This window comes from Corapipo altera, unplaced genomic scaffold (genome assembly GCF_003945725.1).
Source record: "Corapipo altera isolate COAL_440 unplaced genomic scaffold, ASM394572v1 60, whole genome shotgun sequence".
In the NCBI taxonomy this organism is placed as follows: domain Eukaryota; kingdom Metazoa; phylum Chordata; class Aves; order Passeriformes; family Pipridae; genus Corapipo; species Corapipo altera.
In genome coordinates, this window is record NW_020884912.1 from 2,234,508 (window position 1) to 2,378,686 (window position 144,179).

The 144,179-nt window shown below is 40.6% G+C and overlaps 2 protein-coding genes and 1 long non-coding RNA gene across 12 annotated transcripts; 2 read left to right on the forward strand and 1 right to left on the reverse strand.

Annotated features, from left to right (window-relative positions):
• Window positions 1–432: 432 nt before the first annotated feature.
• TMEM170B (transmembrane protein 170B) lies at window positions 433–71,061 on the forward strand. Of its 10 annotated transcripts, none has more exons than XR_003529467.1 (9): window positions 433–446; window positions 13,368–13,370; window positions 16,075–16,242; window positions 16,436–16,617; window positions 16,960–17,132; window positions 18,283–18,391; window positions 18,726–18,872; window positions 47,937–48,224; window positions 61,347–61,457. XR_003529467.1 is itself a non-coding variant. In XM_027654096.1 (3 exons), the coding sequence occupies exons 1-3, from the start codon at window positions 49,084–49,086 to the stop codon at window positions 61,475–61,477; spliced, it is 399 nt and encodes a 132-aa protein (XP_027509897.1). In that variant the 5' UTR covers window positions 48,650–49,083; the 3' UTR covers window positions 61,478–71,061. The 10 variants fall into 10 exon arrangements, 1 of the variants encoding a protein (XP_027509897.1); XR_003529468.1 differs by having other exon boundaries at window positions 16,965–17,132; XR_003529469.1 differs by having other exon boundaries at window positions 16,436–16,575.
• Window positions 71,062–98,534: 27,473 nt separating this feature from the next.
• LOC113952250 lies at window positions 98,535–102,923 on the forward strand. Its single transcript, XR_003529476.1, has 3 exons — window positions 98,535–98,955; window positions 102,159–102,263; window positions 102,524–102,923. It is a non-coding gene; the product is annotated as an uncharacterized LOC113952250 (long non-coding RNA).
• Window positions 102,924–103,386: 463 nt separating this feature from the next.
• ADTRP (androgen dependent TFPI regulating protein) lies at window positions 103,387–132,447 on the reverse strand. Its single transcript, XM_027654095.1, has 6 exons — window positions 132,178–132,447; window positions 124,884–125,018; window positions 123,358–123,459; window positions 114,233–114,348; window positions 110,298–110,449; window positions 103,387–104,466 (listed from the first exon to the last, which is right to left on the reverse strand). Exons 1-6 carry the CDS (start codon window positions 132,328–132,330, stop codon window positions 104,423–104,425), a joined length of 702 nt encoding a protein of 233 aa, XP_027509896.1. The 5' UTR covers window positions 132,331–132,447; the 3' UTR covers window positions 103,387–104,422.
• Between the last annotated feature and the right edge of the window lie 11,732 nt (window positions 132,448–144,179).

Below are 144,179 nucleotides of genomic sequence, written 5' to 3' on the forward strand. Positions count from 1 at the left end.
TTTAGATCTCTTTTTTTACTTCCAATTGAGGAGAACTGTTGATTTAGTCTTGGACAGAATGTCTGAGAGTCAGAGCACACCCACTACATCCTCCAAACCAAGTAATGGCATGTATTACACCCCTTGTTTTATCACTCACCCAGAGAACAATCTCGGCATTTCAGGCAGTTCCCTAGATGCTGTTAGTGTTTTAAGCATTTGATATTCATGACATACTCCTTGGGTAGGGTTTGATTTTTTCAAAGTATTTTTCCACTGAGTGGCAAGAACAATAGCTTCCAGTTTTGATTTTTGTAAGTACAACTTTAAATTCTCTTTAAAATGCTGTTATATGCTTAAAATATGCTACTTCTGAAAAAATGCCTGTCACAAAGCTTGTATAATAAAGCACTTGAAGAATGCTTTTCTTTGAAAGAGAAAATTTATGTGAGAGAAAGGTAATGAAAGTGATCTTGCTTTTAAAAAAACAAGCTGTAACCTACAAAGGTATTCTGAGTAGTTCTGGAATCTTAACTGTCATTATCAATTAGCCCACCTTAATTACTGGGGGCAAACTCTCCAGGAGCAGAGAACACTCCTAAGTTTGGATATAGGAGGACAGGCTAAATACATAGTGTTGTGCTTTAGGGGATTGCTAAAAGCAATCAGTTACAGTTTTGTGTAATAGCCCCTTCAAGTTTTTGCTCTCTGTGGGAAACTGTGCAGAGCAAAATGCATGGTGTAGTGGTAAGAATAAAAATTCACTTTCAGGGAAAGGGTAGGCAGGACCACTGGCAGAAGGAGTTCATGGGAACTGTTCAGATGTGATGGAGAATGCCATGCCTTTCCCAAACTACTTCACCCTTCCTCATCTCCCTTCCTGCTTGAAAAATCAGATTCCTCCTTCCCCACTTGCACTCCTCTCACTTTATCTTTCACAGGCCTGAATTTTGAATGCTCCTGCTATGAGGTGTTGTGACTCACCCACATTCAGAGCTTGGTCCCCACATGTTCCTTTATCTCTGCTATCCAGGTGCAGGCTAGCTCTCTCAGCCACAGTGGGTCCCTGGTCCCTCCTAGCAGGAGGGTCAAAGTTTTTCCCAAGAGGCAGTGTGGCTTGTCTGGTGAAACACAAGTTGCTATTATCAGCCTTGTTTTGTTTTCCTGAGAAGCAGACAAAAAATTTTGTGTTCCAGACACTTACCCTTAGCACAACACTCCAATGCTCATCCATTGTTAAGCTTTGCCCACTGTTTATATGATGCTTTTACCTGTAAAGATAAGGGGTTTTTAACAGATCTTATGAAGCAGTGTTGCTTCAGAGGAAGAAGCCTCAGCACTGAGCTGGATTTTCTCTCTGTTATTTCCTGGCTTAGGGAAGGCTGTACTATCTGCAGCTGGTGGATACGGACTTCAGTGACCTACAGGGATGTTGCTGAGGGATGCCTTTAGTGAGGTTTGGCTGCTACACACGTGTCTCCAGCCTTTCCTTGTCCTCTTGGCTGAATATGGACAGTGGAGAACTGTTCAGTGAGGTAAAAATTCACAAGTTGTTGCAAATTGCTTAGCTCTACCTACTCTACAAGAGTTTTATGCAAGTGTGTTGTTCAGCCCAGGAAATGATTGCTGCAAGTAGTCCAAAAGAGGGCAGAACAATGCATTTTCTGCTTAGAGTACACAGTGTGATCCAAATCATATCCTTTTGTCATATCCTGTCACACCCTGAATGGTGTAAGTCAAAAAGGCTGGGCTGCCTGGGGCACACCACCATGTAGTGTTTCCTGAGTACTCATGCTCGGTCTCTGTACAGTCACAAATGAGTTGTGAACAGCTGCAGAAAGTGAAAGAGAGGGGCAGGTACTGCTAACACAGCTTTGTAGTCATTATTCAAATAATGTGCGCAGATGCTTTCTTACCAAAATATTTTTTTTGCTTTGGAAATCAAATGCCACCCAGCATCACAGACTAGCAAGTAGCAATTATGTTATGTTGCTCCATCACTATGAATTCCCTAAATAGCGAAAAAAAGTTGTGAGGTAAATTCAGCCACACAAAAATATGTAGGCTAGAAAGCCTCAGAACAAACAGGAGGCAGACTATGGTGAAATCTACACTTGCAAAGAATGATGTCTTTTGTCTATAAAGCTCTGTTTTCATTATACTTGAACTTTCTCACATATTAAACCTCTGTTTAGAGAACTACCAGTATATCCTGATGCTTCCAGGACTGACTGAAGTATATTTTACTGTAAATTCAATGCTAAAAAAAAACATCAGAAACTTCCTAACTGATAAATCCAATCAATGATATAATTAAGAGCTAATGATGTGTCTGGTAATGCATAAGGATGGTTTTTCTCCAGAAGAGTTTACAACGTATTTCCTCTTGGCAAACAGCAGGTACGTGGGTTTTGACCCCTTCTTAAACAGGAGTGGCAACTCTGCAAATAAATTCACGGCTACCAGCCAACTTCCTTATTTGCTTTTGAAAGTGAGGCAAGACTCCTCTGATTACTCGTTAAACTCATCTTCATTAAACAACTTAACATGATCTGAGTAGTCCGAGGAGGTAAATTGCAATGGTCAGTTCACACAGAAAAAAAGTATTTCAACAAAAAAAGCCCATGAGAGTAAAACAGCAATTAATATGGTCTTTAACAAGCACAGAATTCAAATCAATTGGTAGAGTTGTTCAGAAAAATCAAGAAGGTCACTGCATATCTAAATGAAGAGAGAGACCAGACTGTTTACAGGCTTGCAGGTTCAGGCTTATCTGTTAGACAGCAGCACCTCTCCAAAACACCAGCAATCACAAGGGAGAGGTTTTGCTAGGCAACACTTACCTTGTCAGGGATGCTGCTCCTGATGCTCTCCCCTGGCCCTTCTCATCAGGTTTCTTGTGTCCTTGTTAAAGTTAATGTAGTCCAAGGAAGCCACATCTGCCCATTGGCTCCATAGGGAAGGCTTGTTTGTAGGAGTACATTTTTACTCTGCCTCCCCTCTTATTTTGTAAAAGAGAGAAACCACGAGTGTTTTTCTTCCTGTTTTAGTTATTTCCTCTCTGCTTGGCAAACCTTGTTTTTGACAGGAGCTCTCAGATATTTGGGCTGTGTTCCTTGAATCAGAGAGCCCCCAGGGACAGTTCAGTGGTCATCTGTGACTGTCTTATAGTCACCAGATTTAGTGGAGCTATGATGGGTAATAATTTCATTTTATTATGGTGATTTACTTGGCAATCCCAATTCCTGAGGATTTTTCTAACCTAGCTACAGTGCTAAAAAAGAGCTTTGTCACTCTGGAAAGTCAGATCAAGGCAGGGGAAAATCTAATCAACTCAGGAGAAAGGCACTGGTGTCCCTCATTCAAATAATACCAAGTAAGTGATCTCTCTATTGGTCAGTACCGAGGAGACTCTAAACTCTCATTGCATGATGGAGCATGTCTGAAAGGGGAAGAGAGAGTTTTATGGAAGGTGATAAAGTGATGGTGTGAGACAGTAGAAAAAGAAGTTATACAAATTTGTTTGTCAGGATAACATCTAAAAAGCTCAGTGAGTGGGAAAAACGAGCCAGACCTCTGAGGTCAAAAATGGTGGGCAAGGGAGGGAAGTGGGAAGCACCAGGATCTGACAGGCTGCCAGCAGTAAAGCTGGAGTTATCAAGAGGAGAGGTACAAAAGAGAAAGGCTCATTCATTGCCCTTCAGCTTCTTAGTCTCAGTGCACATGACTTCAGAGTATGGCACTAGCTGAAGCAAGGGGGAAGGTACTAGAAAAAGTAAATTTATTAATTTCTGTGTGCCTCACAATTACAAAGAAGCCTCTCAATATGTCCTCAGGTCTCTTCTGTTACAAAAGTGATCAAAGCTAATTTGATCATCCAACGTATGAAGCATTGTTTACATCCTTATCTTTATCCAAAGCTTTTCTGTGTTAGTCTGAGCTTTTCCCACCCATAATACACTTCTAACATATTTGTCATCTCCATACTAATCAGCTGCTCACCTATGCAAACACAGTTGTTATATTGCCTGTGAGACATTTTGTCAAGACCAACCTTTGTGTCAGAGATAGGAGGACCCAGAACAAGCTCTGTGCTCACTAATAACCAGCAGCTGGTCATGCTGGTCTCCTTCCTAAAACTGTACCACCCTTGTGCTTCATGATCCAAGCTGGCTGAGGTCCCATCTCTATGACTGCTCCAGGGATGCTAATTCATTTTTAGGTGACAGGGTCAGGACTTCATGTTCAGGTCCACAAAAACATGCTGCCTGCCTTGCCCCTTGTCCAGAGGGCAGCAGCCTGGCTAAGGTACCTGCTCCTACATTTATAGGTATGACCATGTGTAGAAAAGTGGCTTGTTATCAGCTTCATCCTGGCCACAGAGCTCATTAGCTGAGCTTTCTAGGTTGTGATCCCTGCTGCACTGGGCCACTGTGGCTGAAGCAGGGCCGGGTTCTAGCAACAAGGACCCCTCCTGCTTTTGCACCTTTTCCTCATTGGACAGTGAACCAGAGCCTACAGGCACCTCAGTACCACTGTGAGCTGTTTTCAAAAGGTCTGGTTCCTGCAGAAATGAACCTTTCTTAACAAAGACAGGAATTTGCAGCCATGTATTAGGGCTGCATGTGTATGTTACCTCCAAAAGAACAGCGCAGTTAGAAGGCAGAAAGAGTCCTCAGGCATTTGGAAACCTTAGAAAATCCAGCTAGTTAGACTGCATCAGGCGTGAAGAGGCTGGATTTGTTATTCTGGTGAGGTACAAGTATTATTTTCTTAACCTGCACAGTGCTCAGGGCAAGCTATGACATATTGACAAATGATGCCTCTTACTGGTGAAACCTACTCGTCTCTTTGTAGGCATTTATGACCCTTTTCATATTCAACTCCGCTGCACTTGGAATGTTGCTGTTTTCTGTGTCAGTGGAGAGGTGGAGCATTTGCCTGATCCTCAGAGGTCTCATCATAGGTTAGTAAACTCTGTCCTGTAGTTTCAGATACAAAATCCTAGCTGGGATGTGGATAGATGCTCCTGACATAGTCAAATAATAGATATAACAAATGCAAGGAAACATGTCTGAGGACCCTCTTTCATCCAGAAATGAAAGGTTAACTTCAGATGAAGAAGAATAACCAAATGCTTTTGCTGCAGTGTGTTGAGCACAAAAATATAATTACTTCAGTTTTCCCATCTCTTTCAAGTCAAAGGCCATTCACAGCTTCTCATTTTCCTCAGCTGGACCAACTGATGCTTTGTGTCCAGATTGATACCAGCTGTGTGTCTCGTTATTTGAAATGAACATGTAAGTCAGTTTGTTCTTCCACGTATGAAACCCATTATTCTCCAAAATCTTTTGCTGAATAATAGTTCCAGGCCTATTTGACCCAAAAAGACATTTAGCAATCCTTCCTGATGGCTTCCAAGTTAGTAAACACACCAACAGGGTGTTGCTCAAACACCAAAAGAAAACAGACTCTTCATTTCAGGCAGCTTCAGCTGATTTTAGACTGCATCCACATTACAAGCATCAGCTACTGCCATGTTTTGGCTTGCAGAACCTTTTCCTCACAGAGGGATTCCTGGTATAAACACCAGTGGCTTTACTATTGAAAAATTCGCTGTCTGTTAATTCTTTTACTTTCTTACAGCCTACTTGTGTTCTTGGCCAAAGTTGTTTCCAGAGGTATTCTGCATGTAAAAGAAATCCTTTCCCTATTTAACACTGATCCAACATGTCCATTTATTCTCCCAAACAGTAGCTTGTAACCCCTGCTATAGTCATCTGTAATAATTTTTCCCAAAGTCCAGTGGCCATCTTTTTCTATTTTCCCTGATATACCTCTTGCTGAATCATCTTCTCACAGCCCCATAGGTTTATAACCCCCTTTGAGATAATTAGTGCCTTCGACTCATCAAGTTCTGTCTGAGCTTCAGGCCCCAGAGCTGTCTCTGTATCTGTGCTCCAGTTCCTCAGGAAAAAGTAGTTTTATATAAATTGCTTTTACATAGCACAGTTGTTGCATGAGACATGACATGAAACAGACGTTGCACAAAATGACACAGCAGGCTCAAGGACTCCTATAATTGCTCCTTTCCTATTTTCACTACCTCTGGAACGTGGCCGTCAGGACAGGCAATGCTGTTTAGCCCCACACCCCTCTGAGCCAGGGTCCACAGACCATGAGCTGCTCCTGGAGCACAGCTTAGCTAATTAAGCTTAACAGAGCAAGCCTCTGGTTGTGGCTTCTTCGCATTTTTTCCTAAAGGTGTTGCTTAGACATAAATTGACCATAAAGTGATGAAGCGTGCAAGCAGGTTAAATACTCAGGGAGAGATGAATGTGCCACCCCACATCCTATAAGGTAGGGGTTCACAAAAGTGGTATAGCAGGTTAAAGCAGTGGACTGAAAGCCACAAAGCTTGAGGCTCTTTTCCCAGCTCTGCTGTGGAGTGTGATCTCTGATAAGAAATTCTGTCACCCTTTTAATACCTTCTTTCTCCTCTTCTCCTTGGCAATATAAACTGCGGTCTCTTTGTGTCAGGACTGACTTTTGGTTTATATTTTTTCATCATCATTAAAAACTGCTTCCTCTCCCCCTGGCCCTTACATTAGATGGATACACTTACAGTGATCCCCAGTACATACCTTGGAAAAATGACAGCAATAAAGAAGGAACTAGCGAGACTTGGTCCTAAAAAATTGGAGTTACTCTGTGGGTGTCTGCATTTGCATCAGTGTGTATCAGTGAGCTCTTTGGGACAGCGTCCTTTAGTTTTCCAGAAAAAAATTGCATTTCAGACAGTTCTGTTCTTCAGGGATTTGGGTCTGATTCTGATAAACACTTTAGAAAGCCTTTTTCTATTTAATTGGAACAACAATCTACATTAACAGTATCCCAAACATAGAAATATCGAAACCGGGTACAAAGTGTCTCCTTCTCATTTCAATGTACTGAATTAATTTCTTTGCTGAGGGCTTGAAGCTGATTTGAAGCCTTGGCAGATACCAAAAGTAAGACCATCCACTAAATTTCAACTGGGCTCACGTCAAAATTATGTGAAATTATAAGTCTCACTGAGCTTACAAGTGAGGCTATAATTGCTCAACATTGTGCTCAGAGCATTAGAGATTTGCTGGAAGATTCATGGCCCAGAAGGAGCCTTTTACAGTAAATCTGGTCCCACATCTGGTTTGACATTGCAGTCTGAAAATGGGTACGATTTAAAGAGTTTTGTGTCTTGCCAGGAAGGCTGTAGCACAAAGCATTTGATATGTTTTTCACCCAGTGGAAAGAGAATATCCCAGACTTTTGTCAGTTTGCATGCTGACTAAAGTGGTGGCTCTGAGGGAAAAGACCACAGTGGCTTCTGGCTGCGTTTTACAAAACTGAAAATAAGTTTCCAAGAGGCAGATTCTGGGCATGGTCTATGTAGTTGTGTTGCATGATGTGCAGCTGGGTTATGAAAGGGTAAATCGAATCCTTTCTTATGCACCTCAGCGCCAGGGTGAATTAAACACAAAAGCAGTTTTCTTGAAGCAGCAGAACAGCAACTGCTGTGTCTCGCAAATGAGATGGGTCTGGGATCAGTGGGAAGAGAAGGTATGGGGCAATCTGAGCCCATTGCAACTGGCCTGATAGATCCAATTCAGTTGTCCTCAGGGTCCTGATTCACCTCCCACCTTTGGGATGCTTGCAGTCAAAAGAAATAATAGAAATAAGTTACTATGAAATGAAAGACTGGGATTAGCTTCATAATTTATAGTCAGCTGCACTTTAAATTCCCTTTTTTTAATGCTTTCTAACTGAGAGCTTCTGAGACATGACTTTCTCTCAGGGCACGTAGATTATTGTGCTAAAATTTCTCTGAGATACTTTGTTTATCTGTGCTAAGGTTAGATTGCTCAACACACTCTTAAGTAAATAATGTAAAACCCAAGGACTAGCTACTGCAAAATGTTCTCCATAAAATAATGAAGTACGTAACTGACATTGTTTGAGCAAGACCTTATTATATTGTTCCAGTATTTTTTAGTCTAGTAGGATGAGGGCAGAGCAGTAGATACTATCTGGGAGTAAAGCACTTGTCCTTTTTCTGGGGACCAGGAAAAACAGCCAAGGCTGGCCCTGAGAGAGTAGCAAACTTGACTCCAAGGATAACTGAGCAGTGTACAGGCTGACATGGGTGTACATTGTGCTGACAGGACAGGGGTGAGCAGTGTGGTTGGGAGGCCTTTTTGAGGAGAAGCATCAGACAGTAGCGTACAGGGAAGAGAAAATGGGAAAGATGTAGATGTGGCATGCATGAAGGTCTGTGGGTTGTTGACAAGTGGGAGGTGTTCAGAGGCAAAGATTTGTTTTAGGTGAAATATCCTTCATCCCCCCAAAGCTGCATTTCTGGGGCAAGACTGGTGTAGGGGGCAAGAGGAGCTTCAGAGGAAGGAATTGATGTGTCAGCCTGAGCGTGACTTGTGCAGTCTGCATGCTTGCTTTTTGTACACAGGGGAAGGAAAGATGTGAGGGTACTACTCGTGTACTAATTGATCACAAGATCATCCTAGGTCACTGACATGACCTGCCATTAAAGAAAGGGAAATAAATTGCCGGGTGGGGAATAAAAATATCAATACTATCTTGTAAAACACCAACAAGATATCATCTAGAAATCTAGGCACTGACTTCCAAGCAAAATAAATTCAGGGACAGATGCAGAGACAGGTCATTAGGTTCATTATGTAGATGATTAGGGGTTGTTTCTTTGTTAGGGAAAGGTATTAAAATGTCTGCTGGTTTGTTTAGCTTTGGAAAACAAAAGCTTCAAGGAGATACGATTGCTATCTATACATACCAGGAAAAGAAGACAGCTGTTTAAGCTAAAGGGGAACTCTGACAGAAGAATAAATGAAGCTCGAGTGCTCATGCCAGCCTTGAAAGGAGAACTCTACCCACAAGAGCAGGGAGTATTAGTGTGATGAAAACAAACTTCATTTGAAGATGCAGATGGAAAGACAGTGTATGACCTGGGGCTGTAAAATCCTTTCCAATCTTGTGTCCCCATTTGCAGCAGGGTTTACAATATCTGGTGGTGAGAACAAAATCTTTTTAGTCGGTGGGCAGTTTTGCACAGGAAGTGTTTAAGATCTTCCCTCACGTTTCTAGTACCTTGTGCTTGCACGGGTCTGTGCTCCTGTGCAAAGAGCTGCAGAGGGCCATTGCTCTGACTTACCTTTGCTTTGGGTTTATTTGGACAAGGGTAAAAGTCTGCCTTGAGACTGAGCTGTTGGTTCATGTGGAGACCAGCTGTGAAGAAATGGAGAACTTCTGTGAAAGGCTGAAGTATGTGCGAGGGCACTCGGAGCAGTTTGTGGGTTGCGTGTCTTGTTAGTCTTTGCTGTTTATTGCCCTGTTGCTTAAAATTAATGGGAGTTGAATGTATCTTGTAAATTAACATATAGGATCATTTCCAAAGTCTCTGTCCATTTATTTCTCTCCAAAGTAGAAACTAATGAGATCTGCAGAAATTTTTCATTGTAAATAAACTCCTGGACAAATATTTGAATGTTTTTGTTTTATAAGTTAGTTGTAAATATTTTTGTCATCGTTCAATTGTTACCAGAAATAACTCAGCCCTGGAATTCACTCTCTGATAATACATTACATCTTCCTGGAATAACTACATTCCAGAGGTCACATTCTGCAAATAGCTTTCCTAACTTAAATTACTTGCCAAATAATCTGAAGGATCCTATATGACTGCTATTGCAAAACTCAGCTTTCCTGGTAGCCATCTGCATTTAATCACTTTCAGGGATAAAAGTTATGTGCAGTGCTTTTGGACCCATGCTTTTCTTTTGAGAGCACATACCTGCAAGTATCTTCATTATTCACATTTTATGTTCATGTGAAGGGTGTTCATACCTCCCATTCCCAAAAAGCACAGTGGGGTACTGCTAATAATGGCTGTTCTTTGTTGTAAAGTTATAGTTTTGCAATAGCTTCAGTATTATCACTGTGGTACTGTAAAGAAATGAGGACAATATGTTTGGGCTTTGTTTAGAACAGAACACTGCAGTTTTCATAGATGTTTTTTCTGTAATTTAAGAACTTCCAGGCTTAGTAAAAGCTAGAAATCAACTGAGAGTCTGCAAACTGCACAGATAACAAAAAGAACAGTTATTCTTTAACTTGTACTAAAGTTAATACTATCCTTAGATCAGGACTGAGTTGGCAGGGAGAAAGATGAAGGGGTAAAAAGAGATGGATGGGGAACACAGATGGAGTGATATTCTTCAGGACACATGCTTCTGAACTTAAGAGAACCATTTCACCTCGTCTCTTTAGCATGAAAGACGGTCAACTTGCTAAAAGAAAACTTTACAGGACTAAGGCCTATACCCCCTTTTTCCGTTATACCACCTAATTCTTACAGCTCAGTGAAGTTAGTGAAGAAACTAGAAGGCAGAAGGACAGGGCTTTGGCACATGGGCAAATGTGGCCTCTGAGAATGGAGCACCACAGAAGGGCATTGAGCAGAGCAGAGCATTGCTAATTGAAAAATACAGGAAATTCTTCCTGCAGTCTCCAGGGAAAAAGACTTATTACAAGATCAGAACAAAGCAGTTATTTCTATTTTTTTCCAGGTGAAAAAAAAAATTTCCACAATCATATATCCTTCTTTTTCTTCAAAGTATAATTTACCATGAATGTACAAGCGGAAAAAAAGCTGGTTTGATCAGCCTATAAAAACTTTGTTTCCCTGCTAATAGTAAAACAGGGGCATGATCCTGAGTATTTGATAAGAAAAAAGGAAGGTGGAAGGTCCTTCTAAAACAGACATTACTCCTTCTTTTTACATTTTGCATGGAAAACACTGAATCAGGCAACTTATCAAAACCTGCAGTGTTTTGACTACATTTTTTTGAGTTTGGGAGCATATGATGCTTTTTTTTTCCAAAATGGTAACATTTTACTCTCTGTGAGATGTTCATAATGGAGAATTTTATTTAACCAAACCCCTGAATTTTCCATGGGTAACCATTTGCAGTGGCAAAAGGTTTTGTTTCAGCTCGAAGAGTGGGCGACGGAGGAGAAGGATGCACAGCAGGAGGATCAGGGACCTAATGCAGCCTCAGCCCCAGCAGGGGCTTGTGGGGGGATGTATTTTCCTTGGAAGCTTTTAAAACCTTGGCAGTGTTTTGAAACAGCAAGCAAGTAGCTACCAGGACTCAACAGCTCTCTGGTGACCATTATGTTCCTGAAGCTCTGCTTGACTGCAGCATGACTTTATATAGCAATTTATTCTTTAACAGCTAGCTACAGGAATCGACCCCATGGAACAGCATCCTCAGAGCTGGCACTGTGCTGGCTCTGAGCCTGTGAGGCCCCCTAACTTCTCCTGTTACATCCTGAAGTTGCTCTCTTTGGAAAGCCCAGGCCTGTCCCACCAAGCTCAGGGGTATCAGTTCCAGTGCAGCCGCTGCCAAACAGCTTTGTGGGGCTGCTCAGGAAACAGTCTCTGAAAGAGTGAGGCTTGCCCTTTCTAGCAGAGAAGGATGAGGGACCAGTGCTGGACTGTGTTCCCCAGGGAAGGCAAGATGGACCAAGACATCAGGAGAGATTTCTTGATTGTAATCTAAGGCTTGTATTGAGCACTGGTATTGCAGGGCAATACACATCGGACTCAAAGTACACCCTGGGGGGCAGCCTGGAGTTAAACATTCAAGTGTCCTCAGGATTCCATGTAAAGGGGTCTGTCTCTGCCTAATGGGGAACAGTTGGCTGAAACACTAAGCCACAGCTTGGTGTGAAAGAAGGGTTTTCTGCGTGGTGGGCCAGCAAACATCTGACAAGTAGAAATCATGTGTTCCCCTCTTGTAGTTGCTGTGCAGAGGTGCAGTGGTGGATGGCACTGCCAAACCTGCCAGGACCCTGGACCACCCAGCATCATGGCTTGTTGATGCAAGACTATATGGAGCAGTCACTCATCATTAGGTAGTTGCTCCCCATCAGGGAATGACCCATAGTGACATTTGGATGTGATGGGTAGGCCAGGACCTGCTCATTCAGCCAAAACATGCAAGGTCTGTTCTGGCATTAATCTTGCCAAGGCAAGGGGTATCCATCAACAATTTTTAACCAACTTGAGATAGCAGAATTAATTTATATCAGAGCAGCTTTTGCATCACATGGGCACGTGGTTTCCCATATGGCACTATCAGTATCTAGAGAATGTACTGTTTCTCTTAAACAATGCCCTGCCCGAAAAAAAAGCAGGTATATTGATCATCTGCCCTTGTAGAAAGGATGAGGAAGAGTATAAAGAGAAAGAGAGAAGAAAGTTTGCCTGCTGGGGACTGAGGATGAAGTGTGACTCACAGCCGGCGGTCCTGAGAGAGAGTTAACCCTGGAGCTCAGCCCTGGCTCTCCCTGCGGGGCTCTCCTTTGCTTGCAGAGAAGGTGGTAACCCCTGGATGTAACTGCATCTGCAAAGGATGAGGGAGGGCAGAGGGAGCTTTCCTCATGGGAGGAAAACCAGCCCATGAGGTTATTCTTTTGCTGTTCAACAACCTACATTGCAAGAGAAAGGGAGTACAATATTCTCCAGATTAGGGAGGAGGACTCTGTGTTTTGAACTGATTCAGAGGGGCCCCTCTCAAAGACTTCAGAACAACACTAAAAATAGCCTACTCTGCTAATACCAAGGAAACACTTTTTTTTGGCCAAGAAATTGCAATCCTATTTTTTATGCCCACTGATTTTAGAAGGGAGAGTTATATGTCCCTTTGTGTTGGGCCTCTTTGTGAGTAAAGCACATTAGGAAGATCAAGGTTTCTTTGTACTTTGTTTGAAGAGCTATCAAATAGCAGCAGTATCAGGTAATGTGGATTATCATCTTATAAGTCTCTACAATTTTATGTGTTTTAATTACTGGTACAGAAAGAGTTCTGTGGGACATCTGAGTCTTAGAAACAGACACTAATTAAACAAGCAAAGTGTGCTGAGATCTCTGTTTTCCTCAACAGTATCAATAACAAAATTCTCTCACAGGTCAACACAAACTTCCTCCTCCCCCTCTCATTTGAGCTGTGGGTAACGAACAGTGTAGTGTTTTCATAATCATCTAATTTACGTAACAGCAGGTATACTCAAAACAGAGAAATAATCGGGCCAGGAAATCCACAGTGGCTGTTCCAGTAGCTTTCCAGAATCCCTGAAAAACCACACATCAAATCCCCAGCTTCTGCTTTACACAAAGAAAGCCTCTTTCTCCCTGTGGATCAGTGTCGTTATGAAAAAAACATTATAAAATCATAAATAGAAAAGGTAATCTGTTCAGGGCAGTGTAGAAACATGTCCAAGCTAAGTGTGGCCCCATTTCATCTACCTTCCAGTAGGTAGGGACTGGGAGGAGCATTAATGCAAGTTGAACACACCTTAAAAACCTGAAGATCATTGACTGCTTGCCTAATGGAATCAGGAAGCCTAACAGTTGACCCTAGAAGCATGGAAAAGGGACCATAAATCATGATCAAGAATATGCCCAGGTTATAAAATGTGCCCATATATAGAATACAGGTGAAGGGTTGGCAATTTCTTTCAGTAACTTTGTTCTTCTGTCCAAAGGGTATTTTAGTTCCTGTCTGGACAGCTCTGGACTGGTGAACAGGGTTGTTTTCATGTTTGTTTTCAGTTGAGCTGTTGGCTGCACACCGATTATAGTAACCCAAGAGCTAAATACAGTTCTTGAACCTTTGTCATCCCTTGTCTTATTCATTCCCTTCTTTGTGGTCTGTTGCATGCTATAGTACTGGGTATTTAACAATACTTGACACAGAATACTGCAATATTCCCAGAAAGAGACCTCTCTGAGGCATGCAGTGTCTGTATTTGTGCTCCTGCTTGCTATACTGTTCTCCAAAGCAGGGAGATAAGAATGGGATTATCCCATATCTGCAAGCTACAGGCTTCTCAGACCTTTCTCTCAAGCATCCGGTGCTGGCTAGCATCAGAGACAGGATATTGACCCTTGTTTCTAAGCAAGTCTGGCAATTCCCATATTTCCAGGCACTGGACAGAAACAGACTGTTTTCTGGTAGACGGTGGCTCATATTTCTTGCCAATGCTGACAGTCAAATGCTGCTTTCACATTCTCTCTTACTGCTAATACACAACCTCAGGCTGAAGGTCAAAGGGTAGATCCTGGATGTTCCCATGCAAGGAAAATCAATTTAAATTCACAAAAGACAGAAGAGTCAGTGCAGAAGGTCACCACGTGGTCTTAGTCACTCTTCAGGTTTAGAAATTTGAACAGGGAGGAAGGAGGAGGATGAATGAGTATGAATTGATGGAGCAGGATTGCTTGTGAACTGGCAGAGACACAGGCAGAAGGGCCATCTGCAGTAGAGACTGACTTATCCCACTGTGCCAGGCCCTGGACTATCCCAGAATCTCATAAATATTTGTAATTTGACCTCAGTTCATCCCATGGTGAAGCAAGATGTCTACCAAGTTTGGATTTCAGATCCAGCCTGAGACTTACAGTTTTATTTTAGGGAGAAATTTTAAACCAGATAGTTTGCTTTGAATCAAGAAAGGGACTTGGACAAACAGAGAATGACCTGATCCCTCACACCAGGAAGAATGAAGATGATTTTGAGCTTAAAACACTGGGATAAAACTACAGTTCTGCTCTCTTGGTGTAGCAGGGTAAATCTTCTTGGCTTGTAACAGAAAATTTGCCAGAAATTAGAGCAGAGAAACACTCTCCAAGGGTTTTGGGGGCTAATCTTTGCCTTAGAAAGATGCTCAAAGCAAGAGCCAGGTAGTTTTTGGAGGGGCCAGGCCAAATGACTTTAAATGAAAAGCAGTGGGAAAAGCAACTCTGAGGGCAGTGTGTGCCTCCCCCCGGCACGCAGCATGTGGAGGAGGTACCGGCCCTCTGTACCTCAGCCCCCCACTTGCCTTTCTGCTTTCAGGCTGGTGAATGCACTGGAAGGAGTCACACTGCGTACATCTCACCAGGATATGCTTATAGCTTGTGTTAGGCATGTTGACAAACTTATGCTGCTCATTGTTGCATTGTGTTCGAACCAAGTCTCACAAGAGGAGACACTGTTGCTTCTCTGAGAGGCTAAAGTCATCATTTGATGAAAAAGCACCCAATGAGTGAATTCCCCCTTCCACCTCTTTACATTTTTGAGCACTGTTCAGTAATAACACCAGGCACAGCTTCAAATTTAAGCACCAACATCCCTACAGATATAGACTGTTTGCAGTTTTTATGTATACAGCAGAACATGACAGCTCCCCAAGGGCCAGACCAGTGCTGCTCTTTTCATCTAGAGGCAGATTCTTCCTGTAAAGTCTAATGCCTCTTCGAATTGAGCAGGGTTACATCAGAAGTAGAATATGAATCAGGATTTTCGTTTGTCATTAGACATTTAGTTCATATTTGGTGTTGCTATAAATAGGTCATTTGGCTGCAATCCTTATTTCCAAATTTTATTTTTATTTTTTTAACCTCAGCTACGCTTTTTTAGACCATGAGCATGTGATGAATCTAAAAATGTCAGACTTGGAATGGGAAAGGGCAGATAACTGAAGCATGGCTCACTGCTGTCCCAGGCTGCTCACTGCCTACCCATTGTGGACAGAAGAGGGCCAAATGATCAGTCTTGGCACAGTCACTGAGGGTTGTTTTGAGTTCCAAGGAATTTAACCCTATGACTTTGACCTTTGACAAGAACACTTAATTATTTCCAGCTCTCCAACCAGGTCATAAACTGGCCCTTTAGAAAAGTTTCCTGCTTTCCATAAAAGACAGCTCTCGGCTCCTGTCATAGCAGAGTTTATATTCTTTGAATGGAGGGGCTTCTTGAATCAGCAGGATGCTGTGGCTGGGTTACAGAGTTCAGCATTTGGTTTTGTTTTTAACAGTAGATGAATCTGTGCTCCAAAATGCCATCCTGTGTCCAGATTTTATATCTCCCGAACTTTTCGTTTTGTTTATTGTTTCCCCAGATATTGGAATTTGAAATTGTTCCTTTGTAAAACCAGAATTTCAGAAAAAACCAAATTCCACCCTTTTCCTATTTTCAGGACATATAATGTATGGATAATAATCAATATTTTTTTCATCCAAATACCCAGCAGTGACTGCCTTGCGCTCCTGTGAGCCTTAAAGTTTCGGTAACAGTTTATGAGTGTATCCCTTCCCTTGGCTGACATATTGAGCTGCATATGGCTCAATATGTCTTTCTGTACAAGGTAAGAGAAACTTTTCACCTCTTTCTATAATGCTCTCCACACATTCATTTTATCAGGGGGACATTTCTCCTTCAGTCCAAAAATAATAAATGCAAAATGTCAGTTATGCCAGACTATTCAATAAATTGGAATGCAAGACTCCAGCTGCAGCCTTAATGAAGAAGTATTTCATCCCATGCTTTCTCTGATTTAGGTAAACACACAGACCTAAACAACCATGATGCAGCAGGGAGTAGAGACTTTGCCTGGCAGCCTGGCAAGCCTCCTGTTTCTTGGCAGCCCTCAGAGGAGCAGGAGGGTTTTGTGCAGCCCTCTGTGCACACGGCGCTCCCGGTAAGGAGCTGTTGAAACCATCGAAGCTTCACTCGAATGACGGTAAGGTTTAACAGAGAATGTAATTCTGCCTTCCCACTTAACAGCTTTACCAGTAAGTTGCTGCTTTTTCCTTACATGGGGATGTGGTTGGTGGGGACATTCTTTTAAAATGAAAAGGCGGCTCTTGGTACCAGAAACCACTTGCCCACATTTCTAGCATTTAAGGCAGCAAAACAGAGCTGAAAACCAGACTTAGCTGAAACACCTATTTTTAGCTTGATTTCCCAGCTTTTGCAGCCCCAGGCTCTGCCTACCGGATCTGAGGCAGAGCTCAGTGCCCCCTGGGGGCACTGGAGCTGCCCCAAAACATTCAGCTCAGGTCCAAATTTATGTTTGCATCAGCCCAGGTGTGAAGCCCAAGGTCAGACCAGAGTGAGGGGTCACTTGGAATGCCTGCACCCTGGGAAGATCTGGCCAAGCCTGAGCTCCAACCAGAAGCCTCCACTGCCTCCATGCCTTCAGCTCTGATTTGGGATCATTGAGATGCCACAACCAGTTGCAGGACCATCATGAAGGTAAAGTCTGTGAGTCTGTCCTCTTCACTGAGGAGAGAAATGAAGAGCACACTTTCCTCGCCTTGCTGTGAGGAGGGGGAAATAGAAATGCATGCATTGAAGATCACCAGTGGTAGCAGTGATTGCATTTCTTGGTCTACAGAATTAATTAATTTAGACAGTGACATCATTAAACTTGTCTTGAAGATCAGAAGGCAGCTGTAAGCATCTTCCCTGCTTGGAGGGAATGCCCCATGCCCCAAAGAAGGCTGGAGTCCTACTTGTGACCTGGGAAATTCCAGCCCTTACCCTGCCTCTTGGAGGCTGCCAGCTTCCAAGCTGGAAACTTCCAGCTTAGTTAACTGTGGGAATGAAGCCATAGCTGAACAAAGGGGGGAAAAGAAATTAAAAATAAAAAAGGTAAAAAGCTTTATAGGCCACAAGCCTTCAGAAAAAAGGCTGAATTTCAAGATAAATCCATTTAGCTCAAAACACAAATGGCATGTTTATAAAAAGGCACAGAATCTCAGTTGCTGGAAACAAAACAGCGATTAGTGGCACTGCTGAAGTCTGTGTCTTGAAAGGTTTGTCTTTTTTTTTATACTTTTGTCCCTTCACAGTCTTCTGCCTATACACAATGTCCTGAAAATGCCTTCTACTACCTTACCCTCACCCACAGCATTTTGCAAAAGGTGAATTGCATATTGTTTCCTACAAGTCTTTTCTTCAATTCAAGCCTGCGAATGAATGACTTTTTAAATTGCAATTCCCTGCTGCCTGAACCAGATTCTCACCCGGAGGCTGCTTTATACTGCTCCAGCAATGCCAAACTGCTGAACTGCCCTTGTGGTATGAAAGAGACGTGGACATTAAAAGGAACATTCTTTCATGTCTGTAGAATGTTTTCCATATTCTACAGAAGTACCAAGTATTCTGTTTCCTCAAAATAATAATAATAATAATAAAAAAAGCAAACTCACCCATATAATGTTCTTACTCCCCAAATATACCATATGGTATTATAAATGTCATCTTTCAGGGCTCTTCTTTTTGAAAAGCTAAGAAGTTTTATGGCATAAATATTTTCCCTGTGAGCGTAAGAAACCAGTGTGTCAGACACTGTATTTTTTTAACAGTTATGGTATGTTAGATCATGGTCTTTTGTGGTTAGGTATGACATCAGGCCACCACAAAGCCATACCAGGAGAATCACACGGAGAAAAACATGTCAGCTTAAGAGCTTTCAGCATTCAGGGGAATTTGGAAAAGCCAAAACCTGGGTATGTAGAATTGTTGTTATTCTGACAAAGCTAACCTGAGGTGACTTGCAAGCATACATACTTATAAGAAGTTGTAAGGAATAGATAAGGAGAAAAGAATTACTATATTTCAACTTCAGGAAAAATATCAGAAAGGCAAGCCTTCCCCTTACCATTCAGTAAATACCTGATAATTCACCTACGATCTCCAGCTCTTGGTGCCTGCTTTGCTAAATGAAAGAGGCAGCCCAAATTGCTAACAGGCACTTGGAATCTTGGTGTACCTGACCTGCTGCTTTCTTAATGTTCCTATTTATCCATTCCACTTATCTGTTGTTTTCTTTCCTTAATGCAGCAATCTTTAGACCTTTCAGCCAAAATCATGAAGAAACACACAAGAAAAATAAGTTTTCTTGGAAGACAGATCTGCGAGAGCAAGTGCCAAAATGCTGATGGGCAGCTGGAGCACAGTGATGCCTCAGGCTGGCTGCAGGTGATTTAGGTAGGGAGGGACCTCGAGACCCAAACCTGGGTGGATATAATCTGCCATGTGGGGTTTGCTGGTTTTGTGCTGGTTAGTGGAGCTGCCCTGGCTTGTCATGGGTGCAGAGGGATTAATTCCTGCTTTGTGCTCATGCCATAAGTATTCATCCACACAGAGTAGTTGGGGAGCCTGCTCTACCCCTGTAGACACAACCAGTGGTTGCCATGGAGGACGGCCCCCTCCAAGACATGTAGCATAGCTTGGGGGAAAGTAGGTCTCTACCTCTGCAACAGGCAAGCAACCATCTACAGAGATTTGCATCATCTGCTGAGAAGTCTTTGCCTCCATGGAGCTCAGATTCCAGAGTTGAAGAGGGGTTTTTTTTGGTTGTTTGGGGCTTTTTTGCAGAGCAAATGCCTGCAGCTTTATTTGGGAATTTGCTGTTTCTGTTTCTGACCCATAAAAGCACTTGTCTGCCTGTAAGTTTTTTTTCCTTTTTCTAACTATCCTAATTGAGCTAATGAAAATTATTCCATCTACCTATGAGCTTTATCTTGGCTAGGACTTACTCCATCCCTTTGCCATCATTTAGGAAAGTGTGGTTCCCACTGCTGGCCTTGTATGTTGAAGGACAAAGGCAACATGCGAGATATCCTGTATCTCCGATAAGCCTTGGAGAATTAGAGCTATGAGCACCCTCATACTGAGGTGTGTACATGGCTGCATACGTAAGAGGAGATGTCTCAGATTGCAAAGGCAGTCCTCCTATTGGCATTTCTTGACTTGCAAGTCCTCAGCTTTGTAAGCCAAATAATGTCCTATTAGAACAGACTTGCATTTAGGCATGCAATAAAATGCCTTCAAAGGTACAGATTTATTGACAAATTTTTTCCTTCCTGAAACTGAAAGGGTAAGAGGAACTTCAGATTCAAATGTATTTTATAGACCCTCTTCTACTCCTGCTTCATGGTCTGCTGTCACCACCGTGCCTGGCCCTGCCAGAACAGAGAAACAGTATTAGATGCAGCAACCAGAGCTGTCTGACGCCCAGCAGCAGGGAATGCAGTTGGTACCAAGTTTCTCTCATTTCCCTTTCTGAGAAGAGACACGTCTTCTACACTAGTGTGTCTTAAGTACTGGAAAATACATTAGTTGCTGGGACTGGTCATACATGCAAGACTGTTTTAGGAGGTAGTCCATTGATACTGGTTTCTATTGATTTGATGTCTATAATCAGTCAACTTAGCAGTATTTTTTTTACTGAAAAGTGTTCTGTGACTATTTAATTATTTTTTATCTTTGTAATTTTTATATAACTGTTATGACCTTCTATTCTTAATGTGGCTTTCCTTTGTGATGTGCAGCTGAGATGTATAAACAAAGTTTTTTCAGAAATAATTTCATGTGATCCATCAGGCCATTCAGACTTAAGCAGTCTGCCTTGTACTTTGAATACTGACTATTCACAGCAATGTGATCACAAAGAATATATAGCTTGAGAATTCCTGTGAGAAATTTTTAGGGAAATCTTTCTGAATTAAGAACTCAGATTTGTTATTCTTTTCAGCTGTTTACAGACAATCTACAAACCTGGTGAGAGAATGAATTTGTGGACTTCATTGCATGAAATTGTAGCAATTATTAAGTCATATCTAAACAAAGTGGACTGTGATTATTAAGTTGAATCTAAACAAAATGGACTGGATTTTGACTTCCTCCTCCTGTTATTGTCTTTGCTAAAAGACTTGTACAAAAGCAGTGATAGCAAATATCACACAGTATTTCTTATCAGCCCTTACACAGGGAGATGAAGAATTTTCTGATAACATTTATTCTTTTTTTAGATTCAATATGTTCACAACATAATCGAATAGGATATCAGTTCTTCTGACTACATGTGGGACAAACTCTCAAGAGCCAATCCATTTATTTTGCTCTCCACTTTGGATAGCTTGACACTAGCTTAGATATTATCCTTTTTAATTTGCTTTAATGTGCTTAAGGATGGTTTTGTTATTGTTGTTAGCTATTTATGTGTTGGTTGAGGGCTTGGAGGACTTCTGTGGTCAAAAGCTCTGACATAGGTCTAAACCCCTGCATTGTTCCCTGTTCCCACAGCTTGCAGGAGAGCTGCTGAACCTGACCTGCCCTGCTGCTCTCCTGAGTGAGTAGCCATGGAGGGCAAACTGGGGCTGTAGAAGGTGTGAGGCTTGAAAAAACAGAGGGATCCATATTCTTTGCAATATGACAGAGAAATAAAGTAGGCTAAGCTCCTAGGTGTGTCCTCATGTGCTGCACCAAACAGTGCATCCCATAGCTTAACTCTAGATTTTCAAAGCACTTTCTTGAGTGGCACTGGGAAGGGGTCTTCAGAAACACCCCAAAGCCACAGTTGCATGTTTGCCTGCTTCAAAACAGCCCCCACCCAGCCTGTGGAGAGGCAGGGAAAACCCTGTCAGAAACACATGTGTCTTTAGACCCTCCAACAAAGGCTAGATACTCAGCATTTGCTTACTGTGGCATTGGTCTAGGCATGCCTGTCCCTCTAAGCCCTTGAGGACAGAGAAGTGCTACATCCTTTCCCTGGGTTGTTGCAAGACACTGTTATTAATAATTGTCAGATACTTATCAGAGAACAATAAGGAACTTTTGGACTTTCCAGGGAAACATTTAGTGCTCCTTTTCTAAACAACCAGATGATGATGATGTCCATGACTTTCAAAGAGAAAGGTGGTTTCCAGAGGCTAGCAGCTGCCCTTGAAGGTGCAGGAACTAGTGCAGGAAGCAGCAATGCCAAGCAGACGCAGCAGGGAGGCAGCTTTGTGTGTTGTCTGCAAGTGGTATTGAGAACAACACTGCCCTGGCCTAAAGGAAGAGTTTGTCCTAATCACAGCAGAACCTTTGGAAATTAGTGGAGTGGTAAGGTTCCTTGTTCTAGCAGCAAAATCCTCTCCCTCCTGTGTTCTGTGAAAAAGACAGAGGATAAATATTCTGGGCTGAGAATGATACAAAAGGGGCCCTTAAAAGTTCTGCAGTCTCTGGCTTCAGGCCCTTAGCAAGAGATTTCTTCAAGCTGTAAAAAAAGGAGTTTAAACATTTTCTATTTAACCTCTTTTCTTTGTCCAGAGTCTTCTCATGTCTCCAGCTGCTGTATTCATGTGCTTCCCCATCTGGAAGGGAGCCAGGCACAGGGCAAGTGAGTTTGTAAGCTCAGAGATTCCCTCTTACAGCATTGGAGAGAAGAGTGAAAGCATTAGAGAAAAACAGCAGTGGCTCTTCCCTGGATTGTTTTACCCTCTTTTGATATGGTCTTACCCCAAAAGCTGACAGTTGTTAGCATATGGATTACCGTGCTGGTGATTTTCCATTACTAATGGAAGTTTAATGTTTCTACTTCTGACTGGTCTAGTTCATCAGAACTATCAATAAAAGCAACGGATGAAGGTGAAATCCTTGAACTCTGCATTGTCTAAGGTGTGACTCTTGCATCTACTTATATTGGTGTGCTACTATGCATTATAAGCCTCTGATGGCAAACAGAGTTTAGATAAATACAGCTGAGAAAACTGATAATGGCCAGAAGTAAAAAAACCCACAGTTGCTCATTGTCTTTTAGATGAGGAAGTGTTGTCCTTTTTTCTGCAGCTGACAACTTTCCCTGGCAGAATAGCCGGCCTTTCTAAGAGAGTAAATATGACTGTCACTGTATGAAACCTGTATTTCTCCTGCCTTGTATATTAAATTGTGTGTAAAAGACTTCTCATTTGTATACTGCACAAATATGCTAAACCTCTTTGAAGCTGGTTGAAGGAAAGATTTTACTAGTTATTTTTCAGGCAGTTCTTGGCTAATTCTGGGTGCATAAAACATACAGAGTACACAAGAGCCTTCCATCCCTCTGTTGCTTGCAAGGAAGATGGACTTGATGTTGTAGAAAAACATGTTTTCACTGTGTAAGCAACCTGTGGTGCTGTTTGCATGAGCATGGTGTAGAGGAACTAGTATCTTTTTGATGGTTTTTTTTCAGTCTCCCTCTAAATGGACTTCAATTTTCCACTAAAAACCTGGGGTAAGAATCTGGACTGGAAGAGATGGAAATAGTAAACTAAATTAGGCAACTCTAGGCATCACATGAAGTAACACTGTTGCAGTACCGGTGAAACTCCTGGGAAAAACTTATTTAAAAGGAACATGGAGAAATGGAGCACCATGTTTGCGCACTGCAATCCTCCACCCTCACCACCAAGAGCTTCTGTAATAAGGACTCCATGAAACAAAACAGTCACATTTAAATGTTCTACTGGCAGTTCTCATGGAGTTTCTTTAGTTATTCTGTGTTCCTGCTTTCAGCAGTTGAGGAGGACAAACACAGTAGACTCATCCTTCACCTCTTCACCTCTCAAATGTTTTGCCTGATACCATTTTCCTCCATTTTCCTTAGTGATAATGGTCTTGGAAGAGTCTGCCCCAGAGAAGAGGTCTGGGTAGGAGAAGAGGAGTAAACTATGATGCAGAGTGTGGGGTATTCTTTGAAGCCAAGGTTGTGATCATTTGCTCTATCACAGTTTGTGCGCTATAGCTCTGCTGTATGTTGTTGTGCACCATTGGCCCATAAGCTCACAAACCAGCCTCTCACTGGGGAATGCAAACAGATGGTCTCTTCCAGTGTCTCCTCCAGCCTCTGCAAGGCCCCTGTGTCCTATGATAATTCTGTTGTAGTGTTCAGCAGTAGGTTCATATGAATTTTACTCAAAATTCTGATAACAGGTGGGATGGGGCCATTTACATATTAAGTGCTGGATCCCTGCCTGATGGACCTAAGGACTAATTACAGCAGGAGTGATTGCTTTTTGTTTAAACAAACAGATTCTCTTATGAAAGTTTTTTTTAGTATATATTTGATAAGGGGCAAAAATGAATAATTAGATTTATTAGGTTCAAAGCATATTAAATTCAAAGCACAAATCTGAAGTTGAAACAACAACCTTCCTTCCCCACCCCAAAACACAAGGGAGTATCTGGATTTTTAGACTGGAGTCACTGGTGGGTGACAAAAGGGACTTTTGTTCTGCTCTTGGCTGCACTTCTTGCTTGGAGTCTGACCCTCCTCAGGCCAGCCTCTGTCACCCTGCTTAAAAAGGTGAGTGTAAAGGGAGTGTAAAGATATTGACCTATTTGGCAAAGGGCTTTGACATCTATCTGTGAAAAAGAGCTGGGGATGAGTTGCCTTTGCAAACTTTGAATATTTCACTTTGGTACATTACTTCAGCTTGGAAAATACAACGTGCTAAATTTGGGCAGGTTTTAGTGTTTGTGATTCATTCACAAGGAATTCCAGACTTCTTTAGACTCTTCCCTTATTTGTAGGTATTTGCTGACTAGTTTACTAAATAAGCTGTTCTGAGGCTGTTTGCTACACTTGACACCACTTATCTGTTCATACTGAGTCACGCACCACACAGTCTTAAACTGGTGTGTGGAAATTAATATATGGCAAACTGAAGCAAAAGCCCAGCCTTGAGCACAACCTACAGCTTGGAATGGTGGGGCAAGAGCTCCACCTTCCCTCACCTGGACCCTGCCCGTGTGTGACTCAGGGCTGGCTGAACAGGCAGTGGTGGGATTTCTGGCTTGATAACACCGGAGGACAAAGAGGAGCTGTTATCTGGTGAGCCTGCAGAAGTACTCTCCATGCAGACAGGGTATTGGCATGTAAACTCATGAGCTAAGCACTACATGCAAAAGGTAACTGTAATACAAGGATACTGAGAGCATTTTGTTTGTGGTTACTTCCTTGATAAAATAATATGCAAACTGTGACAGCTCTTTCCTTTAGCAACTCCTCTTTGAATAAGATTTCTAAGCCATATTCTGAAAAAAAAATGGATTTTTCAGAATATGTCTCATTATTTTGAAACCTCCTGCAGGGAAGAGAGATGCAGTTACAACCTGCTCATGCTTTCTCTTAAATTGATTTCAATTCTTGTATGTGAACACACTGTGATCTCAACTGGTACCCAGAGTGATATCTTCCATTAAAACACACAACCGTCTCTTAATGGGAGATTAGTGATTTCACAACATGTCTTTTTCTTACTGTTGTTGTTTTCTCACTAATGAAACAGGCTTGTGCTATGTGCTATCGTTTACATTACAAATCTTGTAATGTAATGAGTTGGTACTTTTTTTAAAAAGAAGACATAGCCATAAGTTTTATTCAGTCTGGTTATTTCATGGCTTCAGAATTTGCTGTCCAAGTCCCCATTTGCTGTAGATGTAGATAAAGACTTAAAAATCTGAATCTCTTAAGGCTCAGGAACATGACAGAAAATAGCCCCCGAAAGGTCACACACAGTTTGGTTCTGTGGGAGAGGAGAAGGTAAGGAGGAGGAGATACAAAAGCTGGCACAGGATATTTGCAGCAAACACTGCTGTCAGTGGGGCTGCTGGCACTATGTGGCTCTTTGGGCTATTTGGAAAGTTTTTACTGTTTAGCCTCAGAGTCTGAATTCTTCCAGCCTTGTTTAGTCTTTCTGGGCTCTCTTAAAGGTCATCTGAGAGAAAACATGAATTGGCTCTTACAGAGGCAGAGCCTCCCTGTTTGGCGATGCAGGGAAAGTGTCTAAAGCATGGCACTGTGAGAGAAATTAGCTGCTTCTGTTTGCTTCCTTCCCCTGTAGTAAATTTTGTTCCCTGAATGAATGAGACAGACTTAGTACTTGATTTTATTCCCAACAGTCCTCGATCTGCAACCTAGAAATGCCTCCAACTCCACACGCATCCCTTGTAGCCCACAGCTTTTTCTGGAGCTGATGAAAAACAGAGCTGATGTCATGGGCTATTTTTATACAGTGATGTCTAAAATATTTGATTTTTGTAAGAGCAAATGAGTGCACTATACTTTTTTGTAAATTATTTCAATTTTTTTGTTTACATTTATGTAGATTGACAAATAGCTGAACTTACATGGAGCAAGTTGTTTGTTTGGGGTTTTTTTCAAATCATTTTTGAGTTCTGAAGCCCCACTTCCACGTCTGTCTTCTTTCCCCAAGTCTCCATCAACAGCAAACACCAAGATAACCCCTGCCAAGGACAGATCGAGCTCTCGAGAGAGTGGCTTTTGGTCTCAAAATAAAAGCAAGTGAGTAACTGCACGCTTACAGCCTCAGGCCTGAGCAATGGTTGCTGCAGCGGAGCTGGCACATTCATTCACACTCCCTGGAGGAAGATGCTGTGGTCCTGTCAGCCCCACATCCTTGTGCTGTCCTAGCAGCTGTGATATGCCAACCAAAGTTTCACAGAGAAGTTCCTGAGATGGTGGCAAAGAGAGTGAGAACCTAGATGAATAGTTGTCATTAGCCATGTCAGATATAGGCTGCATGTTTTTCCAGTTTCTGGTTTTCTTCTCCTTCAATGCTGCTAAAGTGTTTGGGCAGACAGTCTGTTCCCTGTCAGCTCCCACTATTACTTCTTTCCTTAAGTGTAGTATCAAAAGCTCTTGTACTTTTTTATTTTTGTATTACGAGTAGCCCAGTCTCTCCTGCTGTGTTTACATTTCTGCCAGCAAATCACTGCTTCTGTCATGCACTTGGCACCCTCTTGCTGCTCACTAGCAACCCAGGTGGGCACAGCACAGTCTCTGTCTTAGAGTTGCCCATTAGAGTAAAATGCGTTTTTTGGCAATTCAGCAATTTCTGGTCTGCAAAACTGAAAAATAGAAGTTTGCTAAATGGAGCATGGAATGCTACTGAATGCAGAGCTGTTTAAAAGCAACCTTGAACTGTAATGAATGCAGTACAGGTTCTGGTTTTGTGTTTTAAAAATCAAATCAAGGAAATGAAAATGTTTTGGATTTTATTCAGGTCCTACTTCAGCAGCATCTGCCTTGCCTGGGGGAAACAGTTGTGATTAAGGTGGTAGGCAAAGGGCTCTTTTCCAAGAGGATTCAGCTATTTAATATCAGTTTGAGATGCTTCTGTCTAAAAACAGATCCCCAAAATCTTCATGCTGTCCTAGGGGACCTGGAAACATAACTCTAGGCCTCTAGCAATTATATCACGGCTCTGCATGAAATGATGGTGGCTGCTTTTTAGCCACTCGTTTTTGAAAGGGGATATAAAAACATTCATAATACTTTATTGCTCAAGTACATTTTAATTTGTGATTCTCACTTCCCTAGAGAACATCCTAAATGACTAACTAGAGCATATCCTGAAGAGGTATCCTTTTTGTTACTACTCTTCCAGGCTCAAAGTAATTACATGTATAATTATGAAAGTAAAGACTGACTCTGCTTATGTGGTGGTTAAATACTCATTGCAGGCCAGAGATCTTACTCCAAGGGTTGTGAAGTTTATTTTCTGAAGTCTAGTATTCAGTGAATTGTTCAGTTTAGAAAGGAACAAAGCTTACTGAATCTTCATGAAGGCTCGTATTAATTCAGATGCAACATTTGGGTCCTTTCTGCATACACAAACACAAAGACTCTAAAGGCCAAGGTCCATGAGATTTAGCTGAGCAAAACATTTTGAGACAGCCTTGTTCCACTGCAAAGCCAGTGCTGGCAGTAAGCACCAGCCTGCATAATAGAAAGGAAATACTCTTGTTGTCTACCCATAAGCAGGTGTTGCATCAGAAAGAATGTTTTCATAAACCTAATGTCATACTTTGTTACATCTGCATCATTTAAGGAAAAATCTAAGGATAATTTTCTCATTGCCATCTTCTCTGCTTCCAGCTTTCTGAATTACTTTCACTGATTTCATGGCAGGAAATGCTGATCCTGTGTTGCAATATGTGGCCCAGCCTGGAATAGTAATTTCAATTTAAATAGTCAAAGTAGAAAACATTCCATTAATGTTTTGCTACCTAAAGGGCCATGCTAATCAACTTTTACAAGTTTCTTCTTCAAATCTTACTCAAACTGTTATTAATTAATATATGCTTTCCCACTGGTCTGCTTTGTTTCTTTGCTTGGGTTTTTTTTTGATGCAATGTTGTCTGACCACTATTATTAAACCATCTGCCTCTAGAGTACAAATAATTTCCCCAAACCTGCACCATTCTTGTATATCTGTAGAAAAGTAGTCACTGAAAAGAGCCACTGAAAGCCTTGGTGGCCACCAAGACAAATGTGCTATACTCGCTTCAGATAACACTGGGGAGACTGCCTCCATTTCCCAGACACTGTGGTACAGGGAAGGTGGAATTTGGTCTGAGAGAAGTGGAAACAACCTGAAAGGGTTTAAACAGTTCTGTCCTCTGAGGCTGAGGGAAGAAAGAGATGAATCAATGACTGGTAAAGAACAGACCCATCTGCATCATCAGGGAACAAGAGGGGTCTGCAGACCTAAGCTTTATGTGATTTACACAATCTGTCACATGTACCTAGCAAAACGCTATTCAGAAGAAGCAGTCTGAAAGTTGCTGCTCTTTGATCTTGACCACATCTTGGCTCCTGAAAAGGTGGCTATAGCATTTCTATTTCGATCTGCTAAGAAAATACAGTCCATCAGATAGGTCTGCAGAGTCAGCAATTTCAGCCCAGTGCAATTTAATTATGGATTTAATAAGACAGTTCCTTCTCTTTTGGGAGTTTGTCCTTTTGAATGCCCAATGGAAATCTCTGTCCTTCATGGGCACCTTGCAAATGTGAATTGCCTCCTCTGTATCTGCTGTTTTAATGGAGCTGAGCATAAATCTGCATGATGTGGTTGCCCTTATTTCTCTCTCCCTTTGAGGTTCAGCAGCTGTTTTTATAAAGAACCAACCTTTCCTTTTTGCAAGCCCAGCCCTTCTGCCTTGGAGAAGTGCCCCCTCCTCAGAGCTGTGCCACCTTTGTCAGAGTGTTTATGTCCTCTCTCCAGGAAAGGATTACAAATTATGTCAGGAACACGTCTTTTAAAACACACAATCTCTTATTAGACAGTGTTTTTCCGTAAAACAACAGGTGAGCTTCTTAACTCCATCTGCCACTCTTCTCATGGAGTACATGTTACTTAAACAAGCTTTAATATCCTCTACTAAATAAAAGTTGTTTTCAACAGGAATACCCTGAGTATAACCATGATATATATACATGCCCTTTTTCTAAAAAAAAAAAGAAAGAGCCAATAACTACCATCTGCCACTTTCTTAGTAAACATTGTGATATTATGTCATGAACTCAATTACACAGATCACCGGGGTGTGGACAACCGGTTGCTGCTTTTTAAAAGTAAGTGTTGAAATAAAACTGCTTTAGGTGCAGCAAATCCATTACTGAATGTTCGCCAAAGAGAGCGGGCTCATTTCAGGCAGCTGTGCTTGTTCCCTTACGTCAGTGGAAAGCTACCTGGGCACAACTAGCTTGTTTCTTATTGACTCGTGTAATTACAGGCAGGGTTAATAAATGGCACCACTTATTGCAAAGGTTACCCCAAACCCTTGTTCTGCATTCTGTCTTTGGCCAAGCCTGTTGAGAAATTATGATAACTCTCACCAGATCCACTTTTTGGCCAAGTGTTCTCTGTGAGAGTGAATGCCACGTGCCCTGCTGAGCGTATGCCTTGGGCATGGTTTTAGAAATAAGTTAATTTATTTAGAAAAAGTCCAGGCTGAATGGCTGAGGCACTGCTAATACAGGGAAGAAAGAGGAGGCAGAAGAGAATTTTGTTCTCAGGAGGAAAAAATTTGGTGATCCCCCTGAAGTCTGAGATTGGAAGCTGCTGAGAAAGATCAGAAGTGGGACTCAGAATTGGTGGAAACGTGCTTAGATTCAGTGAGCAAAGGCATAGGACAGAGATAGAGCACATGAAAAGAAAGGACAAAAATGGCAAAAAAAGATTCAACAAGCATTTAACAAACAGGTCCCTCCTCCCTCTCCCTCACCTCCTAAGAAATCATAGTTAATTCATTAAAGAAACAGTGGAAGCTTGAAAACGCAGAACTCCAAGGTTTAAGCTTTGCTTAGGTTGAGCCTTTTTAGATATAAACAGTTCTTAATTGCACACTAGGTGTGATCATGCAGTAAGCTACATCTGCTAACTGAACAAGGAAAGCATCTTTTAAGAAGGGAAACAAATTATAAGTCTAGAGGCAATCTGTATTGCAAATATAACTGGTGAATCATGATTATGATTCCTAATCTATTGTTCACGAGGCATTGCATCATCTTCTGTGGAAAAACTACAGAAATCTACTGTCTTACACCAGATATTATTCAGAAAAAAATTTATCCTTTTTCAAATTATTACTGGCATCAGTTTCAGCTGGCACTTTAGGAATCTTTAAATATCTATTTACTTGGCCTATTTTGTGTTCACAGAGTATATGAATCAGATTGCTGTCTTTCTGCTTCAGTATTAGTTGTAAATTGATATTAGGTTGGTGAAATGACTCCTGGGAAGATTTAATACCTTCTTTCTCTCTTTTCATTTTGGCAAATCTTCTTTCCCCTTTCTACTCAAACTGACTTGCTGTCTCTTATTGATATTTTGAGCAGGCGATGTGGGGGAAAGGAAACTCGTCTGTTTTGATGCACACAGCAAAACTCCTACTGAGTTTATTGGAAGAAGGATCAGCTCAGAGCCTGTCTCTCTTCTTTTTGTGTTTGTTGTTGTTTTGTTGTTGTTTTGTGGGTTTTTTTGTTTTGTTTGTTTAGGTTTTTTGTTTTGTGTTTGTTTTTGGCCAAAACACAACCACATGCTGTGAATATGCATCTCTTGCATTCATTAAGACGCAAAAAAAGAGCTTTATAAGGTTCCCATGACCTGTTTATTATTCAGGAGTTGTCTGTGTTTGATGTGGTGGGCACACTGTGCCCAATTTGTTACACCTGTTTGGTTCTCAGCTGAAACCCACTGGTGCAAAACTGCAGCCTATTGTACTAAGCAGACTGGCCTCTTGGCAGGTTCATTGTGGGTAAATCATATGTATCCCTCTGGCTGAGTAAGACCTTGATGAACTTGTATCAAAGGGTTTTCTGAACTCATTTTTAAGAGCATGATGTGAATTATATGGAGCAGGTGTGAGTGTCAGGGGAAGGCGGAGGTCGGTGTCACACTTCACAGCAGAAAGCCACCCACCATCAAGGCTGCTTTTCATGTGCTCAGCCAATATGAACCCTACTGGAAACAGAAGGCCCTCTGAGGCTATGTGTAAGCCTGAAGGAACAGAACAGGCTTTTGAGGGAGGAAATAAAAAACATTGGAAAAATTCCTGCTTCAAATCAAGGTAATTTTTAATGACTTGTAAGTCAAGACTGGACTGAAGTAAAAAACCATCATGATTTACAGAAATCCTCTCCCTTGCTTTCAAAGTAAGTAGGACACTTTCCAGACAAATTCAGTTGTATCAGTCCCTCTCAGCAGAACAGAGGATGACTTTGTAAGGGGAGCCAGTTACAATTCTGACACTGTAGTGCTACTTTCTGTGAGGAGGGAGCATGTGGTCTTGTGTCAGATTATGCCACGTTATAGGGGGTGAGATAGTGTTCTTTAGGGTGGCAAACAATTGCCTTGACTGGGAAACAGGACCATACTCTGTGCTTTTTTCCCACAGCAATGCTTGGATTTGACCCTTTTTTTGCTATTGGTGTTTGGTTAGAGCTACCCAACACTGGACTCTTTCCTCCTGGAGAGACAATGTTTGATGATGCCCTAAGGCTACTGGTAGAGTACCTTAAAAGGGACAGCCTCTGGTTTTACTTCCAAAAAAATTCACAAGCTACTGCAACTCACAGAGCTTTTGTAACTATGGGGAAAATGTGGGTAAAGGTTGATGGAACTTTCTTTTGCAAAGCAATTTTGGATGGCTCCCAGTGGTTAGGGAATGCTTATACTGTACAAATTCAATAATATCAGCAGGGTAATTATTCTTGTTACTGTGTTTCCTAAGACACTGATTTCTTAATTCTTGTTCTTCTGATTGTGTTTCTGTGTATCCAGCATTAGATGCTGCAGAAGACACTTAAGCCTGCAGTAGAAATTCCTGCGTGCTTCATGGAGGTTTTATCTCTGGTCCAGTGTGGGATAAACCTGAATCATGAAATAACAAAGCTTTTGATATTCATGTTCTATGAACTGCTCTGGTAAAATACTTGTATTTTTTATATTTATATATATATATATATATATATATATATATTTTTTTTTTAGCTGAATTGGCTTTTTCCTCCCTTGAGGAAAGGAAGCCTCAGGAAAATCCTGCCATGGAAGTTTTCTCCACTGTAGTCCCACTAAGTTAAAATGGAGATCCTTCACCATGAAAATGTTGTGCCTCCAGGAAAAAGTTTTACTTGTTGAATCTGACTGGTTCCAGCACGTTTTGGTGTGCAAGGTCTTTACACTCTGCCTTGAGGGGATTTAGGGAAGGAGGATGCCTACTGTGGTTCTGACATAATACTTTGATTTCAGCAATTGGATCTGGAGGTGGAGGAAACAGACAGAAAAGTAGCAGCAGTAGGAATATAGTAAATTACTAAGAATGTCAAAAGGAGTTGAAACACTGCCGTACAAAGCAGGATAATTTCTTTGCTATGTTGGCACATATCTTAAAAAACCTGTAAGCTTTCTTATATATTTCTGGTTGCTTAAAAAATTGGGGGAGGGTGGATTACAGTGTTACCCAATATCAGCATGTATTATGTAATTCCAAGGCAGTAACGTTACAAAATTCAGAGACAGTTTGATCAAGATGTTAAATAGTACACTGTATAATAAAAGTTGCTACCTATAAAGGGGGGAAGAATGTTTACTGCCATTTCTTAAATCAAGGGTTGCATTTGCAGAAGTGGCCTTGGTTGAGGCTTTGCACTTCAAAGCTCTAATCTTCTGAACTCACACTCCCAGTAGAGTTGGGTTCTGTTGGTGGAAACTGTTATGCCGACATGCACAGCCTCACGTGCAACAGCTAATTCTTGAACAAAACCTTCTAGCTGGATTGAAACCCCTCACAATTACCAGGTAATTAAAAAAAAAATTTCCTTTTCCATTTTCTCAAAACCAGTATAAACCCTCCCAAACCTTACTGCTTAAAGAATGCAAGAGAAGATCTTGGGTAATGCACCGATATCTGCAAACCAAAACTAGTCTTTCACTTCTCTGTAGTCTTCATTTGGCATCTTTCTCTAACCCTTGATGAGAGTCCATTGGGCCATGCATCATTCTCTTACTTTGCAGTCTGGAAATATAATGGAGAATACACTCACTTCTCTGATTAGAATTCTCCAGCAGGGCTAATTTGAAAGAACATAATGTTACAATGGAGTCCATACAACAAACTAGTAAAAAAAAAGTAATAGAATAGCAAAGTTATAGCCATGAACTAGGGGTTACTTGACATCAGTAACAGTCTTGGGATGGTAAGAATGATAACTGATTAAGGAGCTAAGGATAAGGCAGCAGAAAGGACTTTAGGCTGCTATAAGAAAGGTGAGAGCTAATGCTTTTCCAAGTTAGCATTTGTCAGCCAAACAATCTGCACAGGATTTGTAAGAAAGTAAGTGAGTGCAAAGGACAGTTTGAAAGTAAATGCCTGAGGGAGGGTTAGGATCTTCATTTTTCCCCATCCCGAGAAGAGTATGTGTGATGTGCTACCTCCACCATCAAATGTGCTTTGTATTTGTTTGCATTGCTTTCTGCTAGCCCCATTTCTTTCACTAATCTCCTCTATGTGAATGCTTTTGGATGCACATTTATACTTTGATGGCAGGAGTAAAAACAGGGAGTAAGGACAGAGGAGATGACTTTTCTCAGCCAGCCTGCTGCATTTTGAAATTCTTCAGATTTCATGGTGGCCTGGTTACATTCCTGCTTTCTTTTCCCTGTACATGTTGAGTGAGGTTGCCCATGATGGAAATCACAGATGTAGGCTGGTTTAACACTCCCTCCCTCTCACCTCTATTTAACAGACCCTCCCCTCTCACCTCCACCCATAGTTTATGGCTAGCTTAGTTAGGTTCTTTTGCCTCTTCTATTATAAAATGTGGCAGGTGCTGATGGCCTAGACTAAGGAAGTGTGATGTAGCTTTAAATATGATTTATGTCTTTTAGCTATTCCTTAGGTTAGATCTTGCATCGACCTAAAAAATAGTTGAAAACTGCAGCTATAAACATTCATCTATCAGAAGCAAAGACTAGGAAAACTAAAAACAGTCATTTGATGCTCTTTTGCTTTATCCTCACATAAGCTTATTTTTTGGCTGGATATTTCAGATGTGATTCCTTAGATTCCTCCTCTGGACCAGACACCATAAGTTGCACCACTCACCTTAAATCCTGTTTTCAAAGTAGCTCCAGTGCAGTTTGGGCATTAACTGACAATGAGCACATAGCAAGGCAGTGCTTGGAACAAAGATATATATGACAGAAGCAAGGTCTCCTGTGTCTGGTGTAAGTGTGTCAACATGCATCTTGTTCATATTTTAACAGTGACTTAGTCAAAAAGGGGGTGTGTATGGGTGTGTGTGAATACAAGCCAGTAAACCACTTCTCATGAACATGTAACGGAGTCCTCTTTGCTCTGTCAGCCTCCTTTGAATTCAACTGGATTAAAGCAGTGCACAAATAATTCAAATTGTTTGCCAGGAGTATGATGATCTGCGACAATTACAGTGTAGAAGAAACATGCTGAAATGCCCAATAACCTCCTCAAAACCCAGCAATTATGCTGGTACAGCACAGAGCATAACTGAAATGCTGGTTAAGAAAACAGTTAATGAAGTAATTCTAAAACTTTTTTTTTTACCTGCTAGGTAGCACATGAGAGGTTCCTAATCATCCGTGAGGTGGAGAGCGCTTTAAGGGACAAGAGGAAAGGAAGAGGAGGTCTAAAGAAAAGAGTCTAGACATCTGAACATGGAGTCTTCCCTTGAACCTAAACAAAGATTTACTCTATTAGCAAGTCTCATCTTAGGAGACTACTGACCTTTAGCTCCCGTGACTGTGCTGCCACATGCCAGCCATCAGTGCAACCATCTGTGGTGCTGCATGCTGAGTATTTTCCCCTGCCAGAGCATGTGGAAGGCCACTGACCACCCCTGTGTGCAGCAGCAGATGATATATTGAAGAACTTGACTGGTTTTTCTGGATATAGACACACAATACCAGTAGCTGATATTGCAGTGATAGGCCATTCAGAGAAAGTGAACTTGGAGTAGAAGCCATTGGTAGGGCATGGACCTCTGATTTCTGCTTACAGATGGGTTATTAATTTTTGAAAGATCACTTTACTTCCAAGAACATTATTCTGATCCTTCTTACCACATTTTCAGAAGTGAAAAACAGCAGATTGGGATATTTAATGTCTCTGCTTCCTGCCTTCCCAATAATATCTCTATGAATCATATTTGTCAGTTCTCTTTCCATTTTTCAAGAGATAGAAGCTGCAGATGTGAAAGGAAATTTAGACATGTAAATATTCAGCAAAATTTGATTGCCCTACAGGAAGAAAACCTGCCTGACTGTCCTCAATTCCTAGTTTCTGTGCAGACTAGTCTTTTGCAGCTTCAATGCCCTTGTCGCAGTTACTGTGTTGATTAATCAACACCTGTTTGCTAATAAATATTCTAATTGTTCTGAAGTATAAATTGGGAGTGGGGAGGATTGCAGATCATATCTTACATAACTGTCAAAGGATATATGAAGTCTTTGATGTCTCTTGGATTATATAAGGTGTACTTGCATTTTCATTACAGTAACTGTCTCCTCCTGAGCAAGGCAGAAAGCGATTTGTGCCCTAAGGAAAGTACGTGACAGAAGTCTGTGTTCTTAGAAGGCAGCAGTAAGCAGTGCCAGCAATATCCGGTAGATCAAATGTTTCTAGGCTCTCATGTTGCTTGTCTGTGAAATCAGATTCAACTGCTGGCTCCCAAGGAACTTATAATGTGAGTAACATTCCCAGCTAAAATACTGCTTTGAAAACCAAACAGCACTAAATGCATATTACATCTCCCTCATCACTACTGCTGGGCATCCCAGCATGCAGTTGTTGATTCCAGCTGCATTTATAGGTGGGCTCTTGGGCAATGAAACATTAATTCTCCAACGTCATTTGCTATTCTGGCCACAAAGCCAATGCTGAATTACTCACATTTCTATCAGTGTTTGTTTACTCTAGTAGAAGAGATTCCCATGAGCTCAATACCCTTGTCTTTACTAACTAAATCAAAAAGCAAAATAAAATTTTCTTTCAGCCAAAGTCTACAATGGTATATGGGGGATCTCTTCTTTCTGACTAGTAATAATAAAGAATGCATGTGTGTTTCTGGACTTGTTCTACTCCCTCAGCTCAAAGATAGATACATATCTATATCTATTTATCTATCTATTTATCTCTCTCTATATATAGCCTTGAAATTTGACCTTTTCTTCCAGTTCAGTCTTTGGTTGAGTCAGCAGAGGAGTCAAAATGAGTTGCAGCTGAATGATATGGAGGTTAGGAGTAAAGGGAGCAAACGGTTGCGCCCAGTGATATACTATAAGAAACAGAAGGGAAATTAGAGTAAGTTCAGGAGATTGGCATCAAAACATTGAAAATAGGAGGTTATAGTCACTAACAGACTTTTGCTAGGCTTCTAGTGTTATTGTGTGAGTAACATGAAGACATGTTTTGGACTACGGACAATGTATTAGTGACAATAATTGTAATATTAATTGTTCAGAGAGCTCACTGTTTACACTTGATGCACATCTGGTGTTATCTCAAAGGTAACTTTTTAACTTGCTACCGAAATCTCCATGATACTGAGCTTTTAGAAACAAAGCCTAGTTGATGTAAAATCCAGTAGGCTCTGCAATGGGAAGCAGTATGGTAAATGAAATAATTTCAGAAATGTACTTTTTGAATGTTGTTTCTGTTTTCATGAAGAATGACATTTCAGCCTTATGTGGATAACCTGACTAAAGCCTAGGCAATACTTACAGACCATCTAAACTTTGACTTATTTGGAACACTATCAGAGCAGTGTGGTTTTGGACTATTCACTCTGGTGTGGAATTTCATCCTTTCAGTTTATATTATCATGCTTCATTGCAGCACCTGGTAAAAACTGAGTCTGAATATGACTACACTCTCCAAATATGCCTCCCTGAAGCTGATCTCTTTGTATTTCTTACCTGGCTACATTTAAAGCTGCTGACACTTTTATGTAAAATTTTAGTACCATCTACCTGAAAGAAAAGATCAAATCTAGCCATGTTCTGCAGAAAACAAGCACAGCTACTGTAACTTATTTGCTCAGGTGGTCATACAACAGCCCATGACATTATGTTAGGTTTTCTTGTTGTTTGTCTTTTCCAATTAGCATCCTAGAATGAAAAGTTTGCATTGAAACATGTTTAAGCACTGAGGGTCAGTATCTCCTATTTAATGCCTTGGCAGGGGAATCTCTTGGACAATTAAGTATTTCACAAATGACATCACTGTCAATACTGGAGCCTGTAAAAGAGTAAAGTAATTTGGGTGCCAGAGTCTGGCCTTCCACTACACATATATTCGACATTTGTTTTGGATTCTTATTTGTATTTATGGTTCAGCCTGTGAAGATCAGAGTGATCAGAGGTAACAGTGACATTGCAAACCATTGGATCCAACATCAGCATAACATCATGCTTAGTAAAAAGACCCTCATGGAGGAGTAGAACTGAAAGGATTATCTGTTCTGCTAAATCACATCCTGCAACAGCCTGACCAAACCAAGTTCATCTCATGCACCAGAGGCTACAAAACATCTCCCAACACCTTGTAGCAACTGTAAGGTCTGTAGTGAAAAATGAAACATAACAAAATGCACGCCAGCTGAGGGTCTGCCTGTTTACCTTTACCTGTCTCTCTTTTCTGGGTCCTTTATGACCTATCCAACATTTTATTCTTACTGAGTCTGAATATGATTAGCTTTTGCCACATTGTGGCACGTTACAAAAGGGCATTAGGTGCAATTCACCACTGTGAGGCATCTGGTCTTGCTTATTCACCGTTCACCAATGAGATCTCGGCTCAGTCTGGAAATCTGAGTCCTGTTCTAATTTTCACAGAATCACAGAATATGCTGAGTTGGAGAGGAGCCACAAGGATCATCGAGTCCAGCTCTTAACTCTGCACAGGACCATCCCCAAGAGTCACACCGTGGGCCTGAGAGTATGATTCTAACACTTCTTGAACACTGTCAGTCTTGGTGCTGTGACCACTTCTCTGGGGAGCCTGTTCCAGTACCCTCTGGGTGAAGAACCTTTTTCTAATACCTAGCTTAAACCTTCCCTGACACAACTTAAGGCCATTCTCCCAGGTCCTGTCATTGGTGACCACAGAGAAGAGATCAGTGCCTGTCCCTCTTCCTCCCCTCAAAAGGAAGTTGCAGACTGTGATGATGTCTCCCCTCAGTCTCCTTCAGGCTGAACAGACTAAGTGACCTCAGTGATCTCTTCATATAGGATGATTTTTTCTTAGAAATCCTTTCAAAACTGCAAAATCAAAATTTAATATAATCAGCAAGCCCCTGGCATAAAAAGCAGATTGTACTTGCATTGGTCAAAATAAGAATAATACAGCCAAAAAGACACAATGAGTAAAGCACCTTCCACTATAAAGCTTTAGGAAAAGACTGGGAATTTTCAACTGAAAGATATTTAGGCTCTAGGCTCTAAGATCCTCTGCATGCTTTTAGATGAAGCTGGACAGAGTGGGATGCCTCTGAACACGTGAATCAGAAGAGTTGAAGGTGAGAGGGGAATTGCAGGGAGGATTCCATCCAAAAAGAAGGCAAACAGCAACCTTAAGTGTGCACCTTACCCTGAGCAAGCCTTGCAGTGGCCAAGTGTCCAGTACAGTGCCATGCAGACTGGAAAGGAGAGTGGGCGAAGGGAGGGCAGCTATGAGTCTTGGGCAGCCCTCCAGAAGAACTCTGGCAGAAGTAGCTGCTGGTAGACAGTGTTGACTCGTTGCACCCTGGTGGCACAGCTCTCCTCAGCTTGCACCATTGGGATTCTGAGCAGCGCTGGTCTCCTTTGGTAGCTCTGGCTGCAAGAAGGTTGCAGCCACTCACTCCAACTTCCTCCCCAGACAGACAGTCTGTCTGGAAGGCTATGTGCCAGGGTTCATGCTGTCTCAGGGGTTCAGCCCCCAGTTAGGAGGATTTAGTTACTAATGCATTTGTAATACTGATGCTATTAGTACTTACAGTACTGTCATGGTTTTTACAGAAGCTGTATTTGTTTGCTCCTACATCAATGAGTAGAAGCAGAAAGGGTAATTTTTTTTTTTTTTGCAGTGAGAAGTGGAAACCAATGCTTAAAACCTTTTCCCTCACATCCTCACCCACTGTGCTGCTTTACCCAGAGAGGCTGACAGAAACAGAGAACTTGAACCAACATGCATTTCTCCTCATTTTGCAAACTGACCAAGTTCCTCTTTCAGATGTGAGGTAGCACATGTGTACACACTGTAAGACCACACTGTTAACTAATCTTCTGCTCTGGAATCTGTCTGAAAAAGGAGTAGAGCAGTGAGACATTTTTCTTTTGTAAGCTGTTTAAGTAAACAAAATTAAATCTTTTCTTGGCCAGTCTTAAAGATCAAGTCATAAAAGCCTGGAATAGTTCTGTTGTATACATTTCCCTTGGAAAGTATCTGCTTCAGTTTTTTCTCTTTGTTAATCAGGTCTGAAACCTCCATTAGAGAATAGTTTATTCCCAGTTTTAGTTAATATTTTTCAAGTGTGCTCTATTTGTATACATTATTTCCTGCTCTCTCAGCTCTCAAAGATTATCTAAGGACAGGACAGCTAATGTCTACCTGAAACCAGTCAAATTTTTTCCTGATGTCAGAGTAGGGACAAGAAAAATATCTGTAGAAAACAACTTCTAAATTAGCGGTGACCCTTTCCCTTTTGTAGGACTTTTTCTAATTTTGTGGGTTGTTTTCCTTCAGTCATTGATTGTTTAAAAGTGGGTTCATTATTCAGTGCATATTACAAGAAAACATATTTAAATTCTGATGCCTTCAGGAATTTTGTTCACCTTATGCATTCATCTTATGCTATTTTTTCTTTGATGACTGCTACCTGCATGCACAAATTCTACTGTACTGATTCTGATCCTTACCAAGCCAGCATAAGGTGAGGAAAATGTCTGTGAGAAGATCTTTATATTTTATTAGGACTTGAGTTTTAGAGCAGGTTCATAGCAGCTGGTGCAGTCAAAAGTTAATATTGTGTATCAGGAGTATTGACATTACATTCAGTGACACTGTGGGTCAGATCTGCCTTTCCTAGCAGTAGTAAGTTTGTTTTATCTTCTTTTTCTTCCACTATTTCCACACAAAGCAAGGACTTAGGACATACTTATGCACAGTTCCATCTAAAAATGTTTTAAGAATGCCACCTTAACAACTTATTTGCTCACTTTCCTACGAGTGTATTTGTTTTCAGACCACTCAGTTTGTTATTCTAGTCTCAGAATAATCTCTGCGTAGCTTTGTCAGTGCTGTCTTGGGGTAGGAACTGAGGGAAGAGTGGGAGGATAATAATTTTCAGGGTCACTGCAGCCTTAGGCATCCTTACACCAGTTGTGATCTACACCTCTAATTAGGGCTTTGGGCAGGGAGCCTGGCCTGTATTGAGTACATTTGTTTGCAAAACCTGCCTGACCTAAGGCATTTCCATGCAAGCAGGTGCACATTACTTTCATGCAGTCCAGCCTGAACTAATCCTTGAAATGGCAGTGAAGGAAAATGAAATGCAGAAGGCAGAGCTCCTCCTGTTGGGCACAGCCCCATGCAATGCTGCTTCCAGACCCAGGATGGCAAGAGGGTGTTGCACTGTGACCCTCTCAGTTCAAGTCCCTATCAGTTGTGTGCTCTACAACCAAAAGGCAAAATTTTCCCCTCCTGAAAGAGGGACAGTAGATGAAAGAGGACAGTGGAGCCCAGACATAGTGACTAAGTTCATCCTTTGAGTGAGAAAGCACACTTCCCATCCTCACCTGACTGTTTTTCCCTGTTCTTAAGACTGTTGAGTATCATGACAGCCCAACTGAAAGGGACCTGAACAGTGCCTCTGGAAGGGTGTTAAATACTGGCTCAGTCAAGTACTTCACCATTCTTTTTCTCTTCTTTTTTTCCCCTTAGAGTTTACAAATCTATTAAATCAAATATTTCTCCTACCTATTAAATTGCATGCAAAGCACTTTGGGCAAGTAGCCAGAACAAAAACAAAGCCACTTTGAAAGTATTTATCTCTGGCAATACTTTATACTCCTGATTTCTGTATCTGAATCTTTCAGTGCATTTTAAACTGTCCATGAACTAAATCTTGCAAGTAAGGTTATCTCACTTTTCCAGCTGGAGAAACCAAAAACCAAAGGGGTTGCAGATAGAATTAGGAGACTTCTTTGTGTTTTGAGCACTACCCAAACCCTGGGATCCACTGGCAACAAGAGGGCTATTCACAGAGCATGACACTGCCTGATGTAAATCTGGCCATGTGATTCACCTGTCAACATGAGGTTAGTCTAGAGAGAGATGCCATGTCTCCTGATTCTTGGTCGTGCATCTTGGTGATGCTGCTGACTCTTTCCTTTCTTTAGAAGTAGTGTTACTGAAGAGTCAGACAATATTGAAGGCAATACAAACAAGCACTCAGAAGAAAAACTTTGGTGTCATGTTGCATCATACACGCAGAATTTTATGAAGTATCAAAGGCTGATTCCAAACTGTTAAAACTACCTGCAGTTCCGTGTGACTTTAGTTTTCTTTTCCTCACAACAGGGGAATCCTCTTGTTGTAGGGATGAACTGACTTTTTTTTTCTCTTTTTGTCTACCTTGATTCCTTTTACTCCACACTGCAGAGGTAGATACTTTTACAAAACATAGTTCTGTGACATATTTATATGATCAATTTGAACTATGAACTAGGAGAGGAAAATGTAAAGGGGATGACAGGAATTCAAAGACTTGGTAAAATAGTTTGACAATTCCAGGAATTCAAATGGGAATCTCACAATGGTCTGAATTCATGTATGCTTGTGGTGCTGCCAAAAATTTCAAATTAGCCAGTAAATTAAAATCAGGAGTCAGATTTTGACTGTCATGGCATTGTCCATGAAATGGTAGGGGCCAAGGAACCTGTGGACATAAACTAATGATGACAACACAGGTTGTCATCACTTTTTTACAAAAGAAGAAGGAGATGCCCTCAAAGATATTATCTGAAGTAGCCTGTATGGATAAAATGGCCAATTAGGTTACATAAATCAGTGCTGCAAACATGTTATGATAATCAAAACATGGGTAAGACTAGATAAAATTGGCCTATACTATAGAGGAACAAAAATACATACTAGTGGCCCTTACTGGCAGAATGGAACTGTTCCTTCCCTAAGGCAATTGAATCTCTAGAAACACCTGTAACAGTTCTACTAAACATAATCATAGTTTTCAGATTAAAAGAAAATATGATAAAATCAGATAATTCTGCCATTCAGAACTGAACGTGAAGTCCACTGAAATCAGTCAGGTATTTCCAGGTGAGTTGAATGGATGCTGGGTCAGCAGTGGGAGGACCTGCTTAGGAACCGAGGGGCTTATGGGTTTGCAGGTTTGTGGTATTGCAAAGCACATTGTGTAGCACAGCTGCCGTGGGGGGAAACTAGAATTTTTGAGGAAATGTCCTGCTTTGTGATGCTGATGTAACACCTCCTGTCTGCTCAAGAATGCATCGATTGAGAGGGAAAGAAAGGTGGAGCTCAGTGTAAGGGTGCCACAGATCATAGATACGCATGCGCAGATATCCCTTTAACTGTGAAGGTTGAAGTTACAGATATTTCAACAAAACTCAGATATTTTGAAGCTGAGTTTTCTTGAATTCTGAATCAGAAAAGAAATGCAAATGTATTGCAAATCAGATATCCCACTGTTTATGGTTGTGTGTAGAAACTATATATAAATGCCTGTATACTGTCTGGACTGTGACATGCATATGTGAGGGTTAAATAAAAATTAGTTTAATAAAGGAACAGATTTCTCTAGCAAACTTCCAGCAATTCCCAAACAATCTAAAAATAGGATACTTCAAAACTAACAGCTTGACAATGTCCTTGCTAGCTAATGACCTAAGCATACAGAAACCTGATGTGGCTATCATGCATCAAGTTGTTGACATGGATTGTGAGATTCTGGTATGTTATTTAAAAAACAATTGGGTGAGAGAAGACTAGGCTGAAAGAAATAAGTCTTGCAGGAAGCAAATTTTTTGCATTTTAGCCAAACAACCTTTTTGAACGTGACACTGAAGACAACAAGGAGCAAAGGTTGTTCCCCACTTTTACTTTATAAACTCCTGAGGGAACAGTGAAACTAGTTAGACTATTCCCAATGTTTCCTAATGACAATTTTAACAAGTAATTGCCTGCTTTCAATCAACTTATATGGTGAAACACAAATGATAATTTAGACTTCCTGAGAACACTAATAACATTCTTATTCATGAGAAAAGATTGCTTTAAAGGAGTTCACAAAGAGTAAAAAAATAAAAATCCTTTTATAAGTAATAGCATAATTGATATTAACAGCAGTACTTACTTAAAACTGCTGCACGTGTCTGAATGCGCACGTGTGCACATGCATGAGGATGTGCAAAGAGAGCAGAAGAAAGCTTTATTTTTCTGAATAATGGTATTGTTTAAAACAAATACGTGAGTAGCCAGTGGGACTTTTCTGTTTCATGATTAGTGCAATCTTTCAGGTATTTTAATACATGCAAACTGTTGGCTAAAGGTCAATGTCTTTTGCAGAGAAATATTCTCTAAGCAGACTAAGCAGATGCTTTCTCCCCCCCCTCCCCCAGCTTTAATTAAATAAAAAAAAAAAAAAATTAAAAAAAGATATTCTAACTGCGGGTTCCAAGTATCCACAGGTATTTTGTTACAATAACATTGCCAGTACAGCTCTGGCAGCGCTCCGGAGGTAGTATCCGTGGTGCAGAAGCCCTGTTGGTAGGGTGCAGCCGGCTGAGCAGAGGATATCTTCGGTACCACAGCGCTCCATCTACCGGTACTTGGGAAAAGTCTCCCGTGCACCTCTGCCTCCCTCTGCCGCCCTGGAAGCCCTCTCCAGATGATTTTTGGTGACTTAGATCAACCTGTGAGGCTACTTGCATGCTGGGGAGAGTTGGGATATTTATCCCGTAGTATCACCTTACTTCCTTCCTCCTCTCCTACATTGCTGTCATGGCATCTTCATCCATCACTGAGGTTAGGGGCTGAGATCACATTTCAGCCTTTTAAGAGCTGAGATTATGAGGCCAAGGATCTCTGAATGACCCACTTCTCAAACCACAACTAGCTTTGACTGCCAATTCTTCTGACTGAGTAGTAACTTGTGTGTATAAATTCATGGTCTAGAAGAGGGGCAAGTATGCAGAATCTATTGCTAATGTCTGGGGTATTGATTTACTATCTGCATTTGTCATGTCTCGTCCCTGACTTGAATCAAAGGCCAAGAAAAACCCTTTGAATTGGGGGAAAAAATGTCTGCATATATGAGCAGTGCTGGAGTTATTCATTCAGTTAAAATAGATCTTTAATTGCAGTGCCAGTCAATCCACATGGCCAGTGCTGGTTAGAAAAACTTGAATGGGAATTCTTTTCTTCAAAGGACCAAAATGTGTTGTTGTTTGGATTTGGACATTTTACTATGACAACAAGCTGTATTTATTATGCAAAAATTAAATATTTGTTTCAGAACATGACAATGGAGCGTACTCAGTGTTGTCTGTTTCTCTGAAAAGACTTAAGAAATCATTTCATTTTGAACAGCATTACATTTCCAAGTGGAAAATAATTCAGCCAAGGACTCTCCAATGAAATTTATCATTATTTCTTCAGCTTCTGAAAGCAATACCTGAAGTTAATAGCAGCTTATGTAGACATATTCTAATCTTTCGCAGTGCAGAGAAACTAAACTGACCCTACTTTTCCACCTTTAAAACTAATTTCCTTTGACCGAAGTCAAGGTTTACAGCTGGCTCCTTGCACTGCTTTGCAGCTGCTGTGAGGGAAAAGGGGAGGAGGAGTTACACTGGAAGGAAAGCGAGCTCATCTGGGATAAAGATCAGTCCGTGCGTAAATTTTCAGGTGTTCCTTGTGGACCCTTTCACCAGCAGGTTTGTACATGTAAAGGCTGCCTGGAATCTCTAAGCTGTTAGTGATAGCTCAGGGCTGGCTGTCAGGCAGACCATGTGAATTGTGTGGGCTGCCCCTGAAATACCACACAGGAGTGGAAACATGGGGTTTGTCTGTACACAAATGGTGAAGGTTTATTTGTGGGGCTGTTTCCCCTCTCCCCTGTTTTCCCTGCAGTTACAAGCCCTCTCTTAATCCCTATTCTGTGGAGTGGAGTGTTATCAGAGCTGGTCATACCCCCAGCCTGCCAGTCCTCCCTTTGCCACCCTACCAGTAAGCCCTCCAAGCCCTCTAACACAGCCACCTCCCTGATGTGTCCCCACATTCTCTGCTGTGCCTGTCCTCCCCCACTTCAAGGTATCACAGGGGGATGAAGTGGTCTCACCAGGCCCTTACAAAAGAGTTACTTCTCTTCTTTAACCTTTAATATTTAAGGGACTACCTTATCTGATTAAATACTAGGATCATATTCTTTTTTTCCTTTATTTTTTTTCTGTCTTATTTCCCTGGCTTTAATCACCGGGGTAGTGCTGCCTCTTGTGATTTCTCCTCCCTGAGATCTTTCCAGCCCTCACTGCCTTTGCTTGCCTTGCTCAAGCATCCTTATTTTACTCCCCCTGTAGTTCGCAGTTTCAGCAGCAACCTGAGCCTTGCTGGGGAACCCTTGACATCATTGCTGTTGCTCTGTACATTGCTGCCTACAGAGCTCATAATAATCCCTGCAGAGAGCTAATAAGCTCAGGACTTCTGTGGCAACACCTCCCAAGCGAGAGGTCTTTGCTGAGAACAAAGAGTTGGCTTCAATTCCCTGCTCGTATGAAGCTACAGTTTGGAGGATTTAATTTCTGTGCTTTCTGCTGCTTCATTAAAGGCACTCTATTCCTCCAGCATGATTTCCTCCCAGTGTTGAGCTGCTGAGAAATGTCACTGCCATGTACCACCCTTTTTTTTTTTTAAAGTCAATCCTTTAACAATATCTTCCTCAATGATACAGTTAGCCTTGTTTTCACATGACAAATGTGCATTCAAATTTGTACTCAGCTCACCCACTAGATGATGGAATGAGGACTAAGTTGAATAAATGAGATGAATTATGGCCCCCTGTTAGATGAGTCTCTGCCCGTTTATCACTTCTACACTGTCAACGGAGCTTGTCCAAGTGTGTTGGTGGTGTTTGATCAGAAAATGTTCAATTAATTTAAATGTTGTATGACTGAGGTTTGACAACCCTTTTGAGCCTCTTAGGTGGAGTTTCAGTGGAAGCTGCCTTGCAGTTTTGGTGGATCTCTCTTGGGAAGGAAGCCAGTTTGTTATCCTAGGACTTTGGAAGCTCTGTGTTCCTGCAGCCTTCGCACTGCTGCAGAATGATCAGCCCTCCCTGGGGGAGGCCCAAGAGATTTCCAAAGTCTCTGTCTCTAGGGAGAGAGCATCTGCACAACCTTGAAGGATGCTCCCCAGCAAATATTGCAAGAGTCTGCAGGCTACAGCAACTTGACCTCTAAGTGAATGAGTTTTCTGTACTTCGATGGTAAAACATTGTGAAAGGTGTTTTAGAAAGTTCTGGACACATGTGATTCAAAGCCAGTATTTCCAATGCATTCTTCCTTGTATGGAATAAAAAAAATCATCAATATGCACTGGGCACCAATGCAACATTATATACAGATATATGCATGTTTCCATACATGCCTCTGGCCTATCAAATTGTCTTGCTGACATCTCTCAGTAGGTTACCACAGGACTTATGAGCTAAAATGGTCACCAAATGCTAGTTTTCCTTTTATCTGTAAGTTTGACTACACCACAGTGCCCTGCGGAATATGCTTGTTCTTGGGGCATTGGTCTACAATACAAACAAACTTAGGGTTGGAGATTTTTTAAAGGACATTTAAAAATGTTTGTTTTCTCAAAGTTCAGCATGCTGAAGTTAAAAAGAATAAACCATAATAACTGTTTCTAAATATTTCATTGTATGTTTCACATTCAAACCTAAATAATATCCTATTTTCTCACTGAGCCCGACTTAAAGTACGGAATAATTCTGCCGTAAAAATTAATGACTACTGCATAACAAAGGGAACTATTTTCTGTAAGGCCTGAATTATACAGCTGTAAGGCGGTGGGATTACAAGAAGAGCGAGAGAGAGGACCCTGATCCTCGAACAGGGTCCTGGCCTGACAGCTGAGTTCTTTCTCCAACACAGTCATTCCGTGCTTAATCAGTCAAACCCAGAGCTCTCTAGGGAGCTGGTCCCTGTGAGTTTCTCATTGTCTGGCTTGATACCTACTTGCAGAAGTGCCAAGCATTGTCAGCTGCAAACAAAGGGCTTTGGGAGCACTGCTGAACCAGATATCCTGCCAATAGTCTATCTGGAAAAAAAAAAATCCAGTCATTGGTATCAGGCAGGATATTAGTTGATTTATCTCTTGTGGCTCTTCATCTATAAATTGTATCTATACAAAATACATATAAATTGCAAATATATATATTTAGATATAAAAATATATAATATATAGAGAGATATTGTATATTTTATATATAAAAATATAAATATATATTTTATATAGGTATAAGTTGCTCCTATAAATTAGTTACGTTACCTCTCCAACCCCTTTCATCAAGGATGGTGACATAAAATGATGTTTATGAAATACTATAGCAAGCACTGCTGAAGAAAGGCGAGCGAAGAAGTATGCACTCTAAATATGGCCTAGGAACGCATATTTAAATATGGATGGGAGGGAAGATTGCTGGCTTTTACCTGGGTAAGCACCGTACCACCCGTGCTTCGAGAGAAGCCGCGTCCAGCTGAAAGACTGTGTTCTCTCATTATATAAAGCAAAGGAACAGACTAAAGCATGGTTACAGAATCAAGATTCGCTCATGATTTCTGACGTTTTCTAACTTTTGATGGCTTTAATTTGCAGCCACGCTGACTGTGGAGCTCCAAGGTTCTAAGGGACAGGCAGGAAGGTTACGCAGCCTTGCCTGGATGTTGCATCTGCATGATGCTTCTCCGCTGCAACCCGTGCTGTCACCTGAGCTCCGGCAACTCCGGCCTTCCCGAGCAACATTCATCCTGTGTGCAGCGCTTTCTTCGTCCTGTCCCGTTCTGCCCCAGTGGGGCTGTATCCTCCGATCCCGCCGAGCCAGCCGCGGAGGTGCTCTCGTCCGCGCTCTCTGGAGCTCCGTGTGCTAATGCTGTGTGCTGCAAGGTGAGAACACTTCTGTTTTCAGAATTCAGATTCTTCATTGTACTCTTCCCCGCTGTTTAAACACACGCAGTGGCATAAACTTTAATACCAACTTTAATACCGGGTAGTGTTATCATTTTATTTTTCCCTTTCGAGATATATATAGATTTTATGTATATGTATCTGAATGCTTATAGATTTTATTTAACATACTTCTTGCCAACGCAAGTCTCCCCGAGCGTCGACAAGAGCCCCAGGCTTTCCCGCTCTCCTTGAGTCAAATCACGACTCCCAATCCCGGTTCTCCGTTTGGTGGGAGGAGCGCGCGCCCCCCACTCCCCCGGCTCCTCTCGCCGCGCCTGCGCGGGGCCGCCCTCCCGCTGCCTCCGCTCCCGAGCCTCAACTCCCGCTCCCGCTCCCTCCGCTCCTTTCCCCCTTCCCTCCGGCCGCCGTTAGCGTCTGGCACCGGGATCCTCCGCGCTGCCGCTGCCGCATGGAGCCGCCCGCCTGAGGGCCGCCCCGCCCCGCCTCGCCCCGCCCTCTCTCCAGGTGATGCCGGTGACCAGGGTGACGATGCCGCCGGCGAGGCGACGGCGGCCGCTGCTGATGGAGGAGGAGGAGGCGGCGGCGGGGGCGACGGGCTCAGCCGCCCGGCCCTGCCCCTGAGCGGCGGGGGAGCGCCAGCGGCCGGCTCCCCCCGTCCCCCAGGATCGCTCGGCTCCCCCCCCCCCCACGGCCACCGTCTCCCCCTCTCCGTCCTCGATGTCTCCTCCGCGGCGCGGAGACCCCTTCGCCGCCTCCCCGCCCTCTCGCTCCTCGCCGCCGCATCCCTCCCGCCCCGCGGTCCGGCGGCTGCCGGACCCCGCCCGGCGGCGGCACCATGAAGGTGGAAGCGGGGGACAACTCCATGATCAACCTGTCGGTGCAGCAAGTGCTGAGCCTGTGGGCTCACGGCACCGTCCTCCGCAACCTGACGGGTACCGGGGCAGTGCGGGTGCAAGGGTGCGTTGGGCGGGCGGGTGGGTGGGTGGGCGAGCTGCGCCGCCGGCGTGGTGGCCGCTCCGGGGCTGGTGCACAATGGAGGGCGTGGGGCTGGCGGTGGCGGTGGTCCCCCTGTGTGCTGCATCAGGGGAGGGCTGGTGTTTGTGTTCCCGAGTCCCTGCGTGTCGTGCCTTCGTGTGTGCTCTGCGAGCAGGTATGCAGCGTGTGCGTGCGTGTCTGCTTGGGCGAGGGGTTGGTGTGCGCCCAGGGAAGCGAGAGGAATCTGCGTGTGTTATTGTGTTGGGAAGACCGGTGAGTGTGCCCGGTGTCTGGTATGCCTGCATGAGTGAAGGAGATGAGCGTGTATGTAGTCAAAGAAGGCTAATGGTATAGGGTGTGTGTATGCGAGTGAATCGATGGGTACCTGTGCGTGAGTGAAGGCTTGTAGAAAGTGTGTGAGTCTATAAATATGTATGGAAGTCTAGAGTATGTTTGTGGGGGTGGTTGGTTGTTTTTTTTTCCTTGTGGATATATGCTCATTGGCATTTGACAGAAAGCTATAAAAAACAACCAAAAATCTCATAAAAACGAATGTGAAGAAATCAGAGACTTCCCCCACTTCCACACACCTTGAATATACCTGTGGACAATGAGGGCTGTGGGAGTGAATGAGGTGGCAGATACTTTCTGACAAATAAACATAATCTTAAGCATCAAGGGTTCTTAAAGACCTACCTGTTAAAAAAAATTCTGTGAATCAAAGTAGAGTCAGGCCCTCATCTTCTGTTAGGAGAAGGGAGATTTAACTGGCTCTGGCAAGAACTGGCTTTTTTTCTGCTCAATCTCATGCTGCAAAATGTGTGTGCACTACTGTGAGAGCCAAGACATACAGTGGAGAGTAGTATCTTCTGATTTTTTATTCTGTCTAGGTGTAAAGAAAAGCATAAGCTTCCAGCTCTGAAGAAGCAGGGATTTGGTATCAATAGCAGAGACATAACTGAGTAAATTCTTTCTGCTTGGTATAGGGGTATATTAAGTGGTGACAGATTAGTGGAAAATTTTGAGTAAAGGGTTTATGTTTTAAATATTTATGAAAATATTCTCATATTTATGAAAGAGTGTTATGCCATCTTTTTTTGCACTCTGTAGTAATGAGGATAGATTTATTCTTCTTTTTTCTTTATCTATTAAAGGTGGAAGAACTGTGATGAAAATAGAGGTGTAGCTGAAGTTGAAGCTGTAGCAAACAGAAAACGATCACTTAAGGGTTTATTATCTTTTTTATTCTTTTAACTTTCAGAATGCTTTTTTTATTTATTTGATCTGTGAACTTTTTAACGTGTGTCTGATTAAAGTGTCCAGGGATTAGTGTGGCAACACACTAATACAACTCACTTTCTGAGTAGTTATTTTTGCATACCTGCTCTAAAAATATATCTTGTACTCTTAAAGGAAAAATTTCACAATGGATTTAACTTTTCTTTGTGCCAGACATCCTTGATAAAGTTTTTCCTATTAGACCATTATGCAACATGGGCGTTACTACAAAATTCAGTGCTGAGAGTTAAAAAAGCAAAACGGCTTGTTTCTCAGTGCTTTTGCAATATAATGGGGGGGTTGCATAAGATATATTTAATGTGGAATGTTTTTTCTGTTTAATTTAAAGAATATAAAAAATAATTTTTATCCATCATAGTATTGTTGGAGAATATGTCACTGTCATCTGAAGTTGCACTACAGATTCGGAATTGGTGCTTAAATGCAGGTTCTTCTTCTAGCCATAACCTATTGATTTCAATGTTCTTATGCACTGTCAACAGTCCATGACTTTCACTGGATTTAAAATCTTCTATATAACATAGAATATATATTGATTTAATAATTTATATTAGCAAAAAGCTGAATAACTTATATAAACCCTTCCTAACTACTTATCAAAGTAACCTTTGTTTAAAATCAGAAATTCTGCTGTTTTCCCTGCTAAAAAAATAGGTGTGTGAATGAGTTTGTCTTATTTGACTACTTAATTCATTCCCTTTTGCATCTCTGTAAAGTATAAGAAGAAACTTCTCCAGAGTACAGGAAAAAGAAATTCATTAATATGCAATGTTTCAGGAATATTCAAGACTGCCTTGTGTTTACTTTTGGACTTAAAGTTGTGGTCTGGACTGGGATTTTAAATTGCACAAGTAAAAACTTATCTTCTATAGATAAACCACGTTGATCATGTTTGTGCAAACAAGTTGCAAAATTTTGTCAGCATCCTTCTTAAAAATATTTTCTGAAAATTTCAACAGGGACCTGATATGAAGTCCAGGAATGCTTCAAACCCTAACAGTTTGATTTTGGTAGGCTCTTTTTCTCCTTAGTTAGAAGCTGGAAGATTATTTTTATACCGCATATCTAATGTAGGTTCAACATAGAAAAAAAGAATTCCTGTCTTTCATATAAGACCTCAAATACCCAGGAGACCACAGGCAATTTCATTCCTGCCACATACACATTACACATGACACCCTGTGACAGCTAAAGCTGCAAGCATTGTTCCTTGAGCCTGGACCCACCACCATAATGCACTTGCTTCCTATCTTCGTGCCCTCTCTTGGGAGGAGTAACCATGGGAGAGGTGGCTTTTACCTTGTTCTATGTTAACTTCTCCAGTACATCCCAAGAACACCTCCTTTATATGAACTGGTTGTGTTTTAGAGTTAGTGGTAGATCAGAGTTTACTAGATCAAGTTAGGTAGTAGCTGAATTTGAACTGAAAAAAAAAAAAAAAAAAAAGATCCTCCTTTGAGTATCCAGTAAAATAAATTTTTTAAATGCTACTTCTGTAACCAAGAACATGGCAATATTTCTAATAGAAGCTGCTAAGTTCCATCCTGTACTCATTTGTCCCCAGTTCTTTGGATTGTCTTTGTCCCATATCCTGTTACTTGAGAGAACTAGTCTGTAATTTAAGATTTAAATGCTCTTCAGCAAAGTACTTCTCTTCCACTTAAAGCAGCAAAAGCATTAGCATCTCCAAACAACAACTGACTGTATAGTTCTGTTAACTTTGAAATTACCAGTTAATGCACTAAGTAGAGAACCTGGTGCTGAAGAAAAAAATGTAGCACGTAAAGAGCTGAGTTACTGTTGCAGGTATAATATACTATCACTTCACCTGCATGCTTTGAATTAATAAGTCTACAGGAATATAACATTATTGTTTTTTTAATTCAAAATTTAACATGCACTACCTTATTGACTTAAATTTGTATTTTTTTTATTCATAGCACAGATATTTACTGCTTGACTTAACTCTGTTGCTGATCGTGATAGGCTGGGTATGTGGCTCAGAATTGAGAGATACTTTGTTTTGGAGTAATCACTTTTGATTTATGAAATGTTATAGGCAATCATTATTCGTCTGGCAAAACAAGCTAAGAACTAGAGGAAAAGTGCTGAAGATGAAGGACTGAGGAGGTACTTTGTGTTTACTGAAGCTGAGTAGCAGTGGGACAGCATGTTCATATAGATAATATTTGAAAATGCTAGCATTTATCTATTTTGAGTTGACTTTGCATTTTTATTTGTGTAAGTTGAAGCTGTTGATGGAATGTAACTTCAAGTGTTGATAAATTGAAAGTGATATGAATGTTATCCTAAACAGTAACATTCTTTAAAGACTCTTTTTCTAAAGTTTAAGGTTGTGTATGCCTACACTAATATATGTATAATGTGTATCTATAGAGCATAAGCATAATGTATGTATGATAGGCATCTGATATGTATACACATCAAAATTAACAAAGTAGTACTCTAAAACTGCTGTGATTGGACATCAATTGCAAGTTATTTGAGTCTTGCAACTTTTCTGGTAGAAAAAAAATCCCCACCACAGGCAAACCAGCGGAAAGGAATATAAACTGAAAACAAGATTTAAGATAGTGTTTAAATGCTAAGAAATTCAAGTAAACCTGAAAAACGGATCTCAACTGTTCTCTTAGAAAAACTGTGACATCTGTGCAATAGATTGAATGTCACTATGCTTGTGAGCTTGTAAATACTGGGCATTTTCTACCTCCCTGCATTTCTTTAGGAACTGTGGAGTTTTGATACACGTATGACAAGCTTTGGTGACTTAAAGCAGTTTGGATACACTGAAAGTAAGCTCCGAAACTTTTTTAGGGTTAAGCAAAGGAAGTTTTGAAGTTTTTTTAAAATTTTATACTTTTCGTGTCTCTTTAAGGAAGCTCTGTGAGAGCACGACTAAATAAACTGAGGGTAGGTTAGTATTTGAAGCTCTCTGCCAGATACAGCTAAATCATTACTACCACAACAACAAAGTACTCTGTATGTGCAGCTCATGTTGTCAAAAGAGCAAACTAATTAGTATAGCTGCACAAAGACTGACATTCAACTGTACTTTCTTTTTACCAAGGTAATAAAGATGATTATCTAGGTAAGTTTATGCTGCTTAAAGTATCAGTCAGTATACAGGACATAAATAGTTGTACCAGCGTGTTCTTAAGACACTTCAGTCTCATTTCCTCTTCCTTGTAGATACTGCAAGTCAATTTAACAGTTAAACTACTCAGTTATTTTTGAACAAATGAAGTCTTGACCATTTGTGTTCAGAGGTCCACATTCTGTTTCTCTACCTTATAGTGGCATCTCTCGATGTTACCCCCAACCCATTCTTTGTGTCTTTCAGCGTTACTCTAACACATTTCTTTTGAGAGTCGTCTCTCGTCATGATTCAGGGTTTGCATGATTATAGAACACGAAATATATAATTCTCTACCCTCAACGTGTCAGGATAAGAATGTCTACATTGTCCTCTAGATTTATGGATCTTGAAGTCTCCTCTAGTTTGTTTAAAAGATTGGCTTTCCCCTTACCTTGTTCATCCATGTTAAACAACTTGCTCAGTTGGCTTCATCACTAGCTCAGTTAACGAGCTGAAGTAAATGAGTGTGTTGAAGTAGCAGGCATAAAAAGAGTAAATAAAGGAGAATAAGAAAGGATAATTCTTCCTGCCTTTCCTAGGGGCTATGCTCAAAAGCTATTTGTCTTGTTTCAGCTCCTAAGGCATAGGTGATATTTTAATGAAGGGAGGTCATATTTAACAAAGCTGCAGCTGCATTTTTGTCAAACAAGGAATATTTTTGGATATTCTCTAATTTCCTTTTCAATTCATTCAGTACGTGTGTTGCTTTTAAGTAGTAGGAGAAGAAAGTGTGTACCAAAGAACTCAATTTTATATTCCTTTAGCCAACAGGACGTTTGGTGCTGGTTCTATTCTCATGCCTTCTGCCCTAAATATAAAGTGAGGGCTGATGCTAATTTTCCTAGAGCCTTATTTGGAATGTAAATAAGACCCAAGATAGTTGCTTGTTATGGAGCTATTTTGTTGTGTAAGGGTTTGTAAATATTTTTGGTTTCTTAGCTACAGGAGAGTAGTTAGCCTTCCCATAAGCTTTCATTTTCTTCTAAAAATACCGTCATTCTAGTAAGTCTTCCTAAGACTGGAAATAATTTGTTTTTTTCTACCTGGTGAGGCTTGACAATGACCACAAATGCTGATTTCCTAAAAGGTGATGCAGTGCCTAGCAAAACCTGTGAAAATTACAGGGTATGACAGTGTTTGTGGTAGAGTCAGATTCAAATAAACTTTCTTGGTCTGGTTTAGTTTGGTTCTAAGGTTTATTTCCCCCCCTGGCAGGGCTGCTGGGTTCTGTATTGGTAGATTCTTTGGCTAATCTTCTTGCTTATGTGCTTCCACTAGAATAAAACAGTGGGAACACCCAAGCTGTGCTAGTAGTGGACAAGGTCTGTTAGGACTGCAGGGGAAATTTGCCTCCCAAACTATCCATGACCACAGCAGATTAGATCAGCAGTCAATCTTAATGTTAGTGAGGGGGTTTGTCATCTGTGGAATGACTACTTGACATTCTTACCACTTGTCACAATAGCTTCTGAGGGTAATGAGGCATTTAGTGGAACAGTACCATAGTCTTTACCCTTCTGCAAAGATTTTTGAGACCCAACTTGGGACCAGGGGTGAAGGGGTGGAGGTTCTGAGGAGAACTGCTTCGAGCCACTCTCATTATATGTGCACATGTATCTAGGCACTCAGAAAGAGAAGCTACATCTGGAACTATAGCTGAAGTATTAATTGAATGTAGATTTACCACGCACTTTCCTTGCTGCTCTCTTAAAAGAGCCTTTTGGTTACCACAGTTTAGAGGAGTTGTACATCTTTGGGCATAGTTTTGCCTTTCGTGCCTGTGTGGAAGGAGAAGGGTTGAGTCTATTCTCAAAGAACTGCTAAATGAAAAAGCTTAAACTCTGTATTTGTGCTATGGATATACATACACTACTGACATTGGACTCATAGGATTGTGGTTGTTGTGTAGCAACCATTCTTTCTCAGCGTCTTTTCATGGTATGTTTTCTGCTGCTCAGGATTTTTGTTAGCTAGTTGGTTTGTATTTTTACTTGAATAGCTGATGTGAGTCAAACTGCTTTAATACAGACTCACCTCATAAACGATAAGTATTCTGCTGTTGTAAGGAAGCTGGTCTTTGTTCTTTTTATGAGGGGGAACTGCAGCAGAAACTCTGAACTAATGACAGTGCCTTGGTGTTATGTCCATCGGGAATATGTACCCTAATTTGCTGAATTCTGTGATGATATATACCTACTGTAGTTGACTTAAAGGGGATTTTTTTTCTTTTATTTACCCACCCTTTTGATTTATAGTGAAAGTTTTTAGAAAATTGCCACTAAGTGAGAAAGGTTCTTTAATTATTGTGTAGCTTCACTGATGGTTCTAGCTCTTTTCTTTGAAGGTGATCATCATGTCTGCCATTCTTCGAAGAAATATTTGTACTCCACACATTCTCACATCTCGTGTCCTTGTTTAGTAATTTAAATAATAGTGCCTACCTCTCTCTGAATTTCTGTGCTAAGCAATTGGAAACAAGGAGTTAGATGTGTTAGAATTTCTTTTTAAAATTGTGGTGGTTTTTTTTGCGCCTTTGAAGGTAATTTGATGGAACGCTCTATTACAGTTCTTGGGTAGATAAACTGAAGTATTTAAACTCAGTTTTCCCATTTGATGTTACCTGATGCTGTCTCTTATTGATAGAATTAGGGGGAGAGGGGGCAACAACAAAAAAAACACCTCCAGCCCCAAAATATAAATTCACCATCAAAACAAACCCAAACCCCCAAAACATTCTTGACTTTTTCCTCATTCAGTCTTTTTGTCAGGGAATATTTCATTCTGCAGCAGTAGTTACAATACCTGTTAAGAAATTGCAATTAACACTGTTTAAAGAAACCACTGAAGGAATTATGACTTCCTGTAAAAATACATCTGAATTAAGATTTTTGCCAGAATCCTTTTTATAATTTTTATCGCAGTAGTTATTCCTTTATGGTAGACTGCTAAAAGTGGGAAAGTGTCTTGAGTGTATGCTGATGGTGTCACATGTATTACTTTTAAGATGGAAACCAGTATTGCTTTTCTCTTACTGTTGATTGTATGCGATGTTTTAAAGTTTCTTGCTTACAAAGTTCTTGTTTAAAAAATATTAACCCTTTATTGACTGCTTTCTTTCAGAGATGTGGTACTGGGTTTTCCTCTGGGCTCTCTTCTCCTCTCTCTTTGTCCATGGTGCTGTGGGAGTATTAATGTTTGTGATGCTGCAGAGGCATAGGCAGGGGAGGCTGATCTCTGTCATTGTGGTCAGCGTTGGATTTCTGGGTTCTATAACTGGAGCCATGATAACCAGTAAGTCTGCCTTTTGCTTTTTTGTTGGGTTCTTTTTTCTTTCTTATTTTGCATATAACTTCTAAAAAGAAAAAAATGGGGTTTTAAGTGAATTATTAATTGTTTATTAAGGATTTCCTCCCTACCCCCCCCCAAAAAAAAAAATTAGTCTGTGCTGATGTTCTGGGTAAAATGATGTTTGCCAGGCCATCTGTTACAGAGTTTCTTATGGTGTTAGCCTAATGCCTACCACTCAAGATACATTTTTTTTGTTTGTTTGTTTCTTGGTATTGTATCCACAGATAAGATGCAACCCTTTTTCTGCTAAAACTATTAAAACCTATATTCATGATTAGAACACTGCAGAAAGTAGGAGTATTTTAGGTAGTAAAGTGCAGAAGTGTTACACCTGACCGAATGTGACACATGACCAATGTTGCCAAGAATGTTTTGAGGAAATGCTGTTTAGCTGTTTTAATCTAGAGTTATTGGTATCAGATGCCACTTTTCCATTTTTCCTAAGAAATTCTGTTATCTGTGTCAGTACTGCCATAAAACCCTTAGGACACTGTATTCAGTCTTTGGCTTTATCATATCTAGCTACATTTATCTAACTTATAAATAGGCTACGGTAACTTTCCCAAGCAACTAGGAGCATGGTGAGTTTTCTGTTGCAGGGGAAATAGTGAATATTATTTTTTACAGGAAAGAAGCATGTGCTTCATTGTGGGAAACAATGCTGTTAAGGTTTCAACATTCAAATCAATGTATTGAATGGTGCCTATGTTTACTGAGCAATAGTTTTTGCCCAAAGATCTTCAGTGTTGTTGACCAGATAACCTAACTTGAAAGGCCTTCAGGGGTAAGGAACTGTAAATCTAGCAAACATCATTTAGTCTATAGGCAAGCCTTCCTGCCTTTCATTCCCATTTCCCTATGTATTGCCCAGGTCATCTGAATAGTGCTATCACTTCAGCTTTGGACAGATCCATGGATAATTTGTGACAGATTATTTCTTATTGCTACTGAAAATCCTTCTTGCCTGTTGGTTTTCAAGGTTAAATAAAAATGCAAATTTCCTAAGAAACTTCCTTAAGACTTTCCTCAAAGGGTTGTTTTAATTGCTATATATTTCTCAGCCTAGAATTTCTACCTTTGAACATAGTATAGTTCAGCATAACTCTACATTTTTGGTTTTTTTTTTTTTTCTAAGATGAGGTGGAACTAGTTGAGTGCCTTGCGTTATACATTATGCTGATTTTTGTCTTACGATTAAAATGGCAGTGGCCTGTTACAGGGTCAGCCATGCATGGGCATTTCTGAAGAACTGAAATTAGGAAATGTGATGTTAGAATATCCAAGCTGAGACTTTCACAGCTTTCTGTGGTGGGGAAGGTTCAGGATCAGTGTTTCTTAAATGGAAGCACTTTGCGTCTTTTATGTATGCATAAAAAGAGGAGCAACAGAGTTGTATTTTTGGCATCCAGTTTCTCAGGTCAAAACATTTAGCAAGTAAGCAGTCCTGTTTCCATGCAAATGCATCTGAGAATTTCTCTAAGCTTAGACTGTAGACTTGTGCTATTCCCAAAGGTTTTGCATGGAGCATTGCAGCTTGGTTAGCCAAATACTTTTACTCTCAGGTGTTTCTTGTTTCTGGCCAAAACAGCATTGTTTCATTCTGGAAGAAATTCTTTGGAGAGCTTCTGTGAAGACAAATTATGGTGATCAAATACTAAAGAGGATTTTTCATAGCTATTGTGTTGCAAACTCTGAGATGCAAGTTGAAGTGTTAGTTGTTTGGATATGCCTTGTCCAGTGCTTAAGAAATTGAAATAGCAAACTGACATCAACTTCTACTTTGTATTTCCAGTCTTCTGTGTTGTTCATGTAGGTGAATGAAGGCAATATAGATTATTAAATAATGCAAGTTTAATTTTGCTCAGGTAGATCTTTCCAGCTTTCTGGGGTCTTCTGGGTGTCTCTTTACCAGCATACAGAAAAGCAGGAAACTCCTTTGTTTCTAAGTTTTAAAAAATCATGGAATTTGATGGTTATTAAAAAAGGTATTAAAAAGGTATTAAAAATTTACTAAATAGCAGGAGATACATTAAAAAACCAACTTCCAATCAAGAAAACCCACCACAAAACTCAACAAAACCAAGAAAAAAACCCAAAAACCCCACAACAACCAAAAACTCTTCCCAAGCCAACTAAGAACAGATAATATCAGGCAGCTTAAGGCAAGGATTTTAGCTGTATGCCATCCAGAAGCATTTGTTCTTCTTCCTCTCCCCCAGCACAGTCCTTTTTGGTGACATATTCTAATTTTGCTTGTTGGCAGCCTATTGTAGTGTACTTTGGCACTATACCAGCTGGGTTGGTGCTGGGTTATGCATTACAGGTTGTATTACACACTGTTATTTGAGTAATAATACATAATTAGCAAACTACCAGGTTTTTTTATTGTTTTATTATGGATATTTTCCAGAATATCTCAGTGTTTTCTCAAGAAGCCCAACATTTCTGTTATTGGTTAACTAATAGTGCCAAATTCTAGTATGCACATTTGGCCAATTTGAATTCACTTTGAGAATTCAACCACAAAAATAATTTTCATGTCAATAGTCTAAAGGATCTTTTTTGTTTTCTGACAGCAGCTAGCCAAGGAACAAATGGAAAAGCTTATGCAAGGCAGTTGAGTGAAATACCATAAGGCAGGCTTTCTGGTGAGATATTTCTGACAAAATGTACTTTATAGAATATGTTTGAGTTTTCTAAAAAACAACAATAAAAAATAAATTAACCCAGAACTTGCCTAACAGTCTCATTAATAGTGTTTGTAAGTACTGTTATGGCCACAATTATTAGTGAATTCTACTCTTCCTAAAAATTTTGTAAAAATTAGGTGTTCCTTTTCGAAGATGTCAGATGATGCAGATACAGCTTGTACTTTCAGAAAATCTGTTGGGACTCAGAATATTTCTGTGATACTACTGGGTTTTTGATCACTTCAGCAGACTATTCCTGTTAGTGACTGTGCAGAACAAAAAACAAATTCAATTTGTTTTGTCTCTTGTCTATTATTGTAAAAAATTGTATTGGCTTTTCAGTTTTCTTTGAGCCTTAAAAAGCCTCTGTGATCTCTGAAAGCATGTAGTTATGACTAGATAGCATCTGATACCGTGCACACTGAAGGCCAACAACTAAGTTTTGGGTTTGGTTTTCAGGGAAAAGTTATTCATTCTGAAATAAAAGATAGTGATGTTTGACCTTCAGAGAAGGAAAACAAACACTGTATAGACAATATTAGTTCAGAAAGTATTAAATGAAAGCTTAATTCTAGGTAAACTTCTGAGGTTTGGATTGAGTACATTATTTTACCTATGGACACAGCTGGATACAAGCGAGTATTTCTTTTTTCGAGTAAACATTTTACCATCCTTAAAAGACTCAGAAATTTGAGCAGAAAATATCACTCATCATTAGCATTTTTTGTTGTGGTTTTTTTTTTAATTGATACAAGGACTCATCTTTCTCAGGCACTTGTTCTGTGACATCCCTTTGCTCTGTGACTTTTGTTCTTGAAACGCACATGATAGTTTTGGTATGTGGAAGACAGTAGAGGGGAGTTAATAACATCTGACTTTGTTTACAGTGTTAATAGCATCTGGCTTTGTTTTTGATTGATCCTGGCCGTTTGGTATTATACCTTAAATGTGAATTTGTACACAACTGTACAAAAAAAAATGGTATCTTGATTTTTAGTGTGTTGTAACTCAAAATCTAATTGTATTGGTTAGAAATTTCCTCTCATACACTTCATGGATAACACTGCAGTACTTTGATCTTTTTCGTGTTTTGCTTGATTTGCTAAACAGTTGTTAACAGTTGAGTCTTTAGGACAAAACTAAACTGACATAATATGACCAGGTTAGTCAACTGAAATATTAAATGAAACTGATAAATATGTGTTTACAATTATTTTGTAAATGCTAACAGCTTTATTGTTTTCTTCTCCTTGCCTATACAAGCAGTATTAAATCACACTTTGGACTTGATCAATTTTTAGAGGATTGTTTTGCTACTTTTCAGACTGGCACAAGGCAAAAATGTAAAAAGAAACATTTGAATATGTTTACAAGGAAACAACTAATTCAATTTTCTTAAATCAGACTGATGAGGAAAAGTTATTCTGGTTCAGTTGGGAAAATCATTCCTGAAGGACATACATAACTAGAAAAACACAAGCAAGGCTGATAATTGTTTAATGCCATGAAGTAATAAAGTGTTTGGTAATGTTTTATAAATAGCTGATGCATAGAGACAGTAAGTAATTTGTCGTATTTCAACCTTGGCTTTTTCTGTGATTTGATAATTGTTTTTCTTGTGATTCTTAGGTGCTGCAGTAGCTGGAATTTACAGAGTAGCAGGGAAGAATATGGCTCCCCTAGAAGCTCTTGTATTTGGTGTTGGACAGACAGTACTGACATTAATTATCTCGTTTTCAAGAATTCTTGCAACACTTTGAGACTTATGTAGAAGGGGGAAAAATCAACTAGTCTTAAGGAAATCTTTAATATGAGGAGAAGCTTCCTGGAAGTGGATTCATCAGCTTATGAACTTGAATTCTTGTGCAAGAGAAAGGAAGCTATGTGGAAAGTGCACTACAAATCTAGAGGCTCAGTCAAATGAACAGACTGTCCTCTAGTGTTGGAACTGTTGTACTTCTGCACTGCACCTCACGTGCCTCGGTCACAGGCAAGGTGCAATCCTGGTGTGCGGAGTGGAGATGAAGCACCTTGAACAGCTGCCAGTCAGGTTAATGCTTGGTGATGGAATCATTCTTCTTAACATGTAATAAAGTATTAAGGAGTGGTCCTGAAAATTGCTGTATGTGCCAAACTTGGAGTTTAATTCTGAGCAGGTGGCTGGGTAAGTTTTGAAATGTGGCAGAGTGCTGTGAACATACACAATTCTCTTTGAGCTCTAGTGAAACAGCGAGATAACTGACTTTTGTATTAGCAGAATCTCTTTCGATGCTGAATGTTCTTGTTCAGCATTCAAAACAACTGTTAGATCTGTTTCAAAATGTAGATGAATTTTGATGGGGCTCAAGAACCACAGCTTTAACAAACCTGATATAATTAGCACTATGTGAAGAATGGCTTATGGCAGTTTTCTGAAGCTTAGCACATTTCTTCATGATTTTAACCTGTCAGAAATCAGGAGTTTAAGGAGACTATGAAGGTTACTAAGTACAATCTGTTGTGTATGCACAAACAAACCTTAAATTGATGTTTTCCTTGAAATTATTTTTTCTTAAACATACAGATGGTTATCAACCATTCTGCAAACCTCAGAAAGGATATTTGTTGCAAGTTAGCTCCCTGTATTTATTTAAGCAGTGATGGGACCCTTAACCCTGCATGTATTCTGTAAAGAACACGCAAATATAACAGACTCTCAGACAATACACCTATGAGGAAAATGGAGAGGGGTAAAAACATGATATACCATTTTTCTACTGAACAAAAATATTAAGTTTAATAAAATAGTTGCTATACTCCAAAAATTTGGAAGTGAGGCAGCACTAATGTATTTACTACCTTGTTTCTGAACACTTCATAACTTTGGAAAGATTAAGATACCTGGAACTTTCAAATACTTAGCTTCCAGTAGTTTGTGCTTTTCTGGTTTAAAAAGGACAGTAGTGTTGTGTATGTGGAATGTCTTAAATGTGTTTTGGAGTAAATAGAAATTTTACGTCTAATGACTATTTATGAAATACAAAATTTAAAAGACATAAAGTTCTATGAGGAATAAGGAATCTTTTGCATCTTTCCTCATCTGAATGCTTTTCAGCAGTTGGCTCTGAATACTGAAAGGAAGAGTAAATTGCTTAAAGGTTTTGCTGTTATGATGTCAAAAAGATTTTCTGGGCTGTTGAAAACAGTGGACACCTACTGCACATATAAAACAATATGGTTAAAATATAGCTTACAATCCAGTCATTGCTTAGTGCTTCAAAAATAACAAATTAACCTGTCTGCCTTTATCTTACTCCACATATTTTTTTTTTAAGTACTAAGAAAGCTAATATTATTTGTTTTCTTTATTTAAGTCTTGTTTGGCAAATGTACAGTTATGGGCTTTGCAGGCGACAAGTTAAAATATAGGTTTTTAAACATTTTCAGTGTTATATTTTTGACTTTGAATTGCTTTAAAAATGTGGCTGAACACGTATACTCTCATTGTTTTGAGTGTCTTCAAAACCTTATTTTTGTAGTTTGTTTTTTTGTCTTGTGACTTTTACATTCTACTTATACTTTTTGGCAAACAACCATTGCACTTTAGTAGACAATGAAATTATTACAACTGTAAAAAGCAATTGAAACTTCTCCCCATTGTCTTAAATTGTGAGAAAACTGGTTTCAGGTATTTAAGTCAGATTGAATAATAAAATAATTGAAGATATTTCTCCTAATGTGCCTTGTTACATATATATTTAAGGGAGAGGATTAAAAAAAAAACCTGTTACATCTTCATTCTTCTTCTGTTTTGGTTATTTCGATTTCATTTGGTTACTTGATACAATGTCTTATTCAACAGACATCAAACATTTTGTTTGACAACCTGGAAATGCTTGTCTGAATCAAAACCAACCATATAATGAAGGACTGTATTCTGTAGTTTAGATTGTCTCCACATTAACTCACACTGAAAATTCTTCCCAGGTTCCAAATTTCCTTGAACATCTCAACTCGTATGTTTTCTAGAGGCTGTTATGCTGCCAATGATCAATGACTTGCTGTCTTTCACTAGGTTAAACTGCAGCAGACTACTACTAACTGATGAGATACATATACTTCTATTGATGAACTTCATTCTTCATTTTAATTACAGTGCCAATGAAGTTGTTGCCATTGTAATTTTCCTTTTTTTGCAGGAGGCGTATTTGGAGGTTTTAAGTTACCTTTCTCCAAGTAATTTTTGTTTCTTAGATTGTTGTAATCATTTTTAAAAAACTGTATGCTTAGTTGTGTCTGCATTGTATGGCATTATTGCCTGGCAACAAGGGACAGGCAGATAATATAATGCTTAAGTGGCTTAACAGAGACAAAGCTTTATTTGACAGAAGTTTGTTTTCAGCTGTTTCTTGTGAGGAATTCATGAGGACAAATAGTTTGTCCATGAAGTATTCTTTGATCATAACATAAACATACTGCATAATAACTCCAACAGTGAAAGGAAGTATAAGTGGCCTTATGTCTGCGAAACTTCTAAGTTTCATTCCACATCCCTAGAAAGACCATTGTTAAGCCTAAGGTGCTTTAGTCAGTGCAGTTTATGGATATATGTGTGCATGTGTGTATACATACATATATATATATATATATGAATGGTGGCTTTGCAGTGTTTTATACCTGACACATACTAACAACTGAAATAACTTTTCCAAGAAACATAAAATTACTTTAGATAACCTTCCCCTCCCCCCTGCCCCGCTTCATTTTTCTACAAAGATATCTTGTGTGTGAATGGCACTGATGGTACTCTGGTTCCCTTTGGACAATACAGCGTTGTGCAGATGTCCATATGGGCTGTTTTAGCACTATCTTCAAATAGCCCTGCCTGTCTCTGCATTGTATCACTAGGCACATTCTGCTTTGTGCAGAACAAATAATGCGTCAACACAATTTAGTCTTTGGAAGAGGTGGGAGTACTGAATATAATATTTAATGTGAGAAAGCTTCTACTGCTTTGTTAGAAGCTACTGTTAAAGATTTAAACATTCCACACACTTTATCAGTATGATCACAGAATCATAGAATATCAGGTTGAAAGGGACCTCAAAGATGATCTGGTCCAACCTTTCTTGTCAATAGCATGGTCTAGACGAGATAGCCCAACACCCTGTCCAACCAAATCTTAAAAATGACCAGTCAGTGTTGGGGAATCCAACACTTCCCTGGGGAGATTGTTCCAATAGAATTATTCCAGTCTCCTATTGGAATCTCACAGAGTAACTTGAACCTGTGACCCCTCATCTTTTCCGTGTGACTCCTTGTAAAAATGTAACTGTGCTTCAAGAATTGGAATATGGTGATAAGTTCCTCCCTAAGCCTTCTTTTCTCAAGGCTGAACCAACCCAGTTCTCTGTCTTTTCTCATATCTCAGGCTTCCCAGGCATTGATTATCCCTGTGACCCTTCTCTGGACCCTCTCCAGCCTGTCCATGTAGGCTTTTTGTGTAGCAGACACCAAAACTGAACACAGTATTCCAGGTGTGGCCTGACAAGCAGCCTGACTAGAGTGGGATAATGATGATTTTATCTCTGTTGGTGATGTCCTTGTTGATACAGTCCATCATCCCACTGGCTTTCTTTGCTGAACAGCACAGTGCTCACTCATATTGAGCTGCTTGTCTACCAGGACAAGCATGTCCCTTTCCATAGAGCTGCTACTCAGCCATATTGATCCTAGCCTGTGCTGCACTTCTGGATTATGTTTTTCCAGGTGCAAGACCTTACACTTATCCTTGTTGAACTTCATAGGGTTGTTGTTTGCCCATTCTTCTGGCCTACATATGTCTTTCTGCAGGGTGATTCTTGCTTCTAAAATGTCCACTTCCCCACTCAGTTTGGTATCATCAGCAAATTTCGTCAGGATATGCTTGATCCCGTGGTCCAGATCACTTATGAAGGCACTGGAGTGTTGGGCCCAGTATTGGTCCCTGGAGGGCCCCACCTGTGGCAGGTTGCCCGTTTGAAAAGGAACTATTTGCCACCACCCTCAGGGTGCAGCCTGTTGGACGGTTCCTCACCCACTGCACAGGCCTCTCATCTGGACACATCAGTTTCTCTAGGAGGATGCTGTAGGAAACCACATCAAAAGCCTTGGAGAAGTCTAGGTAGATGATATCCATCACTGGTGCTATGTCCTCTGAGCAGGTTACTTTGTCATGGAAGGCAGTCAGATTTGTCGAGCACGATTTGCCCTTGGTGAATCCCTACTGGCTCTTCCCAATAATGTGATTCATCTGACCTGTGGTAGCCCCCCAGAGGATTCATTCCATGACTTTCTTAGGGACTCTAGTAGACTGATGGGCCTATAATTTCCTCAATCCTCCTTTAAGCCCTTATTGTAGGTGGGGCTCAAGCTCCTGTGACAAGTTGCACACCAACTCTTCCTTCACTGTCTGGCAGTGTGGTCTGTGTTTGCATCAACTTGGACTTCTGTGTCCCAGGGTTGGGGGCCTGGCAGTGCTCATAAAGATGGAGGTGAAGGAAGTGTTGAGAAAATGTCTGCCTTTTCAGTGTTGTTGGTGACTGTTCAACTCTCCTGTTTAACAGGGTGCTGATATTTTCTTTCTGCTTTCATTTACATACCTGAAGAAACCTTTCTTGGAGTTTTCGACATCTTTGGCCAATTTCAATTCAAGATGAACTTTTGCTTTTCTAACTGTATCTCTTCACACCCTGTCAATGTCCTTATAGTTCTCCATGGCTATTTGTCTGCTTTTCTATCTCTGGTATGCTTCTCTTCTGGCTGTGAGCAGATTCAGAGGTTCACAGTTAACCCAAGGTGGTCTCTTGCTCTGCCTGCTTTCCTGACCTTAAAGGGGTTGAACTGGTTTTATGTTTCCAGGAGACTGTTGTTGAAAAACTCACAGCACTCACTAGCCCCTTTATCCTCCGTGCTGACCGTGGCATCCCTCTCGACTGAGGTCTGAGCATGCTGAAGTTTGCTCTTCTAAATCTAAAATGTATGTGTCAGCGTGCTCAGCAGGATCCCAGACTCCACAATACTTTGATTGTGGCAGCCAAGGCTATCACTAAGTGGAATATTACAAAGCAGGTTTTTTTGGCTTATAATTAGCAAGTCCAGCAGTGCCTCATTCTTAGTTGGCTCATCTAACACTTGTATTCTAAATATGTCCTCTATGTATTCGAGGCAGTTGATGGGTAACATGTGAGCTGCTGAATTGTTCTTCCAACAGGTCTCTGGGTATCACTCATAAGAACCAGATTCTGGTGACCCAAAGCTTGCCTAAGTGACCCAAATATTGCTTCGTTGGCCTTATTGTCTTGGTTTGGAGGTCAGTAGTAGATGCCTTCAGTAAGAATCGGGGACAACCTCTCTGATCTTGACTCAGAGGCATTCCATAAAGCTTCCACAATTGCCATGCATATTGGTATACATGCACTTGAGGTGGTTAGTCTTCTGGTTCTCATCTTGGGAATCAGCTAAGGAATATTTGTCACTGCGCTGATTGGCTTGACCTATTACCGAGATCAAAAAATTTTGTTTTGACTCAAAAACTGCAGCTCTATTGTAGGAAAAAAAAATCTTCCAAGTAATTATTGTCATTCATCTTTTGGTAATTTCGACATTATTAAACTGATCTCAGTACTTGAGTAGCAATGATTTGATGTTTACTGTTGAATTTTTTTTAAAAAAAAGAATAATTTAACCAGTTTTGAACATTTGACGTGGACCAAAGAGAGTAGTCCCAATTTTGTCTAAAATACCTTTCTATTTTTGAAGTACAATGTTTTTATTATGCTAAGGGAAATAATATTCCTCCATAACATATTGCGTTTTATTATTTGATATTTATTTTGCTTACAATCTGTAGTTGAATGCTGTTGTGTGGGGCTATAAGAACTGATGTAATTGTTATTTTCTGTTTAAATTTATGTATTTCATGCACTAGGCATATTCTAATAATGCCTTTCCTACATTAAATCTAAATATTTTATCATGAGCACATTAAACTGCATGGTTTTGTACACAGCCATTCCACATCACACCTGTGTAATTCCAGATGAGCAGACACAATAGTATTCCTAGGTGCAACGAAGTGTGGATGAATCAGTTAGGACCCCCCTCCCCAAAAAATTATGTGACACTAATAAGGCTTAGAAATGCAATTGTAAACATGAACATTTTTTTCAATTGCTTTTTTGATTTCTAGAAATAGGCTTTTTCATCATATGTGTATTTCTGTTAAGGGGAAAAATGTGGAGATTGGTTGTTAGATGGCAACTGCAACATAATCTAGTTCCAAGCAATTTTAGTTAAAATGAAATTCTGAATTTTGTTCATAAATTATGGTGGAGTACTGCATACATATAAAAGCTAAAGCATAACTTTATTTCAAAGTTACCAGATTTTAACATAAAGCTGCATCAGCATATTGATGGGATACCTTTTCAATTATTACTTTTTTTTTTTTTTAACCTCTAAATTGGGAGCAGCCTAAGGTAAAAAGACTGTTTAAATCGTCAGCTGTTTCTTCAGATGGCATAAGTGTTCTTTGTGTACAGGTGAATTTAACAGAGCTGAAAAAGGTCAGTGGGAAAAGCATTCTGTACTTTGTCCCAGGAGTGAAGTCTTTAGCTGGGCTGCATTAGTTTGTATATTTAACTGCACATCCTTTTGGGGAAAATTAAGTTATCATGGAAGGTAGGATTCAACTTGAGTACATATGGTTGATATCTTGTGAGTGTGAAAGATTATGTACTGACAGCACAATGCTAGCCACAGTTGTGCCTGAAGTTGCACTTGAAATCACTTTGTGCATTAATTTAAAATCTAATCACAAAGATATGTTAAAGCCCCTAAAGATGTATTACTACTTAGAGTATTCTTCCAGTGTAACAGGTGTAAAAACAATTGTACTCTAAAGCAGTGATCTGAAGAAGTATTTTCTTTCAGGAACACACAGTTTTTGCACTGCTAATTGTTCATCTTGTATTTACTGAAGACTTTAGGAAGTTACTACCTGAATTTGACAGAATTTGTCAGTTGTTAAAAGGAATGGATAGCATGTCCTTTTGTGCGTCTTGTGTGAACTGAAAGAACCCAACAAGTATAAGGCAAAGTAAATACTGAAGAGATATTTTCAATAAAATAAACAATACTTGGTTGATACAAATGGCATTGGTTTTGATTTGAGATCTAACTTTTTAAGTTTACTTGAGATATTCAGTAGTTAGTATCACCATTGTAAAATCTGTTTCTGGATTATCCATGAATATAAGGTATATTGATGAAGCCATGGGAGCTAAAAATCTAAAAGCTTTTAAAATTACTTGGCTGGAGGTTTTACTTGTTTGAAATGTGCCTAATTTTTATACAGATAATGAAGTTCTGAAGGGTCCTTAATATTTTTAGAGTTTCAAAGGATAATCAGGTATCTATGTAACTAAACTTTTGACTGTGACAATATATAGAATAGCACATAATTCTTCAGAAATGCTTACAGAAACCACTAAGAATAGGTACCTATTTTACAGTTAGAAAAAGACTACAGTATTTAGCATCTGTATTGATAACTTAAACAGTTGTACTATAAGCTTTACAAATCCAATCAGCATTCTAACCTTTTGCATTTGGCTGAGCAAATAAGGAAAAGAGGAAAACAGGAATTTGAAAAAGTTTAAACACAAAAAAGGTAAAAATATCCATTAGTCCACTGACAAAATTGTGCTCCTTCAGTGTGGTTTTTCATCAAGCGTGACTTAAACAATAGATCATACACAATGCAGCATGGTATCTCCCCATAAAGTGTCTTGTGGATAGAACGCGTTCTTCATATTTGTATTAGAAGTGAATGTTTGTATCTTCATTTTTTGAAGTTACCTAAGCTGAAGGGTTGTGACCTATGCGTTGTTACGAAGTTCAAAGATAGCAAGAACAGTGATGGAGAAGAGTGATTTAACATGTAGTTGATCTATGCTTTGTACAGGATTATATTACACTGTACAAAAGATATTTGTTCTGAGTTGTGGATGTACTGCATGCTCATGTAATAGTTTAGCTTTAATTAAAAAAAGCATGACATTTAAGCTGTAAATACTGTATACTATTATCTTTCTTTTTTTAAGCAACTTTTTTATTTCCCTGTTTGTGTACAGTTCTCTATGTACATATAAGAAAACACAACATTTTGAGAAACTTTTGTAGTTAACTTTTGCATTTTAATTCCATAATGATCTAAATATGACCATTTGTCTATTTAGTTCAAAGTTTTCATTGTATGGTTTCAGGTTCTTTTAAAAACAGCAATAACAGTTGGGCAATTACTTAAAGTAAAACATTTTCCTGCACAATTTCCTCTTCCGTGGTTTAGAATGGAGTTACAGTGGAACACTTGTCCAATTGTAAGATTTAAAGCACCTTTAAGTTTATCTTTTTTTTTTCTTTTTCATGGTAGGAAATGTTTTGTAGTAGCTTATATACAGAATTTGGAAGTCAAACACAATTTCTTGTGCTAATTTATTTGATTAAAAATTTCTATTAAAATCTTTTCATAAACTTTCCATAGCTTATTGCATGTTCTTCCAAGTAATCATGAAGCTGTGTGTCAACCTCTGTATGAAATACTCTGATAACACAAGTTTTACATTTTGTGAACCTGATAGAAATGTACAAATGTACACATAAAATAAAGCTAAAATTGGTAATTAAGCGATGTACTTTCTTCTAGACTATAGTGGTGTGGTCCTGCAATCATCCTAATTGTGATTTATAGACAAAAAAAAACCTTCAGTGGGACCTGTGTTAACACCAGACCAAAGTGTGTTGTGGGCTAGACTTTGATTTCTCCATTATTTTTCACATATTGTTTTATAACCTCTGTTTCTGATTGTTAAACTTTAGCTTGTGGGAAAAAATGCCAAAGCAAATGAAAAATCTATAAATGGCTAGTTACAACAGAAAGTGAGGCAGCTGCTTTTTGTGGTTATAATAAGGATTTGCTTATGAAACTGGATATGTGTAGTTTGGAAAACAAATTAGTTGCAGAAATGAAAACCAGGTTGATAGAGTTCATGAGGTTAAGCCAGCTCACACTGGAATGCTGTTTGGGGAAAAATATGCTTAGTCACCATAATGTAAATGTTTTTAGGTTTTTTGTGGTTGCTGACCTACTGAGATATATAGATGCCATTTGTTCCTGCTTTTGTCACATGTACTTAATTTTTAAGGAAGTCTAATTCACTGTAAGTGTATTAGTCATTCCCTCTTGGTGATGCCATTTTGACAGACTATGGTGTAAGCTTTTTATTGTTTATTTTAAATAAAAGGTAAAGTTTTATTTGCCTTATATTTTCTTAAAGCAGTCCGTGAGAGCATTCACTGGTAAATCTGTGTCTCTTCCATGCAAACTGAAAGTACTGCTTTTAGAGATGGCATAACTGGAGCTGATTTATGAAGAGCTTAAGGGACTTTAGAGAGTATAAAACCAGGTTACAATGTCTCAAAGTAGTTTTGGGTTGGTTTTTTGTTTGGTTGGTTGATTTTTGTTTTGTTTTGTTTTTTGTTGAATGCATTTGTGGTTTCAGTGTTTCGTTTGTTTGTTTGTTGATTTGTAAATTAAAGTTGCTTTCAAGATGAGCTTTTAGTGTGAGTGATGGAGGCACAAGAAGGGAAATCGATCTGGAGGAAAGGATTCAAAATACCTGAATCTTCCCATTATAAACTGTGGAGGAACTTGTGTAAGGAACAATGCAATACTGTGCAAAAGTATAAGCTTTCAGAGTAACTACCAGAAGCAAGCAGCTACTTTGATTTTGTACCCTATGTGGGGTACCTGCCTCTGCAGAAGAGCTGGGTACCTTTGGGATCTGGCTCTGACCGCAGCAGGGATGCCTCACCAGCTCCCTGGCTGCCTGCCCTGAACCACTGCAGGAACATCTGTGAAAACTGAGCCGTGTCTGCAGCAGGAACCAGGTGGGACAGCAGCACCTGAAGGCTCTGGAAGTGCTCCAAGGTAAGTCATCTTGTAACGAAACTGGAGCCCTCTCTCTGGGAAGAACGATGTCCAAATGCCATTTCCAGTATGCTGCAACGGCTCATTCAGAACTAATTTAGTAATTTTTTTTTCCTTCTTAAAAAATAAGATGTGCTTATTTTTAAGACGTTCTCCTGAAGAACAGACTTTCTTGCTTTCTGAAAAGCTTAGTTTCAGGGAATGGTGTTAAGCCATTGCATCTTATGTTGCTTCACAGAAAGGCTTTTAAATCACTTTACTCTTCCTGATGCACAAGAGAAATAGTGTCATCTTTAAAATACCAAAAGTAATTAGACTGGTGAGGTGGATGCTACCAGAATAAAACTCTACATTTATAGCTCTACATATTATAAAATATATAACATATCTACAAACATATATGTAAATATAGAGATGTGTAATACAGAATTTTTATGTATGTCCATATTTACTTGAGCTCCTCATACTGGCTGTACTTGTGTAAATAATTGTGGGGTCTACCCTTTCTTGTAGAGGTAATATCTGTTATTTTTCTCTTTTAAGTATTCGTAGTAAGCTTCGGCACAGAATACTAGTGTAGGTGGAGCTTATTCAACTGTAAAATAGGATACATGTTTTAATTATTCAGAGAGCATGAAGACCCAATTTTATTTCAAGTATGTTCCTTTTGTCCAAATAAATTTTGACATGTGTCAGCCCAACTGTGTTGATGGATAATAGAACTACACAGATTACTGGCATTCCAGGAATGATAGATGTTGGCACTATCAGGGGTTTTTAAAATTGTTAAAAGCTGACTGAAAATATTATTGTAGAATAGCAGCTTGAAATTTTATCAGTAGAAGGGGAGCCAGAGTAATCAGTTGTCTGAGCATATAGCTTCCTATTTAACATGGACTGTGTTTCAACACAACTGTTCCAAAAACAAAGCTATCCCTTTGCACAGTGCCTGACTGTCAGCTGAGTGGCACCTTTGTGCAGTGGTTGCGTTTTACTTTAGAGCTGCCTAGACCATCCCTGGTGCTAGTAAAAAATTAATTAAATAATGGTGCCTTAAAATGTTTCTAATGCCTGCACCATTTGTTCTTTGTTTAGTGTTGTAGCAGTTACAGCTAATGCATGCCTCTCTGTTTCAAAAGCATGCTGTGTGTAGCTTCTGCTTGTAGTACAATGCAAGTACCCTCCCTCAGTGCAGGATTTAGATGTCATTTGTTGTTCACTAACTATCCTGGGAGAGGTGTGCAGCCCTGCTTCTAGGACTGGATAGCCTAGAGCTTTAGTACCTCACTGTTCCCCTCTTGTGCTAGCATGCATACACAGGACCTACCCTAAATAGGCTATGGCTGAGTGTAAGACCGTAGAAAACAGTAATCTAAAGACAGGATGGGAAGTATGAGGCAATAGCATTGTTCAGTGTGCTAAAATGATAGTGTTTAGGTAATTATTTTTTTAAAAGTCATAATTAAGCCTGTTATTGCACAGCTAAATGACTTGAGTGATTAGGGATAAAGCATAACAGTGCTTGAGAAGTCAATCACTGCTGGATAGTGACATGACAGACCCATTGGATGTAGATGAAAATGCCCTGATAGTGGGTAAGATGTGGCTTGAGTGGCACAAACTATGGAATACCTTGAAACAAAAGCATAGAACTTAGATAGCACGGAGAAGCAGAGCAAGACATGGGGTGACCAAGATTAAGATTCACTGGGTTATGGTAAGGATCTTGTAGTGTGTGAAAGGGAGCAAGGAAAGGTCTATTTCTCTAAACTGGGGGAAAAAATGCTGCCATAACAAGAAGGTAAACAGCATGAGCTTCATCTAGAAGACTGGGAGAGATTTATTATTCTGAATATAAAAATGTAGATATCTTCATCAAAGATCATGCCTGAAGTTTACCATTTTTAATTATGGCAGTGCTGTATACAGGAAGGGAAATAAAACAGTGAGATATGAAAGAAAAGAATAATGTATTCTGCTGGAAGAATTAAAGACAGATTCTAGACAATATTCCTACTTCACCCAGCACTACTTCAGAGTCAGGTGCTGCACGAAGGCATTCATTCAGGGCTGTTGCCCTCATATAGGAGGAATACTTCCTCTTTCATGTAGTTCTTATTCTGTGTTTTTTGGGGTCCCACCAGTTTGGAAAACTCCTGCCTCTATTGACTAATGCCAAAATAATTAATTTTAAAACTCTTCAGTTCAAATAATATTTAACTTATTGTTATCTGAATTGTTAGTTTGGGGAATATTAGAACAGGTGCTTTGCCAAATTAACCTTCCACAAATATGAGAAAGTATTTTTCTTGATTGTTTTTAAAGCAAGCAAACAAAAGAACCAACCAAGTACTAAGTGCTTCACTGCACCAGATTGTATGCTCTGAATTTTTTTGTTATCCTGAAGCAATATATAATTCTTACTTTAGAGGATTGTTATTATAAAAGTATTGGATGGTTTGTTTCTCCGGCACAGTAGTTAGTCTAATATTTAAGTAAACCATCTGCAAAACAGAAGTTCTGTCACTAGGTGGTGATCTTGGACTGTCCATTCTTTCTCTTCTTCCTCCATCCTCTCCCCTTTCCTCGCACTCTGCACTTCCAGATAATGACCAAAGCAATAAGCCTGTTTTAATGCTGCTTCAGAATGTTATGTCTACAAAGGTAAAGAGTCTTAGCATTTAAAGGCGTAGAACAGACTGAAACTGTTTGTCCTCATCTTCTTCCTCTCATCTTTATCTTTTCTTGTGATGTCCTGTACTCAAGGCATTATTTATTATTTATGGCTTAACATTGTGCTATATAGTGTGAAAAAAATTCAAAATAAAAACTAAAGGAGAGGATGAGAAAATCCAGAGCTGGAACACTTAAATTTTAAATTACTCATTACCTGACTAGAAAAAGAAATTAATTTTTTTTTTTTTTTTTTTCAAATAAAGGAACAGAGTGGTAGTGTGTTGATTTGGGAACTCGGGGCACAAGCTTTTGCTGGCGACAGGTAGTAAGGAAACAGTAAAAGTGGGATTGGGAAACAAACTGTGACAGAGGGGAATTTCTCCTTGAATCTGTACTTCTACTTGACTTGCTACAACAGGTGCTTTCTTTGGTACACCTCCGTTCTTTCCATGCAGTGCAGCTCTAACTCCACACCTTTTACAGTCCAAAAAAGTGGACCTGTAAAACTGGGAATTTTTAAGGAATTGAATGTGATAGTTTTGTCATCTGTATTTGCTTGTGCAAGTGAGGACTCAAACTCCTGTAGGCCAACTTTAGGCTCACCTCTGTCAGTGCACAGCCACTGCATTAAATGCTCTCATTCCATTGTGTATTTTGGAAAGTGAAGTCCCCTTTGGCTTTCTAATTGGTCAGATTCCTCCACTTCTATATATGGTACATGTCTTCAAAGCCAAGATATCAGAGGTATTAAAATGTGAACAAAGCCCAAAGTCTCGTTCTTCAGTTCTGAGTGGATACCATTGGCCATTTTGCTGCACAAGAAAACACTGTGGAAAAAAACCAAATAAAATAGTCTAGAAACTAAAAGGACATTTTCAAGTTTTGTTGACCTTTTCCTCCTACTGTTCTTTGAACTTTTTTTGTTTTAATTGGTTCCCTTCTAGAGTCTTAGGTACCCAACTTTACAATGTTGGCATCTTTGACTAGATGTTTCTACCAGAATAATTGATGTGCAAAGGTTTTCTTTCAGTTTTCTTCTCTCTGACTCTAGGATGGGGAAAAAGAATAGACCTAATCACCCTTCATTTTGTTGTTGCATCTTGTCACAGTAAAGAAAATACTTTTTTATGTTACCCTACTTTTCTGCCATTCTGTGAGTAGCAATAATGACTAGTCTGTGTTCTGTTTAACAGATTGCCCATTTGGTTGTAGAGAAAAACCCCCACCACTACCATACCCCCAAAAAACCCCTAAAAGCTAAAAAGCACAGTGTGGGGGTGGGGGGGTGTAGTTGTGGGGAGGGAGAAGGTATGTGAGTTATAGACTTTGTATATCCTCCCACCTCCAGAACTTTGAGATTCTTGTTTCAAATATGGGATACTTGAGGAAGAAGGACTTCAGTGCCAAGACAGGGTCTTACTTGTAAATCTATGCAAAGCACTACCCATGTGTTTGGCAGTCAGACTAATTTCTTTGCAGACAGGGAGAATTTGGTCAACTAATGCCTTGACTGGCATGTCTGAGGAAGATCAGCCTGAAAGCAGCCATATCAGTCAAAGTTACATTAAAATCTCAGTCAACTGCAAGAGAAACTTTCCAGTTCCCACTGGAAGTAAAGCTATTTTGAAGGACTTACGTCCCGTGGGAAAGATTCCAAACAGTTCTGTAGTGAGCTTCAACTCCACTAGCTGTTACAGTGGGGAGGGAAAGTGCCTGAAATTCTTCATATAAACATTAAAACCCACATACTTTCACTTATCTGCCCAAACAGTCACATAATCACAGTGATTACATATGCCCAGAGCTGAGCCACTCATTTTCATACTGAAGATTTATGACTTCAAGCCTGACCCCACCTTCCAGAAGACCTCTTAAAAATAGATACTGGAATCATTCAGTTAATGTGACTAGGAATTCATGATTCAAGTATTTGGATCAGTATTTTCCAAACTGGGTGATCCATTTGGCCAATTGCTTTCAAACAAACATAGTGATTTGAAGATGCACTTCCTTTTGTAGATTGTAGAATATATTTTCTTTATATATACATAAGAAACCCAAACAAACAAAACCAAAACCAAATCTCAAACCTATTTTGGAGCAGAAAGATGAATGCTGGGTGACTGAATGAAGACAGGGCTTTTCTTCAAACAATTTTAAATGTGGAATCCCAGTATTTATAGAAACTTTTTGTTGCTATCATAATAGAAACAACAGCACTTACATTGCCTTCTGTATCTTGACTGAGAAGTATGCTATGGTACAGAATTAACAAACAAAGCAGACAAGTTTGTTCATGCTGTTTTTTGAAAATTTTATAATAGTGTATTATCCTGAAATCAATGAGGGGAAAGGAAGGACTTCATCCTTTGGTGATCCTTTTAATTTAAAATTAACCCCTTTTTGGATCAGTAAAATATCTCTTTATGTTTAACTTTGTCAGCTTCTGAGTACAAATTTTAAGTAGGTTTATAACAGAAAGAAGACTTTAAATTTCTGAATTTAAAAGCTATGGGGGTTTGAATTTTGGGGGTTTTCCTTTTTTTTTTCTTTTTTTTTTGAACTAGGTTAAACAATCTTTGGAGTGCTTCTGCTAACTGAAGTCATCCAACTAATCTTTCAGCAGGGTGAAATCTGATAAATTTATGCTATAAACATCTTTTAGATATCCTGTGGAAACTTCCAGTTGAAAAAATAAATGGTGAGTCCCTGTTGTAAACTTTCAACAATGCCAATTACAGCAATGTTCTGCCTTTTACCATAGGTCTGAAGAGTGAGTTTTCTAGTAAGTTTCCAATGCAATAGTTGAGAGTTCTTGCTTTTGCTGAGGGGCCTCTAAAGCACAAAAAATGCAGTGTGTGGATCATGTGCTTGAAAGGTCCTTTAAATAAACTGAGGGAGAGATTTATTACTCCAATAATTAAACAGAAAGAGTAAAGCAAGTATTAGATGCCATAGATTGCATGATGGACCATTGTTCCATGTCAAAACACTAACTTAGGAGTGGTAGAAGATTCATAGAATAAGTTCAAAGAGTTCCAGTTTTAAACCTGAAACTTGCAGAGCTGTGAGTTTTGAAGATGTAACGCCTTCATTTAAAAACAAAACACGGCAACAAAAGTCTAAATAGTCCGACCTATTGCAAAACAAGCTCGTACCTAAAGGTCAGACTGAGATCTGGATGTGCAGGAGGAATGATTACTGATAGCCATCTTCTGAGACCAAGCAGTCCAGCATAACCCTCTGAACACCCAGTACCCACCAGCATTGCAGTCAGTATGAACATATGCAGTGATGGCTGATTAAGAGCTTGTTGTCCCTGATTTTGGCTGTCCACGAATGAGGGGCCAATCTCTAGTGAAGTCTCAGCGTTAACTAAACAATGAACCCTATACAATTCTGAAAATGTGCATCTGAGGCTTTAAAAACTCTATTTGGTGTTTGATAAAACGGCTATTACAAATCTTAAACCAAAGTTCTACAAGATACAGCCTAGTCTTGGGCTTCTCCAGTCTCCTCTCCTGCTATCTTCCTCCAAGTGTTTAGCACTGGTCTCCCTTGGTTCATAAAAGTTCAATCTACTAATTTCACCTTATACCTAAATCATGGACTTAGAACTGAACATCTAATAGCCTCATGCCAAAAAGAGCAGAAGCAGATGGTGCTGCACCTGTGTGAAAGTATTAGCGATTGTAACACTATCTGCCCGATTACTTCCTCTGAATGGGTCATGACCAGGTTATATCAATTGATCTCTCCAGCTTCTCTACTATAATTTCCCTTCCCAGGTTCAGTTTCACAAACATGTAATTTAATAGGGGCATGGTTGAATTGCTTGGCTCACGTGGTTATATGAAAATAAAGGCTGAGAGCTCAAGAATACAAGAGCATGCACAGTTTGGGGGGGATGAAGTGGAGGGTCATAATATTTATTGCTAGTCAATAGTGGAAAAGAGCCCTTCAAAAACTGAACATGGTGTTAACTTTGGCTGCTCCTTTCTGTGGCAGTGACTATTCTGTGAAATCTTCCCAGTGCCTGCATAGTCTCCACTCTTGTATAAACAGCACAGGTAGTGATAGTGTGTCCTAAAAGACTGACCTAAGCTTCAGGTGTGAATATCTTTAAGGCCAGCTTTTTTCTCAATACTTCCAATTCACTAATAGGTGCTACTCTATTGCCTTCTCATTCACAGGTTCTTGACATGGTTTTTGGAGCAGGACTCTTAGAAGGCGTTACTTACCTGCACTGGTTCCCTGTCCATTCTGTTCCCTTGGCCTCCTTTAACTCGCTCCTTACAGTGAGTATGAGATTAAGTAAAAACATGAGAGGTATTCTTTTCATTGTCATAGTCAGCTGAGATATTTTGATACAGAGCAAAAATCCTCTAGGTATGCCTGTCTCGAAAAGATGTATATTTCTTAGAATAACACAAGCTGGAATGAAGGAGTAATTCCCAGTGTTGATCAGTCGTGCAACACACACAATGCTATGCAGTTGCTCTTCAGAGAGCACTTAAGGGTTTCTATGTTTCAGTAGTCTGCCAGGTCAAATTCCTGCTGTAGGTTTGCTGGCACCTGTGCTGACTATATGCCTCTTTTTCAGTGAGCAGAATTTTCTTTCAAATAGCTTTTAATTCCTTCTGGAGGTTTCTTTCTGATTTCTCATTTGTTATTTAAGATGATGCTTTTTAATGTTTTAATTTATGTTCTGATATGAAATTACAGCCACTTTTGCATAATTCTTTTCTTCTTCCCCAGTTCCAATAGATGTTGCCTCAAGACATCCAAAATTATTTGTCTTGAACTGCCTGGGATGGTTGATATTACAAATATGATGTTATGCATAACTACTGTCAAATATTCCTCTTCTCCAAGATTTGCTTTTGTTTGGATTCCTTAAACAGGCTATGGAAAAGAGAATTTTTCCTTCATGCAGCTTGAGACAGAAATTATGCAGCCTATAAATAACTTTTTAAAATCTATGAAAACTATTAATTAAAATTATGAAGCAAAATTGCTGTTTGCTCCCTACCCATGGGAACCTTTTTCCAGATGCTTTAAGGACATGCTGTACCTGTTTGACTGTATGTATTTATGACTCCTTTTAGCTATATAAGAGAAAAGCGATAACTGACTTATGCTAGACAAAAGGACATCAGCACAGAAAATGTGATTCTGGGATTTTAGGAGTGATGGGAATCATGTGGGTGAACACTACTAAAATCTTCTCGTTCCTTGTTACTCTAAGAAAGGCAATTTGCTAGGGAGCAGTAGGGAAATTCAAGCTGAAGACGTGCAAGATTTTTGCAAAGGTGTCTACAGGATATTGTTATTCATTTGCTTTTCTGCCATGAGGACTTTATGTTGCAACTAGAGTGGAGAAAGGGGGAAAGATGTACTGGTGTAGTTTCATCTTTTATTTTGAGACCTGGGGTTATTTTGGAAAACAGCAGTTCTAGGATAATAGCTTAAGTTAACGATATTCCTTAGCTAGATGAACACTACCACAAATTTAGTTACTAGATATACAGGGTTTGAAATTTACTTTTGATGAAGAGCATATCCTAAAATCTCTGGTACATTTTTAAAATCCTAAACCAAAAGACACTTAAAAAGAAGAAAAATAAACCAAACCAAACAAAATCAAACAAACCCCCAAACCCAAACACTCATGCCATTTCAAAACTTGTCAAGCCATTTCTAATCTTGTCAATGATCCAGGATATATCTTGATGATGATTTCATCCTTTGGCTGTTCATATTGCGAATACTACCAGAACAAACTATTAGTATGATCTGAAAGATGATGTGTATCGAACAGGCTTGGCAGTAGAACAATCTTCTTCCTGTAAGTGTTCATCATTTTCCTGTGGCAGTGGTATCATGAGAAAAGGGCTGAAGGGGTAGGTAAGGAGAATATGAAGAAGTCCTATTGCTGTTTTCTGTGGCATCTTGATCTACATGTAAAAGAGTGTTCCCTGTCAGTATCGAATAATCTTTTTAAGCCCTTCAGGAGAACTACTGCTATTTTAAGCATGCTCTGATTTATTTTCATAGAAAAACTTTGGATAGGTGTTTCATGCTGCTGACCTTTGTAAGTAAGCACTCCATGTTTTGCTGAAGCAGCAGTAAAAGCTGCTGCATTTCACCCATAATTCTTTGTTGCTGCACATTTCATGGGGGCATTGATCCAATGTCAAAAGAAGGGGTCGATTTAGTTTTAAATCCTTGTGATAACAGTTCAGAATCTGAAGAAGGATAGGACATGCCGGGTGCAATGGCTCCGGAAACAAATTGCGTATGGACAGGCACAATCTCAAACACTTCAAAAAACATAGAGGCTTGCAAGGTAGGATGTGTGGGGCCTGGCTTCCAATGGGTGTTTTCCATAATATCAAGTTAAGGTGAAAAAGTAGTTAATTCTGAAGTAAGAGGGTCCACATACACAGTTAGATGGGAATGGTTAAACTAGATAAAGTGTAAACAAGTGGTTAAATGGGCCTCTAAAACTGATGTGTCAAAGGTCTTCATGTGGAAGACTTAATTGATGGGTCCTATATGGTGCTGACAGAGATGTCTAAAGACCCACATGACTTACAAAAAGTGATTACATTAATTGCTGTCTTATGCAGCAATGACAAAGTCCTAACATTTTTCACTTCTTTTCTTTTTCCCCTACAATCACAATATTTAAAGAATACAGTGAAAATGAAGCAGTAGTTGTTCAGCATCCTACCTACCCTTTGCTTGCAGAGTGGTGGCATGTTCCACACCCCTACTCCCCCTCTCCTACATGAAGCAGCACCTTCTATTCCTGCAGAATTGACTTCTGCTGTCAACAACAGTATGCTGTGTTGATATCTGGAGAGAAAAAGCTCTATGTGTCCATTAGGATATGTTTTCTTATGGGCAAATGAAACAACTGGTGAGAGGAAATGTCCTGTGGAAAAAGTTGCTGAGTGATGTAGGACAGTGAAAAGGAGCAAATGAGCAGTTGGTGATTTAGAGAGAGCACAAGAAAGATGTTACAGGTCAGCTCTGAGAGTAATAAACAAGGTATTTCAAGCTAATTAGCTGAAAAAATATTGGCATGTTTTAATTTCCTGAACAATTAGGACAAATAGAAATGTCTTTTGCTTTCTCTGGAAAACACTTGTTAAAGGACGTCATGTTACAAAAAGAATTAAGGATCTGCAATAACAGAAATGGGAAGTGTAATAATCAGCTAATTAAACCTGAACAATAGATCCAGCCCTCATAAATAAGATCACAGTATGTTTTCTGATTGGCACTGAACAAGATCAAGTGCAAAACATGTTTTGAGTGAAGGCTAATTCACTTCCATATAGTGTCCACTTATTTTCTTAGAAAAAAAGGATTTAATAAAACAAAGCACCGGGGCATTGATCTTGTAAACTGGAAAGGGAAATTTCAACAGTGAAATTTTTAGAGAGTGCTAATAATCCTCGGGGGAGCAGGCCTCCAGTTGGTACAAATAGTCAGAACTTCATTATTCGGCTTCATTTTGTAGATGGCTTTACAGAACCCGTAGGTTGCCCTTGGGTAGCCCAGATGCCTAGTCAAATTATTTCTCAGATTATAAAAATGGATAAAATTGTTAGCTGTGTGTTGAGGCTATGTGGGAGGGAAGCATTGCTTCTGTTCGGGACTGAATGTCTCACCTCCCATTTTGTTCTCGAACCCCGAAGCATCCTCATGGCAACCTCCTTATTACTTGCCTGGAAGTTAATCTGAAGTGTAACTTTTAACCTCCTTGGCTGTGATCAGCTTTCTGTCCTTGCAGGACTGTCAACTCTTGTCACTGTAAACCAAGTGGAAAGAGGAGAAATGCACGCGGTTTTCTGTGCTGTATCAGAGCTACCAACCCTGCTTGGAGGCCCCTGTACTGGGTTGTTTCACTCTTCCTAAATTAATCATTTTAGGTTAAGCTTTGCCAGAGTGAGTTCCTGGGATAGATCTTGTTTTTCACCTTTGAACAATAACAAAACTGGCGCATTACCAGGAAGGGCAGTGGCTGGGGTGGGTAGGAAGGAAAGAATCATATAGGAAATAATTGTGTAGGAGATCTTTAAGTACGAGGAAGTGAAAAATAAGTAAAAAAATATATAGATTTGTGATGAATATATATGTTAAGCTATAAGTTATATTTGCATAGAAAATTGACCTATTTTTTGTTTGCAGACTTTGTATCAGTGTTCTAATTTGCAATTCTTCTTTTTCCCAAATGTATTAATCCCTGCAGGTGAGTCTAAACTGAAAGAGTAAATGTGAGCAATTCAGAATGATAGGGAAAATTCAGGTTACATATTTCAGCCAGGATTCATACTCATCTCTGGTGTGTGAGAGACTCTGAGAGATACAGTCCTCTGGAGATTTGAGCTTTGGTGGTGGAAAACCAGATAACTGTTCAGGAGTTGTGGAGTAGGCATGGGATGGAGAAAGGGAGACCTGTGATTCTTACACAGTACTCACAAGGGCTGAATTTTCTTTAGTTATGGAAACAAAAAAATGTTCTGACTTCCCAAACCATTAAATGCTTTTAACTGCCCAACGGACGGACAGCTTTCTCTGTCTATCCAGAGCGGGCACACTACTGCTGACAGACATCATTTGGGAGGAAGCGAAGGTCTGTGGAAGTGAATGAGTGACATTACAACTTTATTTCTATGGCTCTGTGTTTCCTCAGAAGCAGGATAGGGGCAGAGAATGGGAAAGCCTTGTCAGTATGTGGATTGCCAGTGAAGCAAAGGGCTGATTGTCTTAAGTGCACTTCTGAAAACAGAAAGTAACATTAGCGGCAACCTTTTGGTTTTTCTTTGGGAGACAGTTATGCAGGCAAATTGCACTTGTTAAATTGCTTATTAGCACTTTCTCTTATCCAATTGATGCTTTCTCTATTCTTAATTAGAAGCTGTTGGAGTGTCTGAGGATGATTTTTGGTGCTTGTAAGATGAATGTTACTAGTAACTTGTAAACCTTTAATTATTAAAATATGGTGGTCCAAACAGCTGGGCTTCCGAGGGCTGTGAGAGGTTGTCATGTAACTGTAGTTAGAAATAGAGCACTATATAAATAGTAATACAGGCAAAAGTATGCTATAAGAAACAGTGCCAGAAATTGAAGTTATTGTACAGGACATCTAGCTGTATTTGAACCTTGCTGGTTTTCTGGTCATATGGTGTTACACCCTTGCACAGCAGATCCTATTCTAGAGGCTCTCTTTGTAACTGTTTTCTGATATGAATATGTGTTTTGTACTCACCTATGCATGAATTCTGGCTGCTTTTGAGAAATAAGGATGCACTGCCTACCTTAGCCTCACTCAGCAGCCCCGTGAAAGACATGGCCTCGATACACACTTGATACAGCTCAGCTGTAGTCTTGGCAGTCTTTCCAGCATTTCAGTTTTGGGCTTTGGGGTTTTTTTCCAGATTTCCTCCTTTTTTTTTTTTCCTTCTCCTTCGTTGTTTGTTGCAATTCAGCTAATCATCAGTTGCTCTAGATCTTGGCACAAAGGCCTTTATCCTCCTGTTGAAGTAGTGTGTTGTGAGGTGCCCTGTGATACTTTGACAGGGAGAAGAGATCTTTGACGATATCAAAGAATTTTTACAAAGCAGCACCACAAAGATCTGTGTTGTTTGTACTGCTATTGGGAGGAATATGTGAAACAAAGAAGCAGATGAGCTCTTGGGTGCATCAGATCTGAAAGAGGAGCAGCAAACCTCAAAGTTGAAAGCAGAGCGAGGTAGTAAGCTTGATCTGATTCACAAAAGTACAGTTTACTTACCTTTTGAATTCTGGAGCATGCTTGATCTTTCCTTCCTTCATTCTCAGGATATCATGAGTTAAGCTTCACATGTGGAATCTTGTGCTGCATCACATGCTTCATACGCACATGCAGAATTTTGTCTGTCATGTTAGCAAGGGTGCTTTGTTTAGCCTTCCATTGCTTGTACCCCTTTCTTGCAGACTAAGAGACGTGTCCAGTCAGCCAACATCAATAATTAATTGTGAATAACAGATACTCACTGCAGTTATTTCATGATCTGTTTGCACAGACTAGTCACTGGACAATGGCAAATAGAAGTACGTATCTTGAACTGTTTTTGTTCAGTTTATGAGCGTCAATGAAGTGACTATTTATTTATGAAAGTAGTACGATGTACAAATGAAAAGCTGAAGACAGCAGTTAAAAGGATGGGTTTAATCAAGCTGGTGGCTAACACTACATACAAACAGGTAGCTATTTGTAATGTGCTGTGGATATATCTGTTTACCACCTCCTTATTGTGGCATTTGTTTTATTTTCAGTATGTTTTGAGTGCATACGCATATTTAATTTTTTAGCCTCTTAAAGGTTAAAGGTTCTTAGAACTATTTTCCGTTGTCACTTACATGGAGGTTTGAAGATGGACTAACACTAACCCTAAACTGTTCTGTGTTGTCTTCAGAAAATAGCCAGAAGTGACAACACTTGCCAATTCTTTCCTTTTCCTTGAAAGCACAGTTGTCTGAGGGAGTGCTGCTTTGCAAGGACTTTTGCAACCTTTGTTTTTGACTCTTCTGGAATGTGACACATTGTTATCGCACTTGCCCAAGAAGGCTTTGGTTACAGGTTTATCATATACTCCAGGCTCATGAATTATTTCCCTGGGGACCACACTGCATTCTTGATTTGCATGGCGTCTAGTGGCCAGCCAGCACCATTCAATTCCTGTCCTCTTGGCATCCTGTTTTAGAAAATGACCTTCTATTCTCCCTCAGTATCTCAAAGTTGCTATTGAAAAAGTGCCTGCTGTTCAGGAAGACACACAGGGGTGTCTGGCAAGAGAAAACAGCATTTGAGTCTAGGAAGTTTCAGTGATGCATACACACACACAGCCAGTCATTTCAGGAAAAGCTGAGCTGTTTATGTTCCTGTCTTTGAAATGATAAAGAATGCAGAAAAATTCCAAATATGTACAGTATAAAACAGGTGCAGAGGAGCCCAGCGACAAACAAGGGCAACACAGAAAACCCCAACTTCCAAAACACTTTGCACTTTGCAAAGTGCAAATTCATAATTTATTTCCAACATACAGCTGGGCAGATGCCAGGTTCTCTTTGTTTCTGCCTTTTTATTGTATTTTTTAAGGAATTCAGTTTTGAGAGATAAAAAATAAATAATCCCTTTTTAAGACTTCATTGCTAATCAATCTTGCAGCTCTCAAATTGTTGTCATCATCATGGCTGGGCTTCGCGAACGAAGATTTGGGAAGGACTCTACCCTCATTTGCAACAAGCACACTGGTGGCTAAAGAGGCCAATGCGAGATAGACAAGTCTGGTTGCAAAAGGCACAGCAGAAAGACTCCTTACGTGGTATTGACAAGACACGATTCTTTCTACGTTGTCTTTTCTCCTTAAGAGTGATCCTGCGTGCGTTCTCAAAGGAAGCAACAGCGTTATAGATGGTGTGTCTCCAGATCTCCCAATTGGAGGCCAGAGTAGACCAGTGATGTTGATCAATATGGCCAAGGCTGAGATGTTGTTTCAGGGAGTCTTTGTATCTCCTCTTCGGGGCTCCTCTCTTGCGGCAGCCAGTGGCAAGTTCACCATAAAGCAGGATCTTAGGGAAGTGGTGGTCCTTCATCCTTGAGACGTGTCCTGCCCAATGCAGCTGTGTTCTCAGCAACATGGCCTCAACACTTGTGACTGCTGCTTGTTCTAGAACAGACGTATTGGTCACATAATCTGACCAGTGGATATTTAGGATTGTATGGAGACAGCGCTGATGGAAGCGTTCTAGGAGTTGCAGGTGGTGGCAGTAGATGACCCATGATTTGGACCCATATAAAAGAGTAGACAGTACAATGGCTCTGTAAACACTGATCTTTGTTATACTGTAGACATTAAAACATTTGTAGGCTTGGCAGTATCCCCCTAGAACAACATTTTTAATCCAATATGCACTTAATCAATTATCTTAGTTGAGGACACAAGTAAAACTGTTACAATTTTGGAAACAGGTGCCCACTATCTCCTCTACACTAAGGAATGCACTCTAAACCCCACATTTTGCAGACAGGAAAAACTCTTCTTTCCTTAATGATCTCAGAAAAAATGTCAATTGTAATATTTTTTCTAATCAATGAGAATTTTCATAATAACCCAGAAGAATATTTCTTTCATCTTACATTCATTAAACTGTCACTCCAAACTTTAACAATGCATTCACAATTGAGAAAATGGAGTGATAAGTTCCTGACTTATTTTGTAGCAGTTCCTTGTAAATCTTACTGTTTCTACTTTAGCAAGATGGGTAAATGCATATTCAGGTGCATGCATGCTGTTTTCAATGAGTTAAAGGTGGGGTACACACTTAAGTTCCTTGCTGATATGCATCTATCTTGTGCAGTCCACCCAGTTTGATATTTTTAAGAAACACAGCCTAACTACATTTTAGAAGAGCTAAGGCAGTCTGTAGGGAGGAAAGGAGCAATTTATTCCACCAACTGCAGTCCTAGTTGGGCTCTAGATCTGGAGTTAGAGGCCCTGCTAGGTAGTTAGTGACCCTGAAAGAGCATGGTTGGGTAGATCTTTGACCACAGCCCTTTCACCCACCTGGAGGACAAAGGGTGTCCTGCGGCACAGAAACATGGTGCCTCTGGCATGGCTGTGTCTCCTCTGAGGGTGCCAAAGGTGTGCAGCTCCAGTGCTGGAGCTGAGGATGCCCTGCCTGCCTTCAGCTGCAAATGTGCATCTCCTTCCACGTGTTGTTCAGCCTTATCAAGAGGTGTTGTACTGGAACTAACAGTGTATGTTATTTTAAAAAAAAAGTTAAAACCAATTAATTTTGAAGTGTTTTCTACAATGTTTAAACACACAGCTAAGGAAGAGTGCCCTGAAAAACCTTGGCTCACTACCCAAGCATTTTTCACCAATGTTTTGGTTTCAAAAATAGCTCTTGTTGTTAAGGCTAATCTCAAGACAATAACAAAGTAATGATGATGATGATAATTAAAAAAAAAAAACAAAACCAAAAACCTCCCTGAGAAATTAGGTAGAAGTTCATACCCTGATTTCTTTTAAATGTAGCCTTTCCCCATCATAGCCTTTAAGACAATTTGAATGCTGTTGGTGACCAAACAAAGGTCACGTCGCTGGAGCACCAAGAAGGACCTTTTTACTTTATTGTTTTAACAACAGAAAAAAAAATCAAAAAAATGTAAATTTTGCTCTTCAAACATTTGTCTTCAGCACTGAGAAAGCTGATACCAAGAGCCAGAGACTTATGTCCCCATATACATGCTTTTCCAGTATTCTCAATCTAGTGCTAATGTTTTGTGCTAATGCTACCTTGATTGTGGTGGACAGGTTTTGCTGTGGGAAACACCTTAAAACTACAACATGTTTCCCTGATTTCAGACTCAGAGGGCACCCTGTTGCTGCTCCATGTCAAGCTGAGGCCTGGGAGGCCTCCTCAACTTTCTCAATAGCTCCACTCTCAATATTATTCCCAGGTCTTTGCCTCAGACACTAAAAGCCAGTGATAAAGCATGCCTAGGTCTGACATGGTTATATGCTCCTGTGCTGATTTTTATGTTAATCCTTTGATTTGGTTTAACCATGTAGGTTTGCATCGATTCTGCAATAAGTTCTAAGCTCTTCTTCTGGGAATGCTGAATCTAATTGCAGTCAACTATCACCATTTCAGTGCTTAGAAATATTTGTTCTGACAAGTTCTCAAAACATGCTATAGAAACAAGCCAGTTGTGCTTTCTTCTTATTAAAAAACAAACAAACAAACAAACAAACAAACAAACAATAAAACTGTCAGAAACTCCTTTTCCCTCTCAGGAAATAGATGGATGTGATTGAAGTTAGCTGGGGTTTTTTTTAAAATCTCTTATGACATTTTAATGTACACGTAGAATAGGTAGATTAAAAACTTGCATATAATGTTGGTTAAAAACATTGGAATAATTTTATATTTATCGGAAAGTCTTTGTTATTTGAAAACTAAACAAAACCAGAAATATTGTTTCCAAAAGCTGGGAGGGGTTTCAGGTAAAAACTTTCCAGCAGACAGCATAGAAATATCTATAAAGCTTCTTGAAATTTTCTTTTTGATTTAAGTATTGTTAACAATAGGAGTTCAATCATCCCTAATTATTACTACAGTCATTGGTGGGCAGGCATACTCAGTGAAGAGAATACCTGAAACATGCTGCAATTTCTTCCCAAAACGAAAGTTTACTTATTTGATAATGATATGATTTTTAAATTTACTTTAAAATACCAATGAATTAAACTATTCATTGAATTTTAAAAAAATTTGAAATCTGGGAGATTCATTGCTAACTGGGATAGATAACTTAGTTGAAATGGATTATATTGGGAGACTGATGATGACAATAAAGAAAAAAAGAAAAGCAAGAAATTGCCCAACTGGACTAATACTGGCTCAGTGTACAATAACTTTTCATTCCTGACTAGTTAGATGATGTTTTTTGCTGGAGCAATTACACATTCTGTCTCCCCAGGGGCCCATGTCCTCATGGAAGTGTTAACACACACTCCTCTCTAGAAGTTCTTGGGCATATCCAGCTGATGTCATGGTAATTAGAGATAGAAAAGACCCTTTGGGTCACCACATCTTTCTCACTGCCAGTGCAATTTTGTTTCTGTAGGAGGTGTATTTATAATTGATTTGACAAAGCTTTGGAAAAATGACTTAAGATGAGGCAAATGTTCTTCTCTGTGGAGACTGTTGCACATCCAATAGACCAGAAGCATAGTTGTTTGGTTTTTTAAAATATTTTCTTGTATTTCCTTGCTGCAATTGTTTTTTCATCTGATAGGCACCTGGGAATCCCCAGAAACAATCCAGTTTGGAGCTTGTCCATCATTAGCAGCTTCCTAGTTCATCACATTGTGCATTAGCTCACTCCTTGAGTAATTTGGTTCAGAGCTCAGCACATGATGCAGACTTCCTTAGCTTTTTATTACTCTGTTGTTGGGCCACTGTGTTTCCTGAGAACTCTTAGGCTCTCCTGGGCTTAAAGTCAAGTTTGGTACATGAACAACAGCGTCAAATGAAGTCAGACCTGAAAGTAAAAATTTTCATTTATGGGAGGTTTGTGGAACGAGAACAATGTTTTCCTCTGAGTTCTTCTGCTACTTCTTGTTCACAATACTGTCTCAGTTATACTACAATTACTTGTTAACACTACCTCTCCCCAACACTTTTGACTAGATCAAAAAGCTTGATTATGAGCTAACTTAGTCTGGGCTTACATCACTGTAATTCAATATAGCAAAGCCATAGCTGTGTTGAAGGCAATAGTGTTTTTTACCCGTTTTCCCCTGAATTAACTGGTACAAGTCAGATGTCCACATTACCATTGTTCTCACATATCCTTGCTTGTATGTGCTGATGTATTTATTTACCAAGACAGGTTTTTCTTTCCCTGCCTTGTTATCTACATGATGGAAAAGCTTCATGTTCCACCGACTTAAAATATATACCCTTGTATTTAAAGAAGAAAAAGAAATTCCTATGTAATTGTTTTCAATAACTTGATGAGAAGGAGGCTGCTTTCTAATTCTAAGTGGTGGTTAATATATAAACAAAAATAATTGGGTGTTTTGGTTTTTAAAACCCACGTGTTCACAGCTGCCTCTGCTTTATCAGGAGGCTGGACTGGATATCTCCTTAAGTTGCTTCCAACCTGGGTTAGCCCATGATCCTTTGAACCTGTGGTGACAGTGGATAATCTAGATACATCGCCTGAGGAAATTTCAGTAAATAATTATTTGATAGAAGTTCATTATCTGCTTCTCTCTTGGACAGCTGTGTTTTTGCAAAGAGTTCTAACTCCTGTCCTTGCACCACTGGGGTTTTTTAAGCACTTCTTAAAATTTCTAAGAAAAAATTCTCTTTTAGATTCATTGAACTTTTTTGCACAAAAAGAAAGAAGATAATTGAAAATCTGACCCAATGGCTGTGAAGTAGCATAGGGCTTTTAGATGCCTCTTCGGTCTCATGTTGGTCTCAACAAGTACTCATAGAAATTGGGAATGCAGAGACAGATTTAGCAAAAGTGTTTGTTTTGTAGGAACTTCCAAATCTCTCTGTGTTATATTCCTTTCTTACTCTGTGTCTGACATGAAAGATGCCATTAGAGACTGAGAAATGGCAGAAACAGAACTAGAGATGCTATTCCTGGGTGAGGGAGGGGGAAACACTCAAGCAAAGACCTTTCCAAAATGCCAACCAAAGCTTTACATTAATGTTCCTTCCTTCTGCTTTCTAAGTGTGTAACAGCAAATCAGTTGAATAGAAGATGAACAGGACCTAGGGTCATTGCCAAAAGGGGCAGAAGGTGCACTGTTTATTGGTGGTAGAGTGCCCTTGCACTAACTAGCTGGTACAGCAATAGCATCCTGCCTCCCATGTCACCTGTTCTCTGTGCTCCACAGCCTTCCAATGTCTGGATGCCTCACATGAGGACAAACTAAACCAGAGTCTGGATTCATTAAACAAATTGTTGTTGTGCAATTACGTGTTCTTGCTACTGTTTTTGAGAAACAAAAGTCTGAAATGGGAGTATCTGCTGTTCTGGCCTTTCTCAGGAGCTCTGTGCTGTGTGAGTCTAATGTTAAGTAATTTTTTGCACCTCCCAGATTTAATTGCAAGCATATTCAGAGCACGGGAATGAAATAGCTAGCAAAAAGGCCTCCAGAACAAAACTGATCTATGCCACTCAGTTTTCATTGTGATATGAATTTGATGCGGGGACAGATGAATTGTATTAGAAATCATGCTTGGTGAGTAGCTCTTGTTTCTTTCCATTAGTGACACTAGTTTTAACAAAATGCGAACTGTTCTGTGTTCCTAAAGGCCCACAAAAAGTTGCTTGGGAAAGGCAAACTAGGTGTTTCTCTTACTCAGAGTCAAATGAAATATCGTTGATATTTACTACTGTAACTTGGTTCTGAAGGTAATTTTTGTCTCTGTTAGTTTCCCAGACTTTATTATAGCTACAGCCTTTATTAGTGTGAGAGTCAGGGAGAGAACTAAAAATGTAATAAATAAATAAATAATAAATTAATAAAGGGAGTATTTAAACTTGGTTTTATTAAGAATGAACAATATTTTTTCTTTTAATTTCTGAACTGTTAAATTCCAGGTACAAGTCACCATATGGTTTGATACCTACTGTTCTAAAATGTTATCACTTCTTATTTGCATTTAGGCAGGAAATATCTTCATTGTTATGGGTAGTCACAAGAGAATGTACATTAAATCAAAGCTAACCAATACTGTGCTTAAAAATGGGAAACCAAACCAGATGTTTGAAAGAGGGATACTAATTACCATTCTGGTTCCAAAGTTACTTAGTTCTTGCACAAATTTTTTGAGGAATCCTGACCAGATTGTCACCCTTATTTTTTTGAGAAAGAACAAAAATTGTCCGTTTGCTCTATCAGATCTGACCTCTGATTGAAAAATTGCCTGCATCTTTTTCCTTAATGTTCTTTTTTGGAGATTCCAAGAATAGTTGTCTCCAAGGATTTGTCTTCATTTGCTCTGAGATCTAGAAAAGTCTGTTTTCGCCACAATATTTGAAACACCTTTAATTCTTGAGAAAAAGATAAATCTTACCATTTAGTTAAACTGAATGTAGTTTTTCTGTGGTTGCATTTGTAAGAAAGAAGGTAACCACTCCACTACAGGCACGAAGTATTTGACTAACAATAGGCCTGTGGGGCCAACAAATAAATGGTGTTTTAAACAGGTTTTGATGGAGGGATCACTGCCATATTTGAGGATAGCTGGCAACCTTTTCTCTCAAGCTAAAGAGAGCTCAAGGAGAGTTATTTAAGGCTCTGTATGGAGAAGCTGTTGAGGAATAAACTAGTGGAGGAAGTTAAAGAACGAAAGCTGGTATCTTGAAAGAGGCTGTTGCTTCTAGGAAGACACCATGTCTCTGTGTAGCACCTTTGGGTCACCTGGTTTGATTCCCTTTCAGAGATGCTCAAGGACTTTAGCAACTGGCCTGTGTCACCTGAGTTCCTCATCATGTGTGCAGTCTTAGGCTGCCACAAAACTCAGGTCAAATGTGGGCTTACTCATCCTTGACAGTACAAGCATAAGAGCTGAGAACAGGCTGTTTTTATGGAGTACAATAGCCATGTTGCAAGCCCTAATTTTATTTCTGTGAATTGGGGTTGCATCTTGGTTTAGGCTCTACTGCTCTTGTGTCACTTCATTGACGCAAAATCTGATTTTTCATAAACAGAGCACAAAAGGCAGAAAAAGAGGTTCTAGACTTCATTTTGCTTCTGAGAAAAGCTTAGGGTTTAATGGGTCGCTGGGCAGAATACAAACAGAAACAACCCCAGTTGAAGTACTCTTAGTGTCACAGTTTTTCAACATGGCATTTAAAGGCAGTGAAGAGCAGAGTGCAGTGGCAAAACGGGCTTATCAGTAACCTGAATCTCTAAGAGTCGTAATTAAACTAAACCAAGCAAGGCTTAAACAGGGAATACTATCCATATAATAATTCTCAGGTATTGAATTAATTTGATTAATAAGCCATTTTCAGCTAACCTATTGCAAATTTTGAATATCAGCATTCATTACTGTGATCCAAGCCCAACTACTTCATGCTAATTCCTAAAACAAAAAAAAATGACAGGCTGAATATAAAAGTAAAATGGTCTCACTAAATCATACAGTCCAAGATGGGTGAAATGTAAATAAGAAAACAACCACATAGAGAGATGTATCAGATAATAATTACTTCTTGTAAAATATCAGACATAAACTTTTTGATCAGTAGAAGACGAAAGCTCTATTGAATTGCAGGGAGCAAAATTTTGATGTAGTTTACACGACTACTGCCAGTGATACTAGGAACAGAATTTGTTCCACAGTTTCAATCTTTTGTGTGCACTTTTGTTTCAAAATACCTGATTGTGTGCATGTGTGATGTTTGTTTCTTCAGATTCTGGATGAGAGTGAAAGGGGAACAATGTCCAAATCCCTTTTTATCTCTCATTATTGTTTTGGCACAGGAAGAACCCTCAGTCAATTACAGCAGTTGGATCCACTGGCTGCAAGCAGCCTGGCTTGAGGTTTAACTCAATGTGCTTTGTCCGTTCAAATGGTATATCTTTGCTGCAACATCATTTACTGCCATGTCTTTGCCAAGGCACACCTATGTCACTCCTGTCAAAATGTCAGTTTAGATCAGTGCAGCAATAGGACTTAATTCAGCTGTCTACATGATGCAGGGTCGCTGCTCACAACAAAGCAACACCACTACTCCAAGCTGGTGTGGTGGCAACAGGGCTTGGGAGAAGGGAAGGCAGAGAAGAAGGTTAGTGTGTGTGAATAAAACGAATAAAGGGCTGTAATTGCAACAAATGTGCTTAGCTTGATTACTCGATTGCCTCAGTTTTCAGCTCAGTATGATCTTGTGAACTTTGTGGCCAAAGCTTATGAAACAATAAATAGAGCTCTGTGACCTTTATAATTAGAACCGTAATAAGAGCACATGACTGTACGGGAACGCATAGCTGAGTGGATGTCCAAAGTGAAAGCCCAGTGGAAACATTTTTTGCATGCATTGATCCAAAGCTCAGTAAAAACAAAGGGAATGAAATGAGGCTCTTGTGCCAGAAGACCCAGATCCTCTTTTGATAAGTCTGGAGTGTTCTGTCCAGACCTTTTAGTTTCAGGTGTTTTAAAAGTAGTTTTTGGTTTATGTGCTCTTCTATTTAAGGGCAGTCCAATTTGGCTTATAGAAATGCTTTCATTTATGGGCAGACATATAGGTTGAGTGATAAGAGTTGGAGTAGGAACAGTGAGTGGCCTGTCCTTGGACATCAGCAGCCTTGTCATGGAAGAAATTGTGAAGTTTCACATGTAGAAAGGTTGGGGAAATAGAACGTAGAACAGCAAAGTGGGACAGCTGGAAGCAGATTGTAATACTTAATTGGTGATTATTCTGTGTTATATGAAATTCTGAGGTCTAGTAAGGGAAAAGGAATTTAGTAGCGCATAGGCTGGTACAAAAATGAGGGGAAAAACAGATGGAGAGGTTTGAGAACAAGACAAAGTTTTTAAGAGTATGGTGCTCAGAAAAAGATAAAAACAACAGTCATCCTTGGGGTGCCTATACGCAACAAATTGCAAGGCAAAGACCACTGAGACGTATTTTTGAGGTACAGAACTGGAGCATTGTCTGAGACTTCAAATGTTTAGTGGCAGTGAACTGTTACAAAAATCATCCTATTGATAGAAAATATTAAAAAAATATAATCCCCCCTCCTGTAAAGGGAGAAACCAAGGCCAGTGCTTGCACAGGGGAATGCTGTGCCAAATCAATATAAAATATGTGCAGAAATAAAAGCTATTTGCAAGGACGGCGAGACATTAAGGCAGACTGAGAGCTGCACTGTAGAAAAGTACAATGCATTTCAGACTTCAAAATTTGCAATAATAACACACTTTTCCTAACGCTTGGGTCCTAAATGGCCAACAAATTTCTTTCACGAGTAAATGCAAGATGGGTGAAGAACTGCATCCTTTGTGTTGTTTTCTCTCCCCTTTAGCAGTGACTGCTTGTGGGGCACAACCAAGGTGCACAGACCTGCTCCCCATCGGACACTGGGCAAGCCGTTTTTCTGTAGAGCCACGTGCCCATCCAGGAGCCCAGTGCACAGCAGGATACTCCCGTTGCTTGGGCAGGATTGGAGAAAGCTGCTCTCCTTCCACCTTCGCCACGCCACTCCCTTCTTTCCTTGAACAGGAATACCCTAATCAGAGAAGTATGCATGGACTGTTTAGCAAGGGGTCAAATTCCAGGGCTGCAGGGATAACAATGGCAGGAAGAGAGGTCCTTAAGCTGGCCCACGCTGCCTGCTCATAGCAGCACCTTTTTGACAGATGTGGCCTGCTGCTTGCTGCCTCCTGCTGCCTGCCCTTGGAAAGTCCTGGCTGCTCCTGACACCGAGGAGAACTGAAAGCTCATCGCAGCTGGAGTTAAACAAAGGAACCCCTCCGTTAATCATTAAATCATTCTGTGACCATACTGCTTGCCCAAACCTAAATCTCCTCTTCGACAGTTTGGGCATTTTAGGTGTTTCATGGGATGATATGTTAGCAAGCAGGGAATTCCCCTGTGCCCCTTGTTCCTTTCCCATAGGAAAGCCCTCCCATACAAACCCCAGTGTAAGTGTAGTTTGCATTACAAGCCCAGGTTTCAGGTATTTTCAGTCTGTATGAGGGAAATCATGCTTTACTGATTGCTCCTCGGAGCATATGAGGCAGCACACAAGTAAGATACAGCATGTGGGGTTTGTGTGCTTGTTGCCAATGTTGGATACAACGGCTATGTTTTCATTCCTTCATCTACTGTTTCTCCTGCTTCACTGAAACTCCCCATCAGTTAAGGTAGGTGGGCAAAAGGACCAAACCCAGGGCACATGACTGTACCTGGCATTTGCTACAGTAATGAAAGTGCTGTAGCCTGGGAGATGTTTCTCTATCTGGCTCTGACCCTGAGATGAGGAAGGGAGAGGAACTGGAGGGCTAGTCCAAGTTAGAGCACATTTTTTCATTTCTAACATACCATGCAGTGCTCTGATTGCCTGACAGTGAGTGTATGGGAAAATTCCATCTTATCAATTTGTCAAAAATGCCTTTCTCATTGGGGAATGGGAGACGGCACTGACATGCACAGACAGAGAGCGTAGGAGTGCTCTGTGAGCACTCTGATAATCAGGAAACTGCAAACCTGAGTAATTCAGCAAAACAAACCAGAAACTCCTAAAAGGCACCACCACCACTAAAAGGAAAGGAATTTTTTCTGACCAGATCAACCTAATTTCTGTCACGACTGTTTTGCTTGTTGTTTTTTTCCAGCTGACCACAACAGTACACTCATGGAATGATGTCCTGCATTGTTTGCTCTGAGTTGTTTCCTTTCCGTTGGCTCTGCAAGAAGAAGCTTGCAACATGTGGAGGTCAGAGGGTCAGACCTGGACCCACGTGTTTGTTTCTCTAGACGTATAGATGCCGTTTCCCCTGAGGAGGAAGTCACTGCAGCTGTACATTCAGTGGAACATACTTTCAGGATGAGTATATGGACACGTCACTAGGGACATATATTGGAGGATACATCGGAATGGCACAGGCTTTGCCTACAGGCTGCACTTTACGTTGGTAATGATTTTCTTCCTTATAAGGGATGGTCATATTTAAAGAGAGCATATCTGAGTCTCTCCCACAATCTGGTCTTGCAGGACACTTCAGGTTTGGGGTTTTTTTTCTCTCTTTTCTTCCCCCGGTATTTCTCTAACATTCTTCTGTGACCTTTTAACACTGCAGATCATTTATCAAATAGCCAGTAATGGCTAAACAGAGGCTCATTGTAGCAAGGACTTGCAACACTTTGTTAGCAATAAATATGATGTGATTAGTAAATACATTGTGATTGGGTTGCATTTTGTGGAAATATCAGCTTCAGGATTTGCCAGAAATTCCTTTTTTATTTTTTTTTTTAATTAGCTTTCATCTGAAATATTTGAAGAGACTTTTCTTTGCTTGCTTAGTTTTTTCTACGCTCTGATTCAGGACTTAGGTCAAAGTTCAGCTTTGAATTTGTGTCAGACTCTAGAACTGAGGCTTACAATGACTAAGTAGAAAAATGATTAGAAGTAGAAATGTGATGGAAAACTGAAAAGGCAATTTTCACACTACGCACAGCATGTATGTGAATTTGTCCTGTTTTTCAGGGCTTTCTTTATCAATAAATGTATTGGTGATGGAAGATGAATGATCTTTTTATCAGGAAATGTACAACACAGACAACAACAGGTTGAAGTTCCAGCGGTTGACCAAAGTGCCTCTGCTGTGGCCTGGATTATTGATAGCAGAAAAGCTAAGGTGATCCTTCACTGGTATTTTATGAACTACACATTGGAAATAAATTCAGTAATTAAGGTGGCAGTTTGAAATAACTCCATTTTTTTCCCCCTTTATGCTTTTCTGCAGTTTTGAATTCAATACAGACTGCCCATAAGCTATAGGCTATATGTATACCTAGTGAGTCTATGATCCTTATGATTTCTAGATATTTCTTCTTCAGATGAGGGTTTTCTCACAGTGGGAGGCATAGTCATTTTGTGTTCCTTCAGAAATCCTCATTCAAACTGACTCTTTCTAAAACCAGAGCTGCATAATAGCATCATTTAAGGTGCAATTGCACAACCACTGTGCTCACAAATCATATGCAAGTTTCAGTGACAGGAGTACTCAAATATTTGTTTTCTTTTCACTTATACAACAACATGAAGACAGCTGCTTGACTAAATGCTTCACTGTCTCTTAATATAAATTCTTCCTCATAATGTTTTTCTCTCTTCTATCCTCTACCACTTACTTATTTCTACTCCACCCACTTCCAGTGTTCCTACAAGCTTTTCAAATTGTTCTGCTGTTTTTGGGTTTATTTGTGCTGTGCACCATCCGTGAAGGCATCTCTGGAACTTATAAGTAGTTTTGCAAAGACAACAGTGGGAAGACAGTTACACATCATATTATTTTTGGCTAGATCCTGCAGGAACAGTGACTATTGTTTGGCAAGCTAGCAACAAGGAGGCTGCATTAGTGATGTAAGGATTTAGAGCCTGGGGGTTGTTCCTCGAATGGTTGTGAGCCATTTTAAGGTATGTGTGATTCAACAACACTTGGCAACATCTGTTTTTAAAAAAGAAAAAAAAAAGAGGAAAATGGAAGGTAAAAAAAGGAAAAAAAAGAATAAGGGCAAAACAACCACAAACCTGAAACTATGGATAAAAATAATGTCCTGTATTAACATTTGGTTTTTTCCCTCTTGCACATAATCGTTACCTGTGTTGATCAAAATTGCCAACTTTCTATTTATTTTCCCTCTCCCTGTGATTTTGACTTAATACGATGGTGTTGGTTGGTTGGTTGTGGGATGCCACAGTGGGACAGCATCGGGGGTGTGGGACAGGGGTTGCTTTTGGGCTGGGGCTGCGTTGGACTCACAGATGTGCAAGTGAAATAAGGTCAGTGCCAAAAGACTTCCCCAGTGCTTGAGGAGCAAACGCTAGCGCATCTGTGGGGATTCATGAGTCGGGTCTGGTAACGCAATATGAATTAACACTGTTTATAATCTTGAAGCGAGCCCCGGTCGCTCCGTCCCGGAACGTCACCGGTAACGCTGAAATCGCCCACAACCGCACACAGCGCTGCAACGACCCGCTGTGGGAGAGAGCTAGCAGGCTTCCGGGATGGGAGTCGGCCCTTCCCGGAGCTTGGGGGTGGCAGGGCTCCCCCCGGGAATTCCACCGGCAGCTCCCGCTCCCGCCCGTGCCCCGCCGTGCTCCGCGCAGCCAGCAGGCGGCGCTGTGGGGCCGTGCCGCCCGCGGTTCCTGTGGCCAGGGAATGGCAGCGAAGGGAGCGGTCACGGCGTCTGAGCCCCGGGGGCAGCGGAGGTGCCGAGTTCGGGTTCGGTTCTCTGGGCGGCGGGAGGGGAGAAGCCCCGGCGGCAGCGGTATTCCGCACTTCAGTGCTGAAAACAGGGGCGCTGGTGGGGCCGCCCCTCGAGTCCGGTGTTCAGTTTTGGGTCCCTCGCTGCAACAAAGACGTTGAGGTGCTGGAGCCTGTCCAGAGGACAGAGGAGCTGGTGAAGGGTCTAGGGGACAAGACTGATAGGGAGGAGCTGAAGGACCTGGGGTTGTTTAGCCTGGAGAAAAGCATGCTCAGGGGAGGCCTTATTGCTCTCTACAACTACCTGAAAGGAGGGTGTAGCCAGGTTGGAGCCGATCTCTTCTCCAAGGTAATAAGTGACAGGACAAGAGGAAACAGCCTCAAGTTCACAGAGTATCACACAGTCACAGAATATTTTGAGTTGGAAGGAACCCACAAGGGTGGTCAAGTCCAGCTCTTAGCCCCGCACACGACCGTTCCCAAGAGTCACACCATGTGCATGAAAGTGTTGTTCAAACACTTCTTGAACTCCCTCAGTCTTGGTACTCTGACCACTTCCCTGAGGAGCCTGTTCCAGTGCCTAGCCACCCTCTGGGTGAAGGATCTTTCTCTAATATCCAACCTAGACCTCCCCTGATACAACTTCATGCTATTCCCTCAGGTCCTGTCACTGGTCACCACAGAGAAGAGATGGTGCCAGGGGAGGTTTAGATTGGATATTAGGAAGCATCTCTTCACTGTAAGGGTTGAAGAATTGTCAGGCACTGGAACAGGCTGCCCATGGAAGTGGTGCAATCACTGTCCCTGGAAGCATTCAAAAGACATGTAGATGTAGCACTTGGAGACATGGTTTAGTGGTGGACTTGGCAGTGCTGGGTTAATGTTTGAATTCAATCATCTTAGAGGTCTTTTCCAACCTTAATGAGCTTATGATTCAAAGTGTGGTTCTTCCCTTTTTGAGGCACACTTCCACAATTGTCCTTCTCTCTGTCCATATCTAGAAAAACCTGATGAAAAGAAATGCTTAATCATGGAGCTCTTCTTATATACATGTGTCCTCATTTCCCACTTGGGCACTGATGCCTGGACACAGTGAGCCCTGCTGTGGACGTGCCATGGGAGCATGTGGCTGTCACATAACCACAGCCTGTGTGAGCTCTGACTCAGCACTGAGACTTCTCCCATGTTATGGGGAGTTCCTTCTGCTGGCCAAGGCAGGGAAGGGTGCTTCATGAGCCTGAACAAGAACAGCCCCTTGTAAACCCCTGGGTGAGAGTTCCGCCAGCAAGGCAAAATGTTGTGTTGCCTGCTCAACGCCCCCTGTCACCTCCAAGCCTGGGGCCAGCCACCTCTGCAGCACAGTTTGTCAACTGGGGGCCTGCACTCCTCACAGATGGGCCTTTGCCTGTGTGCACGTATTGTGTGCCTGCGTTCTGTGCCAGATCCAGGGGATGCTGCTACCAGAGCTTTTGATCCTGATGTGGAAGAACAGCAGTAGAAGGAAAACCTGGAGTTTCCAAACACAGGCAGAAGTGATGGTGTATTGTAACACATGATCTTTTATCAGACTAAGTGATGGATCTGTCTTTCACCTGCCAGCTGGTGATGGCATCATCACTGGGTGGTTCCACATCACAAACTTGAATTAGCGTCTCAAAACGAAAAGCAGGTTGGTGTTGGTATACATTGGTTTCCATCTCCTCTCCTTAAGGAACGTAGTCCATACCAACAGTGAAATCATATTGTTCTACATACTTGGAGGAGGTAATTCTGTTTGTCTTGGGTGTAGAATAAAGCATTATTTTCTTTTCTATGTGCTGTTCTCCAGGTAGTAAGGGAAATTACCCTCTCAAGCCTAAAGGAACTTGAAGGTTTGCTTAAATGATTTGAGAACAGTTGATAGAAGGTGACAGTTGAAACACCAAGTATTAAATTTTATAACTCAGAACTATTATTGGGCCATATCCTAGAGGTTTAACTCAAGCTCTTGCTTTTAAAAGCAACATCAGTGTTTGGAAGTTAAACTGAAGTGTATTGACATCAAACACCTTAGGTATTTGGTTTGCTTTTCAGAAACATTAAACTCCTTGCAGGGTAGGGCCTCTGGAGACTTAAAAAAAGGCAAAAAATCTGCTTTGGAGCTTTGGGCCACTTTTTACGAGCTCTGGCCTATTGGAATTGTATTTGGTTTTTACCTGATTTTTTTTTCCAAATGGTTAATTCAAGGACAAGCAGGTCTTTGCTGTAAGAAGGAGCTTTAGTTCAAGAGCACATCTTGACATTGGTGTTATTCATATGAATCCACCCAGCCAATAATCTCTTCCTCTGAGGTAAAAGGTTATTACAGATACTCAGTAAGATTAAATACTAACAAAAAAATATTATGAACCCGTACATGAATGCAATTATTTTTTCCAATATTTACTGAATAACTTGCCTGGGAAGTGGGTCTTAGTTTGGCTCTCATGGTTGATTCTAAGCCTTCTCTTACCCAGACCCCCGAGACTCTGGTTAATTTTGTGGCACAAAATATTTAATTATGTGCTCTGCCAAGTGAATACAAGGTCTCAAATTGAATTTCAGTGTCCCTGGGCAACTATTTTAGACACTTTGGTAGAATGTAAATGCGTATTTTCTGCATGCCAGATCCTGGCTACATATCCATCAAAGTAAATCCTCAGTAGTTCCACTGAAGGCTTGGAACAATCCTAAATTATGTTATTGAGGTCAGATTGTGACCCTGAAGCTCTGGCAGGCACCCAAACCAAGAAATTTGTGTGGGAAACAGGGGATGGAATAAAGTAGCACTTGCCTATGCTTTTTGTGGGAGTAAACTGTTACAAAGGTGTGAGTTAAGATGAAAGCTCCTAATGGTGGTGGATATTGCTGTCCAGCTGTTTCTGCTGGAAACATCTGTGTGTGTGTGTGTATGGGATGAGTCCCTATTTTCTAATGGCTCTCTGTCTCAACTAACAACCAATTTTGCTTTTACCTCCCCTTACTATTCCCATCCCCCTCACTCACTCTGAAGTAAAACCACTTAATCTTATAAAACAAAAGTCCAGGGGTATGTTCTAGTTTAGGTGGGTTTTTTTCCTCTGGAGAATTTAATCCTTCATTTTCTCTCTGCCAGTGGCAGGTCTAAATAGTATTAGTTAATTGTGGTTGTCATACCGCAGATTGCACCGTTGAAAAAAATAATTGCTGTTTTTTCACCCAAGGCTTTAAGCAGCGGTCCCTCCGTCGGAATGGGAGGACATCGTTTCCCTGCCCATTGAGACTGCACCGTGGAGCAGCATGAAAGGATTGCTGTACAGCTGTGCTGGGTGAGGGGGCGGGCATCTCATTCAGTAATAACATCTAATTTATACAGCCGTGAAAATCTACGGCTATAAATAAACAGTTCTGACTGACTTTTGCATACTTACTCAAAATAAAATGATAGAGGGTAATGGACTGGAAAGAGAAATCTGGTGTAAATGTCGTAAAGGGCAGATCCTCACTCAGAACACCTCGGTAAAGCCTTTTGGAAATCACAGGGAAAACGTTGATTTGTGAGCAATGACACATGGTTTCCCCCTTTCAGGGCTTCAAGAACATCAGAGAAAGGAGAAAAACAAGCCCAAGATCCCAGCAGTTGTGTTCTGAGGACAGGCATTCCTGATTGCTTTCCCAAAGTGCATGACTGGAATCCACCTTCTCTCCATACAGGATGTAGCAGAGAACAGTGCCTCTTCTGAGCCCTTTTCAAAGAAAGAAGTGACGTCTCCCGTGATTCTCCTCAAAGCCCTAGTTTTAAATCCTCCTTAAATGCCCTGTAGTCCAGCAGCACAGTCACCACATCAGATCCCAAAGGTACCCTGGTGTGAGCAAGAGCTTAGGGTGAAATCTGCCATTCAAATCCTCTGGTTGGAAGTGGAAAGACCTATCCCTCTGTTCTGGGGACCAGACTTTGTTTTGAGTTTCTGACATTTAAACTGTTTGTACTGGACTATAAGTACAAAATAAAAGAATTAAAAAAAAAAAAGAAAGAGAGAAAGAGATAAAAATGCACAACAAACCTGCACTTTCTCTTCTTCCCTAATTCCCTTCATGATTTTTCTTCTGTCTCTCTTTCCTCTCACCAGCATCTTCCAGCTGAATTCTTTCCATGTTCTCCTTTAGCTTCAACAGAAAAGGAGGGAGGGGCGTGTTTGTGTGTGGGGACATGTAACAGTTTACATTCCCCTTGCAAAGTTAGCTAGAGCGAGTTATCTAGATAAGCTGGGAAATACTGAATGCGTGCACGTCTTTCATTAACTTAGTTTACAGTCTAGGTCTAGTATGTTAACTTCCCAGATTAGAATTTTTATCAGGTGCTTAGCATATGAGAAGAACAATCTTATGTATACACATTATCTTTTATTGCTCACAGGCAGCTTACAATGTGTTTCATTTTTACTAAGCTCCAGCAGCGTTCGAAAGGTGAAAATAACACCCCGGTGAACTGCATGCACAGTAGCTCTAAGCGAGGGTTTTGGCAATGAGCACAGAGTTAGACATTTAAGTACTGCAACTAGTTTCAAATCCTCTTAAAATGCAAGAATAATAACAAAGATTTTTTTCGTTTTCACATTGACCATTATGGAACACTTATGTACTTTCAGACTTGCCTGTTTATTGGAGTTTGCAAAGCAGATCTCCAGTGTTTTAGATGTTAACAAGACGTTGAGGCTAATAACAGAAATCAACTATATTGAGGAAGATTAGTAAACATGTGAATGGAGTGTAATTATATGGCAGGCAGCTTTATGTTAAACAGTGCTTTAAATTAACATGCTTTCTGTCAAAGCAATCATACAGTCAGTATAATTAGGTTACTTTTGCTGTGAGATTAACTGAAACCAAGAAAAATGAAGAAAGTTTTGCCCTCAGATTTCCTGTTAAAATGGAGGGGAGATATTAAGCATATTAATATTACAGAAAGTTTCTTATTAGAAGAACTTGGCTTCATGGTGAACTTTCTGAGCAGACATTTCTAATTACAGTCCTTGTTAGCCCAATTTGTTATCTAGCTAGCTTGGAAGTCACAGCACTGTTAAAATTATCTCTCCTCTTAATTTTTTCCAGACTTGATGAAGGGCAATCCAAACAAGAGTTGGCTTGCTTTCACAGGTCTTTCACAGAGTGGTGCCAAGCTCATGAGGGAGTACATTTACCAGTGACGAGTTTTAACCATGGACACATCCTCACGTACATTGTGCAAGAGATGAGAAATCTGTGTAAACAGATGAACACAATTTTCTTATTCATAGCAGTTTCAGAGTTATCATGTAAGAGGCAAACATTTCATTTTTTCCACCAGTTTTCCATATGTCTGATGTCATAATGGCTTCACCAGAAGCTGCAATGCATTGGAGAAAGGATTTATCACAGCTGCATTTATTTTCCTCTACTTCATGGGTTCAGCATTCATGGAGAGATCGTTTGGCTTCAAGAGAAGAATTCACTTGCTTCTCCATTTGTGGTCCAGTATTACTATTGAATCTCCTGTTTGGACACAGAGGAGAAGATATTATTGGGGGGGGCAGGATATAGAGGGTGGGGGAAGGCCCATTAGGAGGAGGATGTGAACCTGGCCCAGCCTCCCAACATCCCTGGGGAACTCTACCCATCTGGGAGTGGGAGTAAACTACGAGTGCATGTCTTGGAACAGCTACTAATGCTAAAGTGCTGCAGAAGTCAAATGAGCCTGGGATGTCCCCAGCAAGTAACCTATTACTCAACTACTGAGGAATGATTTGAAATGTACCATGGGCCTCATCCATTGAGAATAATTGTGCTTTGCCAGTGGGAGAAAGTATCTACCACCAAGCAAACCTAGCTTGGGGTGAGAGTATGTGAAAAACTTTAAAAATAAAGCTTGTCTAGAAAAGCAGCAGATAGATTTGCACTTGGATATCTGGAGAATCCTCACATGGCTGGTCAGGACAGCACAGGACCTACTGAAATCCCACAGCTTTCTGAAGCACCACTTAGGGACCAGTTGTGCTACTGTGGGGCACCACATGTGGCAATAATCAAATATATTTGGGTACATTATCTAACACACTGTCTCAGCCTCTCTTCTTCCCTGATGATGATCATTCACTCACATGTGACTCTCTTTTATATGTTCCTTCCATGTCCATAGACCTCTGAGGCTCTGAAACACTAATTGCTGTATTTTATTTCTCTCCAGCCTGCATAGCATTTGGCGATTGACCTGATATGGAACAGAATCTTGGCATTTATTCCTTCCGAAATGATCCTGTATTTTGTACAGACCAAACAGATATTTTGAAGACCACAAAGAAAAAAATAGCCTCTTAGGCCAGGGCCAGCATGTTAACCAGCACCTGTTAATGTCTGGCCTCCACTGATGAAATCATAAGCCCTGGGTTGCCACAGCTTCTGATCTGGTCTGCCTCCAGTGGATCGTCAGATAAGGTTATCACCGAGAGCAGGACATGTAAGAGGTAGTGCAGATTTCCTTTAAACAGCCAGTTGTCTCTACCCGAGGGGTAAGCTGCAGCTTGGGGGAATGACAAAGATGAAAGATATAAATATGCCATCACAGGTTTGTGGCACAACTACGACGAATGGATGAGACCAATGTAAATACTCATATTTGCAAACTCTGGGATTTAAATCCTCTTAAATTTGAGTTCCACCAGCAATATAGTGAAATTACAGATATAAACTTTTTTTTTCACTGAAAGGAAGAGATAAACTTGGACTCATTCTTTTTTTTTTAAAGGCATGATACAACAAATTAAGATATCTTCTGGAAAGGAGTCTGAGTTTAAGAATCTCTTCTGGATACTGCAATAACTAGGGGTGTAACTAGTGCCTGGAGTGATAACTACCTGCAGAATATCAGCATTTTAACATGCATACAAAAACTGTTGTTCATAAGCCTGTACCAGTACATTGGTAATACAACTTCATACCCCACACAGTGGCCCTTTGCATCCCTTTATCTGTCATTTGGGTTTCTGCAGTCTCAAGGTCTGTTCAGAAGAATGAGAGCATCAAGAATTCAATCTTTTTATAGTATTGCCTTGCATTACAGAGATTTGTATGGTGCCACATAGGCTGGATTTCCCAATAGCTGGCAACAGGGTATCAAGAGAACTTGGTTTCAAAAGCACATAAATACAAAAATAAAACTCAGAGAAAATAATCATGTTACATGTTTCTGGAAAGTGCATTTAGTGCAAAAGTGCTCCAGAAAAGAAGAGGAAAAGCAGGTTAATGAGAAGATTGCTACCTAACTTTAGTTCAACCTTAAATAAATACATAAATATGATGCAGCAATGTCTTCCCAAGATATTCAAGAGCTCGTAGAAGATCTGGAGGAGCACGTGCGTCTATGGACTGAGCATGAGAAAGTTACTCCACCATAAGTTTTCTCTCTTTCCTGAGAGCAATGGCTTATTCTTGTTGTGCTGCCTTATCCCTTGCTTTATAATATCTTTAATTTTGGCTTTGCCCTTGCTGATGTTCCTCAGCCAGCTGCTGGCCAAAGCTTTCCCTTTTGGAATACAGCAAACATACAGCTGGGTCTGTGGGAACTGCTGCCTGCTCTGACAGTCAGCCTCCCTTCCTCCCTTTCTGCCTTGTTTCTATCCCAAAGGACAGTTCCACCACCTGGGGATGAGCATCCCTCTGGATTTGGTAGAGGCTTTGTGATTGTAAAACCTTGCAAGGGGTTTGCCTGGTATCCCTTAGGAGGCGTTTCAATCCCTGGTGGAGCAGTAGTTGTTGCTAGCTACAGCTTCTCTCCACCTACATTTCAAAGTATTGAAATGAAGCAGCTGATGAATGTTGTTTTGGGGTTTTTTTTTCAGATATATTGGAAGACAAATGAATCTGCTTCAAATGCTGGTTCTAGAGAAGAAATCTCAGTTGAAATGCTGCTCTGTCTGATGTGGAGAAATTTGATCCAAATTTCTCCCAAGGATCTGGTTGTCTCAACAAGAGCAAAACCCGAAGGAACACTGCTTTGCTTTATTTTTGAGGATTCTAGTTTGACTGGTCAAAGGAACATGAGATCAGTTGCCTATGTGATGTTTTCCACCCATCAGGAATGGGAGAAGCTATCACGTGGTTGATCTTTGCTACTCAGACCCTGCAGCCAAATTGTTGACTGAGGTAAATTTATGGCAGTAAAAGAATCAGCTCATTGTTTCAAATTATCCTCTTTGGAGTTTCTGTATTGCTCAACATTGTCTTGTACTCTAGAAACTCTGGGATTTAAAACAAAAAGAAGTCATTACTGGTACTATTTTCTGTGCCTCTCAGGCTGTGCAGCTGGGTTGCCTTAGTTACCACCAATCCAACTGTGCAAGGGGAGGGAGAGGCACATGAGAGAGAATACATTTTTAAAACCTCCAATACTGTATGAAGCAGTTTGTCTATAAATAATAAAATTAATTTAGGGTATGTCATCTTCTAGTTGTTCTGAAAAGCAAAAACAAGGTTATATTATTCTACAACCTGGATTTTCTAGCTCTCAGAAGTGATACTGTATCCTTTTGGTCAAGCACAGGACAATTACTTGCTTGAAGCAGAAAGCTGCCATCTGTAGTCTTTGGAATAAGTTGGAACTAACTAAGTGTGAAAAAGAGTAAATATTTATGTAGCTGGTTTTAGGAAAAGTAATAGTGGCTCGGAGTTATAAAGGAATGGGGAAGAGTCCATAAGAAACATGCTATGCTGTGGGACAAGCTTCATTTGCAGCCTACAGTCTGCCACACGATCTATGTCCAGAAGGAAATCAGGCTTGCCACGCTGGTGGAGCTATTTGTTAATTATTTCTTGCACCTTCGAGTAAACACATCTGGGCACAAACTCAGCAACCGTTCTTCCTTTGAGTGGGAAAGAAAGAAAAAGCAACAACAACCCTGGAGTTTTTTCCTTTGGGGAGGATCCTGGTGCCAGCAGCCAGGGCAGGGGGCTCTGCCTCGTCAGATCGCACTGGCATCAGGTCCGATTGCTCGGTGGCTCCAGGTGTTATTGAAGAAGGTCTTTTCAGATGCGCCTATAGGAACCTAGTGGATAATTACATTGCTCTGTAACCCAAACTGGGCCTTTGGGGGACTGAGCAGGAAGCAAAAGAGAGATCAAAAGTGCCCTTCCCTGTACATTTTCTTTTCAGGGAAGCGGGAGGTGGGCAGAGTAGAGAGTACAGAAAGGTGAAGAGATCTGTCCTCTACCACCACAGATTGTTTTACTTTGTGTGGGGGGGTTGGTTTTTGTTTTGTTTTGTTTTCTGCAGGGTCATCTTAGCTGCATCATCTGCCTTATTGTGATGGGAAAGTGAGACAGGAAGGGGTAGGATGAAAAAAGGTACACGGAGCCATTTTTTCTGGGGGAACAAAGGTATGCTGGAATTGTGTCTTCATTCAGTTTGCAGCTCTTTTTATTCTGGTAGTGCTGAGCCAAAGATTTGTCTCAATCAGGAACATATTAAGAATTTGGCACACTGTAATTTGGAATAGCTTCCCTGTGGCTGTGCTTCAATGCTTATTGGGACCTTGTTATCGACACCAGCTTAAGGAAGTCCTACCCTTCTCTTGAGTGGACACAGCTGGGAAATGAATTGGGAAAAAGACTTTGTACCAACATGGGGAACTGTAGCTCAAGGGAAATATCTTGCACATGGGTGAAAACACCATGTAATTGTTAAGGCCAGGATTTTATGGCTCCTTTGAAAAATATCAAGTATGCATGGAGAGGCAGACCCACCACACACAGGAGGCCTCCAGGGATCACAAGAGCACATCATGTATCAGTGGAGAATATCATATATACTGTGTTTATATACATACTCTGAGGTTGCATTCATGCTACCACAACTGGGGGTGCTTTTCAGCTTTTTTGTGTGCACAGAAAAGTTGAGAAGTTGAGTGCTTGCCCCAGTTTATTTAGTCAGCTGTTCAAAATGTGGTTTTGCAGTTAATTTGATCTCTGCTTAGTATGACCTTTTGTCCAATCAATTAACACATTGGAAATCAAATTATCTCAATTCTGATGATCTCCAATGTATGCATCAGGCATACTCTAGGCCTGAAATTACTATACTCTGACATGAAAAAAAATCTGATACGTAGATGTATCAGATATCTCATATAAAGACTCACACTGTCTTGTAGTGATGATGTGGTCTTTGACTGGTAATAGTTACTATTTATGTGATACATCTGAAACCGGAACTAGTGTGGAAAGGCTGCAAATCAGTTTTCATTTACCAGCAGTCCTCATATCATGTTTATGCAGAATAGAATGCAGCCAGAATTTCCAAACGTTGACATGCAGACCAAGCATCTTATTTGCAAAGGTATCAAGCGGTGAAGTTGGTTATTCAGCACATTTGAAAGTCAATCTGCTGCTTTTAGGTAGCTGAGTATGGATAGTGAGAGACTAGCTACAGACACTCTACTTTGGCTTGACAGGCATGTGAGACTTTGCAAAATGGATCAGGCATCAAATGTTCCCTGAGAACAGAGGGAGGTTGTCTTGTTTATTTTCAGAGGTGTTTTTGCAGTGTTTTTTCTTTCATCAGAAAGCCAGTTTAAGAAATTGCAAATGTTCACACATTTGTCCTAAATAAAATACACTCATTTTTCTGACAGAAACACTTTCATCCTCATAAACTTAATCTTGAATTAAAAAGGAAAGAGGAAACCAGAAGGGATAATGATGACAAAAACAACAGTAACAACAACAATAATGATAATATCCAATGCCAAACACCCAAAGGTGCTTCCTCAGTTCTTTCTTTCCTCCAGCTGTTGAATGTGTCCTCCTAAACCATTTTTTCCGAAGTGCCTATTTGTCCAAGAAAGCTGTCTTTCATTTTCCTTAAATCACTACTAGTTATAACACTACCAAAGCAGAAGGGAGAAATTCTCAAGAGTTTGTAAAACTTTCTGAAGTGCTGTTTTATTCATGGAGCTGCTGCCATGATGCTTTTGCTTGGATACAGTAATGCATTTTTATAAATTGTCAGCAAACAGTGCTATTCCCTAGTCTGACAAACACCACGTGATGCAGGTGTAAGAGTTTTAGCCTGGGAGACAAGGCTTCTCTGGACCCTTCTTTGAGTAGGAGTTCAAAACCAGTGATTATGTTTGTAAGAGGTGCTTCTTTAGCCACATTTGAGAAAGCTGGCCTGGCCTTTTTTCTGGTAGGGTTGGGATCCTTGCTTCAATCGCTATCAGATACCCAAAATGCCATCACCCCCCTTCCTCTCCCTGCCTGCCTAAGCAATCACAGCAATTAATTTTTGATTTGTTTTCATATGGATAGAAGTAATAAACAAAACTTGGACTGACCCCATATCATACGGTTGAGGAACTCTCCAAAATTGTAGAAAGAGACGATGACAGCAAGGCTACCGGCAAAAAAGGCTGCTAGTCCAGGTGGGCTGAACAAAGCAAAGAGAGGATATACCCATTCTCCTGTTACAGAATAAATCCACAGGACCCTAGGCAAGGAAGGAGAGAAATCACCTTTGGTTAGGACCATTCAGTTAGAAGAACCACTTAACAATTTCTAACTCCTGAAAGGCCAAGTTATCAAAATGGTCTTGATACAGAGAAAATTAGATCAGCTGTCTATACATCTCCTCAGCACTTGGGCTATTTGCTGTGAAGCACACTTAAGCAGCTGCTAAATTAAATGGGTTTCAGTGCGGGTTGAAATGCACAAAATGTTCTGCTGTCACCCTGGTGACATTGGCTATTAACAGCAGTAAAATAACACTAAAACAGCAAAATGTTCCTGAACCGGGATGTGCACTTGTATACGTTAAGTGAAACTTATTCAAATAAGCTCTCACATGTGTTTGCTCTCTATTTACAACAGCTTTTCAGCCCCTATCCAGATCTCGAGGGCTTGTGGAGACAGTGCTGTTTCTCTCTGCCTCAATCCTGCTGCTGTTGACCACTGTTTTGAGGAGTGGAAAGAAGTTTTCAGGGGGTAAGAGGGCAAGGACAATTCTCCAGCATCTTTTCTTTTGGTCTAAGAAGAGGAAGAGAAGAGGAATGGGTAGGTAGGAAACTGATGCAGCTGCTTCACTCCTTTTTTCCAGAACTCTTTGTAAAGCATAGTTTGAAAAAGAAGGAAAAGAAAAAAGATTAATATGCCTGCTTTATAGGTTTTATTTTCTTCTACTTAGGCCCTCTCTTTCTGCCTTTTTCTTCTCTCAGAAAACATGTTGTAGTGCCTGGCAGTTCACTGATACTATTCTCATTGTTTATGGCTCATAAGAGTGGTTGGTAGAAAACACCTGAACTTAAGAATATAAAAGTGGTCTTTATATACTAAATATAGGAAAAAAATAAATTTTTTGTGACTAAAATTATTTATATTTGTGTTGAATATGTAAATAATATAAGAAATAGGGCTGGTCTCCAGTGATTATTGTAAGATTGTGCCATTCTAACAATGGGCAGCACTTGTCTAAAACAAAGCTTTGGGTCCAAAAGATGCTAAAAGGTTTAATTCTTGATTAGAAAAACCCCACATATAAGGTAAATGCTATACTTTCCACCATCAGTGCTAACATGGGAATGCAATCCCACTCTTTCTGATGGCAACCAGCCTGCTACCTTATGCTGAGCATCATTTCTCAAAGAGAAGTGACAAACAGGCTGCCCTACTATCTTGCAGCTGTGTCCTGACACTGAGCAATGGGAGAATTCTAAGGACAAAAAAAAAAGTTTGAAAAGACGATTCTTCCTTTCTCTAGTTAAAGAAGGAAAGAGTGGGGCACAAAAAAGGTGGATTTTTACCCTGCCTGTAAATTGAGATTTACTAATCCTCATCAAAGGGATAGAGTGGAGAAATGGAGGGGATTGGTAGTGGAGCTGTCTGGACTGAGCACAGAAATGTTTAAATATAGAGACTTATTTTCATGATTTAAGGTTCTTTCATCAAACAAACAGGGCTGTGAAACACAGAAGTAATTAAAAAAATAAAAGCCTGCAGAAAAGGCCACTGAGAGGCTGAGCAGAAATACTGAAGACCAGGTGCTAACTGGAGCCTGTGCAAATGTCAGCATGTGTTCTTCACTGCACAGGACTACTCTTTCCGTATTGTGTCTCAAACAGTAAAACAGAGAATGAAAACTGCCTTTATTTTATATAACGAGGAGCTAGATTATCTTGATGCAATTTGGCCAGCTGGTGTGTCTCATATGAAGCACTCCACCTTGTGTTCTCAAACCCAAATAAATGACTATGCAGGGTATTCAAAGCTACAGTGAAACCCTGCTCAGAGGCAGGTGCCTGGTGCAAGCCATCACTGGTGCTTAGTTTCTCTGCTACCTTGCAGGGACCAGCTCTCAGCCCATTGACACTGCAGCAATGGCAGTGGCAGTTCAAGGAGAGGCTTTTAGGAAGGACTCTGTTGCTTTTGATACATACAGTGCCTCAATGGGACTATTAAATCACCAGGTTGCAGCACAAAGAGTAAAATATGTACCTATGTTAAGACTTCAGTGCACAGGCCTGAAATTCTTTATGTTAGTTGAAAGCTGTTGTCTGTGGTTGCAGGGAATCAAGAAGAGGAGGCCAGAAGAAAGCAAATGGGAGGTTCCTTGCTGACTTGGGAGCAGTATTGAAATCCTAATATTTTTATCCAGTCATCAGGGCCCTGGGACAAAGGGGCCAAGCATTCTAAGGGACCACCTTCCACTCAGGACCCTGGCAGCACCATGCAGCACCAACTCACAGAAGGTACTGGGAGGGCTCAATTGTGTTGATGCTTGTGTTAATCCTCATCCTTTGGTGTGGATTCAGATCCTGATATGAATTGTGTCTCCCGAAGGGTGAAATTGCTCAGCCGATAGGAAATTTAGGGGAAGACGTGGCACACATGGCTGTACTAGTTGCTGGAAGAGCAGTCTGGTCTCAAAGACAGTAAAACTCAAATGTCAGAAGACAAGCAAAACAAAGCTGGTGTTAAGCAACTGGGTAAATGAGAACATAGAAAAGGAATTTAGGAAGCCGTGGTCGTAATCCTATTAGGCTCTGGGCTGGATTAGGATAAATGGCTCTTAAGTTCCTTATGTAATGTAACAGTGAAGTCCCCTGCTTCCACAGTCTCTCTTCCACAGACTGATGTGATTCAAGTCACACGTGTGACTTTCATCTGTGCAGTTCATTTTCTATTCCAAATTTTCATTTGGTGGGCTGAAGGTAGTCTCTAGCTGATAGTGCGAACTGGTGGGTAGGAATGGGAATGATGGGTTCCCTCACAGTCCCAGTGACTTCTCAGAAATCTTTGCATGAAGATAGGTCACTTCCCTGCAGACCTGTATTCTCTTGTTGTTATCCTCTTCTTTATCCTCCACCCTAAGGCCTGGATGTTTCCTCAGCTCTGGAAAGTGATATCACAGCATACCCTGAAATTATACAAACCCCTTCCTGAGCAGAGTCTCAACATGAGGCATCCTCAGAGTATTTTGAAGTGTTGGCAGCTGTCCATGGTTATATGAAGTGGTAGTGCCTCCAGACCCCTGTGCTGCAGCCAGGATGCAACAGATGCAAACCCAGTTCCAGGGGTGCATGACGCACACACAGGAGGTACACAGATGGCTATGGGCTGGGGTGGGCGTGCTGATTAGATATACTTTATTCTCTCAAGATTGTTCTCCAAATTACTGGGGATCAACTGTGGTACATTGTTGGAAATGTAGGCGGTGTCCACAGGTGGAGTAGGAGGTGCTAGTGGGGCAGACACCTCCTTGCTACCCATTGGTTTGCAGCTGGCTCGAGTATCATTTTCTGTCTCAGGTTTCTAAACCCAGCCGTGTGTTTCCTTGCCAAATACTGAACTGAATTTTACTCCTCTCCTGCTTCCATGACCCCCAGACCTTTTGAGATTTGGTGTTTTTGCAGTGAGCAAGAGAGCGAGTGGAGGTAAATTTGATGGTACTGGTAGAAATAAAAACTCCAGCCCAGCATAAATAACTCAGAGTACCTTAGAGTTTATGGCAATTTAGTTGTTTTTCTATAAGAGGCCTTAGAAGAGCAGAAGATACTGTGTAAGGTCTCAGTACCTGTACTGTGTTTGAAGAAACCTCATCTACCTACATCTGGAAATAGTTTCCATGGGTCTCAGCTGAAGTTTAAATGATTTCTCCACAGAACAGACTGTTGTCTTCCACGTACCTGGGCGAGAACTTAGATCTAAGTACAGCAATTGGCCTTGTTTTACAAAGTAGATCACTTGAAGAAAATGTTTTAAAATACATAATTCTTACCAACTGATATACAGAAAAGCGACAAATCCCAGTAGAATCAATCCCTTCCTCTTTGCTGGGTAACGGTGTGGCAAGGCAAGGATTTCCAGGAGAGCAAATGGCAATACAGCTGTGTGCTGAGGAAAACAGAGAGTCTGTCACTGACCGATTGCAGTGCCTCACCTTCAGTTATTGCTGATCACAAAGCCCAAGCAACTGCCTATAAGCAAAGGATTATTTAACAATACTGAGTATAATTGTATACAAATGTGCATACTTGGTTTTTTTTCATAGTGAAGTATCCCTACAGTAATGAGCACAAAAATTTTCTTGTTAGTATGATGTAAAAGGTACTGTAATAAGGTTTGCCTGTAGGGTGATCTGTGTTACTTTATAATAGATGAGCTCTCCTTTTGCATTTTTAATGCAATAATTTTTTGTTAATTCCCATTAGAGTACAAAAGTTATTGAACTCTATTGTAATGTGCACTTGAGGATGTAAAAAGTCTGCTCCTTGAACTCATTAAGCAATTGTTGGATTGCCTTTTTGTTCTGTTCAAGTCACTATTGTATTTTATATATTGTCATTTATTACTTACTCCAGTGCAATTGCAGTGTGTTGTGCTTCTCTTTGTAAACTGAAAAATGGGGTGGTAAACATACAGAGGACTTTAGTTAACTGTGATTGAAGATGATGAAGGAACTTCAAAAAAGCTTATTTAAGAATTGGAAAGGAGTTAGCTTGCTGGAGAAGCATGTTTTTCTTCTCTCTCTCTTTTTTTTTTTTTTTTTTTTTTTTAGTCAAAGAGTTTGTATTGTATTAAGTAGATTCAGTTTCAAAGACTTTTATGATAACCGTCTGAGCATGGAGGATTTTCAGCACTGTGCAGACAATTTGGTGGAATTGACTGTTTTGTGGTGAGCGGCTGCCTCCAAGAGGAGGTGGGGATGTTGGGAGCACAGCAGAAGGCCTTCTACTCTGAGATGTTGAATGGAAAGTGTAGTGACTCTTGGGATGCTAATGCCTCAGCTTGTTGACTGATTTGTACCAATTTCAGAAAATAATTTGTTTTGGTGAAATTTCCGCACTGAAAGTTTGGTAATATTCCCTGTGCAAACAAACGACTTCAAGTTGCAATACCTAGGAGAGGTGGCTTAAACAATGTTGAGGAACAACACAGCAAAAACAGTCAGTGAGATGCAAAGAAGAAAACTAAAGCAACTGTAGCTGACTAGTTGGTTAAATTCCTATTAATTAAGGAAATATTTTCATGAGTAGATAGGGGGAGGTATGGGAGCAGGGCAACAGAGGAAGATAGACTTTTAAACAGAAAAAACGTGAAACTAAGGATTTCTTTTGTATTTTTCTCTAAAGGCACAACCTGCTGGATGTATGGTATGAAGTTTCCTCTTGTCCTAAGGAAATGGTTGTAACACTTTCAATGTATGTATCTGTCAGAGACTTTGCTGAGTATCTGGTATGATAGTATGGTGTCAAAGTTTTCTTGCTGTATATTTATAGTATAAGTTGTCACAAATACACATTAAATTCTTTAAATGCACATTGAGCTATATATAGCACACACGAAAACAGTCTTTACCTATTTGTTTGAGACAGACATCCATTTTTGTCTGTTGCTGCCAAGTGACAACTCCCTGGAAGCTGCATGTCCTCCTTCAGCCCTCCCAACACCCCTGGGAGCTGCTATTCATACCTGGCTGTCCTACTATCAAAATAACCCTTTCAGCTTCGTTATCATTTTTTTTAGAGAAAAGAGATAGAAAAGATTTATTTGATGTTCCAGTTTCCCTCAGTCACTGGCATTGAGATTTCCTTCTGTTTTCTTTCACAAAGATATTCTTCAGTTCTACAACCCCCTTACTTGATCACATAGGTCTTGTATCAGTACAAGTGATTCCTGAGTTCATTTATCATGTTTCCTTTGTGAATATAAAGGTTTTTTCTTTTTGTCCACAACTCCTTCTCATGTACACATACACCCCAGGCCAGTAACCATGTGGGAAAATCTTCTCTTGCGTTTCTGCTGTCCCAGAGTCCACTGGTGGTTTCACGTATTTCTGCCAAGCCAAATTTGTCCATTAACAGTAAAATCACAGAGGAATTTCTGTCAAATATCTGAGCATGTTTATGACAGCAGATGCATATTTATACAGCAGACACCAGAGGAACACGAGGATGGCTACAGGGTGCAAAGCTTGCCCTTTGCCTACGACACGCAGCTGGATTTCCACACGATTTTCCTCTTACAGCAGAGGGACGTTGACTTTGGCAACATCGTTAGTGATAGACCATATATCATGGTTAATCATATCTACTGAAAGGCTTTAAAGGCTTCTCATATCCTTCTCAATAAAAAAAAATTTAAAAAAAGTATTTTCTCATTCAAATTATTTTTAACCATAGGTCTCTAGTGCATAGTCATTAAATATATTTTCAACCCTATTTAGCTGAGCTTCATATCCTTAAACTGACGTATATCTGAGGAGTGCAGTATTTGTATGGGGCCAAATTAAAATATACAGTTTTGCCTCCTCCTTTAAAGAAAACTTAATAATTAAGCTCAGATTGACATAGATCAAAATATTGGCAAAAATTGCTGGAAACAGTGACTCATTTTTTATTTCAATTAACAGTTTCTCGGTTTCACATATAAACAGTGAAACTGTCAAAAGTAATTATCACAGAGGGAGAAAGAAACCTATTTCACTCCAAAGTAAGGAAAACAAGCTAAAACAATAGCTCTGTGTACTGATCAGGCTATCAATGAACCAAAGTGAATCAGAGAGCTTTTTTTTACTCTTGGCAGGAATCCTGTTAGTACTTATTTTTATGTTCTTTGAAATATTAATGTATTTACTTGTCTAACAACCTCTGTTTGCTGAGGGAAGCTTTCAGCTTACAAATTTTGCAAGAGCAAAGTATTTTAAAAGCTGGGGTTTTTTATATATTTCTATAATGAAAAGATAAAAGTTATGGGACTTTCCAAATTATCAGAGGCCTTTGGTTAGCTAATCACACTTTTAATCTGAATTCTGCTTCCAAACATTCAATTTTAAAATCCTTTCTGTCTCTTTTTGGCACTTATTATGATTTTTAACTTGTGTTTGGTTTCTCTGCTTCTTTCCTTACAAACTCAGGTGAATCTGAACTAGTTAAAAAATTGAAAATTTATTTTTGTAGCTCATAAACTCTGGCATATGAATACAGGGGAAGAAAGTTTCTTAAACATCTGTTGAACTTTATCTGAAACATTGGCATGTTAACTCATATCCTGCAGAGAAGAACATTCTTCTCCTTCTTTACTTTTTTTTCCCAGGATACGTTTCAGGTTCATCAGTTTAAACTGAGATAAATAGTCCTCTCTGAATATTTTTTCCACTGTTTGGTAAGTCCATATGGAATTTTTACTTCCCATGTTTTGAGTAATTTGTGTGTTTATTTAATGCTATATCCTCATTTTGCCATTGAGAATACAAGCACAAGCAAGTTTGCTGGGGTTGAGAAGACAGGGTTGGGTAGAGTTTGTGTTCAGCTGCAGGCTCCAGCCTAGGCTGAGTTTTAAGCCCATGAATAATCTCCCCAGAGCTGCTGAGATCACTCGTACGCCTAACGCGTGTGTTGCAGTTGACTCGGTTTGACCTTGTTTGACTCCAGAGTGAAGGAAATGATGCCTCGGTTGACCATAGCTGTTTGTTTCTAATTTGTCTGCATTTACATACCCTCCATGTCTGCTTTCCATTAACATGTGAGACTTTAGGGACGGATTTTTTTTCACAAACAGTTACCGCTGGCCAAACTAAACTCCACTGGGCACAGTTGGAGACCATCAAGTGCTTTTGAAAAACTGCCTGTGTTTCTCCTTTCAGACAAATTCCCCACAGAGATTGTGTGCTGACAACCACTCGTGGCCAACACTCATACTTCTATCTTCTCCATCAGTATGTTACTGCAAAGAAAAAGCAAAACCCCACTTTGGTGCTGCCTTATGAGGCTTGTAAGCCAGTGCTCATTGGTTGACCCTTGAGGTGTTCACTCAGACATTCAGCTCTTTGTTGGGAAACATCCCTTTGTCTATGGAAATTTCCTTCAGTCGGATTCTTTCATAAACACAGCCTGTGTTATCTGAGCACAATAAAACTAAATGGCTTCCTGTCATGATGACCTCTGTTTAGTTTTATACTCATAATTTTCTGAATCCCTGTATGCTCTCTCCTTTTTTGGCCTAATTTTCGAACAAATCCCCACTTTTGACTTATTTTGCTATTATTTTGCCTTCATTCAAATGCCTCCTTCAAAATTTTCTTTTCCAATATATCCTTATACATTTTTCTTACTCTCTTAACCTCTCTTTAATTTTCAGGGTGGAAATGGCTTAAGCATTATTGTTCATTTTATTTCTTTAACTAGTACATTGCCATGTTTAGTTAAAGAAATAATTCTCTCTTAGAGTTACTACATATTTTATATTCTCAGCCATCAGTGCATTTCCAGGGAAACACAGATTTATTTTATGGATAGAGTGGGATGTACAAAGAGTCCTGTTACTGAGCAGGTGTGGTGGCAAATTAGTCAGGAAGCTATTGCTCAATTTAATTCCAGCACCACTCCTCTCTGAACCTTCAGCTACTCTCTCTTTCTGCCCTTTCCAGGTCCATTCATGCTCATCTGCAAACCAACATTTTTTTTTTTCTTAGACACGTAGGTAGTTTCGGAGCATTGTTGTGAAAAATGGATGAAACATCAGACCAATTGTATGATCAAAGATAAAAGAGTTTCAGAGATAAAGTTTCTTTCTTGCATGCATGCATTTTTGGTAATAAGGCCCTGGCTGAATATCCTATTGCTTACTAGCAAATGTTTTGTCTCAATGTCAATGCCAGAATTTTAATTGTGTTTCACCCTGACATTAGCTATGTAGTCTAAGAAACTGATGTTGCATTGCAGCTGGAGGCTGACATGAGACTGAAGTGACGCATCCTTTGCTGTGGAATATTTGTCTCCAGCTGTTCCTTTGCAGGGTGGGTTACAGAGGCTGCACCTGTGCACACTGGGGTAGCAGCAGCCCGGGAGGATTCCCTGCCATAACATTTGTCTGTGAAACACATACTTTCTCCCTGAGGAAATGGGCTTATGTCAACAAAAAATGGAAACTTAAAAAAAATCTGTGTAGTGCTGGGAAAAGCTAAGCATCTTTGCTCTTAAATGTGTGGGGTGATTAATTTTGTGTGCCATATCCCTCACACATACATTCTTCTTTGCCAAAAGCTGAGTGTAGTTGAAAGCCTATGAGCCTCCATCATTGCCAGACAGCTTAAAATTGAGATACTGTGAAATGCAAACAAATGGAAATGTTTCGCTATGGTATAAATGTGCAGGAATTATTAAGCATTAAATACCACTTACAAAGAGAATAATTTAAGATTGTCAAAGGTGAACCTGAGGTTGTTCTTGTGTACACACCTGGAGTAATGGTCCAGTTAGAGTGTCCTGAACAAGTGGGTTTTGCTCTACTGATTTTGTACCCCCTTTTTTGGTTAGTGGTGTGTCAGCTTCCTAAAATAGCTGTAGTAATTTATATTCATAGAACTTATTATTTTCCAGATGGAAGTAAATCACACTGATCCAAAATACCATTTCTGTTGATGTAGTTGCGTACACACTGGGGAAGTTAAGGCTTAGCTATGTAGGCAGAACACAAGCAGCTTGTATAAACCAAGAAGCTCCAAGATGATAGGGAACACTGTGAGTCTTGTTGGTATTCTTACTGTCAGGGCATCAGTGGCTTGCTTCAGTGAAGGAAAATTACTTGTATGCACACAGCTTGTTCTCTCACTCCCTTGCATTTTCTTTTATACATTCAGATACTGCTTAGCTACATCAGGGCAAGGTGCAAAGGAGATTCAGAGGCTCAGGCCATGTGGATTCTGTCATCATCTTTGCTGAAAATCTGCCAGGTAAGACGTGTTTCTTCTGTGTCTTCCTTTACCATCCCTCCTTTTCTATTCTCGGCTGAACATGCATTATTCACAACAATGTGCCAGTAAAGTGCCTAGGACACTAAAATGCTGATTTTTGTAAAGGTGAGAGTGTAACACGGTTAAAGAGTAAATTAGAAAAAGAGATGGCTGAACTAAACTTAGCTGCAGCCTGGAAATAGAGAAAATTTTGTTTTTTAAAAGAACTATGCCCTACAGACTGAAAATATAAAACTTTTTCTACAAAAAGACAATTCTACTGCTAGCATTTTTTGTGAACACATCTGGTCAAGGCTGATGTGTATCTTTTGTTATAGATTAAAATGTTTTTGAGTTATCTCTTCCGAACCACCATCGCTCCTCTTTGTTTAGTGTTCAATTCTGTCAGACCCTTCAAAATGTAGCATTCCCCAATACTGCCATGAAGTTGAAAAATATGTGCATATGGTTTAATACAACTGTCTCCAGCAGTTAGTTGCCTTCTGGAGGGTATCCAGATGTTGCTTGGAAAGAGATGACTGGGAAAGAAATAAACAAATTCACTTGACAAATTGGCCAGTATATCTTTTGTCTCAGCCATCTTCCACTTCAAAAATCTTGTTCAAATAAAATAATTGTGCTTGAGACATAAGTAGGGTGGGGGTTTTTTCATCCATGAAGCTCAAAGTTTTATATAATGATGGTAAAACATAATTATCATAGGTAAACAGAAGTGAAAACTGAGGCTCAGCCTTTGGATTAAACTCAGGAAAAAAGCAAAGAGAGAAACCCAGATAGTTTGGAATATTTGGCCCCTTCAAATATTAGCAGAATTCCTTTCTGCATTAGCCATCCTTTCCGCAAAACAGAGGATATTTCTGCTCAGACCGCAAAAACATGCCTAAACTGTAGTGCTCTCTCCACAGCTCTGGGCTACCTGGTGGGCAACAACACTTTCCCACTGTAAGAGCAGTCCATGTGAGGGAGAAAAATGGCCAGTTCATTTTTGCAAGGAAGGTGCTGCAGCATCACCACAAGCAGCTCAGTATTCCTGAAGTGATTCTGTGTGCTTGTTCTACAGTTACATAACAACATATGCTTTCTCTATTTACAATATTAAAATAGACCAAGATTTAAAAAAAAAAGTACTCCCACTGCAAATTATATGGTACTGACATTTACTGTTGATAGACCAGTGTCTTTTTCCACCAAAGTCAGCTACATGGTGCCTCAATCTGCCATGAAATGTCTGGAATCTCAGAGCCATAATGTATAGCAATGTGCAAGAAAATGAACCCAAAGAAAAAGTGTCCACTTGGCAATCAGAATTTGGAGATTGTCCCTTAAAGTGTTGGTATCTCCCTGCAGCTCCCTAGTGTTCCCAGTGATAGTGTTGGAAGAAAGAAATGCCTCAGTCAAGCCTGAAGGCACCTGTTGGAAGGTGTGCCAAAACACGAGGATTGTCAATAGCAGAGATCCGTCTATGCTGGTGGCACATGTTTTTACACCTGATATCGACTGGAAGGAAAATTTCCCACCCAGGAACTGTCAAGTGCAAGATGTCTGCAGTGTATTAAGAGCTGTAGAAATAAAATACTAGGTTGTGATAGAGGTTTGCTTTATGTGAAGTTTCTATCTCGTCAAAATAATTTTCGGGAAGAATTGTTTTTCCTTTTTTATCACCTGTTTTTGACATTTTTGATATGGAAAAGCTTTTTGTTGTCGTCAGAATGACTCTGTTATGAAATGTAGATGTAGGTAGGGTAAGACAGAAGTTATAACTAATATGTTTGAGAGATTCCTGCAAAGAGTTCTTGCACATGAAATAAAAAGGTATGTCCTAGTGCCTGTCAGCCTTACCATGTCATAAACAAATGTGGAAATGGAAAGGGCAAATTCTCAGCTGTGTGCTGGGATTAAAACAAGCAGCAAAGCCTATATCCTCTCAGCTCCACTATGTACCCTCCCCTTCCCCAGCACCTCCACCACTGTGAAGATTTTAAACCAGTTGCCCGTATTGCATCCTGGCCCTGAAACCAGCATGATGCTGAGGACATGAAGAATTTGTCATTTTTGTGGATGGTGATTTTGAGAGAGAGTGGTGTCCTCTTGCACCCTTTCGCAGAGGTTTGCACAGCCACAAAAAGGCCCTGGTTGAGATGAATTGGTGGAGAGAGAGCTGGTGATGAGGTTAAAAGTGTGTGATGGCTGTGGTTTATCACTCGGGTATCAGCAATGCGGACATGCCTATGTGTGTTTGGATTCCAGTCACACATCTCTGAATATGCCTGTCCAAATCAAGTGGCTGCTCAAACCTCCAGCAACTGTCCTCAGTCAGACATCCCAAAACCTCCCACATTTACCTCCAACACCCATCATGAACTGCTGCAAAGCAGTGGGTTGCAAAGCACTATTCTTAAGAAATTAAGTCTGGAGAGAAATGAGTCTTCTATGCGATTATTTCATATTTCAGTTTTTGGCTCCTCTGATTCAGCCTAGCACTGAACCTCTCCCTTCTCTCCCCCTTCGCATTAGCCCCATGAGGCCTCCCTGACCTTGCAATCCACCCACAGTTTCTATGTTACTGTCAGCCTCCTTACACTTGACTGATGGGAAATATGTGATTATTCAACACATCATAAAAACGGCCAGAGCAAATGAAGGAGAAATCTGGAAAGTATTTACAGAAAATCTGTAAACAATCATTGCAATCCAGCTATTCAAAGCTGTGCACACATTAGCTTATTAGCTATAGACCTGTCAGATTTTCTTTGGTTATTTCACCTTTTTTAAAAAATTAAGGGCTGCTTTGTTATACTCCCAGCCGTTTTGTATTTTAGAGACTTCTGTTAGCAGAGACAATTTCTTTCTTGAGCTACAATAAGCAAGATTTTTTTCCTTCTGACTACACATCATTTCATTGACTTCAGAGGTTTGACAAGCACCAATTCACTGACATCCTTGTGTGATAAAAGGCTTCTTGAGGCAGCTTCAAGCACATGCATCTGCTTGCTGTGTACAGCTCAACATCAGATTCAGACAAGCAGGAAGGAGGAGGTGAGAAAGAAGAAGCTGTGAAACTCTTCTGGAAAGTGACACAATGCATTGATGGGACACACGCTGCAAAGTCTCCCTCTTCTCTGCAAGAGGCCAAGGGGTTTCTTACTCACCATAGCGTGGTTTAACCAGAATGGGATCACTCTATCAAGGCTTCTGGGGTAAACCAGCTCTCGATTGTAGGAATACAGTGTCCAAAAGGATATACACACAAACTGGAACAAAAACACAAAATAAATCAAATTTAGAAAAGAAAGACAAACATAATTAGGATAGGATTTGGTTAGTGCTTTCATTTCTGAGAAGCCAAAACATTTTCTACATGAAAAATGATGACACTGCCAGATGAACTCATGTTATCTCACATTTACTCTGAGATGCAGTGTTCTGTGTTGATACTGGGAGAAAAAAACTCCTTTATAAAGTGCCAACACTGACATTTTCTGTGGAATCCAAGATTAGCTGCTTCTTCTTTTTTCCCTTTCCCTTTCCCTTTGCGGATGGGATCTTTTGATGGTCCAGGTGTTCTCCTCAAGGGACTGTCTGTCAAGCCTGTGTTTTGCTCAGTGACAAAGTAAAACCAGATCTTAGTAAGTCAGTTCACATAGTCTTACCCTTATCCTCACAATTCATAAATCTAATTCAGAAACTGCATGTGAAAGCTGTACTTTGGCCCCCCTTTTTTTCCCAACAGAGCAGGATTTACAGTGGGAGAACGTAACTGGAGGAAATGATCCCTGGTATCAGTTACTGATACCTGGAAGCTGATTTGCATTTTGTTTGGCCTGGCTTTGTATTTGAGCACACTTTGTGGTTAGGGTTGGAAATCAGGGGTGTGAGATGCTGGAAGAAGGAGACCGAGCCTCTGTCTGGCTGGCACGGTGGGGATGCCTGGGGGGTAATGACAGCAGCATTGTGAATACTGCTGTGCAGGGAAGACAAATTATCCAGTCTCTCTGATTCCCTCCGTGTCAGGACATTTTTACTGAACCAGCTAGCTTGTGGACCATGTTTAAGCAGTGCTTCTCAGCCCTTTGAGATTCAGAGATGGCTGCAGGCATCACTCTCAAAGAGTGCACCTACATGTATAAATAACCCATCAGTTCCTGTCCAACCCACGGTGTTTTGATAAACAGCATTGTCTGTGAGGGAGTAGGTGATACATGATGTATCTGACATAAGCTGTGACTATAATTATTTTTCCATGAATCTGTTTCTCTCCAGTGCTTATTTAAAGCCATACTGGCTTTAGAGAAGGAGATGTGAGGTTTTGCTGTGTCTTAGGTACCCTCTCATGTCCTCCCGACCTGTTCTGCCCTTTAGAGAAAAGCCCTAAGTTAATAAAGCCACAGCTATTTGAACCATGAGATTAACAGAGAGGTTACACCTTGTTCACCCTTTGGGGTCAATCTGTGTCCACTCAAGGACAGTAACCCTAACACTTGTGCAAGAGGCTTTGCTTTCAACCATGACAGGCTCAGCATTGTTTCTTCTTCTAAACGGTCCAAATCCACTGCAAATTCAAGGGTAAAAGAGAGCCCTTAGTTCTTATCTCTTTTATACACATACATGCTATGCTATATACCCTTAAGCATTCATGCAAATGTTATTTTCTCGTACAGAGACAAAGGTTACTTACTGTGGACACTGGGAAAGCCAGGACACTGAAAAGAAGGTCTCTGCTGGAAATTACGCACTTAGCACATCGCAGTTTCTTAATTAGTCTCAACACATCAGCCAGGAAGGACACCCCATAGAAGATGGCCTGCAAAATCTAAAGTAATTACACCTAATGAGGAAAACTCATACAGCTTTCATTAGCACGTACCTCAATGAAATCTGTCCTTGCTCTTCAGGGAGCTGTTTTGTTCGTGAGTTGCAAGCCTGCGTGAGGGAAATAGCTGTTGGCTAAATCTTTTTTTACTAGCTGAAACTGATTAAATAAAGTTGTTCAGGAGATAACTTTAACAATATCTCAGTTAATAGACTAAACAGAGATGTGTGATGTGATTCAGATGGGTGAAGTGGAAGGACATGTTGAAAGCCAGCTCCCTCACACTTCCTATGTTAATTGTTGACGTTGGATGTATCTGAGCAGGAGAGAACAAAATATGCCAGGAAATGTTTTCTGTAAAGCAATTGCTAGATGGATTTTCCCACCATTTAGCCAACACGGGTTCTTTCCAGGGACTCACAGTGCAGTTGATATCACTGTCAAGTAGTTCAAAACGCTCTAATATGAGAATTAGGTGCAGAAGTTATCCAAAACAGAACCTCTTTTGCTGAACTCAAATTCAATAAAGGATTTCAAGTGCTTAGAAGCAGAGATCCAGGCCACTGAAGTTTTAGTTAGGTTTGCATAGAACTATTTATAACTAATGAATTTTAGGGATGAGAGGTTGTGGTTTGGGTTCAGGGGTTTTTTTATTTCTTTCTTTACATCATTTACAAACAATGAGGGAGGGATTGTTTGGGGAGGGTGCTAGGAGGATTTGGTAAAGAATTAGGCAATTGCACACAAAACAGAACTCCTCAAATTATGTGTGAAATTGTCAGAACGTTGTGGTTTAAGCCAATATTGCTTTTCTGATTGCTTCATTTTCTCTCCTAACACTACACAGCAGATCAAGATGAACCCAGTTTGTCAGATGCACAAAGGCAGAGCTTTGCAGAAAAATACTTCTCCCACTGCCTTGCATTCCCCACCGAGTCAGTTCAGTTTGGTTAACTCACAGGGTGGCCACTTCTTTTTAAGGCTAGATTCTCCCAGAGTGATGCAATATGGGAAATGCAGACTACTGCAAACACTAGACCAGCTAGTGATACTTAAATGGAAAGAAGGTTATAGCTTTCAGGGTGAGATCTCTTTTCCCATGATCTCTACTGTGAATCAGATATTTATTTAAAGCAAAGTGTCTGAAGTTGTGGCTGGTTATTTCATCAGTTTCTGAAGAAGCTGAGAAGGGTGGTGCTTGGGAGGGGAAAGGATTAGTGCAATGCTTTTCCATCAGAAATTCCTTTTTTATCAAAGTATCTGAGGGGAGGAGGGGACTATGATTTCACCATGGATGTTTTCAAACAAGTATTTCTGCAAGGTTCAGCCTGGAGAGGCTGAGTCTTCCTGGGCAGCTAAATGACCATAATTTGCAGTTATCTACAACAATCCCCATTCATTTTGTGTCTTCTCAGCAAAGGGAAAGATACATTCTTCCTTCCCTATCCTTTCCGCAGTCCAGAGAGTCACCACAGTAGACTGTATCCAGGTGCCACTGGTGGAGTGTCCCCCCTCCCTGTGCAGACCCGCAGCAATAGAGGTAGAGAGGAGTTGATACAGGCTGGGTAACTGGCCCAGGGTCACCAAGGACAAGGTATCAGAGGTCACGCATCACCTGGTTCAGCTGCAAAGCCCCGTGTTCCCTATCAAGGCATTGGTTGAACAGCCACAATTTTATATATAAAAAGAAAAAGACCAAGCAGCTTCATCAGAACCCACATGTGGTTCTGTTCAATTCTGAGGCACCCAAACCAGCTCTTTTAAATGTGTTGTTCTTCTCTCCCCGTTATTACCATTAGCCTCTGTAACTGCAGGCACTATCTCAGTCAGTAGGGATTCAGCCCTCTAAGTCATGGGTCTGGTTCAGAAAAGTCCGTGCTGGGATGCAGCATACTCAGACATAAACACATGTTCAAGGCCCAGTCCTTGGCCTCACCAGGACACCAATACCAAATCCTTGAAGAGCTAAGAAAAGCCTGGTAATAAACAGAAGCTCTTGTTACACCCTGTAGAGTCAGCAGCAACTTTCTGTAAAAAGCATAAAAAATTAACATGAGGGTGGTGACAGTCTGGTGACACATGGTGACTAATTGCCAATAAAGCAATTAGGGAGAGGCCTGGTTCCCAGAGGATGAGGCTATTATTATCTTCTTCATGGTCAGCCTTACATTAATCATGGGACAGGGATAGGCTGTGTCTTTCCCTGCTTCAAAATTAACTAAAACAAACATTTCTGAAAAGAAACAGTTCCAAAACAGCCACTTCTCAGCCTGGTAAATATTTTTTCATCCACAGGGGAGGACAATGTTATCTTTTGCATGGAAAATGCTTATCTGAACATGTAACCTGACCCATTTCTCTGGCTGAACATGAAGAACAACTCCTGAAGAAGTTTGAACTCAGCCTCAGAAGCTTGGATGTGTGCTGCTGTAGCTCTGCCCTTGTTCATCACTGTAGTTTCAAAGGGGTTTCAGACATTTCAGTGATCACCCTGTATTTCCAGAAGCAATAGAAGATTGTACAAGTAATTTTCAAGCCAGAAAACTGAACTTATCTAGAATCATCTCTAGTAATGCTCAGTCTGGCACTGTGCACCCCCGGTAGATTCGAGTTAGAGCTCCAAACCCACACAGGTTATTCCTGTAAGAAAGGTGCATCCAAATATTGCAGCCCTTCACTAAAGGGAAAATGTTGACATTAAAAAAATAAAAAAGGCATGAAAACATCAAATTATTCCAGATGTCCTGTCCTATGAATTTCTCAAGCAGCAGTACTGGCACTCACAAATCCATTTCAGTCGCTCATGGAATATAAGTCTGGCTGTAAATAGAGAGGATTCCCTAAAGTATTCCCACACGAACAGAAGGAAGACTGGAAGCATTCAGAAAGCTAACGATTAACCCAAAGAGGAGAATATGGATATGATTATCCCTGCTGGAGAAAGGCTGCTTTCCCCTTTATACCCTGCAGAGTTCTATGGTGCTAGGTGCTGTACAAACATTTAATTTGGCCAGATCAATTTTCCAAACTGAGACTCATCATGACAAAGACAAACCTCAATTTTTATCTGCTGCAGTGATCAAAAGGGTGTTTCTGTTTAACTAACCTGACATGATTTACTTTTGTGTATAAGATCTTACCATATGTGTATATTGAAAATCTTCAACTAGTGCAAATAAATCGGCTCCAAGCTCTGCCCTTAAGGGACGGATAAATCCAATATTCTGAACAAGTTATTAGAGTTAACAGTCAACATTTAGTGTGGACGCACATCCATTCATATGATAGTGTCCTGGAAAATATCTATACTAAATACTGGGCCTATTTTTAAATAAATGCAAAACAGATTTCAGGAGAATTGAAAAGTATTTCCATTATGAAAGACAAAAGTACATGGAATAAACTGGGGCAGGAATGCAATTAATAGTTTTTAAAGGTGCAGTGTGCTCATTATGCAGCGATTTACTAATAGATTTACAGCAGTGAGCAGATTTTTATGAGCTTGGATATTTCAGGCAATGAATGATTCAGCTTGTACTGTTTTGTGTCACAGACAAATGAATACAAAACTGTTTTTATCTGTCATTTCTGCTTGTTCAATAATCAGTCAATGAACTCCTTTGATACAAAACCCACTTATCTTCTCCCCCCTACAAAAACATTTCCTTTCTGAATCTTGATTGCCATGATCATTAAGAAGATGAATCTGAAATAATGTCAGAGCTGTAGCTCTCATGGGAAAACCACATGATTAGGAAGGAATTGAATGAGGTGCTAGAAGAGGGTCATATTTTCCAGCATCCCTCCAGCAGAGCTAGGAGACAAGTGGCATTTCCGTCCCCAGAAAATGCCACTTTTCCCAGTATTTCCATTTCAGATCAGAGTGAGCTGGCCACAGCAGCTTTCCACAGAGGGAAATTTTTAAATGCAATTCCAAGGAGATAAGAAAAACTTTGGAGGGAAAATTTCCAAGTGATTCAGACAGCCAGTGCCAGAAGCCAGGCAATCACAGTCTTGCAGGACACAGGCAGAAGAGCTGGACAAAGGCTTCGTGTGCCTGACTCTGGGGAAGCCTCCAAGGCACTACCCAGCCCTGTCTAGCACAGCAGATCCACTGAACCAGAACAGCCCAATGTGAAGCTTTTGCCTGCTCTTCTTCCCCATGACTATACCTCCCAACATTCCAAGGTGTTTCCTTGTTGGACTGCTTCCAAACTGGCAGATATTTAATGCATTGAATGTGCACCTGATGGATTTGTGTGGTTGACAGCCACCTCTTGTTCTTTGATGTCCCTCAGCAGCAAGAGGGAGGGCCTTAATGCCAAATCATGGGACAACTCTTTTAGGTCCTGTGTAGCCCCACAGAGAGCACCACAGTATTCTGGGACATATTGTCTTCTCATCCTCTTCCTATCTTATATAGCAGCTCAAGAATCTTTTGCCACCATTTTACCAAAAAATGCTATCCAGTTCAATGGGAGAAGGTGGGCTAAGGGCATTTGTTTCCCCAATCCTCTTCCCTTTTTTGGTAATCCTTTCTTGAAAAAAAACACATCTCTGTAGAAGAAGGATTACCAGCCATGAAGGAGAAATTTGCACACCCTATCCCATTGCCACGTTTTCTGCATGAGAGATAGGCAACATCTTCAACCCAAACCATCTCCCTGTTGGCTGACAACTCCATTTTAGCACTGGGATCAGATCAATGAGTGGTTAAAAGATGTGAGACTGGGGAACTGGAGCAAGGGCCCTCACTCATGCAGATTTAATAAGAAGTAAGCTGTTTGGCAGATCTGGAAATGAGTTGGCAAAGGGAGCAAATACTGAGGTGGTAAACTTTTGTGAATTTTTTTTTTTTTTTTTTGGTCAAAGCAAAGCCTGAGTGTAAAATTGGCAAAGAATCTCAGGATACTGAGTGCCTGAGAGATCAAATACTAGGCAAAAATCAGTGTTGATGAATGCAAAGTAATGCTTTTCAGAAAGAAAAAGCAGCTACAGTTATATATTTTTCAACTGTGGGTTCTAAATTAGCTATCACCATCCAGGAAAGAAATGTTGGACTCACTGTGGATAGCTGTCTCAATTTGCTGTGTTCTTGCCTACCAGTGATCAAAACAGACAAATAGAGATTTAAGAACTGTCAAGAACAGATAAACAACAAACAAGGAAACACCTTTAGCCACTGTATAAATCCATCTCATAACTCATAACTCAATGACAGCAGCCTGCCCTAGTTACTCCCTCATGAAACTAGAAAAACTGCTGCAAAGGGCGGCAAGGATGCTTTAATGAAAAAAATAACCCTTTGTGAAGAGAGATGAAAAAACCTTGGACTTCCAGTTTACAGAAAAGACTAACGAGAGGAAAATCTGATAGAGGTCTCTAATGAGTGGCAACGAAAATGTGAACAGGGATGGATGATTAAATTACAATATGGAAGTAATGAAGCACCCAGTTCAGTTGTCAGGACACAGGTTTACACCAAAAAAATGAACTGCTCTTTCACCCAAGGCACACATACTTCATGGCACACAGGATAGGAAAAGTACCAGAAGTATGAAAAGGTATGTTTTTCCTTTAGATAGATGAAGGGAAGGCTTTGAGTGTGTATTAGCTACCTTGGGCTGGATTTATATTGTCTGGGTTAGTCAGCATGTTGGTGGGATGATAGAGCCATGGAAAGTTCATTTTATGCATATACATGCTCATGTCTTGTGCAGCCTTTCCCTGATCATCCACTGCTGGTCATTAATGGAAGGTGGATGATAATTTCAATGACTATTTCTGCATCCCAAAATACTGGAAGGTGGGTTACTTGCTTTAGAACTGTGAGATATACCGGATAGTAGCTCTCATTATGATGCCAGAGTGTGGGAGTGGAGATGCTGTTTTGCCTGAAAATATGGCTAATACTTTAGTGGGGCCAGCTATCCCCAGCAAATAGATATACTGATACCAGACAACATAGCAATTAACAATACAAATGCCACCCTGACTGCGGCGATATATATGTCCTCATCCTTCCACAGCTGGCTTGGCCACTGAGAAGACCACTGTGGCTTCCAGAACCCCAGGTTGTTTTTCACATGCCATTCGGCATCTCTTTCATTGCAAATGTTTCACAGAGTCACAGAATGGCTGACTCCATTTCTCACCTGCCCCCCAGGGTCTCCAAAAGCCCCTCTTGAAGCTGGGGACCCTTTAGGCTTCCACTGAACTCCACCATGAGGTGTTACCTTCTGAAAAGTAGAAACATACCCTAGACCAGATCTCCCACTGATCTTTAGCTCTGACAGTCACACAGAACGGATGAAAGACTACGGAGGTCCCTGCGGTCATCCTTCAAATTAGCAAGTGTCCCTGAAATTTTTCCTTTATAGGAAAACTCTCCACAAGCCTGGTCTTTCCACTGCACCACCCTTTCGGCTGATGATGAACCCTTTGGGCTCTGAACCAGCCTTCTCCCCTGGTGTATCTCACATGCTTTCACTTTGATTTCTATCCTGTGAAATGTCAGCATATTAAGGGAACCAGAACACATCACAGTCTATGTTTTTCTGTGTACTTTTAGGAAATGTAGCAACCAGTTGATAGCACTGCTGAAACTCATGTAATAACGTCACAAGCACCTCTCTCTACGGGGTGGAATTTCTTTCCCTGATGTTCTCAACTGATTGACAAACTAAGCATGTACTCTGAATGGCTAAATTAGCACTGTGCTGTTTTGTTTTACCTTTTCTGTAATTTACAGGACATAAAAGTCTATTAAAAATTTGAAGTAAAACTCCAAGCAGCCTTGTAACGCATTGAATTAAAGGTTAGAAAACAGGCACCAAACTTGCATGGGTACTGGCTGGACATACCTATACTTTTCTGTCCATCTCCTCAATGACAGCTTGTCTCTTTTACAGGGAGGGAGCTAGCTTCAAAGTACCTACTGAAAGCCAAGCAGGTCACCAGCCAATATTCTTTCTGCAGGAAACCTGTGAATACATTTCACAACACAAGCACAGATCCCTCCTTAGTTTCCTTTGGTGTATAAACTGTTAAAGGAAGCAGTTTAACAGCAGCAAATATACCAGCTGCATATGTCTTGAGGCGCAGATGGCAGACAAACAAATAGACATATTGGTATCACTGTACAACAGGATTTGCTTACCAGATTGAGGACTGTCAAATATTTCCACTGCCCACCGTAAAGGAACACTTCAGATGGCCGCTCTTCTGTTCTGATGTATACGATGGAATAGGCTACAAAAAAGTACCAGACGAAAGCAAGGCAATGGTATGTGGCGAGAGTAGAGATTTCCATGCTTTAGCTAAGAGATAATTGGTCCAAAAGCAGCTTTTCTCTTAAGGTCCTCGGTTGCTGTGCGTGGGATATGGCAGGGCAGGAGGTTTTACTTCAGAGCAGACTAGGGACACGATGCCACTTTACTCTTGTCAAAAGGAAAAATCATAAGGCCATGAACTTTGCTTCTGTTTGTTTCCCTTTTCACTGTACAGATAGGCTGCAGGGGGGGGGGCAGGGGATGAGAAGAATAGGCTTATTCCCTGGATTTAAATGCCTTGCTCAAGATTAACAAAGATTAGTTGCAGAGTTATGTAAGTTTTGGGTTGGTTTATTTTTTTGCAAAAGTGGGGGGAGTTTTGCTGTTGATTTTGTGTAACAGGCTGTCCTATGTTGGGTAGCAAGTGAAAACAAGTGGCATTTTCACTCGTAGCTGTGGTGCAGTCATGACTCCAGCTCAGCTTGGGAAGCCTCTGTGACTGTTTTTTCCTTGTGCCAAATGAAGAAGTGGGAAACGTAACGGTCTGTGAAAGGAAAACCTAGTTGATTTGTTGATAGGCTATGGAGGTGGCAAGGAAGCTGATATGATTCCTAGGCAAAGGTCCTTGGGGTTGAAAAGCACTGTGAGTGTTAACATTTTGTTGTGGGAAAAGGCTCTGCCTCCTTTACGCTGCTCCCCACTGCTGGGATTCATCACAGCCATGCCTGGCAGGCTGGACAAACCCAAAGCTACTTTGAAGCTTTGACAGGGATGGAAACACAGGGCAAAGGCCTTAGATGACAAACATGAAGTGCTGAGCAGCATGTCTTACCCCCCTGCTTCTTTACTTGCTGCCATTTACCTTCAGACATCCCCTCTTCCCTAGCACAACATCATGTCACCATTGGGGCTGGGCTGAAGAAGAGAAGAACCAACACACAATGACCCTAAAATGAAGCAAACAAAAAAAATCCCCTGGAAATGCTCATTTTTCCCACCCCACCTACCTCACCAAGCAGCCTTAATTAGCATTGGAAAATATACACAGCATTTCCTAGAGTTCCCGTAATTGCTGTGTTGTCAGCAGTAATTGCCACCTGAGTGTTTCATGTGGGCCTTGACAGGGAGTGGGTATCATGTCCCAGTCCACAGCTTCCTTCCCCATGCAGGATGGGAAGATGAGATGCTCTTCCCATCCCTGCAGAGGTTCCCCAAGGGGAAGGGCTGGGCTTCAGCCAAGCATTAAAGGATCTCATCTTTTCCCCTTCTAACTGGCCTACAGGCAGCATTGAGCAATCTGCTGTGTTTTGGTTTGGTTTGTTTTTTCTCTGTTTTTTTTTCCCCTTGTACTGGATGTAATGCTCCACATGGGATAATTTCCTATAAACTCAGAGAGCAATGTGCATGAATGTTGGGAAACAGACCTCGCACTAAGACACTTCAATATTCTCCCATGTTTCATTGACTTCTCCCCTAATTCAGATTGCCTGCATCCAGATTCCCCAGGCATTCCAGCCATCACAATCCCAATGAAATATTGCTGCCTCACTTAGGAAAAATAGATGTAGAGCCTTTTGTGGTTATTTGAGACTAGAGGAGAAAACCCCTTGCCAGAAAAAAAAAAGGGAAAAAAGATGGGATTATGTTTTTTGTACTTGGACAGTGTCAACAGTCTTTTCATAGAATCCTGGAATCGTAGAATGGTTTGGGTTGGACAGGACCTTACAGATCATCTGGTTGCAAACCCCCTGTCATGGGCAGGGACACTTGCCACCAGACCAGGCTGCTCAAAGCCCCATCCAACCTGGCCTTGAACACTTCCAGGGATGAGTGACCCACAGCTTGTCTGATCAACCTGTTCTAGTGCCTCATCACCCTCACAGTGAAGAATTTCTTCCTAATATCTAATCAAAACTCACCCTCTGTCAGTTTAAAGCCATTGCCTCCTTTCCTGTCACTACATGCTTTTGTAAAAAGACCCTCTCCAGCTTTCTTGCAGGCCCTCTTTAGGTACTGGAAGGCTGCTCTAAGGTGTCCCCAGAGCTCTCTCTTCTCCAGGCTGAACAATCTCAACTCTTTCAGCCAGTCTTATAAGAGAGGTGCTGCAGCCCTCTGATTATCTTCATGGACCTTCTCTGGACTTGCTACAACAAGTCCATGTCCTTCTTATGTTGGTGGCCCCAGAGCTGGATGCAGCACTCCAGGTGGTGTCTCACAAGAGCAGAATAGAGGGGCAGAATTACCTTCCTCAGACTGCTGGCCACTCTGCTTTTGATGCAGCCTCAGAAACGGCTTGCTTTCTGGGCCGTAAATGCAGATTGCTGGGCCATGCTGAGCTTCTCATCAAGACCCCCCAGGTCCTTCTCCTAAGGGCTGCCCTCCATCCATTCTCCCCCAGACTGTATCTGTGCTTGGGATTGCCCTGACCCAGTTGCTGGACCTTATGTTTGCCTTGTTGAACTGCATGAGATTTGCCCAGGCCTATCTCTCAAGCCTGTCCAGGTCCTTCTGGATGGCATCCCTTCCCTCCAGCGTGTTGACTGCACCACACAGCTCAGTCTGATCAGCAAACTTGCTGAGGATGCACTCAATGCCACTGTCCATGTCACCAACAAAGATGTTAAACAGCACTGGTCCCAGTACAGACCCCTGAGGAGCACTACTTGTCACTGCATTCCACTTGGACATTGAGCTGTTGACCACAACTCCTTCAGTGCAACCGTCCAGCCAATTCCTTATCCACTGAGTGGTACATCTGTCAAATCCATATCTCTCTGGTTTAGAGACAAGGATATCATGTGGGACAGTGTCAAATGCTTTGCTCATGTCCTAGAAAATCTAGCAGAAAGATTTCTGGGGAGGGGCAGTGCTGTTATGAGCTGCTCCGCCTTGTCAAGACTCATGCCTTGACAAAAGGCAGGAAGAGAACAGGACTATGGCATGGAAGGGCCCTTTTTATTAGTAGTTTGCATACCAAAGGCAGCAGGCAGTCAGCACCTTTCACAAGTTATCTTCACACCAGTCTTTCTGAGGTTTTGCTGTAGTACAACTTTAAAAATGGAAGGCTGAGCATTCTGTTCAGTAGGTGCTTGGATGCATGCAAATGAATGTAAATGTATGCAAAATGGCAAGGTATGTTTTTTCTTTTCTGGAGCGTCTTGGCCAGTATGGCTGGGAAGGTGTCAAGTGCGGTGACAGTTTTCTGATGTGGACATCTGTCCCTCAGACTGAGACCATCTGCTTTCTTTTCCCATATGCAGGAAGGAAGATACATACCCTTCAGCCTAGATACGGGATGAAGTTTGGATGCAGAAACATCGCAAATAGGATCTGAAATCTAACACTCCACACTTCATGGGGTCTTTCTTATTTCACAGCCAGTGTGATGTAGCAAGCAAATACACTGTACAGGTCATATCTTATGCCATGTCTCCATGGGTATGAAGGTTCAATGGAATAGAAAATTCAGCCCAAATCTCTGTGCAGTGAGTGGAGAAAAGGAAGAAGGAGCACACTGGGGCAGAGGCAGATGTGCTGCTGCAGGTCTAGTGGTATGGTTTAGGGAAACACTGTTTTCTATCTTCTTGGTACCACAGCCCAGCTCACATCTGCTTCTCCCCTGGAGATGAGCCACATTCACACACTGCCAATGCTCCTAATCTGCTTCAGGGTCGCATCTAATTTGAGCAGTGATAGCTGATTTTAGGATGAAGTAAAGTGGGAGCTCCCTGTTAATCCATTAACTATGGTTCAGCTGAAGGATAGTAACAACTAACTGGGGCTTTAAATCACCTTGCTTCCACTAAAGCTCCTCCGCTCCTGCCCTACTCTATGGGAGTGACTTAGGCCATCTTGCTTGACTTTGCACCAAAATGGGTTTGACTCACTCATATTACTGGTATGGTTCAGGTACAGACATGACAGCAAGCAGTGTAAAATGGTAATATCTTAGGTGATTGTGTGTTTTCACTGGTGGGCATGGTATTTCCAGGCTATCAAGAAGTCCCCAGTAAAATCCATCATTACCATGGAGTGTTTAATAAACCACCTCAGTCTGTCACTACTGAAGCAGCTTGTAGAAATAAATATTCTTATCTCCTCAAAGCTGATAATTCATTTAGAGAAAGGCACCAGTTAGGTGCCTTTCAAATATTGTCCAATATTTTTGCCCTGGCAAGATTTCCTCTCTGCCAGAGTAGCATCCAGTGATGGCAAAATAAGCAAGAGCAAGGCAGAAAATTATTGACAGGTGATAGCAGTTAAGGCCAGGTGGAAGGAAGGGATTTAAAGCCAAGTAAAAGCTTGGGAAAGGTTTGGGGTCCTAAAAAGAAAACTGGTTTTTCGTGCTTAGCTGTCTTTCCTAGGCACCATCTGAGAATAAGGGACTGATACAGAATAGGATCTTGCCTCCCTCAGAAAAATTCTATAGGGTGAAAAAACTAAAAGTAGCCAAGTATGTTTTTCTTCCAGTTTTCTGATGCTTATATCCTTGACGCAGTTCTGATCTCTCACATGTGGATGTCCTAATTTAGTTATTTTTAATTTACTGCTATTGTAAGCTGGCTTGCATTAAAGGTACCACCCCTTGAAAGAGAGGTCCAGGGCTGCTCTTGTGCAGCATCTTCTGTTCACTACATGAGTGTGTCCAGAGACTCTGCCTCTGCTGCAATCTGGATTAGTTGCAGGTAGTGCAGGGGTCTGTGTGGAAGATGCATTTTCCGATAAGCATTATCTGAGAAAGCTTTTTAGCACATAGTGTGAGGCTGCCTGAGTTCTATGTCCCCAGGGATATCTATAATAACAACGTGTTCTATGACAGTCTTGATGTATAAAATAAAACATAATTGGCAAAATTACAAGCTTGGCATAGTCTGCTCCAGGCATCCTCAAATCCTGAGACAAACTCCCCCAAATCATGTGGTTAGTATAATTCACAAGACTTAATTCTCCCTGGTTTTATTTGTCTTGGGCTTTAGTAGCTTCTATCTGATTTTTGCAACTTTTCTTTGCAGCGGTGTGAGTGACAAATGTAAAAATGCTTTAACTGCTAATAAAAGCCCAGCAATGCAGCAGGGACAGCACTAGGTAATGAAGATTGATAAAAATATCCTGACAGATTTCACTACAAATTTGAGAAGTGGCAATGCTGTAACATCTACCTGATGTGTGTGGCAAGCAGGAAAGTTATACAATTGTAACCTTATGCATCCTCTTGCATGGGCCTCTCCTCCTTATCTTGTGTGAGATAATTTTTTTTATTACATATTTTTAAGGAGAAGGCAGGAAGTGGCTTACATCATCTTGGTATTTTTGTTCTGAATTGAATTTAAATGGTTGTTCCAAAATGCCAAAATTCAGAGGGATTTTTCAGTCCCAAAGGGATGACTTGGGTACAAGAAGAATCCGGATTCAGTAGTTTAAAGTACTTGCTCAATTTCAGAGCTTTTCCCTTCTCATTGAGTTTCATTGGCTTTTAAACTGTATGTTTATTCAGACTGCTAAACGAAATGTCACTTTGATCCGAACCCAAAACTTCCTGTGTAACAATGATTTGACATTTCTGACTCTTTAAAATGAATGAAAATTATGACATTATTCAAAACAAAACCTTTTCAGCTAACAACTTGGATTCTAAAAGTAGATATGCTGAAATTAAGAAACATTCGATCATAAAAGTGCTTGCCTATCTCATTATCTCCTACTCATAGTGGAAATTAGTAATTGTTTACCTTATCACCAAACCCTAAAAGTGTCTTTTCTCTTGGCAAGCTGAATATTGCTTAGAAATAAAAGGCATGGTTTTCACTTATTTTCAACAGCTTCCAAGAACTTACATACTTCTTTAAGAGATCTATAAGTTGTTTCCTAATTTTCCCTTTTGCCTTTTCTGTCAGAGAGGTAAAATTAATATTTAGCTTTTTAGACAGATTGTCCACAAACAACCTGAAGTTCAGAGAGAAAAAAGCAGTTACACCACAGTGTATTAGGGAAGAAATGCCAGGGTATTTTTTAAATCCCAGATACACAAAGTATGACTGGCGTCATTAGACTCCTTCCTGCTAGATAATCATGTTGGACAAGTTAAATATGTATTTACATTAATTTTCTTTTGCTTTGCTCTTTCTAGCCAAGAAACTAGTCTTGTAAAGAGATGCATGTTTGATAACATACCGAATATCAAAATGTTTTGATTTTGTGTGGGGTTTCCTCATCTACCACTGAAACTCAGGAACTTCTAGGGCAACACACAATAACTCTATGACAGAAGAGTTTCATAAAGAATTATGACACAGAAAGCACCTTGCTGGACTCATGGGATAAGAACTGGAAGAGGCAGAGTAGGAAAATCGCAGAAGTCACATTTTTATGAGTCTAAGGAGACATCACTGACAGCTTTGTTTTCCACTTGATGTTCAGAAGATAGCAGATCTAGCATAGCTTATTCTTAACATGGTCTATTTAAAATCATAAAAAACTATTCCAAATACAAGGCAAAAGAGATCCAGCACTGACCCCACTAATCAGTGCTTGCTGAAAAGGTGTAGTTTATGTGCAAATTGTACCTTAGATAATAGTTTATGTGCAAATCTACCTTAGGTAATATTAGATTAGGTATTAGATAATAAGATAAAGTCCTATCTATAGTCTGTATTAGTATAGTACCTAAATCTGTTGTCACAATCTTTGATACTTAGATTGCAACAAATGCTGGGCAGAGGTTATAACTGCTTATCCCTGTCATGTGCATGGAGAAGTACAACCCAAAACAGTGAAATAGTGTCCCAGTCACATTGAAAGCCTCTGCTGAAACATAAATTAACGATTATTCTCCTGAAGTCCTGGTGACATGTAAAGCACATTGGAAGGAAGGATGTAATTCTGTAAGAGATATTGAAGAGGTGCTGGTTTGCTTCCCACCACTGGTATCATCTTGATAGGTGAGTCAATGGGTTATAAAACATGTCAGAATCCCAAGAGCTTCCTAAACTCTGCTAGGTGCTAGGGATCTTGCAAGTTGGCCAGAGTAGCAAGTACAAGGATCTCCTCTCTGTGGGTGCACTAATATCCTTTGTACATCAAACCCCTGCCCAGTTCCTGCTCCCTACCAGACACTGAAGAACAAAGTAAATTTTTCAGTCTGTCAAAGGCGGGGTAAAGCAGAGGTTGCAATGTTTTAGTGACACTGACAACATGTTGACAGAATAACGAAGTTCAAAGCAGTGAGTTGGTTAGATTGCTGGTCTAGCAATGGGGGCAGAGAGTGGGTTTCCTACCTAAGAGCAGATATACCATTGCTGTGGTCTTCACAAAAGATATCAGCAGTGTCTGACACAGCTTATGGATCTGAACCCTGCTTGTGTACTGAGCAGTCAGTTGCTAGTTGGTCCTTGCTGGAACAGGGTTTACTCAAAGGACTGTTCAGGCTCAGTCACAGCCTAAATCCCCTGCTCAGCTCTGCTGTGAGGCATTGCTGTGGCAATTAGACTCTCATGGGGCAATGTCAGCAGGCAAGTGTCTAGTTTACCAAGTGAATGCTGTTCTCTATCTCCTCCCTCTCAAACAAAAAAACAAATCCCTCAACAGAAGCTGTGCGTGAAACCAATGGTATCTCAGTGTCTTGGCTGCTGTTCTTCACCACACTTCTGTGACTGTGAAGAGCTGGCAGATTGCCCCCTATTACCCCTTACCTTAGGAAGTTCTATCTGAATTTTCTTGTCTCTGTGGTGAAAACGGGATAGGGAAGGGGCAAGCCCTACTCTGATTCCCCAAGCTGAAGTGGCCTGCTCCCTCCTTTCCCATTTCTTTTTGTCCTGATCACCAGGACCAACGCCTGGATGAAGATGTTTCCCAGCACTATCACTTTTGTGAGGAGATCAGTCCACTTCCCCCAGCTTTCTCTTAGCTGTCACTTGTATACATGCTCACTGTAGTTCCTAATTTGCACAGACCTTCCTCCCTGGGTGGCTTTTCCTACCTCCTCAAATTGCTGTGGTGAAATGCGTGTGGCTCAAAGAGCTGTGCCAGGCATTACCCAGTTCTGACACAGCACCTATCTGCAGTGTGCCGGTGCTCTAGCAGTGCTGCAGGTGATGGAGGTGGCAGTAAAAGCACTTCCTTTCTGGTTCTGAGACCATCTCTCTCTGTTTGCAGGCTGTCCTTGGGACACACCTTTAGCTTGCCCTCTGCAAGGGAGTGAGATGCTACTGGGAGCCCTGTGCTTCCTGTAGCATCTGTGACTTAATTTTGCATCTGCAACCAGGACCTCTTTATTTGATGTAGCATGTCACAATTGCCTGGACTAGATTGATTTAGTGGTGGCTTCTGACAGGGCATTTTCCCATAGCAGTTTACAAGAATGTCTATCTCCTATAGCAAAAACTTACCCTATGTAGAAATGAACTTGAATGAGGGGGAGAGGAAGGAAAAAAAAAGAAAAAAAAATCCCCACAAAATCCTCAACACTTTTTCATCCACCTAAACTTTCCTTCTGCCACTGTCAATTCCATTACATGATGCTCATTGGCACATTTCCTTTACTTACAGCTATTTTCAGTGCTCAGGAAAAGTGCCTCCAGCTTTTGCAACACTTCATTTGGTTACTGGTCAGATAATCAGATGTATTTGTGAGGAATTTGCGGTTGGAATAAGGCCATTTGCTATGAAACTCTTTTGCTGCCTCCTTCTCACTGCCCTTTGAAAGCATGTTGTGCTTCATTAACACTAAATGTGTTTGCAGGATCTTAACTTTCTCAGTCATATGCTTTAGCTGCTTAGTGAAAACATAGGTGGTTCATACACCTTTATGTTTCTGGGATCAACTGGTAGGGGGAGGCAGTGTTTGCTGTTAACTTCCCATCTCAAAGGCTTGGAGTTTTCATGCATTCTTGCTTCCTAAAAGTGGGGGTGGAAAAAAAATGGGCCCTAGCCAAATTCAAGATGCTGGTTATCAGCTAATCCTAGTGTTTACAATTCACACAGCAAAAGAACTGCCTGTGTTTGGCAGTGAGTTTGAGTTCATCTGCAGAGTGCAGGACAGAGCTGCCTTGTTTTCTTCAGAAGTTTTCGGCTGGCGTTTAATCGTAACACTCAGTGGCGATGTGCCATACTGCTTTCTACTTTCATGTTTCAAGACCTTTTAAAGAGGGAGGGTATCATTGCCCTTGCTTTGAAGAAGGAAACCTGAGTTTCTAGACAAGCAATGCAGGGGTGCTGGTTCCAATACGTTAGACAGAAGCTGGTAAAAAGACAAAGAACAGTTAGGAGTTGAGAGATTTCTGTTTCTTCCCGAATGTTGCCCCACACTAACATGCACTGATGCTGAGTGGTGCTGCTGCAGATGTCTGACAGTGGGAGTCTACTTGTGATGACTTCTTTCAGTGTTGGTGATCAAGGCAGGAAAATATATGGGGGAAAAAAGGACAGGAGTGAAAAAGCCTCACCTCATCCAGATCTGGGTAAGGCTTTCCCTGGGAACCATCAGCACCAGCCATGCAAGCCGAGGTGGTGTTTTCCTGGGGTGCCAAGCCTGGAGCCTTTTTTGCAGCCAAATGTATCTGAGGCTGGGTACTGCTGCCTTCCAGTGGTGCCATGCTGGCATGGAAGCAGTACTGGTGTCACCTAATGAAGTGCCAGTGCCACCTCTCTCTGCACTTGGGGCTGCCAAGAGGAAATAATGGCCTCTGCGTCATTAGTGACAACTTCATGTTGTTGAACTAGTCTTTGATCCCTTCCTCCTCTGCAAAACTGCACAGTGGGTGGTAAATTAATCCCTGGAGTTCAGCCCAGCATGTATGCAGAAAGCAGAAAGCACAGGGGGAAAAGTAGGTGATGCTGCACTGCTACTGAGAGCCTGGAGCTTGCCTGTGCCCTTGGTTTTAGCTCTAACTGACTTTGGTGGCAGAAGCTCTCATTTACATCAAAGTAAGCGTAGTCTGTGTTTCTTTCCTCATGTCTGCTGGTGCAGTTGTACAATAAGCATGAATCCAGATGCCAATGCTCTTCTAATTATGTGTTGTAGTCGTGGAATAGTACAGCCTGCTTCAGTCTACCCTGGCTGCAATGAAAGGTAATGTTGTCAGCTAAGTGGGCTTGGTGTTAGGAAACTGGACAGTACTTCTTCATGGCTAAACCAGGAACAAAACAGTGGAGAATCCACACAGGCTGTAGTTGTGAATGAAAACTGAGGAATAACCAAATAACAAATGTAATTGGTTAAAGGAAGGGACTTACAATTCACATCAAAATGGCAGGGACAGAGACTACCTTTCCATTTTCACATATTTTCCTCTCTTACCCTTTTCTCTGTCTTGCACTCCTCTCCATTGGGATGTAAGTTCCCAAACTCAAAAGCTAATATTATTTTAAGACACTCAAAGGGGAAAGAAGTTTTGCTCTGTATGTGACTGGAAAATGGAAAAATATACTCTTAACATATAAAAGGCTGTAAGTTTTGTAATCTGCTAGCTAGCTTGGTGTGAGAGCTGAAGCAAACTGATGCTTTGCTAGAATAAAAGGCTTTGCTGAGAATGCCAGTGACTGGTTCAAACTACTGTCTGCTGAAAATGTCTAGTTCAATCCCCCTAGCTGTAGCTAGGATGTTGCACATGACTGCAGCACATGCAGAGGATGCTTTGAAGTACCTTTTCTGCTTTTATTTTTTCTTAAAAACAAAACCAACAAACATGAGCTGTAAAACATGCAATTCAGGAAGGCTAAGTATCACGTGAATATTGCTGACTGCACAGCACAACGAAGGTCTGTGCTGAATGAGGTTAGGCCTCTGTGGTTCTTTGCAGATATTTAGTAACAACCTCGAGCAGAGCATTTTGACTTTCCACAAGTTCTTGTAGTTCAGCAGATGCATATTCCCCTCAAAGAGTAATCTATATACCCGGTCAACTGCTATTTTTTGGCAAAGTTGTATTTCACTTATTAAAGCATAAGAGTTAGGCTGTTTACATTTTCAGAGAGTCTTCTTCAAGGCAGAATAGCTATTCTAAAGACAGCACACTGGGATAATGACTTTCAGGCTGTCCAAAGCTGCATTCCTTAAAGCTTCTCTATCAGTGCAGTAATAAAGACTGAGCCACCTGCATCTGGGCTGCATCTGTACTGTGTGGGAGGTAGAAACTGTGGTGCACTCCACAGCCCTGCTCTCTTGGCTATCTAGATGAGGCTTGCTATTGAACTTCCCTCCTGTCACATGCCTGAGACTCATTCCAATGGAGCCATGAAATACATTGTGATGGTATGTGTGCACACAGGGAAAACAGAGGGGTAGTAGCAAAGGCTGGATCATGCAGGAGACAGTTTCCATGAACATAGCAAAAGTCAATTATGAAAAGTCCTTCAAAGGACCAGAAGGGCTCCTACCCAGGATAGCTTGAAGGTTTAGGACCCGAAGCTGGCAGAGGGATTGACTAGTGCAGCTTTGCATTGTTCTGGTGGAAGCCTGTTGCAGAGCAGATCTTGAGCAGGGTGAAATTAAAGTGTAAAATATTGAGCAGATCTGATCTGCAACAAAGATGACTTGCACCTTCGTGGAATAGGAGCTTGTTTCCCAACAACACAAAATTCAGGGCATGTGAGGGCTTTGCTATAGATTATTGAAAATGTCATCTATGTGGAATAATCAGATAATTTAAAAAAAAAAAAAAAGGGCTAAGTGCCCCAAAACTGTTTCTTCAACAAAACTAGTTTTTGTGGCTTCCAAGTGACTCCACAAAATTCATGGCTATACTAGACTTGCAGAAGCCACTCCAATACTGGCTCCAGCTTACAGGAGAGAGAAGATAACAGATTTTGCCAAAAAGCCTCATACAGTGGGGAGAAGACAAGATACAAGAACAGAAGTCCTCCTTTCAGTCTACAAAAGGAGCCTTGTACTTAA

What these genes read in the sequence shown, in the direction of transcription:
- TMEM170B (XM_027654096.1), top strand. Translation starts at nt 49,084, where the DNA reads ATGAAGGTGGAAGCGGGGGACAACTCCATGATCAACCTGTCGGTGCAG. An exon ending in CGTCCTCCGCAACCTGACGG is followed by an intron (nt 49,181 to 56,799) that starts GTACCGGGGCAG and finishes GCTTTCTTTCAG; the next exon opens with AGATGTGGTACTGGGTTTTC. An exon ending in AACTGGAGCCATGATAACCA is followed by an intron (nt 56,971 to 61,346) that starts GTAAGTCTGCCT and finishes TGTGATTCTTAG; the next exon opens with GTGCTGCAGTAGCTGGAATT.
- ADTRP (XM_027654095.1), bottom strand. Translation starts at nt 132,330, where the DNA reads ATGGAAATCTCTACTCTCGCCACATACCATTGCCTTGCTTTCGTCTGG. An exon ending in GCTTTTCTGTATATCAGTTG is followed by an intron (nt 110,450 to 114,232) that starts GTAAGAATTATG and finishes TTCCTTGCCTAG; the next exon opens with GGTCCTGTGGATTTATTCTG. An exon ending in CCTCAACCGTATGATATGGG is followed by an intron (nt 104,467 to 110,297) that starts GTCAGTCCAAGT and finishes GTGTCCAAACAG; the next exon opens with GAGATTCAATAGTAATACTG.